Here is a 121,896-nt window from a genome sequence, read left to right on the forward strand (position 1 = left end):
ACTGGACTTACAAACATACTTAAAAAACACAAGACGTTTCAGTGTTCATCCAAACACCTTCATCAGTTGTTTGGTGCACAGGAAGTAACTCTGGCAATTTATAGACACAAAGAAGTCACATGATCTAAACCACATGACAGATGTTAGTCCAATTGTGTGCCAGAGAAGATGGTGCTCCAGCAGCTTAAACTGGTGCCCCCCCCCCCCTACCTATTAGGGGGAGCCAGTTGGTGAAGATGAAGATCTGTCCTCATCATACAATGCTGTTTTGAGAACATTACCCCGGCGCTTTACAGATAAACCAAAAATTGCCAGAGTTACTTCCTGTGCACCAAACAACTGATGAAGGTGTTTGGATGAACACTGAAATGTCTTGTGTTTTTTAAGTATGTTTGTAAGTCCAGTGGTTTTGTAAATTTTCCTGAGTCAAGTCACATTACGGCTGTTGTTCCTGAGTCAAGTCGAGTTACAGCTGGGTTGTCTATGTTACGCCAAACCACAGCTGATTTCCATGAACCAAGCCAAGTTACAGCAGATCTTCATGAGCCAAGTCAAGTTGCTGCTGTCTTCCCCGAGCCAAGTCAAGCCACAGCTGACCTTCATGAACCAAGTCAAGTCACAGCTGACCTTCACGAGCCAAGTCAAGTCACAGCTGGTTTTCACGAGCCAGGTCAAGACACAGCTGTTCTTCATGAGTCAAGTCAAGTCACGGCAGACCTCCCTGAGTCAAGTTAAGTTACGGCAGACCTTGCCAAGCCACGTCTCAAAGCCTCGCCAAGTCTCGTCTCAACTCCCAAGCCACGCAGGGCCCACGCTCCCAAGCCACGCAGAGCCCACGCTCCCAAGCCACATGTCCGCAGCGTCCACACCCTCAAGACCGGCAGGCATCCCCCTATCTACTGTGCTGCCTGTAATCGCTGTTGCCATTTTGAGTGTGTGGGCTACACGCTGTACTCCAGAGGCCTCGTCTGTCCACGAGTCTGCTCCAGAGGCCTCGTCTGTCCCCGAGTCTGCTCCAGAGGCCTCGTCTGTCCCAAAGTTTGCGCCAATGCCTCCAGAGGTGTCAGCTTCCGCTGTAGATCCTCCAAAGGAGGTGGCGTCTATTAATGAACTCACTGCCACGTCTGACCATGAGTTTGCGCCAGTGCCCCCGGAGGTGGCGGCTCCGGCTGCAGAACCACCTAAGGGGGCGGCGTCTTCCTATGAACTTTCTGCTCATCATGTCACGATCAAGAAGGCCTATCATGAACTCTCTGCCCATCATGTCACGGCCAAAGAGGCCTATCATGAACTCTCTGCCCGCCAAGTCACGGTCAAGAAGACCAATCATGAACCCTCTGCCTGCCATGTCACGGCCAAGAAGGCTAATCAAGAACTCTCCGCTCTGCTATGGATGTCATTTGTTCCTCTGTGGATATCTTTGCTCCTGTTTGCTCTATCTGCTCTGCCTGCCTCGCCATGGCTCCCTGTTATGCCTGCTCTGCCTGCCTCGCCATGGCTCCCTGTTCTGCCTGCTCTGCCTGCCCCGCCATGGCTTCCTGCTCTGCCTGCTCTACCTGCCCCGCCATGGCTGCCTGCTCTCCCTGCTCCACCATGGCTCCAGACTCCTCCGAATCAAACATGGTGGACTTCTGCTCCAGTGTACCACTGCCTGCCACAGTTCCATGGCCCAGGTCCTCCAAGGTTCCATTGTCTGCCACTGCTCCATGACCCAGGCCCTCCAGTGTTTCACGGTCTGCTACTGTTCCACGGCCCAGGCCCTCCAGTGTTTCACTGTCTGCTACTGCTCCATGGCCCAGGCCCTCCAGTGTTCCACTGTCTGCCATTGCTCCACGGTCCAGACCCTCCAAGGTTCCACTGTCTACCACAGCTCCACGGTCCAGGTCCTCCAGGGTTACACAGTCTGCTTTTGCTCCATGGCCCAGGTCCTCCAAGGTTCCATTGTCTGCCACTGCTCCATGACCCAGGCCCTCCAGTGTTTCACGGTCTGCTGCTGTTCCACGGCCCAGGTCCTCCAAGGTTCCACTGTCTACCACAGCTCCACGGTCCTCCAGGGTTCCACTGTCTGCCACAGCTCCACGGCCCTGGTCCCCCAGTACTTCACTGTCTGCCACTGTTCCATGGCCCAGGTCCTCCAGTGCTTTATTGTGTGTCCCTGCTCCACGATCTAGGCCCACCTCCTCTGCACGGATCTGGCCCCCGTCCCACCCCCTGTTTTGCCTCTGTTCCCCCACCCTCCTGGACTGTTGTTGCTTGAGCGCCAGGAGTCGCTCCTGGGGGGGGGGGGATTCTGTAACGCCATGCCAGCAGAGGGAGCCCTCACCCATTGACTACCTGTTGCTGCTCCCTCTGCTGCTTCTCTGGTAACTTCCTGTTTGGTGGCCATTTAAGGAGGCCTAAACCCAACAGGCCCTGCAAAGTATTGTTTTGCTGTGCGGACTCTACTAAGCGTTTTCTCTTGTTTCATTGCCTTGTTTTTTCAGGACTCATGGGATCTTATAAAAATAACCCAAATTGCAAACTAAATACAACCCTGAACATTTTATATCATTTCGAGCCAGCAATCTCATGCCCAAACATGTGTATCATTAACTAGCAGTAAGACTATGCCTTAACTGTTTTTTAAAAGGGTCATTTATATTATCATAACATATTTTTCGTAGTGTCTTCATTTACTCCACAACCAGGGTTGATTTCCCAGCAGCTGCATCACATTGTTGATGCAGATCTCTAATTTCTGATGTTGGATGCTACTCAACAAAAGCGCAACACACAAAACAAAACATCAACAGCTACTATGCAGAGAAAATCGAGAGAGAGAGAGAGAGAGAGAGAGAAAGAGAGGAGAGCCGCCAGCAGCTGAACTTTGGGACTGAGGGGGTACAGTAGCTCTGTCGAGTTTGTCTCGGAAAAAATTGGACCAACAAAATCTAAAAGCATGCTGAATTTGCTGCTGTGGCAGGCAATTTGGAATTGCAGCTTCTAACATGGTAGCCAAGAGACTAAAGTTTTAGTTCACATATACACTATGGCTCCACCTTTGATTTTGCACAGCTATTGCCTGTATCACTGCCATAGTTTGACCAAACTTCCCACTACAATCATAGTTTGGAGAATTTGGAGGAAAACAATATAACACAACAATATTTACAAAATGTGGAAAAAGTGAAGCGATGTAAATGCTTTCCGGATGCACTGTAAATGGAAGGAAGACTAGACTTAACAACAGCAGAAACAAGCTCACACTCAAAGCCAGGTTAACTCAATAGAGCAGAGATTCAATCTGGCACAGGACAGAAAACAAGAGGGGAATATAACGGGTGACTAATTAATCTAAAACAGGTGTAAACCCTAACAAGATAATCAGGTAACAAGAGAGGCAGGGTAACAATAGACAACAGAGTACATGCCAAACACAAATACCAGCTGACAGCCACATGCTGTAGACCACATCCCTATACCATGAAGCCAGATTAGCTGCCTAGCCAGGTAAGTTTCAGTTTAGTTCGCATCAATCCTGGGTTTTAGGTACCATGAATGTGGCTTGGATTTTAGCTGTGTTCATTGCCATAGTAGATTACACTCCATGACTAACCTGCTCCATGGCAGGTTATGTTCTGGTTTAGAGATCTCAAACTGAAATTGGACCAGTCAGATGTGAGCAAAGTGACACGTGATGCAAAAAAGTCACTCCCCCAGCCAGGGGCGTCGCTAGGGCTAATCATTCAGGGCTCCAGCCCCGAAAGTTTTTACTCCAGCCCCGAATATTTTTTGCATAGCCCTATCAAAAGTTAATCAAAAGTTGGTCATTAAACTTAAGTCGCGATATAGACTAGTATCTGTAAATAGTATGCCGCAAAAGACTATTTAAATATGAATCCTGCATGTTCTGCGTGTCTTTTTTCGAATGAACGGCGCGGATGCGAGGTTTCGTTTACTACACGTGTAGTACTGACGCATGTGTGACGCTTGTAGTGATTTCGGCGTCTGCCGATTCATTAAATGAGGAAATAAATACATTAACAACATCTCCAGAACTGTTCTGAGAGTCACTTCATGAGCATTTCACTGTTTCGTTTTAGTAAAACAAGCGTCAAATATACACACAGAAAGTTAAAGTTATTCACGGCAACCCGTCAAAGTAAAAAGTTCGGTACAACTTTATTAATCATTCAGTATAATGTACATGCCTACTACTACTACTACTATCAATTAATACAAATTTATACAATTTTTTTTTTCACACAATATTTCTTCCATGTTTTACATTTTAATAGTAAATCCCCTTCATTTGCCTAAAATATAATTTTCATCAAAAGATTAATTAAATTAATATTTTATACCTTCATTTGATAACCAGAAAAATACACAACACAGAATTCCATAAGGCTATTGTAACAATAAATAAAAGTTTTATTTTTTTTTATGCATTCAAATAAACAGACATGCTAAAACTATTTGGTAACAATAAAACGTAAAGTGAGAAAAAATAAAACATTTCATAGGGTCCTAAACATGTCATTTTTCTTAACTATTGATAAATTGATGGTAAATTGTATAAGATTTATGGTTTTAATTAATTACACATGATTAATTACATTTTGATTAATAAAATTAAATTTAACCATTAAAAAGAAGTCCAGAAAAATTAGAAACAGAAAACAGAATTTGAATATTAAAAACAATAAAACAGAATTTTTGCATGCAACTATCTATTTGTTACAGTTATAAATACATTTTCAAATTTATTATTTTTATTTGTCTAACATATAGTGTGCCAACATATAGCACAACTGCGCTCACGATGACCTGAGTTCGATTCCCGCCCTGAGGCCCTTTGCTGATCCCGCTCCCCTCTCTCCTCCCAGCTCTTTCCTGTCATCTCTCTACTGTCCTATCACAATAAAAGGCATAAAAAGCCCCAAAAAAATAAGTAAAAAAAAAAATCTGAATTTGTGGTATCTGTGCTTTAAATTAAATGATTACACGGCTCTGTGGAATGCTTGATTCTGATTGGTCAGTCATGACATTCCAAGGTGTGTTATTCCCTGATAACATCTGGTAAAAACTAATAACTCAGACTCATTCGGGGCCACTTAAGTCAGTGCTATATGCTTGATAGTTTTTCTTGGTGGAAGCTTTGCGTTTGTTTAGCTAATAAAATATTAAAGCTTAACTCAACATTATGTAGACAATTTCTTAATTCTGTCATCCTGGTATTGTGGACTCGCTCTATTGTTTAAAACAAACGCAGCTGCTGCCATTTTTTTTTTTTTTTGTACACTGTAATGGATTATGAGATAACTAACAAACTAGTACTACTACTAAATTATATATGTGATGAAATGTTGTGTAAGAAAAGTGGTATGACTGCACTGTATCCCTAAAATGTCTAGTTTGAACTTGCCATTTGCTAGCAACTGATTTCTTCATGGAAGCTTTGCATTCAAATATTTCAACTCAGATCAGTGTTTCATGTCTAATTATTTTGAAAGGAAACATCTAAATAATCTATCAAGCAGCTGCGTAATAAGTGAGATAACGTACATTCAGCCAGTTGTTATCGCAAAATAAAGATGTATGTTATCCCTTACTTATTATAATCTTAATGCAAGTGATAAAGGATTTTGAAAGTCTGACAGTAATCAGTGTTGAGTGCTACTGTAAGGTTAACTCTGCCTGGTTTAAATGTTTCAAAATGATTAACAGTTAATATTAGAAATTTAGAAAAGTAATCAAAAAGTAATTAAAAGTAATAAGTTACATTACTTTAATAAAGTAATTGAAAAGTTACACTACTTATATCATTTTAAATCAAGTAACTTGTAATCCGTAACCTATTACATTTCCAAAGTAACCTTCCCAACACTGAATGTGGGGAATGTGGACCAGATGGATTGGAATTAGGAACATAAAGTATAGGCTACCAAAGCCCTCCACAAACCGGAGCCAAACACACTCTCATTTTTCACATTCCATGTTCCGCTATTGCTCAGATAGCCTTTTCTTCATTTTCCTTGTTCCGTTCCTGAGTAAGTGTAAGTATCCTGAGTATAGGTATGCTGAAAATTAGACTCAGCCAGAAGCCGAAAATCTTGACAGAGCTCGCCAACTCACCAACAGAAGAGAAACACAAGACAAGAAGGAAACATAAGCGTTCTTGTACCATACAAATGAAATTTTAAAGTGAAAAGCACTTTTTTTTCTTAAGGTGTGTCTTTAGGCCCGTTTTACCCTATACTTTCAGTAAGCTGTTTTTAACAGAAACATGAAACCAATAACATTAATTTCAGCTTTGCAGTGTTGAGTGTAATTGTGAAGAACTTATCTTCTTTTGTTTGCAGACTATGTTTCTTACACCAGTGTTTTTAGGGATCCTTTTTAGGGTCGCACTGAATTTATGGTTCTGTGAGGCTGCAAGTGTGATAGTGTGTAAGTGCCTGTGTATATACAGCCCTAGTGTTTCTTTATTTCCTTGTGAGTTGTTGAATGTAATAGTTGTCTATTTGCCCACCATTGTGTGCTTTGTTCCCTTTCATTTTTGGCTTATTGTTTGTTCTAGGTTTTCCCTTTAATACCTGCACATAGATCCTTGCCTCTGCCTGTTTTCCCCAGCTTCTCCACAGTGTTATAGTTCACTGTCATGTCTTTTTGACCACTAGTGCATCTCTGAGCCTATATTTAGCATAAGTAAAATACTTAACAAAAGACTTTTACACAAGTTTTGGAATTGGTGACTTGTAAAGTGTAGTGCAGTAATTTTCACTGTAAGTTATCTGTTCTTTTACTCAAGTATGGTTTTCAGGTACTGTTTACACCTCTGGGGCGGGGTAACAATAGACAACAGAGCACATGGCAAACACAAGTAACAACTGACAGCCATGTGCTCCAGACGAACAAAAAACACAGCATGAACAAACCCAAATCAGACAGGTGCCTTGCCAGGTAGTATTGTTTTTTCTGCTTTTTTGTTGTTGTTGTTGTTGTTGTTGTTGTTGTTTTTAGTAGCCTATACTTTATGTTCCTCATTCCACTGTTTTGGTTGGCTCAAGGCCTTTAATTGGAGTAAATAAATTCACAATATACTCTATACTCTAACCCTAACATCATGCCATAAATACTGGCAAAACAAGCTTTAAAGTAGTTTACCTTGCATTTATCAACATTGAAATATGGTGATCTGACATGAATGTGTTTATTATAAATGTTATAGGTTGTTTTTTGTACTGTAATTTACATATGTTTAGGATAGCCTGTTTTTATTCTGTATTTAAATTTATAGTTTTAATTTAATGTAAGTAAAATGTTAATTCAATAAAAGCCTGATGAAATACCAATTAATGTCTTAGGTAAATTAGGTGTTAACTTTTTACAAATGTTATTTTTGTTGAAGGGGTAATTTTAACCCTGTGTTACTGTCTTTCATTTGTTGAACATAAAAAAATTGAGAAGTATCTGTATTTTTTTATCTTCTATGCAGTAGAAGTCAATGGTAACCAAAATTGTTTTGTTACAAACATTCTTCAAAACATCAATTTGTAGCATCCTAGAATAATATTAGTGCTTTATTGTCAAATGTGTGTTTCTGTGTGACAAACTGCAATATTACCATTGTTAACAGCATTTGCAGTATATTCAGTAATATCTATTGTTATTAGTTTCAGACCGATATTATTTATGAATGTTGTTACTCCAATTTAAAGCTTTGACCCAACCAAAACATTCAATATCGGGAATGTGGACCAGATGGCCTGGATTTGCCGGGGCCAAATGAGACTAAGCAGAATGAGGAAATTAAAGAAAAGGTTACCAAAGCAAAAAACCCCAAAATACTACCCCATTCCACAATCTGGAGCCTAACGTACTTTCATGTTTCACATTCCATGTTCCGCTATTGCTCAGATAGCCTATTCTTCATTTTCCTTGTTCCGCTCCCGAGTAAGTATAAGTATCCTGAGTATGCTGAACTGCCGGACTCAACCAGAAGCCAAAAATCTTGACAGTGCTCGCCAACAGGAGAGAAACACAAGACAAGAAGGAAACGTAAGAATTCTAGTACCATACAAATGAAATTTAAACATGTAAGTAGTATTAGTAGTATATAGAGTATGCTTTTAGTAAGCAGTCTTTCACAGAAACATGGAACCAATAACATTAATTTCATCTTTGCAGCGTAATTGCAAATAATTTTCTTCTTTTGTTTGCAGACTATGTTTCTTAAACCAGTGTTTTTAGGGATCCTTTTCAGCCTCTCACTAAATTGATGGCTCTGTGAGGCTGCAAGTGTGATCATCTGTAAGTAATAAATGTAATAATTTATTTTCAATGACACTGAAAATGACATTTTTTTTTCACAGTATGTTTATTTATGTCTCACACTGTAGTGGATCAACAAGACGTACCATGTATCAAAACCGGTGATACCAAGGCCAATTTTGAAGATGCAGCACTTCAGGGCAGAATTAAATATGCTGCTAGAAGCTGTAAGGAACTGCATGAAAAGTATCAGGTTTATGACGGTACGCTTATTTTATGTTAATATTTTATCTTAAGCAACAACTGCATTGAAGTGACTCAGAAATGCTTCTGTTCATGCAGATGGCCTGTACTATCTGAACTCATCAAGAGGAGTCCTTTACCAGACGTTCTGTGATATGACCACTGCGGGCGGCGGCTGGACGCTGGTTGCCAGTGTTCATGAAAACAACATAAATGGAAAGTGTACTGTTGGTGATCGCTGGTCTAGTCAACAGGGCAGCGACCCAAACCGGCCTGATGGTGATGGGACATGGTCAAACACAGTCACATTCGGAACAGCTGAGGCCTCTACAAGTGATGATTATAAGGTATTTTTTACATTCATAGTTTTACAACCCTAGTTTAATAGGAGCAACATAAAGGACACTGAGACACTAGAGAGACAATCAAAAGATGTTTCTGTAGAATCTAAAATAAAAGTCTGCTTCCTTTCTGTCACAGAATCCTGGATACTATGATATTGCAGCACGAGATGTGTCTGTGTGGCATGTTCCCAATAATAATGAGTTGGAACAGTGGTCTGCTACATCCCTCCTGCGATACCACACTGAAAATCACTTCCTAACCCTCTATGGAGGAAACCTTTTCAATTTATTCAAGGTCAGATTAACTTTGATACTTGTTGTGAGTTAGAAACATTTACAAAGACTAAATATTTGTGAAATTACAAAAACACCAAATTTTTATCTTAATTTTCCCAGAAATTCCCAGTGAGGTTTGGAGCCGGGGCATGCCTCACTGATAATGGACCTGCTATTCCAATAGTGTATGACACTGGAAATGTGGATTTCAACACTAAACTGTATGGTCCCAATTCAAGAGGTATGGCCAGTTACTTTCAAATATTTTTAAAGAAAGTAGCTACATCAATTGACAGTGATGGTGTACAGTTTACAAGGCATCATGATTGTTCAGATCCAATCAAATTTAATGAATGAAAGCCATGTCATGTGTGCATGGACGTACCATGACAGATCATCAACAATAAAATATTCTCTGCCATTTTCCCAGCAATATTAACGCCTGGATTCATCACATTCAGAGTTTTTAATAATGAAAGAGCGGCCTCGGCTCTTTGTTCAGGTGTCAAACCAACCGGCTGTCACACTGAACATGTGAGTTAAAATAATATTTTGGATTATATGAATCAATGTCAGTGGACAGCATTTGTGACATGCTGTTAATCACTACATAATGCAATGTGTATAAATTAAGTGCAAATGTATGTTTTGTCAATAGTAATGTACTCATATTGTTGCAGTTCTGTATTGGTGGAGGTGGACACTTTCCTGAGGCTGCCCCTAGACAGTGTGGGGACTTTGCGGGCTTCGACTGGGAAGGATATGGTACTAATATAGGATGGAGTGTTTCAAAAGAGATGATCGACGCAGCTGTGCTTCTCTTTTATCGCTGAAACTCTGAACAACCTAAAATAGCCAGCTTCCTTACCTTATATATATATATATTCTATATATATACACAGTAGTCAACATTTGAAGTAGATCAAAACTTTTCATCAAAGTTGTCCTAAAATTAAAACAATACCCATGACTATATCCTTTATATTGGTCTGTAATCTACGAATGCATATGTGTATGGTGATTGTAATTAAAAGAACAATCTATCAGATCAGCCATTTAAAAAGCTTCTACTATATCTAACACGTCTCAATGTTCATGGGTTTCTTTTTACAGTTGTTCAAATGTGGATTCAAACGTATTATGTTCAAATAAAAACAGTGGGCTGTTAATGCTGTTCAGAGTCAAACCTTACTTTAATATATTAATTTTATTTAGATTTTTTTTTTTTAATTTTGAATATGTATATTTCTATTAATATCACTGTCTGTCTGAATACTCAATTCTTCACTTGGCTGGAAGGTGTGCATTTAAACTGTTGAATGCCAAGGTAGTAACCTATAGACCGTTTGGACATAAAAACTGTGACATGTCAGAATAAACTAGCAGAATCTTATTATTGGGAGAGACCAAGGTCACATGCATGGCAAAAATGTTGAAGATTATCCGATTTGCCCCACGATCACAGCCGAACTTGTCGGTGAGCGGGCTAACTTGGAAGTCAAGCTTTAAATCAGGGTTAAAATCCTGTAGTGTGAACTTGGCATAAAGCTCAACACACTTACTCACTCATACTAAGAAGCAGAACAAGGAAAATGAAGAATAGGCATCTGACCATAAGCGGAACGTGGAATGTGGAAAATGCAGTATATTTGAGCCAAAGTCAAAAGTTTTGAAAAGTGTGCACCAATGAGCACCAGGGAAAAGGGAATGGCGATGGCAGCAGAGAGAGATAGAGATTACAGGAGGGTGAAGGCAGAGGCCTGGTTGAGTTGACTGGAAACTTCTGGGACTGGTGGACAAGACTGATATTAGCAGTGCGGCTTAGATGGATGGAACAGTAAGGGCAGGGCAGCAGGTAGTGCTGGGCAGTGAGAGATGGGAGGATGGTGGCAGGGAGTAGGGCAGCGGTTCTCAATTCCAGTCCTCGTGCCCCACAGCTCTGCATATTTTGCACGCCCCTCTTAGTTAACGCACCTGATTCTGATAACCAGCTGGTTAGAAGTGAGCTCCGTGCATGAACTGTGTTCCAATTGACATGGTCCCTACACAGTATTCATTGTTCCCTACTCCCTGAGCAGGGGAAATCCATTAAAGTTTACTTCACTTTGGAACATTCATTCATGGATTTGCGCTGTGCCACTGCCTGCAACGTCTTCACACACAGATGAATCTTACTAGAAAAGTGTGAAGTGTGACATAAATGCATCTGTAAATAAATACAATTTAAATTCATGTCTCGCGCACTTTAATGACCTTTAATTGAAACATATACACTTGTTTCAAACTGGAATCATGGCGGAATATCCTGTGATGTCCACTTTGCAGGGCACTTACATTTGAAAAGAATAAACTAAACTAAAAGGCAGAAGCTCAAAAACAAGTGATGTGACCACAGCAGAAACAAGATCACAATCAACAGAGACAAAAGCCAAGTTAACTCAGCAGAGCAGAGATTCAATCTGGCACAGGATAGAAAACAAGAGGGAAATGTAGTGTGACTAATAATCTAAAACAGGTGTAAACCCTAACAAAATAATCAGGTAACAAGAGGGGTGGTGTTACCATAGACAACAGATCACATGGCAAACACAAATACCAACTGACAGCCACATGCTATAAACATGGGAGGTTTTGTTTTGGTATATGTTCCTCATTCTGCTTTTTTTAAAGTCGTAAATAAAATAGGGCAAAACCTAGAACAATAAATCACTATACTCTAACCCTAACATTGAAGCTTTATAGTAATTTAGCTTGCAGGTATCAACATGGTGATTTGACATAAATGTGTTTATTACAAATGTTATTATTATTACACTTCTATTAAATATTGGAGAATATATTTCTGTTTTATAGAGGTTGTTTTCATACTGTAGTTTACATATGTTTAGGATATACTGTTTTTCATTCAGTAGTTGTAATTCATTGTTTTAATTTAAGTAAAATGATAATACAATAAGAGCCTGATGAAAGATCTCTATGAATGTCTTAGGTAAATCCGGTGTTAACTTTTTACAAATGTTATTTTGGTTGAAGAGGTAGTACATTCATGGTTTTACAATCGTAGTTAAATAAGAGCAACATAAAGGCAACTGAGACACTAGACAGACGATTAAAAGATGTTTATGTAGAATCTGAAATGAGAGTCTGTTTACTTTCTGTCACAGAATCCTGGATATTGCAGCACAAGATGTGTCATGTTCCTTTTTTTTTTTTTTTTATTGACAAAAACATGAAAAACATTGTGTACAGGACAGAGACATACATGAAAAAGCATACATGACAACCAATATAATTTATGTGCTTGTGTAGGTTTGAATAAATATAACAGAGAATGACATAAACACAGGAACATAAAGGAAAGTACCACATGTACATCAGTAATATAAAACAAAAATAGTAATATTGTCATTAGTAATAATAATAGTTCTTGTTGGTGTGTGTGTGTGTGTGTGAGTGTGAGTATGTGTGTGTGTGTGAGTGTCTGTGTGCGCGCAATATTGGATCATGTAGGTAAGAATGACAGACACAGGAGAAGGCTCAATGCGTAACATAGTAGTGATTGCAATAGCAGTACATTATGATAGTGTTGAAGGAGGTAGGACCCGAAGTTGGCAGATGGGTAGTGAAAATCGTTACTCAGAGATTGGGAGGGGGTGGGGGCGCCAGGAGGAGGAGAAAATGGCAATAGTAATAATGATTAATACTAATGATAATAAAAAACTGTCCCACCCGTAACAATATAGATAATAATAATTATAATATAGTAGTGTATAATAGTGCCGTTAATAATAAAGCTATAGGTTATACAATATATTAAGGCTGCCTCTGAACCTTCAGTATAGACCGCGTCACCCGGGACCCGCCCGCACCGCCTAGTGACGGGTTGACAGTGGGGGCGCTGGGGGCCCGGAGCCCAAAGTGCAGACCCAGCCGCCTTGCCTGCCACTCTGTGTAAACAATTATATGTACATATACGTATATATGTACATATATGTACACACACATACACTCATACGCACATACGCACACACATACGCATTCATGAATCTGTCTGTGTCAGCTTGTATGCAATGCATTAAAAGAAGTGTGACGTGTAGTGTGGGACCAGGCCCGTTCAGAGCCATGACCCCCACACTCCCGCCACACTTACCCTCTGAACGAGTTAAATACGTGTTTCCATTATCCATGTCCATATATATATCTATTAACATGAGGTGCATTAAAAACATAGAGTGAGGCACGCAATGCTGGTCCGGTCAAAGATAAGAACTTTGTACCAGAGTTGGTAAAGGCTGGGGCTCTAGTTCCCTGGCTTCACCCCACACCCACCGCCAGACCACCAGTCAACTGAGGCTCAGAAGCAGCAAAAAGAGCAAAGAAAGATATAAAGAGAGAGGATATGATAGAGAGAAAGAGAGGAAGAGAAGAAAAAAGAAAAAAAAAAGTAAGTAAAAGTGATAATAATAATAATAATAATAATAAATATTAATAATAATAATAATAATAGAATACATTTTATAGAATTGCTTTAGTTTTAGCCCGTGTTTGCGGCCTCCTCCTGAACTTTTACAATGGCTTCAGACAAAAAGGATCAACAGATTTGTAATTGGTGTGGATTTATGAGAGATAACCAAGATTGGTATGATTCTATTGTATTACAGTGAGCTGGTGTTGATTATATTGGACAGGTTTTCCATGGAGATGTATTCTAAAAGTAAGTTTTTCCAGGTTGCAATATGTAGTGTGTTCTTTGATTTCCAGTTCATGAGGATAGTTTTCTTGGCGATAGCTAGTGCCACCAGAAGAAGTTGATTATTTGTGTTATTGGAGTTAATGATGGATATGTCACCTAGTATACAGAGGGAAGGGGACAAAGGAATGTGACATCCCATAAGGGTAGTTAGTGAGTCTGTGATATTTTCCCAGAATTTCTTAACAGGGGTGCATTGCCAAATAGCATGAAAATAGGTGTCTGGGGCATTTTGTGTGCAATGTGAGCATGTTTGTGAGCTAAAACCCATTTTAAATAATTTTTGTCCAGTTAGGTGAAATCTGTGTAGTACTTTGTATTGTATAAGTTGTAAGTTGGTATTTTTCGTCATGAAATAGATGTTTTTGCAAATTTGTGGCCAGAAAGTAGCATCGGGAGCAATAGCTAAATCTAATTCCCATTTTGTACTTGGAAGACTTAATGTATTGTCTGAGTTAGATAACATTTTGTATAGTTTGGAGAGTATTTTTCTTGATGAAGATATATTGATTAATGCTGAGATTGGAGGAGAAAGGTCTAGGTTAATATCTTTAGTGTTAATCTTTGATTGGATTGATGATTTGATCTGTGAATATTCCAAGAAGCAATTACTCCCGATGCCATATTTCTGGACTAGGTGGGAGAATGGTGCTAAATTATTATTATGAAAAATGTGCTGAAATTGTGTGATGCCCTTATCTGCCCATGTGCATAGGTTGAGTGTTTTTTTATTTACTGTAAATTCTGGGTTATTCCAAATTGGGGTGTGTTTAGATAATTCAAGAGGTGAGTTTGTGATTTGATGGAATTTCCACCAGGCTGCCAGAGCTGCTGCTATTGATGGCATTTTAAAGCAATGGTGTTTTTTGATGATCTGTTTGTGAAACGGTAATTCTGAAATGTTAATGTCCTTACAGATAGTTTGTTCAACATCAAGCCATATATTTTCTGATAAGTCGGGGTGGATCCATTTGTGTATATATTGTAGGTGATTGGCCAGGAAGTAGTGGTAGAAATGTGGTGCTTCCAGTCCTCCTTGTATTTTGGGTTTTTGCAGAGTAGTTAGTTTAATTCTTGGTGTCTTGTTTCTCCAGTAGAATTTAGTAATGATTGAGTCTAATGATTTGAACCAGGAGAGATTTGGTTGTGTTGGTGTCATTGCAAATAAATAGTTTATTTTAGGAAGTATAGTCATTTTAATTACTGATATTCTGCCCATAATAGATAGTGGTAGGTTCATCCAACGTTGAAGATCTGCATCTATTTTTTTGAGTAATGTAATATAGTTAAGTTCAAACAGCTCTGACAGCCTGGGGGAAACCTTGATACCCAGGTATGTTACATAGTTTGTGCATAGAGGGATTGGTGTTGCCTGGGATGTCACATCCAAGCTGGTGGGAGGCAATGAAATGATAGCAGATTTACTCCAGTTGATTGAATATTCAGAAATATTTGAGAATGTTTCAATGAGTTTAATCGTTTCTTGTAATGATGATGTGGGTTCTTGCAAATATAATAATATATCATCTGCATAAAGACTTATTTTATGATGTATGTTTAATGTTTGAATTCCTTTTATGTTACTGTTTTGATGGATTGCTGATTGAAGATTGTAAAAAGTGAAGGAGAAAGTGGGCATCCTTGTCTAGTTCCCCTGTGTAGTGTAAAGCTTTGTGATGTGAGACCATTGGTGATGACTGTAGCTGAAGGTGATGCATACAAAATTTTAACCCAGTTAATAAATGACTCCCCAAAACCGAACCTCTCTAATGTGGAAAACAGGAATTTCCAGTTAACCTTATCGAAAGCTTTTTCTGCATCCAGAGTGACAGTGATGGTTTCAGATTGTTTGACAGATGAGTAGTACATTAAATTGAAGAGTCTGCGTGTATTGTTAGATGCTTGTCTACCCTTAATGAAACCAGTCTGGTCTGGATGGATTATGGATGGCATAACTTTTTCTATTCTGTGAGCTAAAGCTTTTGCAATGATTTTGATGTCTACATTAATTAGAGAGATTGGGCGATAGCTTGATGGTGATGTTGGGTCTTTATTGGGTTTAAGAAGAAGTGAAATTGTGGTTGTATTCCTGTTGTCTGGGAGTGTAAATTTTTGTTTTGATTCATTTATCATGCGGAAGAAGAGTGGCGATTAAACGGACCAGAAGTGCTTATAGAACTCAGCAGGGAATCCATCAGGACCGGGTGCTTTATTGTTTGGCATGAGTTTAAGGGCATTTAAGATTTCTTGTTCTGTTAATGGAGAGTCCAGTGTGCTTACTTGATGTTTACTTAGTTGAGGTAGGGTAATATTGTTAAGAAATGAATTAATATCTGTCTGAGTTGGATCTTTTTCAGAGGAATATAATTTACTGTAGAAATTTTGAAAGATTTGATTTATTTCTTCTGGTGAAATTGTGAATTTCCCTGCTGCATCCATAAGCACTGGGATTGTTGATTTTTCCTTATTTTGCTTGATTTGTGTTGCCGAATATTTGCCAGATTTATTGCCATGGTGGAAGTTTTCTTGGCTTAACCTATGAATTAGAAATTGTGTATGCTTATTGATTAGTTCATTTAGTTTAAATTTGCAGTTTCTTAGTGCATCCTGTGTTTCTTCAGATGGGTTATTTATATTGATGTCCTCTAATTCTTTAAGTTTTTGCTCCAATTTTGCTTGTTGTTCAATTTCTTTCTTTTTTTTGTAAACAGAGAATGAGATGATTTTTCCTCTTAATACTGCTTTTCCTGTTTCCCACAGAAGAGATGGGGAAGATTCTGGGGAGTCATTTATTTCTAGAAAGCATGCCCACTCTCTTTTAAAGTAGTTGTCGAAGTCTGGGTCTTTCAGAAGGGATGTATTGAATCGCCATCTAGTAATGGGTTTTTTTAGACTAGTTATATTCCATTTTAATGTTATTGGGGCATGATCACTGATAACTATTGGATGGATTTTTGCTTCAGAAATGTTTGGTGTGATAGAATTGCTGGTAAGAAAAAAATCAATGCGTGAATATGAACGGTGGACTGGTGAAAAAAAAGAGTATTCTTTAATGTTAGGATGATGAAGTCGCCAACTATCTCATGTGTCATGTTCCTAATAATAACTGTCATGAATCTGGTCGGTGACCTGCGGTCCGCTCACCACCAGATGTCGCTCTCGCCCTGTCGTTACACACTGACTGTTGCATTACACCCCGGACTACATCTCCCGTCATGCAGCGCGCTGATTGGGTCAGCACCTGTGACCAATCAGGCGCGCTATAAAAGCCCCGGACTTTCCCCATGCTGATCACGGAGTGTTGTGTTTATCGTTGTGGTTTATTGCATTGTTGGTTCCCTAGTTCCCTGTGTTTAGCTTTGTCGCCTGGCCATCTCGTCTCGTCTGTCTCGTCGCCTGCCTTCGGACTATCGCTCGTTTGTACGGATTATCCCCTCGCTTTGCCCCCTGGATTACGTTCGCCTCGGATCGACCCACGCCTGCCTCTCGGACTATTCTTGTGTCTCGCTCCATATATGCCTGTTCGCTGTTGTTCTGACCCTGCCTGTTCGACCATGTGTCTGTCTCGTCCTGTTTAAAAAAAGCGTGCATTTGGATCCGCTCGCCTCTCGCCTCACTCCCCACGTTACAATAATGAGTTGGAACAGTGGTCTGTTACCTCCCTCCTGCAATACCACACTGAAAACACTTCCTAACCCTCTATGGAGGAAATCTTTTCAATTTATTCAAGGTCAGATATCTTTGATATTAGTTGTGAGTTAGAAACATAAAAAAAAATAGTCAAAGACTAAAATTTTGTGAAATTACAAAATCACAGAATTTCGATTTTCAGAAATTCCCAGTGAGGTTTGGAGCTGGGGCATGCCTCACTGATAATGGACCTGCTATTCCAATAGTGTATGACACTGGAAATGTGGATTTCAACAAAAATCTTTATGGTCCCGATTTAAGACAATACAATTCAAATATTTTTAGAGAAAGCCACTACATCAATTGACAGGCGGGAAATTTGTGTTTTATTCAGTGATGGTATACAATTTATAAGGCATTATCATTGTTCAGATTCAGTGACTTTAGTAAGTGAAAGCCATGTCTCTACTTTTTTTTTTTTTTTTTTTTTTTTTTTTTCCAGCAACTTGTACACCTGGATTTATTGCATTCAGAATCTTCAATAATAAAAAAAAAGTGGCCATGGCTCTTTGTTAAGGTGTCAAACCAATCGGCTATGACACTGAACATGTGAGTTAAAATAATGTTGGGGATTGTTTAAATCAGTGTCAACAAACAGCATTTGTGACGTGCTGCTAATCACCACATAATGCATTGATTGTAATCGATTAAGAATAGAAATCAAGTGTGTATGTAGTCTGTTGATAGTAATGTATTCATGTTGTTGCAGTTCTGGGAAGTAAGCACCAGTCCAAGTGCCCGAAAAAGGAGAGAGGGCCCGAATGCGATTATTTTTTTTTATTTTTTATTTATTTATTTTTTTTTTTAACAGAGGTGACCATCTCCCATTCCTTGTTTGAATTTGTAGTTTTAAATGTTAATACAATGTTAATTCAATAAGAGTCTAATGAAAGATCAATATTAATGTCATGACTTTCAGTGTTTATTAACCCTCATGTTGTTTATTAACCCTCATGTTGTCACCCTCATGACTTTCTATAATTTATTAACCCTCATGTTGTTCCAAACCTTTCTATCTTCTGTGGAACAACAACAAAAAGTAAATAATTTAAAAAGAAAGAGAAACAGAATGATAATTGCCTTTTGATAATTTTTTGTCTATACAGTCGAAGTTAAAGGTGAACAAAATTGTTTGCTTACAAACATTCTTCAAAACAATGACAAAAATATCCCAATTAACCAAAATTCATCTATAATTCACTCTAAGACTTTTTTGTAGTATGGAAATCATTTGTAAATAATCTGGACCCTGCAACTGTAAACATGATGTTGTTTGAATTTCATCAGTGAAAAGTTTTGTAACTATGTAACACCATCATGCAAAAACTTTTTTTTTTTTGGATGTTTTATTAACTTGTGAACTTCAGTTCATGGAAAATCAATATGTATACTGTTGAAAAAAAAACACTAGTTTGTAGTTTTACCCTTTACTGCTGGTCTCACATCGAAGAGCACCATGCTAATAAAAAGTGAGTATCAATGGAGTTGATATAAAAGACAGCAATTACAGTTATAGTTTTTTTGTTTTTTGTTTTGATTTTTACTTTTGATTAATTGTCTTTCAGCTTTTGCAGTAAACATTATTGGAGTAACCATTTTGAGAGTATTATATGGAAAGTGACATGGACCTATAATAAAAATACTGTCAAAAAGAAGGTTAGTGAAATATATTTTAAAATGATACACTATCAAAAAAAAAGGTTATAGACTACATTGTTTTATGAACTATCCTCCACAAGGGGAACACACTGAGATAACTGAATAACAGCTTGGAGGACTAGCAGGTCTTGAGATTATCAAGAAAACTGGAGATCAAATTTAAAGAGGTAACTGGATTTAGCAATCGTCGAGAACAGGATCATCAATTACAGACAGTGACTGCGAGTGTCTGCTCTATTTATGGAGCTGGTGATGAGGTCTGATGAGTGTCAGGTGCGTGTGATGGGAAATAAAGTCTAGAAATTAAAATAAGGTACATTTTGACTCTGATGACTGAACAGTATTGACAACCCACTGGTTTTATTTGAACATAATACATTTGTATCCACTTCTGAACAAAGAAAAAGAAAACCCATGGACATTGAGAGGTGTTAGATATAGACTAGAAGCTCAATAAATGGCTAATCTGATTGGTTGTTCTTTTAGTTACAATCACCATACACACTAATTACACACCAATATAAAAGATATATATTTTGTAAAGAAATATATTTCAGCAAATAAATGTGCATGTAACATTCAAGTGTTAATCAGTATAGAATATCTTGGAAAGAATGACAGGAAGCTGATCAGAGTTTCAGCGATAAAAGAGAAGCACAGCTGCTTCGGTCATCTCTTTGGAAGCACTCCAATCTGTATTAGTACCATAGCCATCCCAGTCGAAGCCCGTAAAATCCCCACACTGTCTAGGGGCAGCCTCAGGAAAGTGTCCACCTCCACCAATACAGAACTGCAACAACATGAGTACATTACTATCAACAAAACATACATATGTACTTGGTTTATTTCCGTTGTTAATGTATTATCAGTGCATTATGTGGTGATTAACAGAATGTGTCTATTGACATTGGTTCATATAATCCATCAAATTATTTTAACTCACATGTTCAGTGTCACAGCCGGTTGGTCTGACACCTGAGCAAAGAGCCATGGGTGCTTTTTCATTATTAAAGACTCTGAATGTGATGAATCCAGGCTCAAAAAAAGCTGAAAAAAAAACATGCACAGAAAATATCACAGATGATGTTCATGGTAGGTCTAAGCAAACATGACAAATGTGTGTGAAAATCAGTGAAAAACTGACAAATACACAATTTCCTGACTGTCAATAGACCTTAGTCAGCGTAGATGCCATATTAAATCAATACTGTTTTTTTCTAGTGAAAGTTTTTTTCTAGAAACACGTTTTAACAGCTGAACAGGGGAATGTTGTTAAACAACAGTGCAATGCATTAGAACGCATTATCGGCCTTTTCATTAAAAATTAAATATGGCACTACCCTGACTAAGGTCTATTAATGTAGCTACTTCCTTTAAAAATATTTGAAAAAATACTGGTTCAAGAGTTATTGCCATACCTCTTGCATGGGGACCATACAGTTTAGTGTTGAAATCCACATTTCCAGTGTCATACACTATTGGAATAGCAGGTCCATTATCAGCGAGGCATGCCCCGGCTCCAAACCTCACTGGGTATTTCTGGGAAAATGAAGATAAAAATTCAATGTTTGTGTAATTTCACAAAATGATCATCTTCAACAATATTTGTTTGAATGTTTCAAATTCAAATCTGGTGTCAGTTTTTCTGACCTTAAATAAATTGAAAAGATTTCCTCCATAGAGGGTTAGGAAGTGATTTTCAGTGTGGTATCGCAGGAGGGATGTAGCAGACCACTGTTCCAACTCATTATTATTAGGAACATGCCACACAGACACATCTTGTGCTGCAATATCATAGTATCCAGGATTCTGTGACAGAAAGGAAACAGTGTCTCAGTGTCCTTTATGTTGCTCCTATTTAACTTGGGTTGTAAAACCATAAATGTAATAAAAATACCTTATAATCATCACTTGTAGAGGCCTCTGCTGTTCCGAATGTGACTGTGTTTGCCCATGTCCCGTCACCATCAGGCCGGTTTGGGTCATTGCCCTGCTGACTAGACCAGCGATCACCAACAGTACACTTTCCATACATGTTGTTTTCATGAACACTGGCAACCAGTGTCCAGCCGCCGCCCGCAGTGGTCATATCACAGAACGTCTGGTAAAGGACTCCTCTTGATGAGTTCAGATAGTACAGGCCATCTGCATGAACAGAAGCATTCCTGAGTCACTTCAACGCAGTTGTTGCTTAAGATAAAATATTAACATAAAATAAGCGTACCGTCATAAACCTGATACTTTTCGTGCAGTTCCTTGCAGCTTCGAGCAGCATATTTAATTCTGCCCTGAAGTACTGCATCCTCAAGATTGGCTTTGGTATCACCGGTTTTGATATATGGTACGTCTTGTTGATCCACTACAATGTGAGACATAAAGACTTAGTAGAATATATTGTGATAAAAATGTAATTTTCAAGTCAAAACAAATTATTTTCAAATCCAAACAAATTGTGAATGAATGAATGAATGAATGAATGAATGGGATATGTATATAGCGCTTTATTGTATACTGCTGTACACCCTCAACCACCACCAGTGTACAGCATCCACTTGGATGATACGACAGCAGCCACAGTACAACGGCACCAGTGCGCTCACCACACACCAGCTAATAAATGACTACATTTATTACTTACAAATGATCACACTTGCAGCCTCACAGAGCCATAAATTCAGTGAGAGACTGAAAAGGATCCCTACAGACACTGGCATAAGAAACATAGCCTGCACACAAAAGAAGAAAAGTTCTTCACAATTACACTCAACACTGCAAAGATGAAATTAATGTTATTGGTTCCATGTTTCTGTGAAAGACTGCTTACTAAAAGTATGCTATATATGCTACTAAAAATTTCATTGTATGGAACAAGAACTCTTACGTTTGCTTCTGGTCTTGTGTTTCTCTCCTGTTGGCAAGTTGGTGAGCACTTTCAAAGCTTTTGGCTTCTGTCTAAGACTCAGCATACCTACTCACGATACTTATACTTACTCAGGATCGGAACAAGGAAAGTTACGGATATGCTATTTTGGCATAAGCGGAACGCAGAATGTGGAAAATTAAATATACTTGAGCGAAACCCAAAAGTGTGTTCAGTTTCGGGTTACGGAAAAGCGTAGTATTTCGGTGTTTATACTCAGGTAACGCATACTTTATTGTCCACGTTCCACTTAGTCTCATTCGACCATGGACAAATCCAGTCCATCCTGCCCACATTCCCTGTATAAGTTTTTTTTTTTTTTTTTTTTTTTTTTTTGAGGTTAGAGCCTTAAATTGAAGTAAATACCTTCATATATAAAACAGAACAAAAAAAATACTAATATGCAGTTAACAATGGTAATATTGCATATCACACAGAAATGCTAATTTTTACAGTTAAAGCACAGATTTTAAGAAAGGATACAGCAAAGAAAATTAATTAAGCTGTTAATAGGATAGTCCACATAAAAAATAAAATTGTCATCATTTACTCATGTTGTTGTTCCACACACACCACTAAGCATGTCGCTAGGAACTCAGGGACCTGTGCACTGAATTTGTTATGGGGCAGTCGTAAAACTACGTTCAGTGGTGGGTTATTTTGACCCAGCTGGTTAGGTAAAATGTTGTTTTAACTCAACTATTGTTTAAAAATTACTATATTTAGAAATTTAAAAAATCACACACAGAATTCCTAGAGGCAACAGTAACAGGCCCAGTTCCAGAATCAAATCACTGAGGGTGCTCTAGCCAATGAAGTTTGAATCTCTCTTATTTACAACATGTCTACTTTGTTATAATGAGATGATTTGTGCTGAACACAATAACGTAACCTCAACAAAAACTCTTTTTTTTTTTTACTATTTAAAACTGTTTAAAAATGCAAACCATAATGCGCACTGGATAGTTTGCTAAATCTGCAATGAATTTCCATTATTACAGTTTTAACTGAGGGTGCTATTGATTTTGTTTGAGGGAGCTTAGCACCCTCTAGCACTCCAGTAGAACTGGGCCTGAATAGTAATAATCAAAAGGTGAAAATTTATAAGCAAGAACACCTATGGACTAAAATATAAGAACTATTGAGTTTATTTGTATGAGTACAACATAGTTTACAATATTACATGCATTAAAATTTGTAATTTTCTAACTTTCAAATTGTTACTGGTTTCCTACCAATCATATTGTCAGGATTCTAGACTTGTTTTACCCCCAGTTCCTGTTTGCTTATTTGGTCATTTTCCTGTTCTTGTTTAGTTAATTGATTACTCCTCCACCTGTTATTAATTATCAAATGTATTTAAGTTCCTGTTTCCTATGAGTTCATTCTCCTGTCTACTTGGTTACTATGTTCGCTTTTGTTATAGTGAGGCTGTGTTGAATAGAGAGCTCTACAATGCAATTCTTACTAGTAAGAATCACTATTGTAGAGCTCTACAATTACATTTGTACAAGTAAGAATGCAATTACATAATACAACTGCATTCTTACTAGTAAGAATTACAGTTAGAGAGCTCTCTAATACAATTCTTACTAGTAACAATTCAGTTAGAGAGTTCTCTAACTGAATTAAAGAGCTTTGCAATTGCTTAATAGTAACAATTTTTTAGAAAGCTCTCTAATTAAATTTTAAAAGTTCAAGAGCTCTTTAATGCAATTTGTACTACTACAGCAACTGAATTATAGAGCTCTCTAACCAAATTACAGAGCTCTGGAATTACATTCTTACTACTAACAACTGAAATAGAGCTCTACAATTTAGTACTTACTAGTAAGAATTCCAGTTGGAAAGGTCTTAAATTCAGTTTTTTACTGTAAACATTGTATTATAGATTTCTGTAATTGTATTTTTACTAGTAATGTTTTTTTAGAGAGCTCTCTAATTGGAATTCTTACTAGTAAAATTTATATAGAGAATTAAGAATTAAATTGTAGAGCTCTCTAATTGGAATTCATACTAGTAAAACTTCAGTTTTAGATCTCTACTAGTAAAAATGCAATTGTGACGAGTAAAGCGGGGAATATTTTAAGCTAAAATGGCTTGCTATACAGGTATACTTACTCAGGATCGGAACAAGTAAAATGAAAGATATGCGACCTTGGCATAAGCGGAACGCATAATGTGGAAAATTAAATATACTGGCGCCAAAGCCAAATATGTGTTTGGCTTCGGCTTATGCAAACGGGTAGCATTTAGGTGTTTTTACTCAGGTAAAGTATACTTTATTGTGTACGTTCCACTTAGTCTCATTCAGCCGTGGATAAATCCATCCAGCCCAAATTCCCAGTGAACTGAGTTAAAAACGAATAACTACTGAGTTAAAAACAAGCGTTATTTGACAACCCAGCACTGGTTAAATATTGAACAGAACACATACTGGGTTGTTTTGACCCAGCTGGGTATAATGTTTGTCCCATGCTGGATTGTTTTATTTAACTCAACTATTGTTTAAAAATGACTATATTTAAAAAATTAAAAATCAAACACAGACTTCCTTGAGGCAACAGTAATAATCAAAAGGTGAATATTTATTAGTAACCAAGAGCATCTATGGACAAAAATATAAGACAAATTGAATTTATTTAGATGAGTACAGCATACTTTACAAGATTACATACATTAAAACTTGCTTAACAAGCTGTCAAGCCCATGGATTGTCTATGTGTGTTTTTTCTCCACATGTGCTCCGTGACCTAGTTTTCCATATCATTTAATTGTGTCATTTGATTCACCTGTGTCCCATTAATTACCCCTTGTTTAGTCCTGTATTTAAAGTGTTATCTGCCCCACATTTCCTTGTCTGGTGTTATACGTCTACATGGCAGTGCTATGTGTGTGTCCTGCCTGCCTTGTATTACCCCCGTTCTATAGATTATTAAAGACTTCACATCATGACACAAGCATTTTAGAAATAAGAAGTGGAACATTTAGAAGTAATTGTGATTCAAATGTAGGCCTATTCAACCATTCTCGATTATCCCTCTTTACTGAAATAGTGCTGATTCGCGTGCTGTGTGTCACTGAAATTGGTGATAGGCAAGTATAGTGTTCACTGCAGAACCAAATGACATCTAACTCCCCTTGGATCTAATGGGTGGAGTTATGTTTAGTGATAGGGTAACTGGTATGGTTAGGGTGTGGTTGGGTGTCCAGCTCCGCTTTGCTGGACATCAGGCTCCATTCATTGGCTCTGCAGAGGGTGCTCAGTTTGCTCACAGACAAACAGTACTGAGATTAGAGAACTTGATTGCAAACATTCTTTAAAGCATTGCTTTTCGTTTCTGGCAGAGGAAAGGAACGCATGCAGGTTGATAAAAACACAGAAATATATTATGTTTAAAATACATTGTGTTCAAATAAAAGCAGTGCATTGTCAGTACTGTGCGGAGTCAAAACCTTACTTTAATATTAATTTATTAACTTATTAATATTAACTTTAATATTAACTTTTTCCAGCCCACATGAGTGTCAGGATCCTGCCACCAAAGTAAGAATAAGACCAATGAGGGTGACCGGACTGTGGCATCTGGTCTCATTTACTGTGTAGACCTACACTTTTTTTTCTGTGAAGGGCTGGCAAAATTTTTAATGGAGCTTATAATACTTGAAATATCTTACATGTAGGATGGGTAAGTAAACTGGGACACTTTTGCCATTGAAATGACTGGGAAAAAAGTGTCCCATATAACCTGAATTCACCTGTAATTCACTCTAAGATTTTTTTTTTTTTTTTTCTTTTTTTTTTTGTATAATAAATAATATGTAAATTGTCATTATGTTCGACTTTCATCAATGAGAACACCATACATAATGTTAGTATGCAGATGCAGAAATGCATGGGGCTAATAATAAGGAAGTCTCAGTGGCGTTAAAAGATGGCAATAATGCAAAAATAGTATTTTAGACTTTTGATTTATTGTTCTTTATTGTTTCGTAGTAAACACTACTGGAGTAACCTTTTTGAGAATATTACCTGGAAAGTGACATAATTAAAAAAAAAAAAAAAAATACAACAAAGTGAAATATACTTTAAAATGATACACTTCATTTATGTTAAATTCTTTTGGAGTGATGCTGATGAAATTCACTATATTTTAAGTGCTAAGTAAATTTCAGAAAATAGAAGTTATTTTTCTATTTTGATAAGAATGATGTAGGTAAGAGTCAAATATTTTAAATCTTATAAATCTTATAAAAGTCTAGAAGAGTGAAACAGAATGAAATAAGGGTTTATTTTGAAACTCACACACATAGATAGATAGATAGATAGATAGATAGATAGATAGATAGATAGATAGATAGATAGATTGACTGATTGATTTGAGGTAGTGCTGCTGCTCAGATATACAGCTAATATACAGAAAATACAGCAAATATATCATGAAAAAATTTTCTTCATAGGCAGCAGTTAGAAAAGATTACGGCTGTGACTAAATAGCATAAAGGATTATTTTTAATATAAAAACTTTTATTTGTGGTAGAAGTTCAGGATCTTCCTTATTAGAAAGCACCGTTTGGAAAAACAAAGAACTGGTAAGAAATACAAAGATCTGGGGACAGATGTTAAAATGAAGGCATCATGCTAATATATCATCAATATATATAATAAGATGCTAGGTAACTAGTCCATCGAAATACGTTGTGGTGGACAATTTTTTTGATGTCAATTTTACACTAATCAACGAGGTGACTTGTTTTGTTACTTTATTACGTAGCCCTACAGTAAGTGGGATCATGAACAGTCAGCTGGTCGTTATAGAAAAACAAATCCCAACTGTCTGCTGTACATCTAAACCTGTAAACATCTGCTGTAAACTCTTCGCTGGCTGAACATAGGCAGGCACCCGCCACAAGGGGGCAGTAGATTAACTTGAACTAGTTGATTGCCCCTTCCAGCCATGTGAGTGCGACACGGATCTTCCAACCTTCTTTACAAATTAACAGGCGGTTTAATTTCATAACAAAGCTATAACAAACCTTAACATTCAGAAATGTAATGGCTATGATAGCTAGGATAACAATTTAAACGGCAAAAGAAACGGTCTTGTTCTGGCTTGTTTACGTTTTTTTAAAAAAGCATTTTTTTCAATATTTAAATTCACATATATATTATGTAATATTATTATAATAATGATATAATAAAAGCCCTGCTGATCAAAGTTTACAATCAATATTCAATCTCAAATTGAGGTTAAATTACATCTAGAGGAACTAAGAATGCTGATAGGAATGGAAGAAAAGAATGTGATGTTTATTTTTGTCATTTGAACATTACATATTTGTGACCCTGGATCACAAAACCAGTCATAAGGATCATTTTTTCTTCAAAAATTAATAAATAAGCTTTCCATTGATTTATTAGGATAAGACAATATTTGGTCGAGATACAACTATTTGAAAATCTGTAATCTGAGGGTGCAAAAAAATCTAAATATTGAGAAAATCGCCTTTAAAGTTGTTCAAATGAAGTTCTTAACAATGTATATTACTAATCAAAAATTAAGTTTTCATATATTTACGGTAGGAATTTTACAAAATATCTTTATGGAACATGAATAATATCCTAATGATTTTTGCCATAAAAGAAAAATCAATCATTTTGACCCATACAGTGTATTTTTGGCTACTGCTACAAATATACCCCAGCGACTTAAGACTGGTTTTGTGGTCCAGGGTCACATTTGATGTCTTGATAATGCATTGTTGAACTTGTGTCGATGTACAGACCACTGCCGCACACCGTGTTGACATCCTGACCCTCGGTTATTGTAATGGAGACCTCCAGGTCAACTATATTGCTATGATCACAGTCTGAAAGAGCTTGAATAATAGAGAGTGTGCACTGCTGTGTGTTTTCTGAAGGCGGGTGGTAGTAAATCATCAGACGTGACAGTTTTTAATCTTCCAGATTAATGTCATTCCTCAGAAGCAAGGAGGAAAGAGTGATCAGTGTGGGTGATGTTGTCATTGCCCCTCTCTTCTGGTTTCTTCCTCTATTCTCATTGTCCTCTCTATTTCTGTGAGCTCCAAAAAAAATGTACACTTTAGTATAAAATTACATTGAAATGTGTATCTATTCTGTGATGGCTTTACATTAACTATTGTAGGAATATTGGTTTAAACTTAGTTACACCTCCTAACTCATTCATCGGATATTTGTACATGTTCACAGGCAAGATTTTTAATGAAACTTGTTTACAACAGCTACAGGCTATCGCTATGGGCCGGCATCTAGTAAAGCCCGCCAGCACACCCTCACAGAACTAAACACATATTTGTATTGCAAAGCAAACTCAATTGTGGCATAGAGCAACCCTGAGCAATCAGTCATGTGCTCCGAGATAAAGTCAATGGTACAGACGCAACACACTCTCACTTACACAGCGGTTCTAATGGACTGGAAGGGTAGAGGAGGCCAAACTCTGCAGGGCCACATATAACGTAAACGTTAGACGTCTCATTGAATTAGTATCACAGTGTGAAAGACAAAGCACTAGCAAATGTAAATGAGGCCAGACATGCAATACTGCTGATTGGACTGATATAATTAGAATAATATTGCCAGGAGTCTTATTAAGAAGCAGGGGACATAAATAACTGGGGAGATGAGTTAATAGCAGCCGGCTAAAGTAGCTCTTAAATATGCTAAGGCCAGCTATTTCTGTTTATCCATGGCCCACTGATAATCTGATTATTGATGTTCGGGTGCTATCAGAGGTGAACGATCCCATCCTTGCGGTGCTAGATGCAGTGGCTATTTTAATTTCAATTATTTAGCTGAGTAATTAGGGTGAAGACAGCCAGTGAATGCCATCTCTCTCTGCCTTAGGAAAGCAGTCACTGTAACCACACAACTGCAAAAGGTACATTGTTAAGAATTCAGTTAGATCTACACCACCGCTCAAAAGTTTGAGGTTAGTAAACTTAAATTTCTTTTTGTATACTTTTATTTACCAAAGATGCATGAACTTAATCAAAAGTTACAGTAATGACTTTAGATTTTATAAATTTAACTTCAAATAAATACTCTTCTTTTGAACTTAGAATTCATCAAATAATCCTGAGCAAATGTAGCACAGTTTCCACCAAAACAATAAGGAACATTTATAATAATAAAAAATGTTTCTTAAGTACCAAATCAGCATAGTAAATGGTTTCTGAAGGATCATGTGACACTGATGACTGGAGAACTGGCTGATAAAAATTCAGCTTTGCCATCACAGAAATAATTAAAATGTTTACATTATATACATATATTAAAATAAAAGACTTTTAAAATATTTAAATTAATATTTTATTAATATTTCACAATATTACTGATTTTTATTATTCCGATCAAATAGATTCTTTCAAAAACACTTAAAAATCTTCGATCCAGAACTTTTAAATGTGCACGCGTTGTGTATGCTTTGCAAGCTTAATGTTTTTTTTGTTATGTATTCCACTGTACTTTGTTGTTGCAAATTCTGCTGATTTGTTATGATGAGCACGAAATTTCAGAAATGTTACACTATCAGTTAAAAGTTTTTGAACAGTAAGATTTTTAATGTTTTTTAAACAAGTCTCTTCTGCTCACCAAGCCTCCATTTATTTGATCCAAAGTACAGCAAAAACAGTACATTTTGAAATATTTTATTATTTAAAATAACTGTTTTCTATTTGAATATATTTTCAAATGTAATTTATTCCTGTGATCAAAGCTACATTTTCAGGATCATTACTCCGGTCTTCGGTGTCACATGATCTTTCAGAAATCATTCTGATTTGCTGTTAAAGAGACATTTTTATTACTATTCTTTTTATTATCAATATTTAAAACAGTTGAGTACATTTTTCAGGATTCTTTGATGAATAGAAAGATGCAAATATCAGCACTTATCTGAAATGAAAATCTTTTGTAACATTCAAAAGCTTGGAGTCGGTATAAGGAGGAAATTATAGAAATTAATTTTATTTTATTAATTTGCTTTTATTTAGCAAGGATGTTAAAGATGATGATAAAGATATTTATAATGTTACAAAATATTATTATTTTTAGATAAACTCTGAATTTTCTTTTCATCAAAAAAAGGGAAAAAAATCTACTCAGCTGTTTTCAACATAATAATAATAAATGTTTTTTAAAGCAAATCAGAATGATTTCTGAAGGATCGTGTGACTGCAGTAACTCAAAAATTCACCTTTGAAATCACAGGAATATATACACACACACACACACACACACACACACATATATATATATATATATATATATATATTAAATATTTCTTTAAAAATACATTATACATTACAAAAATCTTACTGTTCAAAAACTTTTGACTGGAAGTGTGTGTGTGTATATATATGTATATATATATATATATTCAGTGTTCAGTGTAATACATACAGCTTTAGTGTAATCTAATAAGAAAACTGCAGTTAATTAAAAGAAAAATGCATTTATATTTATAAGGAGACTAATAAATATTGCTTAAACAAAAGCAGACTGACTGGGGGGAAGATGCATCTCATTATGTGCACTTTAAAGCAATGCAGCCGGCACATTGTGTTGTGTTGTTTTACATATAGATGCTGTGATTCTGTCATGGACCCTATTCTGGTGACACCCGGCCCTTTGCTAGATTGCATGTATAATTTATAGACAGGGGTGCCTTGAGTTCACTTGGTGTTGTTTATATCAGCTTTGTACTTTACTTAATGCTAGTTGTTGATTCCTCTTGAGCGTGTCAAACCCTCAGTGCTAATAATTGATTTGGAGACTGAAATTTCTGCACAGGTTGTTCTGGCCAAGAACGTTCACTCACAGAGCTCTTAGAGATGAATATATGATTTCCCCCTCTGCTGCCCCACAGCTTTATGAAAGCTAGTGCATGAAGGAACAAAAAGAATAGAGGAACAACTTATTGTCTTATCTTGATTTTTTATTTTGAGTGATGTGTACACGATGACAGAATGAAAATAAGTGAATGTCAAATGGCGGAAACTCCTCAGGCCTCTGTCACTCACACAACTGCCATTAACAAACGGTGGCTATGTATCAAACCTGATAAACCTGATAAAATTTGTAATAGTTTGCTACTTAAGTCTGAGATCATGTAACTGTTTTTTAGCACTGTATGCAATATAAATACAGTATGTCTAGAAAAAACCTTCTGGTTTCATCTATGTTTACTCTCTCATTTCAGATGGGTTGTTTGATGCCTCTCTGTCACAAGGAGACGGTGTGTTGAGTGCTCGTTGGGGACTTGCGCTTGCCCCGTGGCCACGAAGAGAGTGCAGCGCTCTCTCTCAGCCTGCAAACAGAGACGCTTTCATTTCCGCGCCAAGCGCTTCCGCCCTGGGTGAGTTTCCCTTCTTTTTCTCTCTCTCATTCGCTCTCTCTATCCAAACACACTCGCTGCACTGTGCTGTTACACACACACTATCAGTAAACAACAGATTTAGGCCTAAAACAATACGAATCCCTGTGGACTTCAATTATTTATAAAATCAAACAAGTACGGCTGTTTGTTATGTGGGCGGCCTTTGATGAATATAAGATAAATGCCCCGCCACAGTGAACAATCCTGCTTCCTTCCAACACCAAAACAAAGTAAACTTATACGGAGGCCATGCGCAGTGTCCCTCTCGTGTGTCAGCCGATTCCTGTGTTTATTTAATCAAAAATAGTAGAAACAGAAATATTGTGGAATATTATTCCAATTTAAAACAGCTTTCTATGCCAAATGTCATTTTGTCATGTGATGGCAAAGCTGAATTTTCAGCAGCCATTCCTTCAGTCTTCAGTGTCACACGATCCTTCAGAAATCTTTCTAATATGCTTATTTGATGTTCAAGAAACGCCTTTTTTTTATTATTTTCAATGCTGAGAAGAATTGTGCTACTTAAATTTGAGTGGAAACTGTAATAGTTTTTTTTAGGATTCTTTGATGAACATAAAAAGAGATACATCTATTCTCCCCTTAGAAATTTTGGATTCAGACATGTCTTGATGCTTTTATCATTTTTTAAGTTTCAAGCTTTCCATGTGCATGTTTTAAACTAGTATGATGGTTCAAGGTATGGCTGTTAATGTTTATTGAATTTTATTGAATGCTATTGTGTATTAAAACACAGAGTGCTGAATCTGCGAATGAGATGAACTGTCATATCCACATAAAAGCATGCGCTGATTCGTAGTGGATAAAGAGTGTGTGTGTGTGTGTGAGTGTGAGCTCTTGAAGTAATTGATGGAGTTGGATGGGCATTTAATGTTGCGTGTTATGATGCTTGAGATTTTATTACTGAACTTAATTACTTTTTCGTCCTTTGTTTTCTTTACGAAATAGTCTTGCTACAACAAACAGAATAACATCTCAGGAAATGCTTAGGTGAACATTGTACCGTCCATGAAAGGAATTAAATAATTAATTTCAGATGCTCAGAGTCAAAGCAAAAAAAAGTATTTTCTGCAAGTCAGCGTTATTCTTTGAACAGAATGAGGTTGAAGCCCAGTATCATGTAAAACTATTATAGTTGCTATTAATTAATGTGGGTTAATGAGTGACCAAAATTAAGCCAAAACTGAGGAAACGGAAAGTGTGGAAGAGGTTTTTTATAATGATTCCGTTGTATGGAATGGTATTTATATTTAAATCATATGGTATAATTATTAGTTATGTAATCTTTATGTTTATAATAAGGGGGTTTTTGAAGGTTAAACTGTAATAGCACCATAATTTAATATCATATAAGCTTATCTGATTATCTGATTGTTTTTCAAAATATCTTTGTGTGTGTGTTTGTGTGTTCTGCAAAAACAAGTCATACAGGTTTGGAAAGAGATGAGGGTGATTAAATATTATCACAAATGTTCAAAGCTCACCAGGATAACTGTTTCTTTCAGACAGTCATACACAAAATGTCTTAAGTAGCACAGGTATATTTGTAGCCGTAGCCAACAATGCATTGTATGGGTCAAAATTATTAGGATATTGAGTAAAGATCATGTTCCATGAAGATATTTTGTAAATTTCCTACCATAAATATATCACAATTTAATTTTTGATTGGTAATATGCATTGCTAAGAACTTAATTTGAACAGTTTTAAAGGCGATTTTCTCAATATTTAGATTTTTTTGCAAATAGTTGTATCTCAGCCAAATATTGTCCTATCCTAACAAATCATACATCCGTGGAATGCTTATTTATTCATGTATAAATCTCAATTTAAAAAAATGTATCCTTATGTTTTTGTGGTCCAGGGTCACAAATGTCATGCCTCCTGAGTTTTCCTATATGATTTAATATGGGTTCTGATTCAAATCTTACGTTTTTTTTTACTACAACATGAGGAAGAATTCCAGAAAGACTCTGCGACCCCCAAAAGTGTTAAAGTCTGATGTGTGTTTTCTGTCGTGCACCGCTCGTGGTGTTTCTGATGAAGAACAATGAGGATATATCAATGAGCTCTGTGGCCTCTGTCACTTCTCCCATCCTCTCATCTTCTGCATGCTAATCAGCGAGCTGGGTGCGCCGCCCTGCTAGATTATTATAAATGCTGTTTATGGTCCTGCTACGACAACTGTGAAGGGCACGGCAAAGAATTTATCATGGGACGGTTTCCCTAGCGTCAAAATGCGTTATGGTATTGTAAATGACCCTTGATAATGAAAGAAGATCCTCTTGTTTCCTGCAATAAGAGTGAATAAAACATCAGGCACTCACAGTCAGGTTTATCGTTCGAGCATGGCTCATTGCGATTTGACTTCTCATTACGAAAGACTTTTTTCTTATTTCACTTTTGTGGAAGTCACATCGACAAATAAAACATCCATCACCTCCAGTATTAGCTCAGTAAAAAGCAATCTCGGTTTTGTATCTTAAAATCTAAACATAATCCACCAAGCAGTTAAATTAGGCCAACGTGAGCTTAATATTTTGTCCTGCCAAACGGGTAATGATACATGCTAACAGAGCCAAACAGGGTGCAAAGCTCATATGTTTGTGTAAGTATGCAAACATATGGCAGTGATGGAGAGGGAGGCATGGCCTCAGGGAGCCCTCGGCAGGCATGGCACCCTCTGCATCATGGCTCCTCTACAAAGGCAGTCGGAGAAGCTTCACAGACCTATGGGCTCCGTCCGTCTGTCAGTTATTTGTTAACCAAGCAAGTGCTAAAATAGAAATGCTGGATACATATCCAAGTGCTAATGATATATAAAACAGGGTCTTACAAAAAAGGCATTTTCTAACTTAAAAAATTAAATTGTGATTAATTCATTAGTGAAATTAAACATGAAATGTGAGGTGTTGGTACACTGTGTGTTCCTTAATAATGCAATTTAGCATAATCTACAGTGTAAAAATGTAACCAGCAATTGTTAACTTTTAGTAACCTATTGTAGTCAAGTTGATTTAGTCATATTAAATAATATTTATACTTAAATTCATTTGGCTTATTACAATCAGTGTATTTTTAGGTTACCTGACAAATCGTTTTTACACAGTAAATGGTCAGAAAAATGAATTACAGACTCACAGTATCACATCGGTATATATTTTTTATTCATTGAGAATATGGTCTAACTCTGTTCAGCAAATGCAGTCCCGAAGCAGTTCAGCGTCAGCTTTACGGCCGACAGTAAAACATTTCAGTGCTGAAGAAATTTGGCTCTTGTTGAAATACTGGCCCCGTGTTGTCACGGATGACATACGGTTATTTTTCGTGAGGCTGAGACATATTTTATCATAATCAGTATATGACGAGAGAGTGGGGCCTTGCACACATCATTGGCTTTTCTTGCTTAGTTAGATGGTGAAGGTCAGAGTTCTTAGCCTTTATGGTTGTTTAACTTTAAAGAATTATGGCATGTAAAGAACACACCCCATTTATTTTCTCCTCAATCGGAGGCTGATTTCTCGGAAGTACAAAGGGGTTTACTTTACAACAAAAATAGAGGAATTCAATACTTTCAGATTTTAAAACTGTGCTCATTTAAGAAAATACATTTAATTATTTTCAGTGCACTTATATCTTAATGACTTTTTAACTTGCATATTAACTTGATCAAAAACATCAAATTTGATAATAGTGATACCATTGGCAGAATGTGTTTAATTATTTGGTAACACTTTACTTATGTATAATGCATTATAAAGGGTTATCAAAGGGTATAATGCATTATAATTATTCATAATGTGCGTTGTAATACATTGTATCTTGTTGTAAAGAATAATCACTGAATTTAAAATGCATAGTGCAATAATGAATTGATAAGTGTTATAATGTATTAACAGTGGTTACAATTATTCATGAGACATTACAGTGCATTATAAGATGCATTACAAAACATAATTAATGCACTACATTTTAAATGCATTATACATAAAGGCTTTAAGTATATTTATGACCCTGGACCATTAAAACATTCACAAGGGTCAATTCTAAAAAAATCTAAAGGGTGCAAAAAAATACAAATATTGAGAAAATCACCTTTAAAGTTGTCCAAATTAAATTCTTAGCTATGTGTATTATTAATAAAAAATTAGGTTTTGATATATTTATGATAGGAAATTTACAAAATATCTTCTTGCAACATGATCTTAATATCCTAATGATTTTTGGCATAAAAATTGTTAATTTTGACCCATATAATGTATTGTTGGCTATTGCTACAAATATACCCATGCTACTTAAGACCGGTTTTGTGGTCCAGGGTCACATTTTATATTTATATTAGTATATCAGTGGATTATAAAAGAAGATTCAGCAGTTCTCTGGCTCTGCTGTTACCTTACACTCTTAAAAATAAAGGTGCTTCACGATGCTATAGAAGATCCTTTTTTGTCTAAATGGTTTTAACATCTTTTAACATCTGAAGAACCTTTTTGTTTCACAAAAGGTTCTTTGTGGTGAAAGAAGGTTCTTCAGATTATAAAAAGGTAAGAAAGAGATGGTTCTTCAAAGAACCTTTGACTGAATGGTTCTTTGTGGAACCAAAAAGGGTTCTTCTGTGGCATCGCTGTGAAGAACCTTTTAAAGCACCTTTATTTTTAAGAGTGTACTTGTTACCTTACTTTGGTTCAACATGAGATCTGTAACCCATTGCTTGGTTAACCATGTCAATTTTGCATACATTACCATGGCTGAGAGAGCAGTGGTTTTGACCACTAGAGGGAGAGAAAAACCATAGTTTATTTGTCAGTGAACACAAGCTCAAATAGTCTAATCTGATCCCAGAGAAGATCATTTGTGTAAGGTCACGCATAAAGCAGTGATACACAAAATGTATCGTAATATAAATTTATATAAATTACATTTTTATCATGAATTTCTGTAAAAACTGGGAAAAATTCAATCCTTTGCATTTGATCCGCTCTTAAACTCCAACATACAGATGGTAAAAGATTTTCTGGTGGCAAGTCCAAGGAAAACAGGGAGGTTTCTGTTCTCTATTTCTTCTCTTTAGTGCTCAGACTTTTAGTGAGGGATTGGCTGTGTCAGGACCTCTTGTATACTTCAAAGCTACCTGTGAATAAAAGCTACCCGTTGTTCCTTTCAAACGCAAACTTGGGAAATTAAAAGTGCTTCACAAGCGCATTAGACCACCAAGCTCTGAATTACCACTCCAATACACAATGTGATGTTGACACCGCCCCCTCTTCAGTCCTGTGGAGCTCTAGGGTGGGAGTCTTTCTCTTTTTCAGTAAGAGGCTTTAATGCAGCCTTATCTTACCCTTGTAACTGTCTCTTGTTGTCCTGAGTTGGGGTCTTTCTGGGTGTTTTAATGAGTCAGGAGTGGGCACTATGACCCTGAATAATAAAATCAAACATTTCAGGATGACTACAGTACAGTGTAAATGGAAAAAATACATTGATTTTCCATTATTTAATTTTTAATTGACAAAAAGGCCTTTTTGAGGAGGCAGTATTTTAAATGTAGTCACAGAGCATATTCAGATGCTTAAACTAGTCTTTAAAACATTTGAATGTTATGCATTAGTTTAGAGTTTTTTTATTTTAATGAAATAAATCGCAAAAGTGCACTTTTAAAGTTTTTAAGTGCACCTGTGTTATTTTGTTACTGCTCTGTCAACTTGATGTGAACTGACTTTCAACATCCACTAAAATTACCTTTGGGATCAGTTGGTTAAATACAAATGAAAAACAAAACGTTCTGAGAAAAAGAAAAAAAAAAACAGCAGAACAGCAGAAAATTGTTCCACATTCAGTGAAATGCAAGACACTCTATAATAGGGCAATTGTTAAAATGTGAATGCAATTTATTTTACAACTGAGAATTGATCAATGGCCAGGCTTCCCAGTGATGATCAAAAATGTAAACTTTAATAATGAGCATATAATTAAACCGTCAGAACTTTATTCAAACACTGCACCATGAATCAGACGGTTTATGAGTTCCTGAGAGCTTTGTTTGTTGTAATGGAACTTTACCAGGAGGCAATCTGTTGTCACAGCAATCAGCTGCCACGGCTTGAATAAATCATTCTATTCAGCTACAGCTCGTTCTGTTTGATTTGCTTTGACCTAAATAGTACAGCTCACATCGAGGTACAGTTGCCCTTTGTGTGTGTCCATCTGTACTTCTCAGAGTTTCTAGGAAAAATTAAGCCTGGTGTTTGTATGAGTTAAATAATCAGTCCTAGACTCAAATTGTATACCCTGCTGTGAATTGCTGACAATAGTTTTTTTTTTGTTTTTTTTTTTAAAAAAGTTAATTTGAAAGGTAAAAAAAAAAGTCTGCAGAATTTAATATGTAAATGTAAAATCTGTTTATTTAAATGTGTACTTAATAAATAATAAAGACTCTACCAGACTTAACGTAATGAATATTTCACAAAATTTTTTGCATACTCTGTTTATGTAATTTTGCATGTCTGCTGAATGAAAAAACACATTCTGCTTTTTAACTGGGCAATTAATATTGTGATATTGAATCTCTCAGTTACAGTGTATCCTTTTCTGCTCTGGAGGACAGAAGTGAACATGTTAGAATGAAAACCAAGTCAGTTTCCTCCTTCCATTGTGTGATAATTGGCTGAAGGGTAAAAGGGAGCAATCAAATTGACCCTTATTTAGAAAGAGTGCTTTTATGGAGGCTTGAGTAATTTACCCTCACAGGCTAACTGTTTCCACCATAGTCAGCCCACCCTCTTTCTTGAGGCCACGCACCTGTGGAAAACAGAGACAGCGGTCCCTGTCCATCCAGGTGTCAGTCTTACTATCATTACATTTTATAAGGTTCTGTGTGTTCTTATACCATCTCATGTATGATGTAAAGTCAGATCACCTTTTGTATAAACAGCATCAACATCATTTTAGCCAACAATAAGCACAGGTTAGTTAAAAATGCAAGCAAGAATCAGAAAGGATTTGAATCTCAAGTAATTTCATGGCAGTTTAAAGTACACTACTCATTACTAATTATCTTCTCATTGACTTTGTAAATACACTGACAATAGAACAAAGTTAGCATGAACAAAGCACAGAGGAGTTAATCCCAATTACAAAAGGTCAGTTATTAGTTCCTGACATTGGGAAGGACTTAACACAGATCAAAGAAATTCAGGCCATTGTTATGAGCCAGAAGAAAATGTACTCTTCCTTCCTGTTAATGCAACATTGGAAGAAGATTTTGTAGGAACCTTTTCAAAGCTGAATATTATTTGCTGCCTTGTTTGCTTTACCTAGTTTTGTATTTTGTTACTGTATTATAATTATTTGAGTGTAGGGCTGTTACTAACAGTTATTTTAGTAATCAGTTGTTTATTGAGTAATTGGATACTCATAATTTTTTTTAATGATAATAAAAATAGACCAAAGTGAACAAATTACTTAAATACATATAATAGCAATGAGGCAATAATAATTGGTTCAAATAAAGTATCAAACGCAATCTAATCATATGGTTTTACCGAACAAAACTGTTAAAATACATAATATATTATAAACAATAGAACTAATGTATATTTCGCATTATAACAAATGACTGCAGAGGGTGCCAACGATCTGACGATTGTTTTTACACTTTACTGCATCTAATTCTTTTTTAATATTGGCTAAACAATATTTAATTCAGATACCCACTTAATTTTTAATATTGGGGCATTTCTTTATGACAGAAATGCTGCAGCCACTGCAGTTTCTTGAATATGTGGACAGCTTTTATTTTGAAATCGCAATGAACAGTTATAGCATGTTTATAATGATACTGATGTACTCCTGTGTTTGCTTAGGTTTATAAGTGATTTACCTTACACATCTGATGAAATGGTGCACGCTGCATTCCCAGATGAACGTTAAAATAAACCCAAACTCACAGCAGCATGCGGTGATGGAGTTTGAATTTGATGGAGAAATTTCTGTAAAGTAGCAGCATTTGCTGTGAATGGGGCCGCTCTGAGACAAACGTAACTTACACATATGTAAATATTTAAGTGCGTATTAAACATGCATATTTATTTCATTTAATCGTAGCATTTTTGAATTCACAATAGCATTATGCTTAAATATGATTTTTAAATGAGTTTGATATATCATGCAGCCTTGGGAAAAGGTCTAAAATGTATTTCATGGATTCCCATCTGTGAAATGCTCCAATTCTGGTATTTTGCTGGTTACTGGACAAGGGGAAAATTGTAGTCAAGGATTTTTTTAAACTGGAGTATTCTAATTGAGTCAAAGATTCATGACAGCCCTATTTGAGTGTTTGATTTAGATTTAGAAGCTGATAGGTTTAGAGATTCCAATGGCCACCTGGTATTGAAAAAGGGTTTTAATACTCATAATTTGTGATATGTTGTGAAATGGTTGTGTTCCTTCTGGGATACCTTAAAAATGTGACTCAGCTCTAGAAGCAGCACCTGACCCCTAGCAATACATAACCCCAACCCTTTATCTGTCCATCTCGCTCTGTGCATTGAAACACGTTGCCCTTTGTCACCTCAGGTGTGACTGATCCTTTGAAGTGTCGTAGAGGTGTTAGTTTATGAGAAACAAGGAAGATTCCTGCTCGGCCTAAATCAACCTGTCAGTCAGCGGCTGCAGGGGAAACAGCAGAGCTCAGTCTGTCATTACACTCACATGTTTAAAACATCACAACACCTGAGAGCTGAAGATGCCCTAGAGCTTCAGTTAAGGTGGGGTGTTAATCATTGCATTGTTTTTGTGAAAATGGCTGTTTGTGTGAACTGCTTGTTAGGAAAAAGTGGCGTCCTGAAGTGTAGTTATCATGTCAAATCTTTTGCCATCTGTTTAACTACTTGCCATTATACAGGCGATTATACCTTCCTTTACTCTCCAAATGTGTAAAAGTGTAAGCACATTGATACTAGTTTGTAATGTTTCATACCTAGAATTTTACTTTCAAGTTGGGACTTGTGACAGTTTTGTTTGTTGAACTTAATTCAACTAAAAAATGTCTTCAGTGGTTAATACTGACACCTCTGGAGCCCTGTAAGTGATATTGTACCATGTTTTTTCAGCATACATGTTCTCAGCATTGCACAAGAGCAGCAGCTGGAGGCCCCATCATCTTCAGGGAGCTGTCAGTCATCTGCTGTTATGAAGGTAGTGGGTCATTGGCGCCATCTTATCAGAATCTGACTTTGTATTAGTGAGTGTTCTGACACCAAACTTCTTGAGAGCTTCTTCTTATTACAAGCCTTTAAAAAAAAAAAAATTGTGCTAGCAAATGATTAATTGTGATTAATTGCATCCAAAATTAACATTCTTGTTTACATAATATGTGTGTAATGTGTATATTTATTATGTATAAAGACACACACGCATACAGTATATATTTCAAAAATATTTACATGTATATACATTGCCTATATATTTATTTTTTAATATAATTTGTATTATATGTATAAATACATTTAATATGTAAACATAACATATTTTTCTTAAATATATACATGCATGTGTGTGTATTTATATATACATAATAAATATACCCAGTACACACACATACAGTAGCATTCGAAAGTTTGGAAACCCCTTGCAGAATCTGTGAAAATGTAAATAATTTTAACAAAATAAGAGAAATCATACAAAATGCATGCTATTTTTTATTTAGTGCTGTCCTGAGTAAGATATTTTACATAAAAGATGTTTACATACAGTCCACAAGACAAAAAAATAGCTGAAATTGTTCTTTTTTTTTTGTTTATTTGTTTTATGATGGCTGTTAATGAATAAATTGTTGTTAATGAGTCAATGATTTAAAATATAGGGTATGTTAGGTTTTTTAACGTTTTTGTACAAGGAAATATTATTACAATTTAAACAGCTTTTTTTTAAGCCTATATATTTTCAGTATTTTATTTTGTAATGACAAAGCTGAATCTTCAGCAGCAATTACTCCAGTCTTCAGTGTTCAGAAATCATTCTAATTTGCTAATTTGATCCTCAAGAAACATTTCCTAATACCAGTGTTGAAAACTGTTGTGCTAATGTTTTTGTAAAAAGCATAATACATTTTGTTTTTCAGGATTCTTTGATGAATAGAAAGTTTAAATGAACAGCATTTATTTGAAAAATAATCTTTTGTAACAATGTAGGATTCATTAATAAAGATCTTTCTCTTTTGATCTTTTGAATTTAATCCAAATGGTAACACTTCATTTTAAGGACCAATTCTAACTATTAACTAGCTGGTTATTAGCATGCATATTTACTGGCTATTTATTAGCACTTATAAAGCAAATATTAGTGCCTTATTCTGCATGACCATATTTTAGATCCCTTAATCATACCCTATACCTAAACTTAACAACTACCTAACTAACTATTAATAAGCAGCAAATATGAGTTTATTGAGAGAAAACTCTTAATTATTAGTGAGTATGTGTTCCCTATTCTAAAGTGTTACCATTCAAGTATAATCCTCGCTAAATAAAAGTAATAATTTCTGTTAAAGAACAATTTTACTGACCCCAAAACTTTCAACTGCAGACTGCAATTTTTAAAAAAGCGTTGATGTTAAAAGTGAAGATTAAGAAGATTGAGTTTTAAGTTATTGTTCAGTTGCCCAGTGCTATTAATGATTGTTCCTCTGAAGGGGACAGAAACTCTCACCTATTGTACTTTTTAGTGTTTTTGGCATTGGGCACACATCAGCCACTTTTACATTGTGTGCTGTAAACTAAAAAACTCAGCCACACAAAAGGGTGCTGTTCCTCTCACTGGAGGTCTCTTACTGAGACAAAGCAAATGCATTTGCCCACTCACAACACCAAACACACAGACATGCAGGGGATTGATCACTCAGACCAGCATCGCTGTGTCAACGGATCCGGTCGCCTGGCAACATGTTGAAAGGCCTGAAGTGTATTGACGGGACACAATAGTCCTGGCCAGTGTTTGCTGGCTGATGTTTTATGGCTGACCAAACCACCCTTGCCGCTCTTGCTCTACTCCAAAAACTTGAGACTTGAGACTGTTTACTCACAGTACTTTCTTTGAAATCATTTTGTGAGTCTGTTTAGATGATATAAGGAGGTCAGCACTGATAATGATAAATTCAGTGTTTTACAACCTTTATAAGATTATTTAATGGTTTGCTTTTAGTATTTTACTTTTTGGTAAAAGTCCAGTGGTCAGTGGATGAGCGTTTATCTGCTGTGAGCTGTTGTTGCTTGAGCTAATATTGGCAGTCCCACCCAGTGGTGTAATTTGTCTCACAGTCTCTGCTTAGGAGCATGAATTAAATGTTGACACAGTGATTTCATGCACACACAGGCGTTTGGCTGGGTCGAGCAGAGAGTCTCCCCTGCACCTGCTGCTGCTTTCAGCTACAGCCATGCTGATTATTACGGCTTAGCTCAGATATTCTTGCACTGCGAATCCTGTACTAGAATCATTGTCAGGAGAGAAATCAGGAACAGAACAGTGCAGCGTTTTTAATGCTCATTAATTTTTATTCATATAAAGATTCAGATTTTAAAAGATTCTATAGATATTGGATAAATAAGGTACTTAGAAGAGTGGTAACCGTCGTTTTGGTTAAACAGGTCTTTAAAGACTTATGAACATGCATGGTCTGTTTGTGTGTGTGTTTGATTTTCACTCTCCAGGCTGCACAGCTTGTTGATTTATGGCCTTATAAATATCCCTGCCATCCTCTGCCTGAGCATGTTCAGGTATTTTGCTCATAAATATGCACGCCCCAAATTAATAATGTCACAGAGAGAAATAAATAAGGCTATTTAGCTTACTGCGGGCAAAATTTCCCTCCAAATAAGTTCTGTGAGTTGATTTCAAGCTTGATGACATTAGTTTTTCTACAGTGATAATAAATAACAGGTTCCTGTCCATTCCATCTCTTGTGTCCTGGGTTAAGACTGCCTCATTATTCAGGCCACTGCCCACATGCATTAAAAAATGGATAAATTACACATGCTAATTACCTTGGATGTTTCTCCGTTTTAATGTATTCTTTTAATTAAAGTTGTGTATGATATAGTGAACAAACAACCTAGACTAAACTTTAGCATGTGATACTACAATATATACCTGCTGTCTAAAGTTTTTGATCACCTAGCAAAAAAAAGAGACTTTAAAATTATAAATGATATCAAAGCTAGAATACTTTTTCTTTGTATGTTAGTTTGTTTTACTTCAGTTGCATTTAAATGTAAAGAAATTTTTAATATGCTTATCTCTTCATCAGATCATAAAATTTATAGCATAAATTTGCTGTTCACATTCTGATACATAAATATAATTGTAAGTCTTTACAGAAGTCATAAATATCTTGTATTAAAAACCTGATGGAAATACGACCGAAGAATTGCCTGTGGAGTTTTTCTGTTATTTTTACATGTGTATTTGGAGAATAGAAGTTAATGGTTTATTTAACTGCCACAGAAAGACTGTAATTTGAAGAATTATATTATTTACTTCCCCATATTAGTAAGACAAAGTTAAATGAGTAATTTAAATGATAAAATAAATGTATAGAAAAATAGCTGTTTATTTTGATTAATAAAAATGTATTTAAGTTAAAGCAAAAGTTAAAAAGGCATGGTAAGTGAACGAACATCTCTTGACATTTTGTAGTTCATAGCCTACAAATAAATTTAATTTAAGTGGGCTCAAAATATTTGGAGACCTAAGCCACACTTTGAAATGTAAAAACTAATCGTAAAAATATATATAATTGCAAAAGTATGGACACGCTCCAGTTAAGTTTAGCAAACCAGAAAGTGCACAAATACTTAGTCTTAATTTTGAAGTGTGTATCTATTTTGAGAAATGTTTTTTCTTTTTCCATTAAAAAGTTTTCTTGTGATATTTTTCTTAAGGCACTTCTTAAATCTGATCATTCTGATACTTCTTAAGTCTGACTATTTGCAGTGATATTCATATATATATATTTTTTTTAATTAAATTATCATTTATATTACAATATTATTATTATTATTTGTTTTTATTTGTACAAACACTGTTGAAATACTTTTAGGGGCCACTAGCTCTTCACAATATTTTAGATTTATCCTATAAAGACACTTCTCAGGGAAAGAAGACACGTTTCATTTCTGAAAATAATTCATAAGGGCCATGCGACTAGTCACCGATTGAGGAAATAAGCAAAATATGCAAAAACAGTTTTTGCACGTCACTTACTAAAAATATGAATCTGATTCGTTGACTTTAGTTAAATTACACAGGCATGCTTTCTTTAATTTTTATTAATTCCCCGCCGATTGTACTAAATTTGTGCAATACAAAGCATTAAATATTTCATCTTTAACCAACAACCGTAACTGGGCCCAACAAGTGTCTTTTGAGTTCAGAATGACGTTTGTCTGTTCCTTTCGATTTGCAAAAGCAATTTACAACATGTAATTATTAATACGTGTTGTTCAATATTATTATTATGTGGTTGATATTTTTTCGTACGTTGAAACAGATTCCTTAACCTGTAATATTAATAATGCAATATTGAGCAACTCCATTACACAAATTAAAATGACAAAAATCTCAAGATATTTTAATGAGGTTTGATGACAAAGTTTATAATTTATTTCAGGTATACGTGAAAAGCAGCATGCTAGTACATCAGAGCATGTCAACATTATACAGAAAACTTATATACAACAGCTTTGACTATATTTTCAACGAAGCGGATAAATTAGGCTGAGCATTGTTCACAGAACAACATCTCTTGCGATATTTGTAAAGTCACACCAAAAGTGCATCGTAGGAGTATTTCCATTTTTATATTTCTACACTGCCACACGGAAAGGCTGTAGCGTCTGTGCTTATACATGCGATTCTCAATCTTTTCAGTTTTCTTACTTGTTGTCGATGAGACTTGATGATTTAAAAACACCCCAAATTTTTAAGTTACAAGTAAAATTATCTACATGGAGAATGGTCGTACTGAAATTATGCTTAATGAACTTTACCGTCCAAAACTCGCTTGTTCTCACATTTTCATTTTTATAGTCCATTGTGCATTTTTTTAATAGGATTCTTGACCTTTAATTACATGAGGTAGCCTAAATTCATGACATAAATGTCACGAAGAAGTTGAGCTATATGCAAACTTAAGAGATTGTATTTTGAAATAGTCTTTTTCTATGATTTCACAGGTTTCATATTAGATGTTTTGTATACTGTCAATTTTTGTCTTGCCTTTCGTCGGTGCAGTGAATCAGGGTGGATGTGTACAGAAAGTTTCAAGTTCCTCTTAAAGTTTTAAGTGACCTCTTGACAGTGCACGGCGACCGAATGGAGAAGGGAGGTCGGGCTCGGTGTGGCGGGGCTGCTCTGGCTTGGAGACGTCGGGCTCAGGGACTGTGGAGAGCCGGAGAGGAACGCTGGAAGGTGGGCGTGCAGCGCCGGGATGGACGGAACCGAAGCTGGAGCGGGTTTGATTGGCACAGGGATCGCCGGTAAACTTGGCGCGCCATGACTCAGGGATTTGAGCGGTACTCCATAGGCAGTATACTCAGCGTCTATCACATTACTGCTATACATGTGGGGCCATGCCGTGGTCAGCTGATTGTGTATTTGGTAACCTGTAGACATGGACTGCATGGTGGAGAAAGCAAGACTTCCTGGCATTTTGTAATCTCTGGCAATGATGTTTTCAATGGCAAAGGGGTGTTTGAAAGTGGAGGGTTGCGACACACTTAAGTTGTAGCTGGTCATCTGAGGTAGATGTGTCCCTAATGCGGTCATTCTGAGTTTTGCCTGTTGCTGGAGGTAATGCGCCGCGTCTGAGGGTTTTTGCAGGTGCTCGGAGGTGATCATCACCTTGAATCTCTTGCGGCGCCTCAAGAAGCTCCCGTTCTCGAACATGTCGCCGCAGTTGGGATGGAGAGCCCAGAAGCTGCCTTTCCCCGGCTGGTCCGGTCTCCGCGGGATCTTTATGAAGCAGTCGTTGAAGGAAAGGTTGTGGCGAAGGGAGTTCTGCCAGCGCTGTGTGTTTTCCCGATAATAAGGAAATCTGTCCATGATGAACTTGTAAATTTCGCTAAGCGGGAGCATCTTCTCCGGGCAACTCTGAATGGCCATAGCGGTCAGCGAAATATACGAATACGGCGGCTTCTGATCGCTGTACGTGTTTCTTCCAGGACGAGGCATTTTCCCGAGTGGATTACTTTCGAGTTCAGTCAGTGATGAATACCTTCAAAACACTCCGAGTTTGTTGAAAATCGCACACTGATCCCAAGTGAAAAGTCAGACATCTTAATAAATACAGGTGCTTCAGTTGACACTCACTTGATATCCATTCTTGTAAAAAGTTTGAGCAAGTTAGGCCTATGCAGTGCGTTTCATTCGTTTGTTTTCGGAGTTTGTGAATTGCTGTCCATCATAGCCTATTAAACTTCAGCACTGAATCGAAATCTCAAAGTCTTGTCTCATGGTCTCACCCGGAGTTCTCTGTGTGTGCTCAAGTCTGTGAGCGCCTGTCCCCCTTTTTCTGTCTCCTCAGGAGCTCTCCGTGTTGTCACATGACAATCTTCCTCAAAAGGAGGGGCGCTCACTGTCTTCTAAACTGTTTTCATTTACACCTCTTTCACTCGACCCGCTGAACCAATAATATTCATCTCTGCCGGAGAATGGAGAGCTTCAAGAAGCGACTGGATGTGAGATTATGGCATCTGGCTATTGTGCATGTGAACTTTGTAAACACAGCAAATGGACTGCCAGTCATTTAAGGAGAAAATAAACAATAGCGTGAGTCTAATGTCTTAGGTTTCAAACCTCAGCCTGCTTCTCCGTTTAAGTTAAGGCGGGTTGGTGACTTGGAGGTAGAGACTTTTTCTGTCGCATCAACAACCATAATTCAAATCTTATCGATATTCTCCCGATTTTTTTATTTTTTTTTTTTTCTGAAGCATAACTTTTCCATTTTTGCTTTTATTTCTACTTTAAAAATATTTTCCTAATTGGACTCCTAATTAACTTTTAAAACATATTTATTCATTTATTTAAAACGTAGACAGCATTTACTTTTTACTACGATAACAAAACGTTTCCATTTGCTGCTATATTTTTGTTGCAACATCTTTATTTTCATGCATTTAATTTCTGTCATTTCTACTCAATCAGCTCGATTTTCTTTTATCAGTAATTAAATGTATAGAGTTCTAAAACGTGCGAATTTGTAATTCTGGCACCGTTTTGTTTTAAACTTAAGATTGCACTTTTAATGAGGTTTTTTTTAGACTGTAATGTTCAGATATAATCATATTAATTGCGTGCCTTTAGGAGGTCTGATCGCCTACTTCACTGTGTTCGTTTAAGTCCAGTAAAGACAATCACTCAGACCACACGCAGACAGCTTCCCATTCACGCTGCTGAAGAACGGAATTTATGTGCGTGTAAGTTTACAATACACGCAGTATAGCTTCTATGTATATATAAGAACTGAACGCGTTTATGTTCAAAATGAGTTTAAATCCGTAAATGCCTTGACATTTAGGTATTCTCAGAGTAAAGTTTTGTGATCTTCATAATTTAGAGCATCAGTATTTATTTATTTATTTTTTTTTCTTAATAAGTAAATTGTTAGCCTACTAAATTACTTTAAACAGATGACAATGTATTTCATTGTAGGCTAATGTATGAATTAACAACAGAGGTTAAAGAGACTAAGGTTATTCAGATCATCAATAAAATCAAAGAATAGCCTATGTTTTTGAGAGGGATGTTACATCATGTATATAGATAGATAGATAGTTTGATTGTCAGGCTTACAGATATGGTTGTTTGTAATTTTAATATTATTGTAAATTCTTCACCGTAAAAATATAGTAGTGGGATATACAGAATCTGCAGGCGTGGAGAAGTGCTGGCCTTACAATGGAATAAGTATGTGTAAGCAGATGAGTCCTTTAAGCAGATGAGAACTGTCATAATTGGTTTGAGGAGTGGTGACCTCAAGTGCCTTTGATTGGAGGGTGAACTTACAAATCATAAACCAAACTATGGAGTTCTTCTGTCTTCTTATATAACACTTAATTTAAGAAAGGATTTCTGAAGACTCTATAAAATATGAAAAGACAGTAATCCCCAGTTAAAGTAACAACACTAATTGTATACGCATTTTATGCATATGAGAAAAAAGTAAATGTAAAATACTTTCTAATCTCCAATTACTTTTGAACTTATTAACCTTAAAAAGGAAAGGTCATTAGCTCAAATTAAGTTAGCTTATTGCTTTAATAGACAAGTGAATATTTAATCTGTATTATTACTATTTATTGTTGTCATCAACACATTTGGAAAGGCATATAAAGCTGGAGGAAGGAAGCACTGAATTATCCAGAATACCAGCAATCTCTGTCCTAACTGCTCCTAATGGAGTGTGTGTGTATGTGTGTGTCAAAATGTGTATAGATGCTGCAGTTAACCCCTGACCACTACAGCACAGGGTAAGACTGGGAGCAGGCTGATGCTGTATGCTGTGATGAATGATATTTAGTCTAATGGAGAACATGTGACGCATCTGCGTCTGATAGATGAGACCGGCCTGTAAATACAGCTCTCTGATGACACCATGTTGCCTCATCCTCAGCCAGCACAGAACCAGGACTGTTCGCTATTATAGCTTTTTGTGCTTGATTTCGTGTTTGTATTCTATTCTCAACTGCATTTACTGGTCTTTATATATTTGTTTAATATGTTGATCTGAAATTTTTCTTAAACAGCAGGGATGTAACAATATCAAAATGTCACGATACAATAATATTTTCGATATGAAGTCCACAATATGATATTTATTGCAATTGTAAAAAAAAAAGAAAAAAAGAAAAGACATATTAAGACTTGGGGAAAAAATTAAAATGTTCTACTTTTTAAAGTTTCATGATTCTATCTAATGCACTTTGAGAGTTTAAAATTAAGAGCTCCAACCCATGTTCTTAAGTAAGAAATTAAGTCAGAAAATAGTCAGTAAATTGACTGCAAATGGCAGTAAAGCTTTTATTTTGACAGAAACATTCTATGAAAAAAAAACTGGTTTACAAAAACTCATCTCACTACAAATCTAGTAAAATGCTGTAATTACCTGACGTGAAAATAAAGCATAACTGCTTTAACATAAACTCACAGCACATGCAATAAACAAGTTCACTATTCACTCTGAAATGAGCCTCACGAACTGATTGCCTGAACGAAGTGTGCATCGCTTTGAAACAAGCAGCGAAGACTTGATAAAGGGATTAAAGGAGAAGTCCACTTCCAAAACGAAGATTCACATAAAATGTACTCACCCTCTTGTCATCCAAGATGTTCATGTCTTTCTTATTTTAGTCGTAAAGAAATTATGTTTTTTGAGGAAAACATTTCAGCATTTTTCTCCATATAATGGACTGATATGGTGCCCCGATTTTGAACTTCCAAAATGCAGTTTAAATGCGGCTTCAAACGATCCCAAATGCGGTTGTAAACGATCCCAGCTGAGGAAGAAGGGTCTTATCTAGCAAAACGATCAGTTATTTTCATAAAACAAAATACAATTTAAATACTTTTTAATCTCAAACGCTCGTCATGCCTTCCTCTCCCTGAACTCCATGTATTCTGACTCAAGACAGTTAGGATATGTTGAAAAACTCCAATTGTATTTTCTCCCTCAACTTCAAAAACCATTTCAAAATCATCTGCAGAAGCACCGACACAGTCTTTGCAAAGTGAACATGCAAAAAAACAAAAAAGGTAAAACAGTAATATAGGACAATTTTGAAGTTGAAGGAGAACATGAGATGGGAGTTTTTCGACATACCCTAACTGTTATGAACTGGAACAAAAACAGTCCAGGCAGAGTAGGACAAGACGAGTGCTTGGCATTAACAAGTATATAAATTGTATTATTTGTATTAAAATAACCGATCGTAACGCTACATAAGACCCTTCTTTCTAGGCTGGGATCATTTGAAGCCGCATTTAAGCTGCATGTTTTCCTCAAAAAACATAATTTCTTTACGACTGAAGAAAGAAAGACATGAACATCTTGGATGACAATGGGGTGAGTAAATTATTTGGAAATTTTTGTTCTGGAAGTGAACTTCTCCTTTAAGCCATATATGTTTCGGATTTAGTTAGTTCGACAGATCCTGTGTCAAAAGCATAATGGCCTAAAACACAACTTTAAAGACCTTTTATGTTAGAATAAGAGTTTTGAATATATTTTAAAAGCTACACTTTTTGCCCGGAAGACCTTGTTTCATATCGTCATGTGACCACGATGATATAGAGATAGTTTTGCTATCGCAATACCACAATATTGATCATACCGTTACGTATCAATTAAACAGAGTTAACCAGAGTAAATTGACTTATAATACTCACCCCTGGTTAAAGAAAAGCATATGCTGGTAGGCATGTTTTGATGCTGGGATGCTGGTTAGGTATGTTTTGATGCTGATTTAAGATGGTCTTTTACCTAACCAGCATCCCAGCATCAAAACATACCTGCCAGCATATGCTGTTTTTTTCACCAGGGATTACTATACCCAGTATTAATACTTCTGTATACGAACTTGATGGGGCAGCTGTATAAGAACTTGAGGGGACAGGTCACCGAGAGTTCATGAAGATAACCAGGGATCGTCTGCCTGCGGCTGTCAACATTACAGCAACCAGGCCTCACCTAAAGCATAGGGCAACAATTTGTAGTGTAAGAATGACAACAGTCCTGATAAAGGGTTGACAGTTGAGTGTTGTATCGGTGAAAGATTACTGTAATAAGTGGCTGAGGAAATGTAGAAGTAAACTACTGTTCAAAGATTGTCATCAGAGTAGTTACACCAAAAGTACTTTACAAAAGGCCCTGTGTAGGCCAAAAATCTGGGATTTTTGATTAAATTTAAGATTTGTGTGCACGCTGTCAGTGAGATCATAGACGCTTTGTCATTTAAAATGAAAGCATTGAGTTGTCGGTTTCTTTCTAGGACAGTTCAGAGTTATTGTAATTAGATTTTAAAGTGGATTATTGACCCCTCAGCCTCTTGTTTCAATCTCAAGAGTCACAAAACATACTCCCCACGGTGTTTGTTTCTGCCCTCTTGTTTATTAATGCTCAAGTGTGTCTGCTTAGAGGTGTGTGTTTATGTATGAATGCGTCTATGCGCATACATTACGCTCTCTGATAGGAGTCTGTGCGAGCGGCTCTGAAGTGCAATGGTTGATGATGAGCATGTTTGATGCAAGGATGCAGCTCTTCCACCTCTTAAGATGCCTGTGCATTTCTGGTCCTGCTGCTGAAACGTCTTCTCTCAAATGGTAATGAGACCGGAGGAAGTATTGTGCCACTGTTTGCACCCTCTCAAATGCAGTGGTAATGCGTGACCATGCAAAGGTTTTTCATTACGAAGAGCCTCGTCCTGAGTTTTGCCATTGTGACATTTCATTCTGTCATGTGGTCAAAATTGTTGCAGATGCTATTGTTGTTTTTGTTCAACTAAACCTATTAACAATTGATTTCATTACCTGAAATGCTGAATGCTGAGCTGAAATAATATAAAATATAAATATTAGATGAAAAACTTGTGATAGAAAACTGAAAAAAAAAATTTTTGCACACATGTATTGGAAAATACAGATATACTGTGCTGACTAAAGCAGTTGTGAATGCAGTATAAAGCAGCAATACAGTAGGTCTTTAATTGTTACCCTCCCTTTCCCTCAGAGGGCATCATGAATATTTAATAAATAATTAGCAACATAATTTTTCCTTAGGAGTCATCACAACTCTAATTGCACTGTGAATTAAATGATGAGCAGCGTTATGGGTGGTTCCCATATTCTGTGATGTCAGGAGAGTTAAAGCAGTATCAATCTGATCAAAGGACACAAGTCTGTGTGAGGCTATAGCTCGCTTAGTAATATGCTAATGAGATGTCTCTTTCAAAAAACATAGTGGGAGGAGCTATTCTAATTAAGGATATTCAGAGTAGCAGCCTTTTTACTTACGCTTGCATATTCATTACAGTAAATGCACTATGCAAATCGAATGTGGTAGTGTGGTAATGCCCTGTTAATTTATTCAAATTTATCAGAGCAGATTTCAGATTTATTAGAACACTTGTAAAATGGACCACTCTAATTATGGCAATGTCTCAGCTAGACCACTTATCTTGATGTGCATTTGTGTCATTGGCCGAGACGGAAGCTTATGCTGTTTTTGGTGTTTGATCAATAGTAAACATCATGACATGTATGATAATATAAATCTCAATGTAATCATGGACATTGCTGAATAATAATTTTGTTCTCTTTTCTTTAAATAATAAAAAAAATCTCACAATTATGCATGTTTTTGTCTCTGACCCAATAAAGCCTGTGTATAATCTGCAAAATGCCTCAAAAATGATCAAATATTTCCTGACAAAACTGTTTTGTCTGGTTGATAGTTTATACATTTTTAGCCAGTATAATGTAAATAACTATTTTATTGTTAGAAATATTGCAAGATGAACACTTAATGGACTGAAGCAACTGTGGTTTATTTGATTTGATTATCCATACGTAATTTTTTTTTTAATTAGAAAAAAAAAATCTTGTTAAAATGTATTAAATATGATATGTCCAGCTTTTTCTGATTTTTTTTAATATCTCAATCATCATTGCATTATATGTTTTTCCTCCCACAATAAAAACTACAGAGCTTTGATTATAAAACTAAGCATTCATATATAATTTTACTAAGACATATTATTGCAATTTATGAAGTGACAACTGTATGCATTTTATGTAAGTTTCCTGTTATACTGCTATGTATATCTCGCTGATTTACACTACAAGCTGGCAGAATTTCATCTTAATTTTTGGCCATAAAAATAGCAGCAGCTGCACCAAATGATGTTTGCTTCTGAATAAAACATACATGTTTTTTTCCTCCTCAAGTATGAGCTCCATATTATCTTATATCATACTATAGGAGCCATAAATGTATTAAATATGGTTAAAAATTACTTTTTATTTAAGATTATGTAAAGGTGCAATATTCTGATCCATTTCAAAATCCTATTTTATCTATACTGTTATTTCATATGTCAGGTTTTGCACTGTTAATGATTTAATATATATATATATTTTATATATATATATATATATATATATATATATATATATATATATATATATAATTTTATATATATAAATGATTGATTTATCTTTATATTTATCTTTATGATGATGATGATTTTTTTTTTAATTGCTCTAATTGAATTTTAATTTGCTTTTAATTGTGTTAATTGAAACTGTGGAAGTGACCTGCCAGAAAATATAGCTATATTATAAATATACATTAAAAATTTTTTTAATTTTTTTTGGACCTAAATTAAATGATTTTTTTTAAATTGCTTCGTATCCCCCTCAAGATGCTACCTAGTTTTATTTTTTTGTGACAGGACAGATCAGAACTGACAGGAAGTGAAGTGGGAGAGAGATAGGGTGCAGGGTCAGGAAAGGTCCTTGAGTCAGGATTCAAACACGGGACGCCTGTAGCACAATGGCACGTATGCCGGCGTGCTACCCACAAGGCTATCGGCACTGACCAGAAAATATAGTTATATTAAATATACATTTTTAAAAAATTATGATTTTTTTTTTTTTTTTTTTTTATTTATTTATTTATATATTTTGGATCTAAATTATTATTATTTTTAATTGCTCTTTATCCCCTTAAGAAGCTAACTTTGTTATCAGGTCACTGTTATAAAACGAAAACTGTGGAAGTGAATGGCCAGAAAATATATTTATATTTTTTTTTTTTATTTTTTTTTTTTTTATATCTAAATTAAATGATCCAATACCATCAAATGTTATCAAGCATGAGTGGTTAATACAAGATGTTGTGTATTCTTATCCTGCTGCCACTGATGACCCAAGCTTTCTTAAGTATACACATAAATACACTGTGCTATCTCTCCATCATAGCCACACACATGCCCCTCCTCCGACCACCCTCTCTCCACCTGCCATATTAGCAGGGTGGATTTATGACATCGTTAGCTTAAAGTATTAGCTATGCTGGGACAGACCATGACTTTTATTAATTAGATTAATCTTGAGTCCCTTACTCAGAGTGTGATTAACTCTGCATGCCTCAGAGAAACATATCTGTCCCCTTGCTAAGGCTCTGACACGAGTGTCACAGCATGACCTCTGTATCCTTCCTATTAATTATCCAAACCTGGACCTCTAAGGGTTAATCCTCAGGGTCTGATCAAAAATACCATTACAAACCTGATGTTTGCAGAGAAAAAAATTATTTAAACTTCACATTCATCAGAAATAACAGTAACCGCGTCACTCCTGCTACAAAAGCACGCATAAGCACATAACAGACGTCGTCCATTCTTTATCATAATCATGCTGTCTGCATGAAATTGCTTGAGCGACAGAACCAGTCCAAAGTCGAGCCACAGAGAGAGAGGCACAGAGCCGAGGTGATGGATACACCGCCGTGAACAGGAATAAGTGCGTTTGTGTGCTTGATAAAGACGTGAGAGTGGCGAGAGGTGGAAGCTGAAGCTGATTAAAGGAGGGAGAAGCTCCACTCCATCTTGTCTTGTGTCTTGCGTGTCTTATGATATCTTATCATTAGTTCCCCTGACAGTGATTTAGCAGCTGCTATTCTCTCTCATTGCCAGAGAACAGTGTTTAAAAGTAACCTTCTTTTAATAATCCAGGCCATTTATCACCTCTGTTACTGTCAGAGTGGAGTGGAGGTAGTCAGACGGTAGTTCTGTGGTGCGTGTGTGTGATTGTCAGGCCTAGAGGTCTCAGAGGGCTCAGTCCAGATAGAGAAGTCATCAGGCCTTCAGTACAATATCTGAACCCAGGCATCATCAGCTGAATCACAAGAGCTTATCGGCCACTTTCCTACCAGATCCACCTAAAAACATCCAGGCATTTGTATCTTATAGCGCAGGGGTGTTCAGTCTGACATGTGGGGATCACAGTTGGGTATTTTAACATTTTAACAGTAAGAAATGAAAATTTTTTACAAGTGTACATTACAATGACAATGAAGTGACAGTAAAGACATTTTTTAGTGTTACAAATGATGTGTTTCAAATAAATCCTGTTCTTTTTCATGTTCTGTTTGTCAAAGAATCCTGAAAAAAATGTATCGCAGTTAGGAGCGTGCGATATATATTGTCTACGATGATATTGTAATTGTTGTTAAAACTATATAATGTAAACAACTGCATGGATTGCATGGTTAATGTACTACTGAATACATTGTTCTGCTAATATGCTGTCTACACTCTTAAAAATAAAGGTGCTTCACGATGCCATAGAAGAATCTTTTTTGTCTAAGTGGTTCCATAAAAAACTTTTAACATCTGAAGAAGCTTTCTGTCTCACTAAAGGTTCTTTGTGGTGAAAGAAAGTTCTTCAGATTATAAAAAGGTAAGAAAGAGATGGTTCTTCAAAGAACCTTTGACTGAATGGTTCTTTGTGGAACCAAAAACGGTTCTTCTATAGCATCGCTGTGAAGAACCTTTTAAAGCACCTTTATTTTAAAGAGTGTAAACCACATAAAAAACATGTGGAAGCTGCTAAAATATATAGAAAAGGACTTAGTAAGCAGGAAAGGGCGCAATATTTTGACTAAATAAAGTTAATAGGTGGTAAAGATACATACGAGCAGTATTAATTAAGATATTAGCCTAATATTTCACGGAAATGATAAGAACAAACACTAATGTTGTTAAGATTCTTGTTTTGGAAATCCTGGTTCAGTTTGGCCAACCACAAACACATTTTGTTACAGTTTTTTTTACACTCTTCTCCTTGATTTCTTATAACGTTTGGCAGTCTATAGTACTCCAGATGTTTTTGCTGGTCAGACCAATTAGTACAGCCCAAAACATAATAATTGACTATTTTCAGCAGAAATAATCAGCTTAATATTGAAGTTTCATTTGGTTCAGTGGCATTGTTTATATTCAGTGCGGCTAATATGGCAGATTGATGACGCGTTGTGAAAACACTCTATATTATCATGATTGCAAATGTGATATTGATTTTATAAAACAGTCCAATAAACGATAAGTTAATATTAATTTACTTACCATTTTAGACACAAGTTACTGTTTTTGCTCTACAGTTTCAAACAAAGCCACAGCAGCCCACCTAACAGAAAACGTTCTCCTATGGCTAACATTCTCTAAAGGTTCTTCAAAGTTATCGAAAAACGTTGATAAACGTTTTCTTTGCATTGTTGGTGGAACATTTTAAAAATGTTATTAAAATATGTCTTAACAAATGAAACAGAGGGAAAAAAATTATTAAAATTAAAATCTTACAATGTGCTTAAAAGTCTGAAGACACTTCATTTATTTTCAAACTGTTTTTCGGACATTTGCAATAACAGTGAATGAGAAAATACACTAGAAGGCAAAGTGTATCCCAGCTGACAATTTTTGGTTCCCAGAACGTTATGTTTTATGGTTTATTTTTGGTTAGCCAGGAAAGTTTTCTCAACGTTTCCAGAATGTTAGTTTTTGGTTTGTAGAACATTATTCTAACATTATTCAAACATTCCCAGAACGTTAGTATTTGGCTCCCAAAAAAATAACCAAACGGGAACTAAAAACTAACGTTAGGGCAACGTTCTTAGAACATTAATATAATGGGGAATGAAATGAACGTTCTAATAACGTTTTAAGTCACAATCTTAGAACATTAATATAACCAGAGACTAAACATTCTAAAAAAATTCTGAATAACGTTCTTAGAACCAAACAAGAACGTTAATACAAAGTCTAAAAACCTGGACATTTTGAACGTTCTGAGAACATTCAAAAATACAGTTTCCATAACTTAATGGGAACGTTATGGGAACGTTATGGGAACGTTTCTAACATAAAATTGTTAGCTGGGGAACTGTTTACGTCTCTGAGCAAAACACTACTGTGTTTCGTTACTGAATCACTCATGCAGTGATTTGCCGCCACCTACTGGCAATTTAGGTTTATATTTAAAGTATATTTTCCCCTTTTCCCCCTAAAATTATTTCAAATATTACTGCTAAATAAAATGCCAGCATAATAACATGCTCAGCCACATTTTGTCTATTTATCGTTATCAACAAAATTCCAAAAAAATACAGATATCGTTTTTTTGTCATTTTCGCACTTGCACACCCCTAATCACAGTTTCCAAAAAATATCAAACAATGCAACTTTTTTAACAATAATAAAAATAATTTTGAGCACCAGAATCAGCATAATGATTTTTGAAGGATCATGTGACAGTGAAGACTGAAGTATGTTGAAAATGTAGCTTAGCCATATCAGAAATGAATTAGATTTTAAATACGTAAGATATTTAAAATATATTTAAATAAAAAAGTAATTTTTTTTTTCACAATATTGCGGTTTTGTTTTTTTTAAATAAATGTAATAATAATTTAATAAATCAAATAAATGTAGCCTTGGTGAGAAACTTGGTGATGGAAAAAAAACACTTAAATCTTACCAAATATGTATAGATATTTTAAAATATGTTAAATATGTCATATATTTTTGAAAATTTGCTTTTTATTTCTTACTATTAAATGATTTGAAAATATTAGAACACTGGTATTGTGTCTTTCTGAATACAATATAAATATATAACAATTAATACAAAAATAGCAAATAGATTTTAACTGAAAATGTTTCTCTTATAATAATCCAAATAAATAAAATCTACAACAAATGTGAAAACCCATTGCGCGTGTCTGTGTGTGTTTGCTGTCATCTATATATGTGAGGTTTTAGTGTTGGTTGTGTATGGTAGAGTAGGTAGGTTATGCCTTGTATCTCCACAGTATGAAATCAATAGCTCCTCTATAGTGTACAGATAAGGTTAATCATGAGCCACTCTGACAGCACTCATTTTTCCTCAGCCATGTTTTCCTCTTGCTGTATTCTCATACTCTGCATGCGCATGTAAGCATGTGTGTGAGTGTGTGTGTTCTTGCCTGCACGTTTGGGGAGAGATGAATGAGACTGTGCTGGATTCGGTAGTGTTGGTGTGAATGTGTTGACATTTTGTCAATACAGTATTGGCATTCCAGTTAAACTGAGGATTAGGCAGATAAATGTGTAGTAAATGGATTGTTTGCTGTTGTCCCCACCATAAATCAGATAACACCACTTAAACACACACACATACAAGGTTTAGGGGACTCTTTTTTAAGTTATCACTACTTCACAATGGGAGAAAGGCCAGTTCCGTAGTAGCAAAGGCCATTGAGATGTCAAATATGTCAAATTTGTTAATTTATTTAATGTGCTAAAGTAGAAAAAAGTGCAAGGTTTAACGCAAGTGTGAAATGTTAATTTGAAATCTCTCATGAGTAAAATAACACCACTTCTCATGATTTAACTGAACCTCCAACTTCACACGATGTGTAGTTCTGTAAAAATATTGGACTTCATTTGTCTATGCTCTGCTTAATCTCATCATCAGTGTGAATTAGCACATTAATGTAGTTTCTGCTGGCTTTATGAATGATAATCTTTATGACACTAATGGAATGCGTTCTCTGTTCAGCAGAGGCTGAACAAGTCATGAATCAAGAGATAATCAGAATGCTTTATGAAAATAAGATCTGCTCACTGCACACTGTAAATTAAATGGATATCAGTAACTTTTCTCACTTGCATTTTTGGACAGCAAATATGGAAATTAAAAAATGAATGCAGTGGTTAAAGGGATGAAATGAAGGTTTTTTTCACTCTCATGACTTCATCAGAACTTTAACATTAAAATATATATATATATATATATATATATATATATATATTTTTTTTTTTTTATGATAAAAATTGCTAAAGAAGATACTGTATGCAAATGTTTAATGATTGTTTATCAGCAACCAATGCATTTTCATGACCTTCAATGTGTGTACTTGTACTTGATCTCACTTTTGTTTGTTAGTTTGTTTGCCTGTCATATTTATTTTTATATGCAGGTCAGTATTTCATTGTACAATATGTGTAGATGGCGCATAGATGGATTATCTGCATTGATTATCTGCGTGTATCATTAATTATCTAGGAAGTGCTCTCAAGGTCACAGGGCTGGAAATTTAATTATGCTGCCACTTTATTAAGTGGTCCATTTAAAAATGCTGAATCGCAGTAATTAATTTGGGGGGCAGTATTCCCATAGGAAATTATTATTTTTGCTCCTCCCTCCAGATTAAGGGTGTGTGTAAGCGTAAATGAACGTGGGTAGACAGTATTTCATTCCTTGTATGAGTTGACAGCTGCTTTATTGGTGGGTCGTGGTCTTCTTTGCTGATGATAGAGTCCTCACATCTTTAGTGCCATGCATACAAACACTAACAGGTTGATCAGTTCTCAATGTTCATTGTAACCAGGATTTCATGTTGTAGTGCATTTCATAAAGTTTTCTTTTCATAAAGTTCATCTTCAGAACAAAAATTAAGATATTTTTGATGAAAGGTATAAAGGACATTGTGAAAATAGTGTTGTGTACTCATGTGGCGTGGCGAAGACCATTTGTTAAATTTTTTTATTAGTTCTTTATTTTTGTTTTCTTTGCACACCAAAAGTATCCTCGTAGCTTTATAAAATTATTTTAAAAAGTATTTTATAAAATATAAAATACTTTATATTATATTGACTATTTTAACAATATCCTTACTACCTTTCTGGGCCCTGAACGTGGTAGTTGCTTTGCTGTCTATGCAGGACTAGAAAACTCTCTGATTTCATCAAAAATAATACAAAAATCTTAATTTGTGTTCCAAAGATGAACAGAGGCCTTACGGGCCTCAGACCTTTGAGTCTTGTTCAGCAAAATGAACAAATCTCTTTTCAAATCATTTCGTTCATTGTAGCAAAATATAATTAAAATGTCACGTGTTACTTCTCTAACACATCTACTGCTTACACAAATGTTGATTACACTACAAACAAGACAAAACTATAATGCTATAAGAAACCAAAAAGATTAATTCATTGTTTACCTTGGTCTTTAGTCTATGATTAGCTCACCTCACCTCTTATCTGACAAGTTTTCGGGCTTGAGTCATTCGTTCATCACATGACAGTCCCATAAGCTTAACCAATGCAGTGTGAGCCGGAAAAAGAATTGATTAGTTCATCTCTCGAGTCTTCGGGTTCGAGTTGTGAACGAGCCTGTGCTACACAAGCTTTTGTGCTTAAACATTATACAAATTTTAATTTTCCGAAAAAATGACCAATCGTTTCGCTAGATAAGACCCTTCTTCCTCGGCTGGGATTGTTTAGAGCCCTTTGAAGCTGCATTTAAACTACATTTTGGAAGTTCAAAATCGGGGCACCAATCAAGTCCATTATATGAAGAAAAATCCTGAAATGCTTTCCTCAAAAACCATAATTTCTTTATGACTGAAGACAGAAAGACATCAACATCTTGGATGTAAATCTTGAATGTAAATTATTTGTAAATTGTTGTAAATTGTTGTTCTGGAAGTGGAGTTCTCCTTTAATGATTTTCATTTTTGCATGAACTATCCCTTTAATACATTACTTTAATACTTCAAAGAAATTACTTTTATTCGGGCAGAGCGCATTCATTTTAACAAAAGTAGAAGTAAAGACATTTTTAGGGTTACAAAAGATTTTTGTCTCAAAGAAATGCTGTTCTTTAAAATTTTCTTTGCATCAAAGAATGCTGTGATTACAGTTTCCACAAAAATATTAACCAGCACAACTATTTTCATTGTTGATGATAATAAGAATTGATTCTTTAGAACCAAATCAGAATATTAGAATGATTTCTGAAGGATCGTGTGACACTGAAGACTGGAGTAATGGCTGAGAAACTGACACAGAATCACAGAAATAAATTGCATTTTAAAACATATTATAACAGAAAACAGTTATTTTAAATTGTAATAATATTTCACAATATTGCTGTTTTTGCTGTTTTTATCAAATAAATGCAGCCTTGCTGAGCAAAAAAGCTTATTTTAAAAATATAAAAAAGAGAGCACAAACATTTTTAAAATCAATAAACAGCTGGTTGTATATATAACATAAACTGTTGTTTATTTGTTTGATAGTTTATTTACTTATTCACTCATTATTTGTGCTAACCAATCAATTTGAGAGTTTCATTCAATTAATTTTTATTATATATTTTCATTACTAAATTAATTCTACTAAATAAAATTAACCATTGTCACTAAACAGACTATTTTTTTAACGTCATGCCATCACAATGGCAGAATGAGTTACAATGAACCCACAGCACTGAATAAAAGCAGAGGAGCAGAATAAGGGGAGGCTAATCTGTGCTGCTCCAGCAGTGGGGGAGGATGCTGCACTGATCTTCACCACTTAACCAGGGAAACCCAGCATCACAGCGTCTGTGGCTGTTGACGATGAGCTTTGGTCTGGTGGGCTAAAAGGCAGTCATCTGAAACAGGGAAATATGTCACTGAAAACGCTGTCCATCAAAGACAATGAGCTGTCACTGGAGTCATATTAATTATTTTTTCTATTTGAACTGAAAAGGATATGTTTAAATAAAATAAAGGTTTTCCTGTGTGGTCTTCCCCAAAATGCCATATTAAAATAATATCAGCCGTCAAAAGGATGCTTTTGATCTTTTTAATTAGAGTACGTATTTGACAGTCTATTTTGATATTTAGATTAAATGTAATTGTATGAGTTAATTTTGCTCTCATCTGACATCTTTTTGTTAATTAGAATTAATGGCCTCAGAATCGTTCTGCATTCATAATGCTGGAGCTGCTTGAGAAAATTTCCAGTTTGTGGTTAATCATGCTGTTATACGGCAATGGGAAAATTAATTAAGCTTATCCCAGTCTCTGGGGCATTGTTGTGTTAATTGTTCTCATTGACTTGTGTAATTATTTGTTTGCTGATCACATTTGCATACTCTTGAAAATCCTGCTGATGAATGGTGTAATGATTGGTGATAAGCTGTGCTGTCTGTAACAGCCTGTGTGCTGTAAAATGAGAGAGACTCTTCATGAAAATCAGCTTAACTCATGACTAGAGATGTAGTATCGCAGTACAGCGCCTTGTGTCCCGTATAAATGAGTTGCACTGACCCCACCTCTGCTCCGAAAGAGGTCAGAGGTCAAAAGAGGGTGAAAGTTCCCAGTAAATAACATGGGTTACTGAGGTCATGTAGGAACAATTTTGACCTCCCAAGACTAGACTCGATCGTTCTACGTATTTTAACGTAGATTCATTCCTAAACGTTCTTTGTGTTGGCATCTAAATCCTAATTAAAATATCACAAAGAATCTGTTTCTTGATATTATTTAATAAATGTATCCTCCACTGACCACTGAGACAATTACAGAAACAACATTTCGAGAGGGATAAATCTGTCTTAATTTTGCTTATTTAACACTGCTGTTGCAGTCCCATTAAAGAGAGTCTTTACGCAGCAAAATAAGAGTTGTTGAAACAATCATCATCCAGCAAAAGTGAGATACTAAATAAATGTTGGAATACTCCACATGCCAACAAATAACTAAACAAATGCATCAAAGTGAGGGAAAAAGCAAAAAGTCCAGCATGAAATGAAGTATGAATAAATCTGCGGTGTAGTGGTCATGTTTTCTGATTTCTAAGGTAATTCAGTTTGACACAGTAATTAAATGAAGGAAGCAGCTCCCATTTCTGCCAGCCTCTCTGTATCCATCATCGTTTAAAGCCCACCATCCTCCACTGCACACAAACACACGCTCAAGAGGAGATGAATAAGCTAAACGAATGCCATTATTCCAACACAGAGAGAACAGAACCATTGATCAATGTTGATGGTTTGGTTTGTGGCGAGCCCACATTCTCTCATTGTATCCAAATAATTGCATACCATTTTTTCATCTATTTACTAGGTGCCTTATTTGCATTCTCTTAAAAATGAAATCATTACAAGGATGTGTCGTTTCAAATATCTCTATAAACACTTCCATTCATTATCAACATCAGTTTATTAAGCTAAAGCGCAGTTGAGTATTTGACCAAATTTCTTCCAAACTATGATTTATCAGTGCTTTTCTCTGTGTAGATGCTTATTCCAGCATCTGCTGGCATCTTCATTTGTCTGTATAAAGTGTTACTAATGAAGAGCTGTATTTAGGCTCAGCTTCTGCTTTGGGTTGTACCTCATCCTAAACCCATAACACTTCAATGAGTTAAAATTATTTGTTAAAACTTGCATTTAAATAAAATTAAAACTTGAATTACAAAGTTGAAATGTGCTGATATTAGATATTGCAGTTATGAAGTTGCATCAAGTGTCAACAACATGCATCATACTGAGTTTAATTTTATTGAGAACTCATGATAATTCATTAAGAATTGTAGATTGCCAACGGATTTGAATGCTGATGCAGTAAATCTCAATCTCAAATGTGTTTTGACACTTTAAAATGACACTTTAAACATGTTTAATGAAATAGGGGACGCTTTTGTGTTGCTTAGACAAACTCATATAATGCTAACATTTTATGTATGCTAAATACACACAAATATATGTGACCCTGGACCACAAAACCAGTCTTTAGTAGCACGGGTTTATTTGTAGCAGTAGCCAACAATGCATTGTATGGGTCCATGAAGATATTTTGTAAATGTCCTACCGTAAATATACAAAAACGTAATTTTTGATTAGTAATATGCATTGCTAACAACTTTATTTGGACAACTTCAAAGGCGATTTTATCAACATTCTGATTTTTTTTTTTTTTTTTTTTTTTTTTTTTTTTGCACCCTCAGATTCCAGATTTTCAAATAGTTGTATCTCGGCCAAATATTGCCATATCCTAAAAAAAAAAAAAACATAAATCATATATTGTAAAAACGTTAATTTGGTGTAAAGTTGCTTTGCAACGAAATGTATTGTGAAAAGTGCTATACAAATAAAGAAAGAAAATAAAATAAATAAAAATAAATCAATGGAAAGCTTATTTATTCAGCTTGATGTATACATCTCAACTTTTTAAAAATGGACCCTTATGACTGGTTTTGTGGTCCTGGGTCACATATTATCATAAATCAATACATTGTCAAAATCTTTGTTTACATAACTGACAAAATCACATCTTGATTGTAATTGATAAATTACTTATTAAATTGCCTATAAGCTGTTTAATATTTTAATTCAATCATTCTTTTCATTGGCATTGTTATCTACCTAACACGGTAAACAGGTAGAGAGTTTTGCTAAAGTAGATTATGAAGATTAAGACATGATTAAAAAAAAAAAAAAAAAAAAAATCAAAGACAATTTTATTTGTGACCTCTTTATAAATAAAAAAAAAAATCTGAAATCTTTTAGTTTGAATGAAATCAGTCTCAGGGAAACAAAAGTGTCCAAAGTTTAAAAAAAAAAAAACCTGATCTATGAACATTAATTCAGAAATGTACAGTATACAGCGTCTTACAAAGGAACAAATGGGGACGTTTATAAATAATAATGGCTGGACTTGTCATCTGCCGCCATCTACTGGTAATGTAATGTCATAAGTCTGCCAATTTAATGTCATAAGTCAAATCATTATTTTCTCTTTCAGTTAATATGGATGGAAAATAAAGAGTGGTAAGAAATAAGGCTATGTAAATGTGAATAATAAACATGCAAACATAACTCTTGTAGCTATTTAATGTAAAATTTACAGAGGGCTGTCTAATGGAAATCAATTATAGCAAAACCATTTTGTTTTGTTTCAAAATTAACCAATTAGAATATTAATTTTCGTTTTTCATGTTAAAAGAATTGTATGAACCCTCGTATTTAGATCATTTGTATCCTCCTCCCTCTATGACCGGAGATTTATGTCCCTCGCGTGTTTCCGTAGCGCGATCGGTCTAAGTTTGGATTTTGAGGAAGTGCTCGGCCAGCGGGCAAATCACAAAGCATCAGCGAAGATTCCACGGTTATTTTAACCAGAACAGCGTACGCACTGAAAATACACTATGGCATATCAACTCTACCGAAACACGACACTCGGGAACAGCCTACAGGAGAGTCTTGATGAACTTATTCAGGTGAGAGTGTTGAATCAGTGTGAAGTTATCTAGCTTGACGGCTAGCCAGCGCAGACTGATATGATGGATAAATAGAGATAACGGAATAAAAACGATTGCTGCCCATCCACTCATCTACTTTTATATCATATCTTAGTGTTAAATCCTGTAATTTGTTCTGTTCGTGGTTAATGATGTATCGATTCGTTAAAGTAAATGAGTGTTAGCTAACGCCAGCTGTGTTTGTAATTGAGCTGTTTTTCATCACAGTAACGTTCAGAGCTGCCCGCTTCAGTGAGGGATAAATGAACTATTTTAGTGTTTCTTAGATGTTTACGTGAAATATTGTTTATTTTACTTTCACATTACCTCAGACTGAGGCATAACACTCAGTCATGCCTTTCTGTGTTAAATAATAACACTCATACAGGCAGACTTTGCTCTTTAGTGTGAACGTGTTTACGTCCAATATTAACCGTAATTTAAGATGGAATAACGTTACCTGAATGAGTCCACTCAAGAAACTAGAAAGCTAATTATTGTTTAATCAAACTATAACAACAGGGAAGCTTAATAGTGTGTTAGATATGAATGAATTCTCTAAGTAACAGAACAAATTCAACTGTATCTTCCGTCCTTCCACAGACTCAACAGATCACACCACAATTAGCCCTCCAAGTCCTTTTACAGTTTGATAAAGCCATCAACACAGCACTGGCCAACCGGGTCCGCAACAGGGTCAATTTTAGGGTAAGTCAAGTTAATGTGATAACCTTAAAGGTATAGTTTACCCAAAAATGAAAATTCTGTTATTGATTACTCACCCTCAGGTCGTTCCAAACCCATTAGACCTTTGTTTGTCTTCGGAACACACATTAAGGTATTTTTGATGCAAACAGCAAGGGTCCTACCATGTTCAAGTCACAGAATAGTACCATGAACACTGACAGAATAGTCCATGTGACATCAGTGGTTCAGTCAGAATTTTATGAAGATATGAGAATGCTATTTGTGCACCAAAAAGCTAAAATATCTTAATTCAACAATTCCTCTCCTCTGTGTCACCCTTGTGCCATTTTGGAGAGTATCACAAGGCATATGTGTGCTTTCCTCTAAACGTAAACAAAGCGCAGCGCACACGTTCTACTTCGGCATGGTCACGCACATGCGTTGTTTACATGCAGATCAAAGAGTGACGTGGAGGAAGGTAATTGTTGAATGAAGTTAATTTAGTTTTTTGTGCACAAATAGTATTCTCATAGCTTTGTAAAATTGCGGTTGAACCACTGATGTCACATGAACTATTTTGTTGATGTTCTTGGTACCTTTCTGAAGGCTCGAATTTCATAAGAACATCTTAATTTGTGTTCCAAAGACGGAGGTCTTACAGATTTGGAATGACATGAGGGTGAGTAATTAATGATAGAATTTTCATTTTTGGGTGAACTGTCCCTTTAAGGAAGAAGTTTATGTTTTGTCTGCTTATGCAAGTTATTTGGATAACTAGCTCTGTCTTGAACTGGACGTAGTTGTGAAACTAAAATCACTGCGCTTTGTTTTGTCCACAGGGATCTCTGAACACGTACAGATTCTGTGATAACGTCTGGACGTTTGTTTTAAATGACGTTGAGTTCCGGGAGGTGACGGATCTGGTCAAGGTGGACAAAGTAAAAATTGTAGCATGTGATGGCAAAAGTAAGACATTTGATTCACTTTGCTGATGCTAGATTTTCAAACTTACAGTGTTGTGATGCAGTCCTGATTGATTCTTTTCTCTGTTATAGACACTGGGTCTAATGCAGCTGAGTGAAACCAAGGTGGAGGAAGAAAGAGAGAAAGAGAAGTGAACTGAAGTTGCTGGCTGATGGGAAGGATGAAAAGAAAGGAAGTCGAGGCACACAGCGGTGGGGACTGTGTATATATTATTTATTACAAGAAACAGTTCTCCAGCCTTCATACATCAACCTGTTCAGTGGAGGACTGACAAACGTGTGGAGCACATAAGGCCTTGGATGTCACATGAAATTTTTCTTTTTATAAATAAATATATATAATTTTCATAGAAATGCCGATGCTTTTCAGTTTGTTACTATTTAGCTTATTCTCTAATAAACTTGTTTTAAATGGTTTTTGGCTTCTCTTGTTGTAAAGAAAGTTTCTTTATCCACCTTTTTCTTTGCAAAAGAGCGCATGCAGCCATTTGTAAATTTTAATGGTCTGGCTTCCGGCCTCATCCGTGTCCAGCTATGTCTAGCAGTACAAAGCTCAGTTTGCTGCTTGATATTGCAAATTGGTAATTCTTACCATACTATTTTAATGTGTAATCTTAATTATGAGCATATTGGTTTATAGTGCAAACAGTTGTAACATTTACTGCACATAGTTTTTATTCTCATCATTGCCCTATAGCTGATAATGAACTGGAAGTCTTACCCCTAGGCTGGATACTTATGAGCTTTTTTCTTCAAATAAACAAGATAATAGAGCTGTATCTCGGAATGAACCATTTTATAATTTGAGTCATCTGATTCCATCACCTGAACATTGGTACACGTGATTATGCTGCACCATCCTGTTTACAGCTAAGCCCTGCATTTCGGTTTCCTAATACTTCCTAGGTCATGACCTAACCATGCATTTTTTATATAGCATTAGAGCCATTTTTGTTTGACTTTTACCCAGATTTACCTTCAATCACCATTTATTAAATCTCCTGCATTAAAGAGCATCACTCATAGGGCAACTCCATTAAGCCTGATTACACACGCACACACATACAGTAGTTGCGGAAGGGGGTCTTTGTGTCAGCGTCATACTATTTCCATCTTCCTGTGTCTGTGTTAACCAGTCTGGCTGTGGAATGCAGGAGCTGGACATCACTCTTTTCAGTTGTTGGTTATTTTGTCTGCTGGTCACTGAGACTGTAATGTTGAATGGTGATGGCTGGACTTTAGGAGCTCATAAAGATGGACAACAGGGGATTTGGACAGAAAAAGGGCAAAGAGGGGTCTTTTAAGCGTGCATCTATTAAACGCACATCTTCTGGCTCACAAAAGGTAAGAGACCTTTACAAGCTTTGAATTCCCTCCGTTTTCCACCTGCTGCAGTTGTCTGGGTGATCTTAAGTTGATGAAGAAAATACCTGTACTTAATTATGTTTGGGAGCAGAGCCAGCTAGGAAGTCTGTTGCCTTTTAAAAAAACCAAAATCTAATAACGGTTGTGAGTACCTGGAATTGTTCCCACCTTTCACCAGCTATGCCTTTGCTTGCAGATGCCTGATTAACTTAAGTGATGTTATCCTCATGTTTAATTTGTTAAGGATTGGGCATGTTTGAAGATTTGACTGACTTTTGCCCTATACAAAAGCAGTTTAGAAGTTGATGTTGCAGGTTTGTGTAATGTCACTAAAAACCAGGGTCTCCGTTGGTTAACATTTTATATCTGCGGTGATTTTGTACATGTGTGTAAACTAATTTGGTGAATGCATTGAATCCAGTAGAGGTCTTGATCTCTTGAGTGTTGACTCATAAACGTGCACAACCTGTTTTCAGCATTGTCCTCTAATCTCTGATAATGGCCCAGTAAAGAGCACTGGCCTGGGTAGCTTAAACCCTTGTTCTTTCTAAAGTCTCAATCTTATGTGATTAATGCAGAGTCCTGTGGAACGAGTCCAAACACAAGTGGACAAAACACACTTAGTGGTCTTACAATGGCCCTGAAATTATTTCAAATCAGCTTGCGTTTTCAAGGGAATGGAAAACAGTGTTCTGGAGTTTGTGAAAATTCAAGGTTGCATTAAAGATTCGAGCAAGGTCACGATTCACTTGACCTTCTGACTAAAATGTTCCATCCTTGTCTAGGTACAAACTGACGAACACCATTTTCTCTTATCGAACTCATACATGCTTATTATCAGCGTTTGCAACTGAACATGTTCTGTAAGAACGTTTGCTAATTCAGTGTTCCCAAAAAAGCACTTTTAATCAGCATTATCAACAACAGTTCATAATAATAACTCCCAGAATCATATGGTTTAAAGGAGCCCTTGTGAAAAAGAAAGGCTTATCAATTTTGAATAAAGACCCCAAAACCCTTTTACAAAATTCATTGGAACTGAACCCTGTGATATTTTATTGTATTTTATTTTTGTAACAGTGTGGAAATGTTAGTCTTCATTTCCTATTGGCCGACAGAGTTGATTTGCTCTTTGCTTGATTTGCTTAGATGAGGATTATCTGAGTTGAGCTTCTCACAGAGCTCCTTTATGTAGCTGCTCACGGGGTAGACATGTGTTAATGTGAGAGCTTTGAGGGACTAAATTGTAATTATGGATCAGTGGGAGCAGATTTTTCTAGTTTTCTCTTTCCAGTCAGTCCTTATCAGGTGGCTCATCTGGGGACAATGTCAGCTATGTGTTTGTGTAGATTAAACAAAAAAAACATTATCTTTACAAATAATCATTAAAGATCATTTTTCTGCAAAAAAAAAAAAAAAAGGATTTTATTTTATATTTTATTTTACTTAGTATACCATATTTGTGGCTTAATATTATATAAAAATATAAATATAAACAAAAATTCCTATAATATTGTTTATGCCGTTTCAGAGAGTGGTTTGTGTGACCGTGCAGCTTCACCTTCCACATGGGAAATTCCACATGTGTGTTTCTATGACTAAACCCTTTAGGATTTGGGAGAAGTGAAGCGCAAAAATGCCTAAATCCAAAGATGTCAAAAGCTGTCGACAGATGTCTAAACACAAATCTCATATGTGCTTGGGACAGAGCCAGATTATGTTTTAGCGATACTGCTCTTTGTGAATGAGAGCGCTTGCGCTTAAATGATTTCTGTATGAGTTTATTTTTAATGTGGTGCTGCTACAGCGCTTTCTAAAACAGGTGAAAACTTGGTTACTGTATCTGATATAAATACTACATTTTTGCAGTAAGGACTTGAGGCACTGGCATCTTTCATATGATTCCTATCCAGTCCAGTTTACCTCAACAAACAGCATTAAGAAGAGGTGTGGAGGGGCTAATGGGAGAGATTAGCATGTTGACCAATGAGGCAGATTAAAGAGCCCCTCGTCTCAGAGTAGGCTTTAGTTTGTGGTGTTCCAGTGGATTGGTCATGAGGTTCCAGCAGGATTATCTTCAGCAGTGGTCATGGGACTCTGAGACTGAGGTCCAGCACACGTGGTCCAGACCTCTGCTTCATAAATGAAGGCCACAGGCAGTTGAAGGCAGGCTGGAGGAAGACTTCATGACAAACCTGCCATTATGCAAGCCTTTTGTATTTTTCTTTATCTTCAAGGGTAAGTGCCTGTCTAGCAAGATTAGAAACATTCAGATATTTATTGGTGGAATATTGTCAGATAGATCCTCCACAGCAGGATTCCTTTTTAATGATATGTTTGGCTTGATGTTGTAGCATTGAAGGTCGGGCGTATTTCTGTAAATACGCTTGTGTTACACAAGTAATAGCTGGTTTGTTTATTATATTTGTGGGTATGTATCACAAGCATGTTTTAATCTTTCATATTATCTTAAATATAAGTGCAATTAAAATTCTTAACAAATATATGAATAGAGAGTAAACAACTGTGAGTGGGAATAGTACTACTGTGTATGTGACTGTGCATTGACCTAGAAGGGTTCAGTTGTTTTCATAATTTTAATGTCTAAAGTGATTTCATTTACCCAGAGTGCTTTACAGCCTTTGTGAAAACCCTGAACACACTTTCGTATTTGTGTGCTGTATATATAGGTAACAAATATAATCTCAATCTTCTTACAATTTGTGCTGTTTGTGTAGTTTTCCACATTGTTAGTCAGAAATCATTTAATAAACAGATAAGCCACTGAACAGCTTGTTCTTTTTTGTAGCTACTGACAAATTAAAGTAATGGATTACAAAAGAGATTTAGGAAATGTTTTGACATTCCACTTTAAATGACTGAGTGAACTGAATTCTGCTGTTTTGTCTTGCAGGCTCAGAGGGCATGGATTGAAAGGACATTTCTAAAAAGGGAGTGCATTCACATATTCCCCAGCAAAGAGCCCAACAAGTGAGTAACAGTGTTGTTATTGTAACACTAAAATTAAAAATGAACCTACTAAAAATAATTAACTGAAATAAAAATCAAATATTAAATGAAAAACTTTAAAGAAAATAGAAAAATGTTGGAAATTAGATGAAAATTCAGTCTTTAATTACTCACCCTCATGTCGTTCCAAACCCGTAAGACCTTTGTTCATCTTCAGAACACAAATTAAGATATTTTTGATGAAATCCGAGAGCTTTCTGACCCTGCATAGACAGCAATGCAACTGACATGTTCAAGACCCAGAAAGGTAGTAAAGGCATCTTTTCATTAAATCAAAAATTGGTTTTTGGCTTTTAGTATGAATGTTAGCCTTAATGTTATCTATAAGTTGGTGTGCTCCAAAACAATGACAAAATTCGCCTTTAGAAGATATAAGCATTAAAAACGCACAGTCTCTAACTTCTGCAAATATGGATTAACGATTTGGATTACATCACCCTGCACTTCAGCTTTTCATCAAACTTTCTGTTCAATCAAATCCTCTCTAGGATCCGAAGCGTCCCGCCCCCTACATTATAAATAGCTGAAGCTGCGGTTGAAATCGGTCAGTTGTTAACAGAATTTGTATTTTCTGTGTTCTGAATGGCAAGTAGTGCACTATAGGGGATAGAAAACGATTCACAGTGTGGTTTCACACTGTGTCACACGAACCGCGGCAGCACGCTCACAGCCTGCTCCGGTCCAGAGACAGGATAGCACGGAGTGGATCATATGCACGTCTCGGCGCAACCACAAAACGTATGGGACACATTTAAATTATACACAGAATGCTATTTTATATATAGATAATGCGATATTGATGAGTCTGTCACTGTCATAAACTGTCAAATGCGGATTACGCAGCTGTGATAAAAAAAAACGAAACACTATTGGCTATTAAAAAAAGGGGGCGGGACTGCTGGATATGTCCCACCCTCTCTTCAGTTGAAATTATGTCAACACATACAATAACGCTGAGTGTTTCAAAGCAAGTAAGTGGACCATTAAGGTATAAATTGTTTAATAAAGTCATTATTTTTGTTTTCTTTGCTTGGTAAATGTATTCTCGTGGACTATTTTAACAATGCTCTTGCTCTTACTACCTTTCTGGGCCTTGAATGTGGTAGTTGCATTGCTGTTTATGCAGGGATTTCATCAGTAATATCAAATTTTTGTTCCCGAAGATGAACGAAGGTCTTACAGGTTTGGAACGACATGAGGGTGAGTAATTAAAGATAAAAATTTATCCCTTTAATGAGCTGTGAGTGAGCTGTTTTTGCGATTAATAGTGGCTTTTTCCTTGTTGCTAATTGTTGTAGGTGTTGTTGCGGCCAGCTGGTAAACCAACATGTGGCTATTCTTCCTGGTTCCACCATTAAGGGTGCAGAGGAAGGCCAGGGGGTGCAGACCGAGCCTCCACAAGAGAAATGGTCGGTTGCTAAGCACACACAAGCCACGCCCACTGACGCATACGGCATCATTGAATTCCAGGGAGGAGGTCATGTCAACAAGGCCATGGTATTTTGCAGATAACCATGTGATTCATTTGTTTTTCACTGCACAAAAAAGTGTGCATACACTTTAAATATTTGATCCCCTAAAGTCATATCATTTTCTCTCCTCTCTTCCATGTTTATCATCAGTATATCCGTGTGTCCTATGATACTAAGCCTGATAACCTTCTGCATCTGATGGTGAAAGACTGGCAGCTGGAGCTGCCCACCCTGCTGATCTCTGTGCATGGAGGCCTGCAGAACTTCGACTTGCAGCCCAAACTCAAGCAAGTGTTTGGAAAGGGCTTGATAAAAGCAGCAGTTACCACTGGAGCCTGGATCTTCACTGGAGGAGTTAGTACAGGTGGGTGTTTCACAAAACAAAGATGTGCAGCACAAAAATAAGAAGGTCAGGTCATAGTGTGACCTAAATGACTTAATTAAATGGTCCTCTGTTCCTGTTTCAGATACTGAATCATCTGCTTTCCTGTTGAGCAAGAAACTGCGAAAGACTTCACCACATGACACACTAATAATTGAACGCTTATTCCCTCTTGTCACATTACACAGGAGTGATTCGGCATGTAGGAGATGCGCTGAAAGACCACTCCTCCAAGTCCCGTGGGAAAGTGTGCGCCATCGGAATTGCACCATGGGGTATTGTGGAAAATAAAGAGGATCTGATCGGACGAGACGTAAGTCATTTGTGTCAGTGCACAGGAATGCATGTACATGTTTTTAATCAACATAAGTGGATGTTTGAGGCTTGGCTTGGTGAGGTTTTTGAGCAATGCATCATCACTTTGTCTGCGTTTTTGCTTTGACCAGGTGACTCGACCCTACCAAACCATGTCTAACCCTCTCAGCAAACTTTCTGTGCTTAACAACAGCCATTCCCACTTCATTCTGGCTGACAACGGCACTCATGGAAAATATGGCGCGGAGGTCCGTCTGCGCAGGCAGCTAGAGAAACACATCTCTCTGCAGAAGATCAACACACGTAAGTAACTTTTAGAGAATGTTTAGTAGCTTTTTTAAGTAAGTTAAACAGTTTTATTGAATCCATCGAGTCAAAATGGAAAGAAACATTGTTGGAGTCCATGAATGTTGATCTAGTGATGGAAAGCCCAGTCTGTGACCTCCTGGGTTTCCCTTTGTCATCCTATGCCTGGAGTTCCTGATGAGGCTGGGACAGCAAAGGGAGGTCCAGATGTCATCCCATACTACAGTTTTGATCATGCCTAATGTCTAATTTCATGTCTAATCACTGTGTATATTTGTACATAAGTATGTTTTACTTGTGTGTTTGTACAGGTCTGGGTCAGGGGGTCCCTTTGGTGTGTCTGATCCTTGAAGGAGGGCCGAATGTAATCTCCATAGTGTTGGAGAGTCTGCGTGAGGACCCTCCTGTACCTGTGGTTGTGTGCGACGGCAGCGGCCGAGCTTCAGATATCATTTCATTTGCTCACAAGTACTCAGAGGAGGATGGGTAAGGAAAATATTTATGATGATTCAGTGATTATTAATGAATTTTAAAGGTGCAATTATTCAAATGTTTTATTTTCTAAGGCAAATTCACTACATGAAAGGAGAAAATTAAGTTTTTACCAATAGGTTATTGTGCTGTTGAAAAAAAATCATATTTATGACCCTGGATCACAAAACCAGCTATAAGCTATATAATAAATAAGCTTTCCATTGATGTGGTTTGTTAGAATAAGTCAATATTTGGCCGATATACAGCTATTTGAAAACCTGGAATCTGAGGGTGCAAAAAAATCTAAATATTGAGAAAATTGCCTTTCAAATTGTGTTCTTAGCAATGTATATTACTATTAAAAATTAGGCTTTTATGTATTTATGGTAGGAAATTTACAAGATATCTATCATAGGAACATGATCTTTACTTAATATCCTACTGATTTTTGGCATAAAAGTAAAATTGATCATTTTGACCCATACAATGTATTTTTGGCTATTGCTACAAATGTACCCATGCTACTTAAGACTTAATAACTCCTTCTCTTGGTTTCCATTACCTTGTTGTGGGACAGGTTGGTTAATGACAGTGTTAGAGACCAGCTTCTAGTAACCATACAGAAGACATTCAACTACAACCGGAATCAGGCACAGCAGATTTATCTCATGGTGATGGAGTGCATGAAGAAAAGAGAGCTGGTGAGTAAAACATAGGATAGAATGGCAAGACAACAGATTAAAGACAACTATGTTCAAGATTTTTGCGATGATATAACATATACTGTGTGTTTATGACAAACGTTCTGTTTTATATTGTGTTATATTTCACCGATATGATAATAAACATGACTGTTATTCATTTGGCCTCATTTGCCTTTTTCATATCATACATTTTTCTTATTATTTTCTTATTTTAATTTTTTTGATCTTTTTTCTTATGTTGTTATTCCAAAACATCCAGCTCACAATTTGCCATCACATTTCCCTGTCATCCCATTGAGTGCTTTTGTCCTTCATGAAAATATAGACATGAGGTTTAAAATGATTTCCAAAACCTGGGGGCGTTGAGGCAAGTTCCTCAAAGCCATGTGAAGAACACGTGATTTATGGGAAAATTAGAAAACACATATTAGTAAATACATTTGTTCATCTTGGCTGTTCTGGGTAGCAATTTGTAGTGTATCAGATCTTACTTTTTTGAAGTTTAAGGTATTGAATATGTTATCTTTAGGAGCCCTGTAAAAATTTTACGTAATGTAATATATAAATGCATGTTTTAAACACAATGCGTCAGTATTCAGTGTCCCCTGATCAAATCATTATGATCTCTCTGTTGCTCACATTTTATCTGTCTGATCATTTATTTACTTTAAACATACATATACATACCAAAACATAATTTAATACATTTCTGTCCAACCATAATAATTAAAAACAGTTGTGGAAAAATGAATAAACAAATACTATAATTGTTTATTTCATGTTTTTATTTATCATTAAGTATTGTGATCCTGATTTATGCTTGTCCTTCACAGAGTTACTCTACTGCTCAATAGGTTGGGGTCAGTAAGATTATTTTTTAAAAATGCAAGAATACATTAAAAATAATCAGAAGTGACAGTATAAGGACTTTCTTAGAATTATCAAATAATTCTGAAAAAAAGTACCACAGTGTCCACAAAAATATATCAAGTATTTTCAACACTGATAATAATAAGAAATTAGAATATTATGATTTTTGAAGGATCATGTGATTGGAGTAATGGCCTGCTGGAAATTCAGCTTTGCCATCACAGGAATAAATGACCTTTTACAAAATATTAAATTGTGATAATGTTTCACATTATTACTGCTTCTGTGGGATTTTTGATCAAATAAATCCAGCCTTGGTCAACATAAGAGACTTTCAAAAGAAAGAACTTACCATTTCCCAATCTTTGAACAGTAGTGTATATATATATATAATTCTATTCATATCCACATTTTTCTTTGATGTGGAAGCAAGCCTACACTGTAAAAAAAAAATATGTAAAATTTACGGTAAAAAAAACAGCAGCTGTGGTTGCCGGAATTTTACTGAAAAAAAAATATGGTATCAGCGTTTTATGTTTTACAGTTTTCATAATTAACATAAAATGTTAATGTACCAGCCTACTGAAGTACTGAAATCTGTTTTGAACTATTATAATACACTGGTTACCACCAAAAGCATGTGGTGATGAGAAAGTCACATTAAGAACCAAAGCTCATCACAAACAGCTTTTAAATATTAACATATATAGAAGGTGCAGAGTGTCATTCACTCAACACTAAACACCGTCATGGTAACACACATGAAACTGAATTAATGCAATAAACAATTTAACAACAATAGATGTAACATACAACCCTAATGTACAAAAATGCTAAGAAAAGTTATTTCAACAACAACAAAAAAAAAAAAAACATTTAAAAATAAATGTAACACAGGGAATTCTGGGAATGTCAATTTACTTTTACTGTTAACCATTTAACAGGATTTTACTGTAGCATTTTTACAGTTTTTTACCGTTAAATTCACGATCAGCTGCTACAGGGAAATAATGAGAAGAATAACAATGTGCACTACACGGTAAAACTGTTTGCATTACAAACCAGTGCACTCATAATTAAGATAATACATTAAAATAACATGGTAAGACTAACTAATTTGCAATATCAAGCAGAAAAACAAGCTAAAAACAGCTGGATGCAGATTTTTTTCCCTATGGGAAGAAAAGGTGGATTGTATGTTCAGTATACTATATTATTACATGCATTTCATATGGTTTTTACCTTTTGTGCTGTAACAGATCACAGTTTTCCGCACGGCCTCAGAAGGTCAGCAGGATATTGAGATGGCCATCTTGACTGCTCTGCTGAAAGGTGAATTCTTGTTCAGACCACATATCACACAGTTTACAATAGGACAATAGGACACATCCCTAAAAAAAGTACATTGTTTGTATCAGAATATTAATATTTGTTTAAAAGCATTTTCATTCAGTTTATTCGCTCTTATTCCATTAACAATCTTTGGGTTTGTCAGGCACAAATGCCTCAGCTCCGGACCAGCTGAGTTTAGCTTTGGCCTGGAACCGTGTGGATATTGCTCGCAGCCAAATCTTCGTCCATGGACAACACTGGCCTGTAGGTGATGCCATGCACAGGATTAACTGGAACATAGCGTATAGATTGTCTACAGAGAATCAGTAGTCACATTATATATATTAATACATATAGTGTTTGTATTCACTATTATAAAATCATTAAATACATATTTACACATCTCTATTATCAGCCTGCTGGGTCCCTTCCCACCTCATCCACGAGCCAGCAAGATAAACCAAAGAGCCCCATCGCCACCCGTGCCAGCAAGGGTAAACCTGTCAGGGCCAAGAAGGGCAAAGGTGCCAAATCTAAACCTGAGCCTCCGGAGGAGACTGATCCTAGAAAACTAGAGCTGCTTAACTGGGTAAGATTTATTCTTCACTAATATTTTGTTAGTGAGTATTTGCTCTGCTTACCACTGAATACACTGCTGGATGTGTGTATATTTTAGTTAAAGTGATTCTGTTTATATGTGTGTGTATGTTCTCGCTGGTCAATTAAATTTTCTGTGTTTGTCTGTGTGTTGATATATAAAATAGGTTAATTCTCTGGAGCAGGCCATGATGGACGCACTCGTGCTTGACAGAGTGGATTTTGTGAAGCTCCTTATTGAAAATGGCGTCAACATCCACCATTTCCTGACGATCCCGCGACTGGAAGAGCTCTATAACACAGTTGGCACATAATCATATATTTATGGAATATTAGAGGGTCACGTAGCTGCTGTGTTTTACTGTGCTGTCTGTTTTAATGATTTATTTATGTTTCAATGATACAACCAATGACAAACATGACCCACATGTCCAGTCATTAGAGCTTTCACTGCTGTCCCCTCATCTCTTTCCATGCAGTATGCTTTAAAAATGTCATTTGTGTGTTCAGTATTATCCATTATCATATCATATTACGTAATCTGTTGTTGAGGAGAAAGCACTTAGCCCACCAACATCTGTGTGTTTTACAGAAGATGGAGCCTAATGGGCTTTTCCCTGAATTGTGTATATGGTTTTATAATTTTTTTATTCAGAAATTAGGGCCGACCAACACACTGCATTTTGTGGTCAGAGATGTAAAAAAGGTAACGTTAATTATTAATCATTTCTGCTATGAGCTTTCTTGTTTTTGAGACTATCACAATGAGTTAAAACATATTTTTCAGTAATTTTATGGCCTATTGTTCTAAAGAATAAGACTTTAATGTGTTTGGATTTATGCATGTGTGTGTTTGATTGTAAGAGCATTGCATAAATAGTTTTATTTCAGCAGTAAAAGAACAAGTTACTTTATGGTGTTATGACATTCATTTCTCCAGGGAAACCTACCACCAGATTACCAGATCACTCTGATTGACATTGGCCTGGTTCTGGAGTACCTCATGGGAGGAGCATATCGGTGTCACTATACTAGGAAAAGTTTCCGCACACTCTATAATAACCTCTATGGACTGAAAAGAGTGAGTTACCAACAACCCGTTATACCCTTATATATTCATGCATATCTGAAAATACAAAGTCATTTTTTCCTGCAAACACATTATAAAAAAAAAAGTAAAACAAAAATGACTGACTTGTCAGTTAATGGGCTGACTATCAAAAATATAGATAATTAGTAATAACTTGTTTCTCAGGTTCCACACTTTTGAGAAATTCAAATAATAATAATAATAAATATATTAAAAAATAAAATATCACATTTTCTGTCTCTTTTAGCCCAAAGCTTTGAAACTACTGGGTATGGAGGTAAGCCACAAAAACATTTAAAATAAAAATGGCAGGTATTTTATGTATTCATTATCAGAAGTATGTATATACTCTCACACAGAAGAAATCTGACTGGTAGCTAAAACGTGTAGTATTTACAGAGACACAATCACTTCGTTTTGTTTTTGAAAGGATGATGACCCAAGACCTAAAGGCAAAAAGAAGATGAAGAAAAAGAAAGAGGAAGAAATCGACATTGACGTTGATGACCCAGAGGTCAGTCGATTCCAGTACCCGTTCCATGAGCTGATGGTGTGGGCTGTTCTCATGAAGCGCCAAAAGATGGCGCTCTTTCTCTGGCAGAGGGGAGAAGAGGCCATGGCCAAAGCTCTGGTGGCGTGTAAACTCTATAAAGCGATGGCGCACGAATCTTCACGGAGTGAACTAGTGGACGACATCTCGCAGGATCTGGACAATAATTCAAAGTAGGCAATTATTATATTATATTATATTATATTATCAATTTATTTTACAATTTATATAGCATATAGTACCAGTCAAAGGGGTCGGTAAGATTTTTTAATAGAAGTCTTCTATGCTCACCATTGCTGCATTTATTTGATCGAAATCTAGAAAAATGGCAATATTATTTAACATTATTAGCCTTTTGTCTAAAAAATGTCTTCCATTGCAATTTATTTTAAAATGTAATTTATATCTGTGATGGTAAAACAGTTTTCAGCAGCCATTACACCGGTCTCACATGATCCTTCAGAAATCTTGCTAATGTGCTGATTTGGCGTTTAAGAAAAAGTTATATTGAAAACCATTGTGATACACCGTGATACATTTTTTTAAATTTAACTGAAAAATTAACTTAACTTAAAATTAACTTAAAATAACTTTTTTTTTTTTTTTTTTGAAAATAAAATTCAGAAGAACAGCATTTATTCGAAAGATTTTTTTAATAACATCATGGCTGTCTACTGTCACACTTAATCAATTAATGCATCCTTGCTGAAAACAAAGTTGATTTCTTTCAAAAAAATATAAAATAAAAATATAAAAATGGTACTGACCCCACACTTCTGAATGGTAGTTTTATGTATTTACATTGCTGTTTTGGGGCAAAGTTTTGCAAAGTTTGGGATTAGTTTTAATGTTTTTAAAGACATTTCTTCTGTTCATCAAGGCTGCATTTGTTTGATTAAAAAAATACAGAAAAAAATAGTATTATAAAATATTTATTATGATTTAAAATAATTTTCTATTTAAATATACTGTAAAATATAATTTATTTATGTGATGCAAAGCTTAATTTTCATCATCCATTACTCCAGTCTTCAGTGTCACATGATCTTTCAGAAATCATTCTGATTTATTAACAATATGCTGAATTATAATCAATGTTGTTTTTGCTGCTTTTTGGAACTTGTGATACTTTTTCAGGATTCTTTGATGAATAAAAAGTTTTAAAATATATTATTATATATTATATTTAAATATTATATATTTTCCAACAATAAAAGTCTTTACCATCACTTTTTATTCATTTAAAAAATCCTTGCTGAAAAAAAAGATCTTTAACATTTTTTTTTACAAAATTATTACAAAATATATGCTGTTCTTTTTTACTTTTTGTTAATACTGATAATAAACCACCATACTAAAAAGATTTCTAAAGGATCATGTGACACTAAAGACTTGAGTAATGATGCCGAAACTTCAGCTTTGCATCACAGGAATAAATTCTGTTTTAAAGTATATTAAAGTAGTATAGTAAACAATCATTTTAAATTTCAATAATATTCCATAATATTACATTTTTTTCTGTATATTCAATCAAATAAATGCAACTTTGATGAGCATAAAAGACTTCTTTAAAAAAAAAAAAAAAAACGGTAGTGTATGTATTCATTTATTTAGGAAGGGCAAAACAATATTAGGTTGCATGTGGCAGAATAGAATAGAACAGAATAGAATGGAGCTGTTTTTAGCTTTTACTTCTAAACTAAACTGTTAACAAAGTGTCATATTTCATAAAACCTCTCTCTTCTCCCTCTCACACTCAGGGAATTTGGTCAGTTAGCATACGAGCTGCTAGATCAGTCGTACAAGCATGATGAACAGGTGGCCATGAAGCTGTTGACGTATGAACTGAAGAACTGGAGTAACTCCACCTGTCTGAAACTGGCTGTAGCTGCCAAACACAGAGACTTTATAGCCCATACCTGCAGCCAAATGCTGCTCACCGACATGTGGATGGGCTGTCTACGGGTGGGGAAGAGTAATGGACTCAAGGTCTGCAATCCAAAATAAACACACTACATTTATGAGTCACTGACTCTAAATATTACATGTCAACATTTTTATCATTTCATATGATTCCCAGGTAATCGTTGGAATCATCTTTCCTCCAGCCATTCTTCTCCTAGACTTCCGAACCGGAGATGATCTGTCTTACCAAAACTCCAAAGACAAAGAAGAGCTTAAAGACAAAGAGGATGATAACAAATCTGGCAAGGTAAAAATATGTACATTTTTAACTATATTACAATGTAATTTTTTTTGTTTGTTTGTTTACAAATGTACTGTTTTTCTCTATTTTTAATCAAATAAAAGCACATTTGGTGAGCATAAAAGTAAAAAATAATTGTGCCGACCCTAAACTTTAGTTTACAGTGGCTTCTTAAAGGTCCAGTATGTAAGATTGACAGATAGCGGTTGAAATGGGTACTGCAATCCCGTCCCGGAATCTGCCCGAAACCCACATTTCAGAGTAGAATTACTTGCATTATTTTTCAGAGAAACAGCTATGTAAACAACATGTTTCCCAAATATCTACAAACATATTATGTTATTTTTAGGCTTAAGAAGAGTAAAAAACATACATACAGCACCGTTAACTTTTACATGGATCTTTGAGGTGAAAGTTAGTAAAACTCTCAGGGTGGATATTTATTTTCAGGATGGCACCGTGAGCATGGATGGAACATCTAAGAAAGGTGATGAGGAAGATAGCAAAAAGAAACAGAAACGAGTGCCTGTTGGGAAGAAGATTTACTATTTCTATAACGCTCCATTTACAAAGTTCTGGTTCAATACGGTGCGTGAAAACACATCAAAATTGTTATAGCATACATTTTCAAATCATTAACTGCAAAAACATAACGATTATGTATCTACTCAGACTGCTTACCTGGTATACCTGATGCTGTATAATTACATCATCCTGGTGAAAATGGAGAGATGGCCATCACTGCAGGAATGGATTGTCATCTCCTACATTATCACACTTGGATTGGAGAAAGTTAGACAGGTGAAGTACACAAACAAAAATGTGTTACTGCATTGTAATATTTCTGTTTTTACGTCATTGGACACAACATGTGCTTGTGTGTAGATCCTGATGTCAGAGCCAGGAAAGCTGAAACAGAAGATAAACGTTTGGCTTGAAGAGTACTGGAATATCACCGACCTGGCTGCCATCACCACGTTCCTCATGGGACTGTTACTGCGATTGCAGAATGAGCCTTACATGGGATACGGACGTGTCATCTACTGTGTAGACATCATCTTCTGGTACATTCGTGTCCTCGATATCTTTGGAGTTAACAAGTATTTGGGACCATATGTCATGATGATTGGTAAAATGGTGAGAACTAACAGAAAAACACATTAATGGCTTAAAAGCATTTGATTCTGTTTTCTGAACAATAATGATATGTTGATGTGTGTGTGTGTGTGTGTGTGTGTGTGTGCTTACAGATGATTGACATGCTGTACTTTGTGGTGATCATGCTGGTGGTTCTCATGAGTTTCGGCGTGGCACGTCAGGCCATCCTGCACCCGGACGAGGAGCCGACGTGGCGCCTGGCGAGGAATATCTTCTACATGCCCTACTGGATGATCTATGGCGAAGTGTTTGCTGACTCGATAGACCGTAAGACTAGAATTCATAGTAAGATTCTGTTTCCTGATTCATGTGTGGATGATCCGTCTCGTCTCATTCCACCCTCTCTGTATCTGTGAACTATACAGAAAGATTTGTGTCTCATCTCCTCATCATTTGAACACTCTGCCATGACATTCACCCTCTACTGAATCGTGTGATGGACTGAGTGTGACAGTGCTGGTCTTTACCTACCCCGCTTGTGAGTTTCAGGTGTTTATGTCTTGTAGCTGTTGATTGTTGGCATTTTTTCTTTATGTTATGGCATTTTTGATATTGTAGCATTACTATTGTTGCTTTGCTTAGTTAAATTGCTGCCTGTATTATTCTCATTTGTGAGCAGCTAAATGAATACATGTAAGTGTCAATGTATGCAAATATATAAAAATAGATTTCCAGGGGCATTTTTTTACATTTGTGAGGGCAATTTTTATAATCACCTTGTTATTATAAAAACCATATGCTGTCTTTATTGTCAAATACTTAAATTTTCCCAGTTACTTTAATCAATATTATAAGCTGTTGTCAATAACAATAGACTGCTTAAATTGTATCTAAATTATACATGTAAAAAACAGGAACTCATAGGGTTGCAATATTATGACAAAAATCATAATTGTAGATTATTGCTCTTTATAGTGTAATAATCATTATTAATATCGATATAGAAAACAATATAAAATGTTTCTGTTTCGTTCTGGGCACATCACATTCTGGGTTCATAGACGAACATCCATGACCTTAACCAAGTCTAGCCCAAGTTATGCAAAACTCACACCATAATCACTGAAACTACGAAATTACCAGTGCATTCCTAAATTCAACAGAAACGCGTTTGATTGGCTATAAGGCTCAACGCTGCACAAAACAGAATGTAAAAGAAGTTTAATGCAGTGTTAGCGAATCTAAATATAATACCACGAATTGACACTTTCATTCATTTCTTTTTTATCGCGACCGCCGTAATATATTGTTTAATTAGCTGCTATTTTAATTTTAAAATTAAAGATAAAAATGCTGTTTTTAATGGTACAGAACATATAAAAATACATGATGGTAGTTGTACAGAAATATGTTAAAGTTACTATATTAGAGTAAGCACAACTTATTGTGCAAACCTACACTACCGTTCGAAAGTCTAGGGTCTGTTTTTCATGCTTTTGATATAAGTCTCATACTCACCAAGGCATTTATTTGATAAAATACAGTAAAAATAGTACTATTAGGACATATTACAGGTTTAAATGGTTTGTTGTAAAATCGTTTTGTCTATGCTGTCACTTTTGATCAATTTCATGCATCCTTACTGAATAAAAGTATCATACTGACCCCAGAATTTTGAATGGCACTATATCTTTCTTCACTTAATTAAAATGTGAAGTGTACAAACATATTTGACAGTGACTATTTTAAAATATTTAACTTGAATTTAGATGTCTGGCTGATTGTGAAATGATAAATGATTTTGTTTTCCATAATCTTTATCTGTGCTTTTTCTCTTTCTTTTTACATACTCTTAGTCTATGCGATGGAGATTAATCGTGAGTGTAAAATTCTTCCATTAAACCCACAATTAAATGTAATAATCAAACTCTGTAGAGCCACATCATGGTTGCATCATAACCTCTGTTATGTATGGCAGCACCCTGTGGTGAAAACATGTATGATGAAGATGGGAAGAAGCTCCCTCCATGTATACCAGGGGCCTGGCTCACACCTGCCATCATGGCTTGTTACTTATTGGTAGCCAACATCCTACTAGTCAACCTGCTCATTGCTGTATTCAAGTGAGTCAAAGACTAAACACAAAATGTAAGCACTGTAATGTAAAGCAATGATGAGCCATAGTACTGTAGCACACTATTATGTTCTCATAATATCATTATAACACTGAAAGAACTCATTTCTTTCACAGTAACACGTTCTTTGAAGTGAAATCTATCTCCAACCAAGTGTGGAAGTTCCAGCGCTACCAGCTCATCATGACTTTTCACGACAGGCCCGTGCTTCCTCCTCCCCTCATCATCTTCAGCCACATATACATTGTGTTGAAGCGACTGTGCTGCCGCTGCAGGAAGAAACAGGAAGGGGAGCTGGATGAGAGAGACCGCGGGCTGAGTTATTACTCCTGTTAACTCATTTTTACGGCTTCAGTGTATCAATGTTTTAGTGGCCTATTTTTAAACACTTGTTTTCTTTTTTTCTTTTTTCAGAGTTGACTCTGAGTCCAGAGGAACTGAAAAGTCTGTATGAGTTTGAGGAACAGTGTGTGGAGGAGTACTTCAGAGAGAAGGAGGACGAGGCGCAGTCTTCCAACGATGAGCGAATCCGAATCACTTCCCAGAGGTACTGGATGAAAAACAACAACTGCACCTGCAAATGTAACGTCAGGGCTTAACAATAAGGATTTTCTGTGGTTCTGAATGATCATTTTTTTATTGTTAGCAATGCATTTTTCTTAAATGTCCTGTCTCAATGGAATGTCAATGGAATGAAAAATGTAGTGTGACCACCTTTTATAAAACATTTTTAAAAAATAAACCTTAAAGGGATAGTTCACCCAAAAATGAAAATTAATCAATGATTTACTCACCCTCAAGCCATCCTAGGTGTATATGACTTTCTTCTTTCAGACAAATACAATCTAAGTTATATTTTAAAATGTCCTGGCTCTTCCAAACAATGTCATTGAATGGTGATCGATATTTTTAAGCAAAATAAAGTGCATCCATCCATCACAAAAAGACACACACAAAAAAAAATTGTGTTACATTTTTTCTCATTTTTATTCGTTGACGAAAATGTAAATAGATTTTCCTCAGAGTTTTGTCATTCATTGTTTCATTATCGTCTCATTTTTATCTGTGAAAAATTAACTCTGATCAACACAGCTCCGGGGGGTTAATAAAGGCCTTCTGAGGTGAATCGATGCATTTGTCTAAGAAAAATATCCATATATTTAAAACTTTATAAACTGTAATTTCTATCTTCCACTAACTGTCAAACACGCGCTCAACAAGAGAGTGCCATTGTTGTAGTAGATGATGTAGGACCAAGGTTGCCAGGTTTTCACAACAAAACCTGCCCAATTGCTACACAAAACTAGTCCAACTGCGTTTTGAAGGAGGTCCCCCATTAAAAATTGCTTTCCGGGACATAAAATACACATTTTTTTTGTTAGGTTCCCCTGGTAAATTCGTATTCCAGGGGCTAAATATGATGTTATTGGGGTCACTTCGACCCACGGACGCACGTCCTGATTTTGCTGAGTTAGATGTGTTCCTGGCTCAACATATTTTGTTGACCCTGGAACAGCATTTTAATCCAAAATGTTAATCTTGACCACATCCCTACACCTAAACCTAAACTTACCCATGATTTATCTCTAAAATCAGAGGAAATGAAAGATGAATGACACTGATGTACAACCACCAAACACTGATTGTAAGCCTAAACTTCATAAAAACTATAAACTGTTTTTTCAAATCTGATATTGTTCCAGGGTCAACAAAGATGTTGATCCAGGAACATGTCGTACTTGGTAAAATCAGGTTCTGCACCCACGGACATCAAATCTCGACAACAGCGTTAAAGTAGCCCAATTCTGCAGAAAAAATGCGGACTTGGCAACACTACATAGGACGTAGGTGTAGCATAAGCTCAGGTGACAAGTGATGAAGGTGTAAGCACAGAGGAGAGAGCAAAACAAAACACAGGTCAGGAATTAGAAGTACAAAACGAGGATTTGTATAGAAAAATGTTGCAGGATTTCTATATAACCCAAGGCAAGACTGGTTTTCCTTTCCTGTAAACAAAATTTGGTTTTCATGAGACTAGTATATTCTCACCAGAGTTTACGCTAAGCCTACATCCTACATCATCCACTGGAAAACCACCCTCTCTTGAACGCACATGCGACAGTTAGCAGAAGCTAGATATTATGTTTTTTAGTTTTAAATATGGATATTTTTCTTACAAAAATGCATTGCTTCACTTCAGAAGGCCCTTATTAATCCCCAAGAGCAGTGTGGAGTACTTTTTATGGTGGATGGATGGACTTTATTTTTCTCCAAAACCTTTACCATTTGACACTGTCTTTGGGTCAGTCCTTATTGTTGAGCCCTACATTTAGACCTATTGAGGTTACAACAAACAACCATCATTTAAAATACTTTTTGTCCCAGGGTCGAGAACATGTCCATGCGCCTAGAGGAGGTGAATGAACGAGAGCACTCCATGAAAGCCTCTCTGCAGACAGTAGACCTGCGCTTGGCTCAGCTAGAGGAGTTCTCCGGCCGCATGATGCATGCGATGGAGCGGCTGGCTGGCATTGACCGCTGCGAGCTGGTTCACGCTCGATCCGGGAGCTCTATGGCCGTGGACCAATCCGGCCTGCTTCGCCGCAGTAGCATCAACAGCGCAGACGGCTACAGTTTGTACCGCTGGCACCTGGATGCCGAGGACCGCGGTGAGGAGATGTCAGGAGACAGGAAGGGCCATGCAGAGAGACGCGGCAGCATTGGCAGCAGCGACTTCCTACTAAACCCTCAACAAGCTTCATGCTACGGACCCACGCTGGACGTAGTGCCCCTCCGGCAAAGGACACGCTCCAGCTCCAGTGTGGACATCCTCATCTCTCCTTGCGAGTCACAAGACAGAGACCAGACCTCTCAATCCCCAAAACTCACCTCTGGTCAGCACACTAAAGACACTCAAGCTCAGCTAGAAGCTGGAATAGATGTAGCAGTTTCACATCCTCTGGAAAGGGCGAAATCCTTGAGTCTGTACCCAACTGAAGCTCAGAGTAACTCCCTTTCGTATGAGAACAGATCCCAAAGTGGTACTTTGTACGTTTCGATGCCACAGTCGAGGTTGCGTGATCCAGGGAATACTTGGGCTTCGGAGCCCCATGGCCTGCAGGATCAAGCAAGCAGATCACCAACACTAGGTCGCTGGCCACCACGCTTCGATGACAAAGTTCATCCCTCCCCATTCAGCCTTTCACCCAAAACAGGCCCAAGAGAGGCCCAAGATGAAGAAGGTTCTTCTAAGGAGAGCAAGAGGACAATAATGCAACAAGGGGAAAGTGAGGAGAAGAAAGATGGGGATCAGTCAGAGGTCAATAGCGAAAGCACCAAAACGGGAGGAGAAGAGAAGCGAGAGGAGCTGATGGACTCGGATCACTTGTATGTAGCGGAGGACAGGATGTACCCCTCGCTTAGATCTAAGAGTCTGAACACTAACCCACGAAAGGTGAAGGCCAGAGGGAACATCCTGGATAAACCTCGAGCTGCCAGTAGTGTGAAAGACCTGGCAGGGGCTTTTGAAGTCAACACCAATGACTATAAACCCTCCAGAGAGAGGACGAGCACGCAGACATGAGCAGTCACGCTGGGATTTTATCTGCTGTTGCAAGATCATCGCAGTAGTGCTAGCTAAAAAAAGCTGATTTTCATCGTTTTCCAGTGTGGAACACACTTCTAACTAACACTAGTTATGCTTGTGCATTGACATCTTAGCTAGCAGGCCTATTTTCACACATGTATAATTATGAGGTACACTGCCATTGAAAATTTTTGGATTAGTAAGACTTGTAATGTTTTTAAAGAAGTTTCTTATGCTCATCAAGGCTGCATTTATTTGATCAAAAATACAGAAAAAAACAGTGTTGCGAAATGTTATTACAATATAAAATAATGGTTTCTATTTTAATATACACTACCATTCAAAAGTTTGGGGTCAGTACATTTTTATTGTTTCTTTTTTTTTTATTTATTTTTTTTATTTTTTAAGAAATTAATACTTTTATTCACCAAGGATGTAGTAAGTTAATAATTAAAAGTTTATTAAAAGTTAATAATAAATAATTGACATTGTTATAAAATATTTATATTTTGAATAAACACTGTACTTTTTAAACTTGTTATTCATGAAAGAATCCTGAAAAAAAAAAAATCACAGGTTCCAAAAAATATTTAGCAGCACAACTGTTGATATTATCCAACATTGATCATTCTAATAATAAATCCGCATATTAGAATGATTTCTGAAGGATCATGTGACACTTAAGACTGGAGTAACAGCTGATAAAAATTCAGCTTTTCATCACAGGAATAAATTCTATTTTAAAGTATGTTAAAATAAAAAACATTATTTTATATTGTAAAAACATTTTGCAATATTACTGTTTTTTTTTCTATATTTTTAATCAAATAAATGCAGCCTTGATGACCATAAGAGACTTCTTTAAAGACTATTACAAGTCTTACTGACCCCAAACTTTTGAACGGTAGTGTACTTCAAAGTACAATTTATTCTTGTGATGCAATGCTGAATTTTCATTATTTTCAATTTTTCAGTCTTAAGCATCACATGATCCTTCAGGAAACATTCTAATTGACTTATTATTAGAATTATCTATGTTGGCAACAATTGTGCTGCCAAGTAATTTTTGAACCTGTGATACTTTTTTTCAGGATTCGTTGATGAATAAAAAGAACAGCATTTATTCAAAATATAAATCTTTATCTATAAGTCTATCACTTTTTATTAATTTAACACATCCTTGCTGAATAAAAGTATTAATTTCTTTCAAAAATAAAAAAAATGTACTGACCCCAAACTTTTGAAAGGTAGTGCATATTGTTAGAAAAAAACTTCTATTTTAAATAAATGCTGTTCTTTTTAACTTTTGATTCATCAAATAACCCTGAAAAAAAGAATCAGGTTCCAAAAAAATATTAGGCAGCACTGATAATTAATCAGCATATTAGAATGATTTCTGAAGGATCATGTGAAACTGGATACTGGAGTAATGATACTGCAAATTCAACTTTGATCACAGGAATAAATGAGATTATGTATATTAAAATAGAAAAATTATATTTCTATTATATTCAATATTATATTTTTTTCTGGATTTTTGATCAAATAAACAGCCTTGATTAGCATTCAGACTTTTCTTAAAAAATAAATCTTACTGATCCCAAACTTTTGAACGGCATTGTACGTAATTTTAATAATAAAACCTGGTATGCAAAAAGGGAAATCGGGGTCTACCTCTGTGTTGTAGATATCAACTATCCCGTTTTTTCAAAATAAAGGGAAATTTAACTTCAGTTATGCTGTTCATTATTCAGCAACTTCACATCTTTCCAAATACCTAATAATATAATATTATATAAATTCTATTTTATTACTTGATATGGTAAACCGTCAAAAATAAATCAGGCACATGTAAATAACTTAGAAAAGATACTTTAATCTTTTTTTTTTTACATAATCAGTAACTCTGACACAGTACAATACACACAAGAAAAATCAAGGAAGACGTTATAAAATAAAAGCTTGCACTGAATGGTCAGTAAGACTTTATGCTCTAACGGGAGGCTGAGTGCTGTCACTGTTTCATTGAAAAATATGCAAATGTGCCTGCATGCATATTCAAAACATGACTACTGGGCCATTAAAGCGATAGTTCGCCCAAAAAATGATCATTCTGTCATCATTTCCTCACCCTTGTGTCATTTCAAACATGTATGACTTTTTGTACGACACAGATTTTGAAGAATGTTGGTAAGCAAAACCATTCACTTTTACTGTATGGACAAAAAGCAGACATTTGTCATTTCAAAAATATTTCTTTTATGTTCCACAGAACAAAACAAGCCCAAGTTTGGATTGACATGAGGGTTAATGAATTTTAATTTCTGGGTGAACTATCGCTTTGAGTACAAACGGCACGCCTCAAAAGCACAAGCAGGGGATCTTTCAAACAGATGCACAATGCCAACAGAACTCGAGCAATCGTACACCCCTAAACATAAACAGTAGAATCATTCTGAGTAACTTAGGTGAATTCTGAAATATCTAGGTTGGAATTCAGTTTGAATTTTGTGTTCTGAATTTGTAACATGCCCACATGGAATCTCTACATGGAAAGATCTGCAGATTTACACAGAATTGGAACACTTTTTGTGCACTAAAGTAATAGGAGCCAGTACTCTGAGCTCTAGCTAACCAATGTAACCATGTTGAAATGCAGAATTCCATGTATTTTCTTCCCCACAAAATCTGCAAAAGTCTGCAGATTCCACATGGGCCTGGTAATAGCCCAGTAAGCTCAAAGGACACTTGAACACATTCAAACTATCACAATCTTGCACTCTTTTTTTTAAGTGGCTGACTTCACAAGCGGGGGTTTAAGTGGTTTATGAAGTGAGGAGGTTCTAAAAGAGACCCACACACACAGATAACAGTGCACGACTTAAACCAAAAAAAAAGATACTGTTGCAGTGGTGTTGTAAACACTACACGATTTCACACTCATAAGAGTCTTATAAAAGAGGGAATTACAAAAGACAACATTCAGAATACTGTGACATTTAAATGAGTTAAAAAAATAGTATTAACACAAATCAATCTCACATAAGCACAGGTTAACATGCTTTAGGTGCTTCATATGCAGTGGTAAGTAAAAGATGCTTAAGTCAATAGAGTATAAAAATATAATACCATTAGTAAATGTAATACTGTATATACTAATATACAGGGCCTGGCTGGCTGCTGCTTCAACAAGCATTAGGAAACGGTTCCTAGCCCTCTATTTATTCTTTTGTCTTTCTTTTTCATGCTTAATATATAAGAGATTGCAACAGAAAAAGAAAGAGACATTTTGACTGTTAGTATCAATCACAGTTTCGATTCCTTTTCCTTTGTTTACTTTGGTCTTTGTTACTACTAAGATTAATAAGGTAAAGTCAGGGAAAGGGGGAAGACTAAGACCTGTGGAATATTGCTTACTATTCCACGGTTTATTGCGGCTTTGGAATGGTAACTAAAACAAAATTAAGTGCATATACAATGGGTGACTTTAAATATAACAAAACAGGTCATTCAACAACATCAAAAATGATATATATATTGCATGTCCTTCGGTTTGACCAACATTTAACTGTCAAACCATCAGGTTCTTCAGTCGCTACTTTAGGTCCACAATCTTTATTGCCAAAAACTGCATAATAGCAAAAGCTTGATATAATGTAATCTCTTCATATATTTCCTTCATTAAATGGTGCTTTAATAAACCCTTTAAAATTAACATAACTATAAAATGACTATGTAATTATTATAAAGATTAAAAAAAGTTCTCAAAATTCAAATCAGGCTACACTAAATTGGGGTTGATGGATATTTTGGTTTAAAAGGAATGTTTTGGGAACAGCTCAAGAGTCCTTTATCTAGCACACTCTCTTCAGGCCTTCAATATGTATAGATGAGGCAGGCTAAAGTCCAGAGCTCTCAGCAGCAGCTAACAGCTGAAAGTCCAGTGGTACTGTAAACCCTCACACAAAACACACACACACACACACACTGAGCTCAAACACACATAGAGAAATTAAATCATTCACACACTGAGGCTGCAGAATTTGCCGGGTTAGAGCAGAGTGCAGCGGAAGAAGCTTGGCTTCTTGGATCGACTCTCTGTGATTTTCACTGCTCCTCCTCCTCCCGAAGGGTTATTCTCATTCTGAACACAAAGATGCAGCAAACAAGAATCCATTCAGCATTAGTGTTACACATAAAGCCACATTTAAAGTTTCTGGACACAATAAAGACATTTCAATAATATTAATATCTTACATTTCTGTCTTCAAGTCTGTGAGAAGTACTAAGCTTAAAGTTGACATATCATGAAAATCTGACTTTTTCCATGTTTAAAGGAGAAGTCCACTTCCAGAACAACAGTTTACAAATAACTTACTCACCCCCTTGTCATCCAAGATGTTTATGTTTTTCTTTCTTCAGTTGTATAGAAATTGTGTTTTTTGAGGAAAACATTTCAGCATTTTTCTCCATATAATGGACTGATATGGTGCTCAGATTCTGAACTTCCAAAATGCAGTTTAAATGCAGGTTCAAACAATCCCAAATGCGGTTGTAAACAATCACAGCCGAGGAAGAAGGGTCTTATCTAGCGAAACGATCGGTTATTTTCATTTTTAAAAAATACAATTTATGTACTTTTTAATGCCATATTTTCTCCCTCAACTTCAAAAATCATTTCAAAGTCATCCTACATTGCTACAGAAGTTCCGACCCAGTCTTTGGAACGTGAACATGCAAAGAAGATCAAACACCCTTAACAAAAAAGGTAAAACGGCGATATAGGACAATTTCAAAGTTGAGGGAGAACATGAGATGGGAGTTTTTCCCCAGTCACAAACTGGAACAAAAACAGTCCAAGTAGAGTAAGACAAGATGACCGTTTGGCATTAAAAAGTATATAAACTGTATTTTTTTTAAATGAAAATAACCGATCGTTTCGCTAGATAAGACCCTTCTTCCTCGGCTGAGATCGTTTGAAGCCGCATTTAAACTGCATTTTGGAAGTTCAAAATCGGAGTACTGTATCAGTCCATTATATGGAGAAAAATGCTGAAATGTTTTTCTCAAAAAACATAATTTCTTTACGACTGAAGAAAGAAAGACATGAACATCTTGGATGACAAGGGGGTGAGTACATTATATGTGAATCTTTGTTTTGGAAGTGGACTTCCAAAGTGCTGTAACTGGGTCCCCGGTGCATCTACCAACCCAGAAAATGTGAAAAAAAAAACAACGCAGTGAATTTTTTTTTGGTAAGCCTTTCATAAATTTGTGAAAAAACGAGCCACTCAGATTTTGCTCCCCCGTGACGTAGAAAGGGGATCTTATTATAATATTACCACCCCTTAATCTGCACGTTTCCACCCACGGCACCACCTTGTGTTTTCACAAGCGACAGCGATGTACCAGTTCTAACGCCGTGGCAAAATAGCAAAAACATGCATGAAAACAGCGCGTTTCTGCTTTCACTCAAAATAGGCATTTTCAAAATGATACACCCCTGGTTTCACAAACAAGGCTTAAGCCTAGTCCTAGACTAAAATGCAAGTCTGAGCTGTTTCAAATGAAAGAAACTTGCACTGACTAAACTTGAAATATATCAGTGCCTTTGTTTTGTCTTTAGATGCACACCAGTAGTGTTTTTTCTAAGGCACATTTATAAAAACTACTTAAGTGCCCTAATTGAACTATGGCCTAATCCTGGCTTAGTTTAAAGCCTTCTACACACTGCATGATTTTAGCAATCCTATAAGATCACTGCTGATTACACTGTGTAACATGGATCTAATAAACTTGGGTACGACATGCACCTTCGATGTACGATGATGATTATCAGGCTGAATTTCTGACACTGTCAGAAAATGATCGTAGTTTATCTTTGGTTGCAAAACCGTTTCAGGCTTAAGCCCTGTCTATGAAACTGGGCCATAATAAATAATCTTTGGGGTATTTTGAGCTGAAACTTCACAGACACGTTTATATTACATCTTGTAAAAAGGGGCATAATAGGTCTTATATTGGCTAAGACTGTAAACATCTTCTACATGATCATAACAATCACGCTTACCATTTTTCTGTTTAATCTGGTCATGATGTCTCTAGCGAGAGTGACAAAGGCCTAGCATTGAAGAAAACATGACACTAGATTAGATCAGTAAAAAAAAAGCACATCTTTAATTAGCTCAACGTTAGATCATTAAGACTTTCCAAAAAAAGATTGATTTTAACAAGAAAATTCCCCCCACCTCTTCAACATTTGTGCTAGATTTTGCACTGGTTTCCAAGAACTTGATTCCATAATCAATAGCTAGCTGTTGCAGAAAAAAAAAAAAAAGAGGAAATGTTTAAATAAACACATCAGCACTTTTACATCCTGGCTCGTTTCTAAACCAAGATTTGTTTTATAAAATAGATTCTCACTCATTTAAAATAATTTTTTAATGATACATACCTTTTCCCCTCTTTCTTTTGAAACTTGTCTCTTATCATTCATGTCACATTTGTTACCCAGTATCATCCGTTCCACATCTGATGATGCATGCTGATACAACAGACAGAGGGAAAATTAATCTCACTTTACGTGAAATGAAAACTTAATGCTTATTTTCTCCAGCATCAGGTCTGTTTCTCACCTCCTCGATGTTCCTGATCCAGTTCTTGATATTGTCAAATGATTTCTCATTTGTGATATCATACACCAGCATAATTCCCTGTGGAAAAAAATGACAGAAAAGAAACACACAGATTAGGCAAAGTAACCACATGCAGATGTAGATCTAGCATTAGTTGCTCAAAAGGATAAGACAATTACCATTGCTCCTCTATAATATGCAGTGGTGATGGTTCTAAACCTCTCCTGTCCGGCTGTATCCCTTTACGGCAAATTAAAACATGGATTTTACATTGTTTGTACACAGTTATAATTTATACCAGGCATGCCCAAGCTTTTTACTAAGAAAGACTGAAAAAAGGGCTGTGGGTCTAATGCAAGCTTTTCATAATATCCAACAATATTATATTAATTCAAATTTTAAATCAAATTCAATGAAAAACAAAAATATTTTTCTCCGCTACTGTGATATGTAACCCTGGATCGCAAAACCAGTCTTAAGAAGCACAGGTATATTTGTAGGATTAGCCAACAAAACACTGTATGGGTCAAAATTATTTCTTTTATGCCAAAAATCATTAGGATACTAAGTAAAGATCATGTTCCATAAAGATATTTTTGTAAATATAATTTAAATATATAAAAACTGAATTTTTGATTAGCAATATGCATTGCTAAGAACTTCATTTAGACAACTTTAAAAGCATTTCTCTCAATATTTAATTTTCTTTGCACCCTCAGATTCCAGATTTTCAAATAGTTTGTATCTTGGCTGAACATACATCAATGGAAAGCTTCTTTATTCAGCTTTCAGATGACGTATAAATCTCAATTTAAAAAAAAAAAAAATAAATTACCCTTATGACTGGTTTTGTAGTCCAGGGTCACATATGGCACAGTGGCCAAATCTTTCCACGTGTTTGGGCATCTCTGCTTTATACTGTATAATGCAGACTTGTACTCTCACCAGATCTGAAGCTTGATCTTCTTCCCATCCAGCTCAATTGTTCTGATTTTAAAGTCAATTCCTGCAATAATAATATTTATAAATAAGTGATGTGAAACACTTCCACTCAAAACCTACTGTTTGCACAACAGAAATCAGTCCTATCATGACACAATGTGAAACCGACTCATCTCTGAACACATCACAAATCTTCCCACTGAAAAAGGGACTGGTGCTTTAACACGTTTTCATGGTGTAACCATGGAGATGGAATGTGTATAAAGGTCAGAATGGTGTAACATACGGCTGACTGACTAAATGCAGTGCAGGCTTTGCGCACATAAACCTGTTGCATTCCGTAGCAACAGAACGTGATCTCTGCTTATGGCAAATATGACTTGGTAATGTGATGTGTATTGAAGCATTCAATCCTGCCACCAGTGAAAGCTTGGACAGGACATGGGACGGGAAGTGACACAGCAGTATTGTCCGTGGCAATAGGGGAAGTCTGTGGCATAACAATGACAAAAGGTCAAGGAACTCTCGCACAGGTTTCGCACAGGAAATGACGTGTTGGACCACACTAAAGACAGGTTTACCTAAAGTGGTGTCAAAAATATCACAAGTAACGCGGTCAAAAGCTATAAGCCTGGTGACCGAGTGCATGTATATTTTTTTACAATTTCTTGTGACTATATGTATGTTAACATTCTGATTTTTAGGGTTTTATATGCTGGAACAACAGACTTAAGAAACAGTTGCTGCTTCAGAAAAAACAGTGGTAAAAGTCACAATGAAAAGGAAGTAGCGATCTAGCGAAGTAGTCCTATTGTGACGTACATCTGCCTGAAATAGATGTAGGGTGGGGACATTATTAAATTCATCAGTTGTTGATTGGATTTTGAGACCTGGGTGTGGCACTCAGGGCTTAAGTGGACTAAATGACTGGAAAAGTCCTGTATGTCACAAGAGAAAAATCTTTCATTTTCACCAGGTTTAGTGGTGGCACTTTGATTGAACACAATGAGATCAAAACGTAAAAATGCACGTATGCACAGATTAATTGTTTGAAATTTGGTCTATAAAATGAGTTTACAGATTATAAAGTTAGCATGAAATATATAGTCCATGCCAACTTTAAAATTAAAGTGTACGTAGTAACTGATGTAACATCACCATGCATCAAGTAAGCAATCAGATGTAGATAATATAAGCAACCTGACAGCACACAAGCCTAATTTTTAATAAACTGCTCACTCTGGCCCTGTTGAACTCTTGTTTAGTGGTGAAATGTGACTCTAAACGTCTCTTTAACCACACAAACGAAAGTGAAGTCCAGCCCACATCGCTAGCGCACAGCTAATCAGAATGCAATCATGCTAGCTCTACAAACACAGCATGCTTGTAACGTCTTGTTCAAATTACAGACAAAAGTAGTATATTTCAAGTGATCCTGACATTTCATTATGTAAAATCGTCCTTTTGTCATCTTAAATGCTAATAAAACACAATAGCTCAGTGAACGGGCTGTCACATCCACGGCCTCTTCCTGTCACTCAAACAGATAACGTTAGTCACATGTATGCAAACCCCCATGTATTTCTATAACAGCTTATTTCTCCTCCCGCGGGACTACACAACAAACATTCCTGTAATGTACACATACAAATCATAGAGCTGAACTGACCTATCGTGGAGATGAAAGTGGTGTTGAACGCGTCCTCACTGAATCGAAACAGCAGACATGTCTTGCCCACTCCGCTGTCTCCGATAAGCAGCAGTTTAAACAAATAATCGTACGTTTTTGCCATGTTTTCTGTTTCTTCTGTCTGGCCACCTTGCTTTGGCTCGGTAGCAGAGTAACGGTATTCGGCTAACGGTACATAAAAGATGCGCTTCAACTTGTGTTTCCGACTTTACTGCTTATAGCAGTGAGGAAGAGGCTGGGCGTGTCGGTCGTGACGTCATCGCGAAGACAAACGTCAAGAGCGAACGGAGGTAAGGAAACTATAGTAATTCATGATTTTGACTTGAAAAGTCCCCGCGACCAGATTTTTCCTGCTGTTGTTTACTTGGTATTTTGTATGTTCTTTCAAGCATTAAAAAGAAAATATGAAATACGAAGTCATATTTATTAGTTATGATATACTACGTCATAATTATAAGACAAAAAGTCGAAATTATGAGGAACTGCGACAAAAAGTTGACAGTCAAAAGTTTTTATATATAATTATTACTTTTCACCTCGTAACTTTGACTATTTATCTTAACATTTTGACTTACAATGTTATAATATTTGCTTTTATAATAATGAATATTTATTTATTTATTATTTTCATAATATATATCATAATATTTCCATAATACAAATCATTTCTTTCTTATATTCTCATGTGGCATGAATTTTTAAATTACTTCTTGGTTTTGTTTATGACAGTCTTATACTATTTTTTCCTTTTTCTATGTTCAAATTTATTTATTTATTTTTTTCTCTTTTCCTGTATGTTGTATATGTTCCACAAAGCCTACTGTATTTGTAATTGATTATGTTTATTCATTATAATGTGATTGTTAATTACAAAAACTACCGAAGGCACTAATGTTTGGGATTTTGCTTCTTTTTTTTTTTTTTTTTTTTTTTTCTGTTTACGGTCCTTCTCATTCATTTCTATGACATCTTTTTTTTTTTTTTTATTGCAGTTTTTAGAACAAAAAAAACATACAAGGGCAATTACATAATACATAACTTAAAAAAAATACAACATTAAACAAATTAAAAAAAAAAGGGGGAAACAATATAAAATTAAAATAAGGAAAGCAGTAACATCACATATCCATAATCAAGTACAAATAGTTATAAATTATTGAAGAAAAAAATATATTTAAGGCTTTAAAGTAATTTACCGTTTTTTTTTTTTTTTTTGCTTTGCTATTTTTTGTTTCTTTTAATGTACACAGGTAGTGACCAATTTCTATTTTAAAATGAGTAAAATTAGTTTTTTTCACTGCCCATTTACGTTTATGAATAAAAAACTTCCCATATATAATGAGTAAATTCACAATATACCAAATTTTGAAGTCAGCAGTATACTCATAAAAAATAAAATATCCTTTTCTTTGAGTTGCAATTCAATATTGATACTTTGTTTAACAAAAAAAAAAAAAAAAAAAAAAAAATCACACCAAAACAATTTGGGATTTTGCTCCATTGCGATGGCTTCTGCAGTACATTCTCGCATTTCCTAACTCCTCTGGAAGTTTCCTCCGTTGTCGCAGATGCATTTCCGGGTCAAGAGCTGTAGGACGGCGGAGAAATGAAACGAAGCAGCGTGAATTTATTAGAGTATTGAGACACACCCTGCAACTTTCACATTCTTCTGGGGAAATACCGGACTTTTTGGCCCAAATGATTCACAATGTGGTTTTATTTCAGTTTGTCATAATATAATACCCACATCTAATTTAGGTTTCTGAATTATACATTATAATTAGCCTGTTATTTTAGAGACAAACTATTTGTTCATCCCAAATTTCCCTCATTTGAATTTACCGTATGCTATCAGAAATGTCATTATTACTATTATGAAATCGTAATAACTTAATATATCATCATTTTTTATATATATATATGCCATTTTATTTACTTTTTGATGACAACGATAGCGATTATCGTAGTAGGTAACAATAACCGTTGTAACCGGCAAACTAGGATAAACTAGTAACGGTATACTGAAAAATAACTGAATCGTTTGTAAACAACGAATCGTGTTTTGTTTCTAAAGCAATCGGGAAACATTCATGTGGTGGAAATAACCAATTTCGTTTCTAAATGTCACCGCCTGCTGGAGGAGGATGAAATTTCATCACCACCATAGAGTTCCTGAGAATATCTGCTCTGGAGCCACAAGGGACTGATAAGTAAATCTCCTTTTGCGTCAGTGTTTTGAACAGGTTTGCATTTAATCTACATTGAAATGTAAAATAGTGCTAACAGCAGATTAGAACATCCGGCCTGTCTGAAGACAAAGACAGGTTAAGAAACTGAGGTTGGTATGTGTGTGTGTGTGTGTGTGTGTGTGTGTGTGTGTGTGTGTGTGTGTGTGTGTGTGTGTGTGTGTGTGCGCTTTTGGTTTATATATCCTGGTGGGGACTTAAACCTGAATACACACATACTAATGGAGACTCGTGTCACGATGGGGACCTAAATTGAGGTCCCCATGGGTACAAAAGCTTATAAATCATACAGAATGAGATTTTTTGAGAAAGTAAAAATGCAGAAAGTTTTCTGTAAGGGTTAGGTTTAGGGGTAGGGTTAGGGTAAGGGGATAGAAAATACAGTGTGGACAGTATACAAACCATTGCGCCTATGGAGAGTCCCCACAAAGATAATAAACCAGACATGTGTGTGTGTGTGTGTGTGTGTGTGTGTGCACCTGGTATTTATCACATTATGGGGACCAAATGTCCCCACAAGGATAGTAATACCAGTAAATTTTGACCTTGTTGGGACATTTGTGAGGTCCCCATGAGGAAACAGGCTTATAAATCATGCAGAATGAGTTTTTTTGAGAAAGTAAAAGTGTGCACAGTCTCCTGTGAGGGCTAGGTTTAGGTGTAGGGTCGGTGTAGGGTGATAGAAAATAGGGTTTGTACAGTATAAAAACCATTACGCCTATGGAATGTCCCCATAAAACATGTAAACACAACGTGTGTGTGTGTGTGTGTGTGTGTGGTGGGTGGGTATAGTTAATATATACTGGTGGCGACTTAAACCTGAATACACTCATGGAGAAATAAAGGTTATAAATCTTATAAAGCTTATAAATCATACAGAATTAGTTTTTTTAAGAAAGTAAAAATGCAGAAAGTTTCCTGTGACGGGTAGGTTTAGGTGTAGGGTTGGTGTAGGGCAATAGGAAATATGGTTTGTACAGTATAAAAACCATTACACCTATGGTGTCCCTACAAGGATAGCTGTGTGTGTGTGAACGACTTTTTGCCCAAGGGTAAAAAAGTAAGCTGACTTGGATGGAGATGGAAAGCTCTCACTTTACTTTGAGAACATGATCTTCAAGGCACTTCATTTCCTCATGTGAGTACTGTACATTTTAAAGTACAAGCACATATCCACCTTTTTCTTCTTGTAAGAGTGGGCATGACCATTTGTAAATTTTATGGTTCTGGTTTCCAGTCTTATCCGCATCCAGCTTTTTTTTAGCTGTTCAAAACAGCTTGTTTTGCTGCTTGATATCAGAAATTGGTGTGACTTACTATGTTATTTTAATGTATTATCCTAATTATGAACACACTGGTTTGTAGTGCAGACAGTTTTACCATTGCACCTCATTATTCTTCTTGTTATTTCCCTATTTATAGCAGCTAATGAACCAGAAGTCTCATCCATACGCTTATTTCCACGTTGAAGAAAAGGGAGGATAATGACCATAAAATTAATCATAAGCTTTTCATAAATCTAATACAGTGAAGCACCTGAAAGATTGCTTTTAGCTTGATGACCAAAAAAAGCAAGCACAGTTTTACAGTATCGCCTAAGGCTTTTCAGAAAACTTCAAAAGTTGACCAATCCATCATGAGGTTGAAAGTGGATCAATATTTAGAGTCCAAACCATGCAGAAATGTCTCAGAGGCTCAGATATATGAGTATATTACCATCCATTAAGTCAGCTATTATCCGAATTGCAATGGATCACATAATAGTGGGGGGCAAAATATAGGCATGACAGAAGGGCTTTCTTTTGTAGGTCTATATTCTAAGCTGTTTTCCACATCTTATTCAATATGAATATGAAATAGGGGTGCAAATTACTTTAAAGGAGACTGGAAGCGCAATGCAATCAATCTACTCAATACTAACCTCATACAAAGCACTTATTGTATATTATCCTCATGCTTTATTGAGTTATGCTGTGCAATGTTATAGGTTCAGATGTGTAGAGAACAACTACTGTATCATACAAACATTGTGGATTGCTGGATTAGGGTTACAGAAACTCTAGGTTTAAACATGACAGGCTGTGAGCACTATGCTACATTACACAGGTCTACATTACATTGAAAGATAAAGTCCTAGGAAAACAGTGTGAACAATAGATATACTCACAGCAGGTGTTCAGATACATTTATACATCTCATTGTAACAACGTATTTGCATAAACAGTTTTCAGAATTTTGTAACTGTAGAACCATACTGTACTGAAGTTACATCTTGAACATGAAAATTATGACTTTGTATCTATGAAGTTAAATGTGTAGCAAAACAATAAAACGTTAAATGAAACATTTTTCTCAGCTTTTGCGTTCACCTGATGACTTTTACTTCTTATTCTCCAGTCGAAGTTTCCACCACTTATGATTCTGTAATAATAACAGTTGTTTAATTTTTGTACAAAATAATCAGTACTGAGTTTATGTATATTTGTTTGTTATTATATCAGGTCTCACCTTCTTTCCCAAGTTGCTCGGGGTTTGTGACTGCATCTCATCCAGACTTGCGTACGTGTTGCTGTCTGTCATTCGGATATCCTCGTAGGTGTTGCTCTCTGCTATGTGTTCATACGTATTAATATCACGTTGTTCAGGTATGTCTTGATAGGTGTTTTCTGCTAAATGGATGCTGTCGATAGGCTGTATACGGTTGTCATACTCTTGCACCAGCTGGTCCTTCTGCCCAGCACACACCACAGATGAGGTTGTGTAGAGTGGATTGGGCTGTAGGGCTTCTTGGTCAGCATATGGTACTCGGCCAGCCTCGCTATGTCGTTTTTTAAGATCAAGGACAGCATAAGAGCAGGAGGCTGTATTGGGTGGAGCTAAAAGAGGTTGTTGCGGCATAGAGGGCATAATGTTACAAGAAGACTGATTGTTTTCATTGTGGAGAGGCAACTTTAATTGGGAATTGTAGCCCTCTGTGTCCAAGGTATCACTTCCCTCATCACCACCTGTCCTTCCAGATGTTCTTGATTCTGAAAAGCTGTGTTGTTCTTGCGATGGATTTGTACCGGGGAAACCAGCGCTTAAGGAATTCCGAAGTGGTACATTCTTCTTTGGCACTGGTGGAACTTTCATACCCTAATGATTTATACAGCACATACATGAATTTCAACGTTAGATATGTAAAGAAGTTTTACACCATAGAATTAGCTATGGATACTAGAGAGATAGCAGCCAAGGAAGCAGCTGACTTGGTTACCTGGGAGAGGATGTTCCTGTCAATAGAGGTGGAGATCGCGAGTTTCCGGCCACTTTTAGAATATAGAACAGGAGGCGTGCCGTGCGGGATGTTGCTAGTTTGTTCCCATAAAGTTCTCAGAGCTTTAACGCTAACACCCGCATTAACCCTGGGCTTATTTTGAACCACATCATAAAGCTCATTTTTGTCATCCTAGAAGAATGACAGCGCAAAAGGATATGCATTGTAAAACATTTCCTACCATGCTGGTATTCTCTTTGTTTTAAAGGTGAACTTAGTATTTGTTTTTTTGCTTTAGTATGTTGTGCTGGCCAATACGCCCAACATTCAATGCAAAAAGCAAACAATTTCCATTCCGATGCCATTGCATAAATGCTTAATTCACACTTAACCATGTTATTTTTTCCTAAGAGCAAATTTGTCAAATAACAAGGGATTAAGACACAAGATAAAGTGTGTGAAATTTGGCTGATCATGTGATCAACTTCAAATAAAACTACTTTTATTATACTACTGATATAAAAATTTTCATCTAATGTATGCTACCAGTCAAACATTTTTGAACAGTAAGATTTTTTTTGTGCTCACCAAGCCTGCATTTATTTGATCCAACGTGCAGCAAAAACAGTATATTTTTGAAATATATTTACTATTTAAAAGGTTTTGTGTTTGAATATATTTTAAAATGTAATTTATTCCTGTGATTTCAAAGCTGCATTTTTGCATTATTACTCTAGTCACATGATCCTTCAGAAATAATTCTAATATTGTGATTTGCTGCTCAAAAAACATTTATTATTATTATGTTGAAAACAGGTGAGTAGAATTTTTTTCAGGTTTCTTTGATGAATAGAACATTCAGAAGAACAGACTTTATCTGAAATAGAAATCTTTTGTAACATTATAAATGTCTTTATCATCGCTTTTGATCAATGCTAAAAAATAAAAAAGAAGTATTCATTTCTTTCCCAAGATTATACTGACTCCAACCTTTTGAATGGTATAGTGCATAATGTTACAAAATCTTTTTATTTTAGATAAATGCTGATCTTTGGATCTTTCTAGAATCCTTTCAAAGAATCCTCATATTAGAATGATTTCTGAAGGATCTTGTGACACTGTAGACTGGAGTAATGATGCTGAAATTTTAGCTTTGATCACAGGAATAAATTACATTTTAAAATATGTTCAAATAGAAAGCAGTAGAAATAGTAAAAATATTTCACAATATTACTCCTTTTGCTGTATTTTGGATCAGAAAATGCAGGCTTGGTGAGCAGCAGAAACTTCTTAAAAAACATTACAAATCTTACTGTTAAAAACTTTTGACTGGTAATGTAAATGTACTGTTGATTTATTTATATGTAAGACGTTTTAAATAAGGAATAATTACTGAGTGCACCTTTAAAAAGAATGCAAAGTAGAATGGATACCTCTTCCACCGAGTCCATGTCTGTGTCGTATGAAGTCAGGTACTCTCCAAAAGGCTGGATCGGTGTGGTTTTAAAGTGATTGATCAGCTCTGTGAGACTATTATGCGTGGTGGAATCACCAGAAACGATGAGCAGGCCAGAATTGGTTTGATTTATGACAAAATGCCGACAACGATCCTGTCCTCTGTCAACATAAAGAATTAGAGAAATGAAGCAATTCAATACACAGCAGCTTCAAACAGTTTTTTAAAGGTTAAAACCATTAGATAGTTTACTTCCCTCTACATTGTAGGAGTTTATCATAAGCAGTGTTGGGCATGTTACTTTAAAAAAAAGTCATTAGTAATAGTTACTAGTTACTTCTCACAAATAGTAACTGAGTTTCATCATTATAAAAGTAACTAATTACCAAGGAAAGTAACTACTGTGTTACTTTTTAAAATAATGTTCAAATATGTGACCCTGGACCACAAAACCAGTCATAAGTGTAACTGAATAAATAAGCTTTCCATCGATGTATGGTTTGTTATGACAGAACAATATTTGGCCGAGATACAACTATTTCAGTACATGGAATCTGAGGGTGCAAAAAAATCAAAATATTGAGAAAATCACCTTTAAAGTTTTCCAAATTAAGTTCTTTGCAATGCATATTACTAATCAAAAATTAAGTTTTGATATATTTACAGCAGGAAATTTGCAAAATATCTTCATGGAACATTAGCTTTACTTAATTTCCTAATGATTTTTGGCATAAAAGAAAAATCAATAATTTTGACCCTTACAGTGTATTTTTGGCTATTTCTACAAATATACCCCAGCGACTTAAGACTGGTTTTGTGGTCCAGGGTCACTTATGTCAAATAACTTGGATGCCCCCAATATTAAAAATATTAAATGAAATGAATATAATGTTTAGTTTACTCACCAGACTAATTTTAAATATCTGATATATAATATTATATGATAATACTATATAGTAGTCAACATTTGAAGTAGATCAAAAAAGTTAACTGTCCTAAAACAAGAATGGGTATTGATTTGGTTTCAGGACAAGGTTTTAGGAAAGGTCTTGATCCACTTTAAATGTTGACTACTGTAAAGCTTAATGACACAGTTTTTTCAATATCAGAAAGTACATTTAGCTTCAGTCAGTCAAGCATTATAATATGACATTATGATAATTAGGCTTCACAATTTAGCCGTTAGTAACACTGTTTATTTGTAACGTTGTTATTCCCATCACTGATCATGGGATTTACTTAAAATGACTAAATGAGTAAATTAACGCATTACTTTTTAATTTTTCAAATACATGAATTGAATTTACGTTTCCTTCAGCCTGAGGCTTATTCATGTCACTTTTGGTGTGAAAGGGCTTTTACATTAGCCAAAAATATAACTTTTTATATGAAAAACAAACAAGCAAGCCCTGAACAGAATGTAAAAGTAAAGCAATGCTTAACTTTCCATAAAAAGTAGTTAAGTAACATAATTAGTTACTTTTTAGGGAGTAATGCAATATTGTTGCATTACTTTAAAAGTAACTTTCCCCAACAAAGTTAGTTAACTACATTAGTTAACATGAACTAACAAAGAACAGTACTTCTATAGAATTTATCTATTTTAGTTACTGTTAATTTCAGCATCTACTAATACATTTCAAAAGGTTTTAAAATGTAAAAATGTTTTAAAATACTGTATTAACATTCTTTACTGAGCTGACATGAACAATTGTATTTTTTTCTCTTATGTTAAAGATGATTAATAAATTTGGTAACACTTTAGATTCGGGAACACATGTTTACTATTAACTAACAGTTTTCCCACAATAAACTCCTAATGTGCTACCTATTAATATTTAGTAAAGTAGTTCTTAGGTATAGGTTATGGGATGGGTTAAGGGATCTAGAATACGGTCAAGCAGAATAAGACATGAATATGTGCCTAATATGTGACCCTGGACCACAAAACCAGTCATAAGTGTACATTTCTCTAAATTGAGATTTTTATGTCATCTGAAAGCTGAATAAATAGGATAATATTTGGCCGAGATGCAACTATTTGAAAATCTGGAATCCGATGGTGCAAAAAAATCAAAATATTGAGAAAATCGCTTTTAAAGTTGTCCAAATGAAGTTCATAGCAATGAATATTACTAATCAAAACTTAAGTTCTGATATATTTACAGTGGGAAATTTACAAAATATCTTCATCGAACATGATCTTTACTTAATATCCTAATGATTTTTGTCATAAAAGAAAAATCTATTTTGATTTTGAAATTTGACCCATCCAATGTATTTTGGCTATTGCTACAAAAATAAACCCATGCAACATACGACTGGTTTTGTAATCCAGGGTCACATATGTACTAATAAACAGCCAATATGCTAGTAATATGCATGATAGTAAGTGACTAGTTCGTAGTAAGAATTAGTCCTCAAAATAAAGTGTTACCATAAATTCTGTGTAATAAACAAAATTATATTGCTTGTTGTTTGACAAATTACAGAAAAACTGTTCTTCTTACTTGTATGAAAGAATATATCCAGTGGATTTTTCACTGAGTCTGATAACGAAGCAACCAACATTCTTGTCTTTGAGCTGATCTTCTGCTTCACTGCAAACAGCAACAGTTACCACAGTACACCAGTGCAACTACCTAATAAACATTTGCATTTCATTCGCCATAACTCGAAAACGGACTGTGTTTAATACGTTCAGATGATTTTACAGTTCATGATAAAACAGATACCAAACCTCTTATCTCTCATTAGTTCTTACTGTCTAGAGATGAAGCCCTGGAACCAGGGTGGAAACCTTCCATCACACAGGATGAGCACAGCCTGAGTCTCCACAAACCACTTGAGGATGTGCTCCCTCTGTAGTCCTCTGTCCATGTTGAGATCTCCCCCCTCTCCTTCCATCTGTTTCTCATTTAATTTCTCAGATATCTTCATCTTCTGGTACAAGGCTGCCTCTATTTGCTCCATTGTGAGCATCTCCCTCTCGGCACAAATGCACTGCAGTGCACTGCATGCGTCCAATAAAGCTAACTTTCCACTTTCATAACATGCTCACTCACTGCAACAGGAAGACTGGCGTGCTTCATTTGCTTAGTTTCCTCATACGTAAATGTGTGATCTTGCTAATGTGAAAGGTTCTATTGTTTGAGTTTATCTGCCCGTAGTCAACAATGACCTGACGTTGTTCAGTGTGATTTTTGTTGTACTACCTTTGGAAGGTACTTCCACCTGAATTGCAGTCTTGTATAAATATCAAAACTGGTTTTGGAAAACTTTGGATCAAAAACTATAACCACTGAATATTTTTATACAGTATTAATATGTAACAAATGAATATGCTTGACTGGGGAAAAAAGTTTTATAAGTTCATTAATATTAATAGAATTTTTGTGCTTCAGATACCAATACCATTGTCAAATAGTTCACGTTATTGCAATTTTTTTAATGTTTTGATACAATTTGATTATCAGTTTCAAAGCATAAAGAACAATGTGATGCGAGCATGGATTTTAAATTTTAATATTAGGCCTCACAATTTGCATATCAGCTAGATATGTACCTCTACATTGTCATGTAACATTTAGTTATAAAAGAGTGTTTTAGATTAAATGAAGAAAAAAGAATCAGTCAGGTATAGTCTTGAATTTAGGCTAATGTAGCTATTTCTGCTGTTCCATGAGGCATATGTTTTAAATTTATGCATTAAATCAAATAAATGTAGATGATAGTGTCAGTCAAAGAAATTCTCATTAAAAAATAACTTCACTAAGTAGTTGTTTGGCATGTTCTTTCTCATTTTTTACTTACACTACCGTTCAAAAGTTTGGGGTCAGTACATTTTTATTCTTTCTTTTTTTTTTTTTTTTTTTTTTTTTAGAAATTAATACTTTTATTCACCAAGGATGTATTAAGTTAATAATTAAAAGTTTATTAAAAGTTAATAATAAATAATTGACATTGTTATAAAATATTTATATTTTGAATAAACACTGTACTTTTTAAACTTGTTTTTCATGAAAGAATCCTGAAAAAAAAAAAAAATCACAGGTTCCAAAAAATATTTGGCAGCACAACTGTTGATATTATCCAACATTGATCATTCTAATAATAAATCCGCATATTAGAATGATTTCTGAAGGATCATGTGACACTTAAGACTGGAGTAACTGCTGATAAAAATTCAGCTTTTCATCACAGGAATAAATTCTATTTTAAAGTATGTTAAAATAAAAAAACATTATTTTATATTGTAAAAACATTTTGCAATATTACTGTTTTTTTTTTCTATATTTTTAATCAAATAAATGCAGCCTTGATGAGCATAAGAGACTACTTTAAAGACTATTACAAGTCTTACTGACCCAAACTTTTGAACGGTAGTGTAAGTATTTGCAAGTGTTTTATTACCTTATTAAAAACCTACAAACAACTGTTTGTCACATGTTAAAAATGATAAGCTTTAGCACATGTCAGCAGTAAACAGAATTGCAAGAGTGAGAGGACGGATAACATTGATCATTCTGCCTGAAACTGTGACCCACAGTCAGCGACTTTGTGAACGATTTGGTCCGACCTGAATATAGGCAAATTCGGAAGAATCCTTTATGTTGTGTTATATTTTTTTAGTCATGGGAGAAGCCTGCCAATGTGTTGTCGTTTTTACGCTCAGGCACGAGTTCAACAGGTGGCGTGTCCACTTTTAGAAACACGCTGCTCTGACTCGTCTGCTTTTCTAAAGGTCTATGAAGCAAGTCGCGTGAGCACGTGAAAGGATTCAGTATCGTAACATATTTGTTTGTGATGACAGGTAGGTACATTTCTTGTTCTTTTATTCACTTTTAATAAACATACTAGTCATGCAAATTGTCACAAACTCTTTGGATTAGTCCTTAAATGTTACCTCTGTGGAGGAGTGACTGGAGTATTTGATGATTTTTATTAGTCTGCTCGTGCGCGTGTAACTATTTCGAAAATTAAAAACAAACTAAGTGAGTGCATGACACCGTCTTTTTGGAGAAATGGAATTTATCTGGTATTGTGACGATCAGACCTACCTCTAGGATGAATAGTAGTTAAAACTGTCGTGTTTTTCAGGTAAAAGGTGGTTCTTTTTCGAGAGAAGCATCTAATGCATATTATAAGAGTTGCAACACTGGAAGCATATTTTGTCAGTTAGAAAATACCTGTCAAAATAGACTTTTTGAGTTGTGCATTTTGTCAGTCGTCCATTTTACCCCCTATATTCTAGACACCGGGTTTCTTTGGATTAATTTAGGCTAAATATAGGTGAGGCCTCGTCCTTATCTTGCACACTTCAGTAAGATCTAAATTTGTCCCACCATCATGAATGAAACATTTAGGTCACAACAAACTATATAGTACTGTATGATCAGTTTATAACGTATATGCATTAAATAGCCGTTTAAACTGACATGCACAGATGATTTAACGATTGTATAAAACAGTTGTACCTTTTGGTGTGTACTGTTTGTTGTGAGTCCAGTAAATCTAATCTAATCTTTCTTGTTTTTTAAACAAGATCACAATGGCTGTGTTTAGGCAGCAGCAGGTCGAGAATTTCTATGAGATTGGAGAGGAACTTGGGAGGTAAATATTTAGCTGGTTTATCATATACTTGCTGATTGCTGCAATACATACTGATACATTTTACACAGCTGTATTCATATAGGGGCTGCATGTGCCATTGTATAAGTCAGAGTTGAAAACATTTTGAAAAAACATGTCTTTTTCCACACATTTTGTATGTATGAAAATTGTATAATATCCAAGGTACACATTTCTAGTAATTGTGCAGTTAATTCTCATACTGTATATTCAGAATTTTTGTCATATTTTTCCTCTCCCCAAATTTGTCACTACCGAAACACAGTAATATATATAAGAAGGGTTATATTGACCTATGCAGATTTTGTTTACATCTACCTTGTACATATATTTTTTGCTATTTTATTAAAAAGTTTTCAGAGGTAAATCAATAACAGTTACAATGTTAACAATATTTCAATTGTAATTTATGAGATTTGTTGTATTTTGAATCCAGTCTTTCTTTGTAAAAGGCAAAAAGTTGATCATACTGATTTCAGTGTTAAGGATTTATTAGTTTGAATACACACTGAACCAAACACTATCATAACATCTTAGTTAATAATTTAGTATGCGTAATTTTTGATAAAATATCCCATATTTCAGTAGTGACAGTAATGTTTTGGTAACATTACAGAATTTTACCTCACATACTAAAACGCTACTAAAATATTAAAAAATTGCATAACTGTACTTAATTTTTGTTAATTTCCCCCAAATAAAGAATTATGTGTTCCCTTTGTCACTACCAAAACAGAAGGTGACAATTTTAGTTACATTTGTGCCCAGTTCAAAGATGCTAATCAGCAGATGGTTAGCTAGCACAGTTGCACACATATAAAAATGTTATGGAATAAAAAAGTGTGGTTAATTTTCAGAAAAAAGGTTCGGTAATGATGTTCCTAAAAGTTACACACAGATTTTTAGACTTTTGAACACATTTATCTCAAAATTATGGGACCTATCTACTCACCATGTAGCTATGAGAGAGAGAAGATGAATATTTCCTGATCATAAATGTAGGGGTGTAATTAAAATCAGTCACATACATTGTTTCAGTAGTGACTTGAAAAATGCGGGACATTTCTATATTTTTAAAAAGAACAATGGGATTTCAATATCACTTTCATAAGTTGAAATTTAGGGGTTAGTTTTCAGGTCAGCCACCTCCCAAATGAAAGTACCCAATATATGATATTCTATATATGTAACCCTGGACCACAAAACCAGTCTTAAGTCGCTGGGGTATATTTGTAGCAATAGCCAAAAATACATTGTATGGGTCAAAATTATTGATTTTTCTTTTATGCCAAAAAACATGAGGAAATTAAGTAAAGATCATGTTCCATGGAGATATTTAGTAAAATTCCTACTGTAAATATATCAAAACTTAATTTTTTATTAGTAATATGCATTGCTAAGAACTTTATTTGGAAACTATAAAGGTGATTTTCTCAATATTTAGATTTTTTTGCACCATCAAATTCCATTTATTCAAATAGTTGTATCTCAGCCAAATATTGTTCTATCCTAACAAACCACACATCAGTTGAAAGCTTATTTTTTCAGCTTTCAGATGATGTATACATCTCAAAATTGACCCTTATGACTGGTTTTGTGGTCCAGGGTCACACACATATATACATATATATATATATATATATATATATTAAGCTTACTGATATTGTAAACATTATTGTGGGTTTTAATAGATAATAGAAGGTTTTAGTAAACATCTAAGATTTGAATACACTTTTGCAGTTTGCACCAATTCTGTAGAATGGCCCATAAAGGGGGGCTTTGGGTCATTCGCCTCACTCCAAAACATTTATCCCAGCACAATTCTGAAAACACTAACATTTTAATTGAGTCCTTGATACGAACTGAATTTAATAACAATCTGCAGTGTACAGCTGAGAATATATGTATATTATATACATTATGTCCTATAAGTGTCTATATTATATATAGTATAAACACTTATAGGAGGATGCATTATGGTGTATTGCTTGTGTCAGTGTGTGTTTTATAACTGTTCATGTGTTTTTCAGTGGGCAGTTTGCAATTGTAAAGCAGTGTCGTGAAAAGAGTTCAGGCCACGATTTTGCAGCCAAGTTCATAAAGAAGCGGCAGAGTATTGCTAGTCGGCGAGGTGTGGTCCGAGAAGAGATTGAGCGAGAGGTCAACATCTTACAGCAGATACACCATCCCAATATTGTCATGTTACATGATGTGTTTGAGAACAAGACAGATGTGGTGTTGATTTTGGAGCTGTGAGTAGAGCTTGTGTTGATGCTTATACAAATAATTTCACCATTACATAACCTTGAGCTTGAATCATATTGTATATGCGTATTTTATTAAATTGTGCACCTACCTATTGTTACTGAGAGGATATTGCATATTTTCATAGGGTGTCTGGAGGAGAGCTTTTCGACTTTTTGGCAGAGAAAGAGTCTTTAAGTGAGGAGGAAGCCACACAGTTTATTAAACAGATTCTAGAGGGCGTACACTATTTGCACACAAGGAATATTGCTCATTTTGACCTGAAGGTACAGTACACCCCCTGGTCTCATAACACTGCCCCAGTACAACACAATTGCGCTGACAGATGTGGAGTGCTGCAGAATGCTCTGTCAGAAGAACAGTGTGGCTTTGTGTGCATAGGCGTGTGGGTGTGTTCCTGTGTGTGTAATTTATTTTCTGGTTTGCAGCCTGAAAACATCATGCTTCTGGATAAGAACGCCCCTCTCCCCCGAATCAAACTCATTGATTTTGGCTTGGCCCACAAGATTGCTGAAGGGGTTGAATTTAAAAACATCTTTGGAACACCAGAGTTTGTTGGTATGGCAGTTGTTTTCTTTAATCCTCTTCAACATGCACACTCAAGGGCCATTCACACAGAACATGTTTTGAATGCAAGGGTCTTATAGGGATAGTTCACCCAAAAATGAAAATTCTGTCATTAGTTACTCACCCTCATGTCGTTCCAAACCCGTAAGAAAATTTTCACTTTTGGGTGAACTATCCCTTTCAAATGCACTTGAGTGCAGTATTTTTAAAATGCTGTTTTATGTTTTTGTCTAATCTAAAAAAGTGTTCTGTGTAAATGACTCCTAGCATTTACTCATGCTCAGGCCATCCAAGATGAAGGTGAGTTTGTTTCTTGATCAGAACAGATATGGAGAAATGTAGCATTATCACTTGCTCACCAATGGATCCTCTGCATTGAATGGGTGCTGTCAGAATGAGTTCAGACAAAAACAGCACGATAATCCACAAGTAATCAACAGGACTCCAGTCAATCAATTAATGTCTTGTGAAGTAAAAAGCTGCATGTTGTAAGAAACAAATCCATCAAGACTTTTTTTATTTTGAAGGTAACATATGACTTTTTTTGTGTTTAATTGGTGTAATATCGTGAAAAAGAACAATCTAGTAACTTTGTTTTGGTAAGCCTTTTTCTGCAAGCATGTGAAAAAACAAAATGCTCAGATTTCGGTGTGATGTAGAAGAGGGTATCTTATAACTTTATCGACCCCAAATTAGCACATTTCCATCCACAGCGCTCTCATTTTGTTTTTGCAATCAAAAACGGTGTACTAGTTTCAACACCGTGGTGAAAGTTCAAGCGAAGCATACTAACTGTTCTGTCGTTGGGTGCACAGACGAGCACAGAACACTATTTAGAGTCCCAGCCTCAGAGGGGACAAGAGTTCATTTATTTACTGTATATTACACTGCTGCCACACAGATCTAATATAAACAAGTGATTTCTTTCCCAGCTGTTTACCTTTGCAGACATAACTTTCTGTTTTTGTAACTCCTTTGTGTTTTTAACATAAACTTTTGTGCATTTGACAGTTTAAGTGAAATAGGACATGAAAGAGAACTTAGTCTAGTACTCGCATGTTGTACAGCCGCTTTCTGTGCGTGTGCTTCGGATGTGTGCATTCAGCAAAACGTATATCAGAACTTTAAACTAATTAAAATGCATGATTTCAGCACGATTGACATGATAATCGAAACCAAACAGATGTTATTTTGGCAATGTCTGACTAATGAGCTGTAAAAGAACAGCCCTATCCTGAAAAAGGGAGTGGGGAGCAGCAGCTCACTTGCATTTAAAGAGACATACACAAAAACATCATGTTCCCGCTTCCACTCAGAATAGGCATTTTCAAAAGGCTATAATAAATGATATGTGGGGTATTTTGAGCTAAAACATCACAGACACATTCTGTGGACACCTGAGACTTGTATTACATATAGTACTATAGGTCTTCTTTAAACCATCTGGCCAAAATACGTGTTCATAATCCATAATATATAATAATGCTTACTCCAGTGAAAAAGTCCATCACATATTGTCCCCTCACAACAAAATCCACTAACGTAAATGGTGCTTGATCTGTGCATATTTCTCTCCTCATTCCTCTCCTCAGATAGAGTACACAATATTATGGATAGAGGCCTTGTTTGAAGTTGAAAACACATTAATGATGGATTTGTTTTTATTGGTTACTCGTGGATTATTGTTATTGTGACCAGCTGTTTGAACTCTCATTCTGACGGAACCCATTGAGCAAGTGATGTAATGCTAAAATAAAGAAACAAACTCATCTACATCTTGGGTGGTCTAAGTAAATATTCTACAAACTTTTGTTTTGTGTGAACTATTCCTTTAATACTTTACTCCTCTTCTAAGAATGATTTTTTTATACTTCATATAGTTTTTACTGTTTTCAGCTCCAGAGATTGTGAATTATGAACCACTGGGACTGGAAGCAGATATGTGGTAAGATTAGTTTTTAATGTAAGTACCTCAATAATTTGAAAGATTTAAATAACTAAACTAAATACTTTACTTTTATAGGAGTGTTGGAGTTATAACATATATTCTGTAAGTACACAAAACAAGCCTTATTTTTTCAAGCCTATAAATGCAGTATCTGATTAAAGGGAAGTTCTAATATGTTGCTAATATGCTTTCTGAATGTAGGTTGAGCGGGGCATCTCCTTTCCTAGGAGAAACGAAGCAAGATACTCTGGGAAACATCTCAGCTATGAACTATGAGTTTGATGATGAATTCTTTGGCCACACCAGTGAGCTTGCCAAGAATTTTATACGACAACTGCTGGAAAAGGACACCAAGTAAGTGCAGAGGGCTGAGATCATCTGAGGATGTGTATTTGAGTGTGAGCTTTGTCTTTGTGTGTGACAAAGCAAAATATGGTGCTTGTTGCAAGTAATATGGCATGAATGTGTTTCAGAAAGAGACTCACAATTCAAGATGCCTTGAACCATCCCTGGATTAAGGTATGTTGTCAGTTTGTGATTGCATGCCTGAAAGACTCAGTCCTTAAATATTGCTCTGAGTCTTAACCCCGTTGTCTTTTGGCAGTCTAACGAGCATAAAGAGGAACGCAGTAAAGCACCAGAGAGAAAGAGAGAGCGTAGGCAGCTGAAGACGAAGCGTCTCAAAGAGTACACCATCAAGTCCCACTCCAGCATGCCTCCTAACAACACCTACATCAACTTTGAACGCTTCGCACAGGTGGAGGAGGACGTGTCGGCCATGGAGGGCAGTTTCTGCCAGCTGGCTTCGGCTCACGACTCCCTGCAGGAAGACATTGACTCACTAGTGTCCGTCTACAATGAGAAGGAGATGTGGTACAAAGAAGAAAGCGAAAGCATCAGACATGAGTTGTCCCAGCTCCGTTATGAGTTTCGTAAAGTCGAAGCCCAGAGGCGGGGCGTTCACGAAGATATGAGGAATGTGGATGCCAACGTTAGCCGAGTGAGCGAGCGATATAAGGAGAGGCAGACTCGCTATGAGGCCTTGCAAAAAGAGCTGTGTGCTGAGCTCCAGTGGGTACAGGAAGTGGTGGGTTCGTTCCAGGTCACCTTCCCAAACTGTAGCTTTAGCAGCGTGTTTAATACCGATGTCAATGAAGCGCTGAAAGAGTTGCTGAATAGATCCTGTGGAGGAGACCTGCTGATGGGCAGCAATCTGGACCAGCAAAGATGACACATTAATAACCCCCCACCAACTGTTCACACATCGTTACATAAACACAGGCGAGATAAATGTGCTGAAGATACTGCACTGGGGAATATAGACCTGAATAAAAGCAGGTATGGTCAGTCAGAGAGAACTATATACATGAAAAATATAAGTGAATTATTATTTATGGTTAACAGGTTAAAGGGTTAGTTCACCCAAAAATGAAAATTCTTTCATTAATTGCTCACCCTCATGTCATTCAAAGTCCGTTAAACCTTTGTTCATCTTCGGAACACTTAATATTTTTGATGAAATTGATAGATTGATAGACAGCAAGGGTCCTTCTACGTTCAACATCAACAAAATAGTCCATGTGACATCAGTGGTTCAACTGTAATTTTATGAAGTTCCAAGAATAATTCTTTTGCACAAAAAGAAAAATTAAAAAAATAATGACTTTATTCAAAAATTCTTCTCCAAAGCATGGCGCACATGTGTTCCACATCAACAACACCACGCACATGCAGAGAAAAGCACGCGCATACATCATGGTACTCTCTAATATGGCACTAGGGTGACACAGAGTAGAAGAATTGTTGGATAAAGTCATTATTTTTTTTTTTTATGCAAAAAGTATTCTTGTAACTTCATAAAATTATGGTTGAACCACCAATGTCACATGGACTATTTTGTCAATGTTCTTTTTTACCTTTCTAGACCTTGAATGAGAAAGGACCCTTGCTGTCTATAGAGGGCCAGAAAGATCAAACATACCTTAATTCGTGTTCCGAAGATGAATGAAGGTCTTACGGAATTTGGAACTACAAGAGGGTGAGTGATTAATGACAGAATTTTTATTTTTGGGTGATCTATCCCTTTAAATGAAATTAATTCATGTTTTTAGGTCAATAGGGTCATTCCATCTAATTTTACTTCATTTTTTTACCTCTATGTTTTGGTATTTCAAAACCACCTGTTATTTGTTTATTCTTTAAAATGTGCACTAGATACCAGGTTTTTCAAGACCATCCTGAGCCAAGATATTGAGGTGTCCATAAATGTTTGTTTAATTTGTTGTGAGCCTTGACACAAAGACCAGCAACTGTGGATAAACCAAGTCTCAAACAAAATTTTTTTTTCCCATTTTTCCACAAGCTGATACGATTCTTTAGGGCCTTAATGAAAAGTCTATCACATATTTAGGTTAAATTTTATCAATGGTAGTGAAAAACAACACTTTTTACCTTGTGCAAACCCGTTTTGTTTCATGTTCCTTTAAAAGGTAATAAGCTCTGCTCACCCTGCCCCTGTCATCTGTGGGGCAACGAGCCGTCCTGTTTACATTAGCATTTAGCCACAACACTTGCTAACTAGCACAATATTAGGAAAGACGATTTGCAAAGATGCATTAAAAAACCTTATACTCACTTCTTCTGAAGCTGGATCACAAATGATTCGCATGAACATAGACGTGTTTATGTAGATCGGGGGCACATTCTCTTCAAAAACGAAAGTAACGTTAATCCTCTGCATCTTCAGCGGCTCATGTCAGGAGTAAATGTCGACTGCCATGTTCATTATTACATCCAACATCAATACACCTCAGTCGCTTAGGAGACATTCTTGTCTACTCCTGCTCTGGCATTGAAACAATGGCGTACTGTTTACAGCTCCCTCAGGGCAGGTCTAAGGTAAGATGGCCGTGTCAATCAACTATCCTGGGAGCGGCCTTGGTCTGTGTGACGTCACATAGCCAAGAACCTGAGAATGGCTTGATTTGAAAAAGGGAATAATAATTATAGGGATTAAAAAAATACCACTGGCTGGATTTTTATCATTATAGGGTGGTTGTGTATGCACACTGCCAACACATATTCATGTTCAAACAACATGTAAAAGTGGATTTTGCATCTGATGACCCCTTCAAAATTAGTCGAGCAACCTCCATTGGACAACTTGGGATGGATTGACCCTATAAAGGGATCCCTTAAAGGCATAGTTCACCCAAAAATGAAAAATACCCCAAAATTTAGTCACCCTCAAGCCATCCTATGATTTTATTCTTTCAGACGAATATACCAGACGGAGTTGTACCACAGTTGTCCAGGCTCTTCCAAGCTTTATTATGGCAGTGAATGGGGGTCAAGATTTTGAAGCAAAATAAAGTGCATCCATCCATCATATAAAGTACTCCACTCAGTTCCGGGGCAGTTAATAAACGCCATTCGAAGTGAGGCAACGTATTTGTATAAGAAAAATATCCATATTTAAAATGAGATTATCATATTCTCACCAGATTTCATACACTGGAATGCCTCTTGCTCTTACGTATGACAGTTTATGGTTCATAAAGACTTAAATGTAGATAATTTTCTTACACAAACGCATCAATTTGCTTCAGAAGGCCTTTACTAATCCCCCAGAGCAGTGTGAAGTACTTTTTATAATGGATATATGCACTTTATTTTGCTTCAAAATCTCAACAGCCGTACACTGTCAATATAAAACCAGGACATTTTTTACTCTAACTCCGACTGTATTGGTCTGAAAGATGAAACTTATATACACCTAGGATGGCTTGAGGGTGAGTAAATCAAATCATGGGGTAATTTTTAATTTTTGGCTAAACCAGGGGTGCCCAACCCTGTTCCTGGAGATCGACTTTCCTGCAGAGTTTAGTTCTAACCCTAATCAAACACACCTGTCTGTAATTATCAAGTGCCCCTTGAGATCCTAATTAGCTGGTTCAGGTGTCTTTGGTCAGGGTTGGAGCTGAACTCTGTAGGAAAGTCGATCTCCAGGACCAGGGTGGAGCACCCCTGGGCTAAACTGTCTCTTTAGGATTATCCTTTAAATGAAATGGTGCTACATAGCTGTTTTTTCTTCTATTTTGTCTTTTGTCTAGTATCGATATAGAGCAGATTGATAATTTTGAGTTGTAAAATTACAAAAGATGTTTAATATTATATAAAAGGTGTATTTAAAATCATGGTGCTTTTTTCATTTATATTACATGATCAGCTGTAATTTGTTCAGCCAGTATTTACACAGAACATGATGTCCACCTTTGGTTATTTGTGTACCAGATCAGATTAAATAAGGTTGAAATGGCAAATGAGCCAAGCTTATTTGATTAAACCTTGCAAATTTTTTGAATGTGCCACAGTTTCAGATTCAATTTTTGTTCTTTCTTTTACTTGCTGTCTAATGCAATGTGCTGCAGAGCAATGTGTGTTTATTTGGAATGTGCATTTGAGTTTATGTTGTATTTAATAAGTACAGAAGGGCTGTTTGTTATGTCTGCATGACATAAGTTGCTATGCTTAGTGGGATGATGCCCCTTCCAGCATGCACTCATGGACCTATCAGAGTGTAGACTCTTTTAAACAATTGATTACAGTATTGGAACTACTGGAAAGGGATGTTGATTCTCAGTGAACTATTGGGGAAGCTGTAAAGTCTTAATGGAAGTTATTCCTATGTCCCTTTGCATATTACTGGTGAGTAATACATTTAAGCTCTAGCATTATGTTTCCATTTTCTTGTGATAATTGTTCTGTCTCCTAAAGCATTTTAGATATATTGTGATTTTCAGTGCTGCATTGCATTCATTCTTCATTGCTTTAAAGACCTTCCTTTCTTCAAAGCATCCTTTTAAGATCTAACTCCTGTATTATAAATTCAAATGCATGCATGTTAAGATGCACGTAGCATTTCCACATTATCTATTATTATTTTGCAACATTTTTGTGTTGGTATTGGCCCAGTGTATCTGTCATTGTCACATGCTGTCGTAGAGAAAGGACACATATGTAAGTTATGTAAGTTCAACTGTGAAGCCGAACCACTTACCAGGATCCTCAAGTGACACTGTCATGCCAATTTGACTTGTTTTTCCCTCTCATGAGCAAGACAGAGCTTATTCATGTGCTGCAGCTGTTAACCCTGCTTATTGATGATTTGTGGGTGGTTTCAGCAGAAAAGGCAGAACCCTAGGAGGCAAGTTTGTCGTTTTTCAGCTCCAAGGGAATGTGTTTACAAATTAAAAAAAAAAAAAAGTACAGTGTCCCCAGATGTCAACACAAGGCATTCTATTACAACAAGTCTTGTTTTCCACTTGCAACTTCAAAACAGCATACCAGAAAGCAGTCCGAAATAAAAACTTGTTTTTGCATTATTACTTTAGGCCTGCAGGGGGCAGCGTACTCTTATACCCACAGGCATGTAGGCCATGAAAAGTACTAGTTTTAGATTGAAGTACTCATAATGTGTTTGTTGTTGAGTAACTCTGAGGGCAGTGACTCACTGGTTTTTGGATACTGTCCCTTATAAAGTTTGGGCAGGTCAGAGATGATCCAATGTTGCACTATAATTAAAGAACAAACAATTTTCAGGTCTTGCGCGTGTGCAACTCATGGACTCTTTTGTCAGTTTAAGCCTCACTGTAATTTATTCTTATTACATAAGCTTAATTATCTTATTTTAATAGCTTTCTTTGATCACACAACCACATTATCCCATTTTTATTGGACTCTGTGTGCGTGAACACACGCTGCTGTGTGTGCTCAGATAGTTGTGGAGAATCTTTATCTGTATGTGTGCAGTACAGATTAAGTCGGCCTTCTTTGTAACCATTACTTTTTTTATTCACTCTGTAAAAAAAAATTGTACCACAAAAAAATGAAAATTTAATTGCCTATTTAATTACATTTTTAAGATAAAATCAAGTTGATGACATTACATGTTAAATAGATGAAATGGAAATTATTGTTATAATTTTTTTTTTTTTAATTATTATTTAACCATTCAAAATAACACTATGTTAGACTGGTTTCTGATTGATGTTGCCAATATTATTTGGTAATTCTGAACTGCTGAAACACGTACAGTCAAAACAAAAAATATTCAGACACCAGATATAATTTTTGATATTTTTTTACTAGTGGTTGCAGGACACTATAGTTCATTTATGTAAGTGAGGACAGCAAAATAAAGTAAACTGTGACATATTATCCCAAAAAATTTTCATACAGTGGACTACTAGTAAAATTGATCGAAAGAAAATTATTCAGACGCTTTGACCTAACCATGTTTTGCTTAAGTAATTTTTTTTTTTAACTGCTAATGCGACCTTTT

At 35.8% G+C, this 121,896-nt stretch overlaps 7 protein-coding genes and 1 pseudogene across 9 annotated transcripts; 4 read left to right on the forward strand and 4 right to left on the reverse strand.

Moving 5' to 3' along the window:
- Nucleotides 1–7,956: 7,956 nt before the first annotated feature.
- LOC127168698 (intelectin-like) lies at nt 7,957–9,952 on the forward strand (annotated as a pseudogene).
- A 9,496-nt stretch (nt 9,953–19,448) lies between these two features.
- On the reverse strand, nt 19,449–22,181 carry LOC127168501 (intelectin). Its single transcript, XM_051115423.1, has 8 exons — nt 22,100–22,181; nt 21,857–21,944; nt 21,443–21,577; nt 21,116–21,363; nt 20,869–21,027; nt 20,637–20,757; nt 20,162–20,265; nt 19,449–20,008 (listed from the first exon to the last, which is right to left on the reverse strand). Exons 2-8 carry the CDS (start codon nt 21,939–21,941, stop codon nt 19,856–19,858), a joined length of 1,005 nt encoding a protein of 334 aa, XP_050971380.1. The 5' UTR covers nt 21,942–21,944; nt 22,100–22,181; the 3' UTR covers nt 19,449–19,855.
- A 23,069-nt stretch (nt 22,182–45,250) lies between these two features.
- foxb1b (forkhead box B1b) lies at nt 45,251–47,077 on the reverse strand. Its single transcript, XM_051115585.1, has one exon. It carries the CDS (start codon nt 46,798–46,800, stop codon nt 45,910–45,912), a length of 891 nt encoding a protein of 296 aa, XP_050971542.1. The 5' UTR covers nt 46,801–47,077; the 3' UTR covers nt 45,251–45,909.
- Nucleotides 47,078–65,525: 18,448 nt separating this feature from the next.
- gtf2a2 (general transcription factor IIA, 2) lies at nt 65,526–67,822 on the forward strand. Its single transcript, XM_051113918.1, has 4 exons — nt 65,526–65,714; nt 66,339–66,443; nt 67,262–67,388; nt 67,478–67,822. The coding sequence occupies exons 1-4, from the start codon at nt 65,643–65,645 to the stop codon at nt 67,501–67,503; spliced, it is 330 nt and encodes a 109-aa protein (XP_050969875.1). The 5' UTR covers nt 65,526–65,642; the 3' UTR covers nt 67,504–67,822.
- A 688-nt stretch (nt 67,823–68,510) lies between these two features.
- trpm1a (transient receptor potential cation channel, subfamily M, member 1a) lies at nt 68,511–90,650 on the forward strand. Its single transcript, XM_051114669.1, has 27 exons — nt 68,511–68,749; nt 71,685–71,761; nt 73,099–73,297; nt 73,423–73,636; nt 73,843–73,967; nt 74,101–74,272; nt 74,587–74,761; nt 75,327–75,450; nt 77,583–77,655; nt 77,819–77,919; nt 78,071–78,244; nt 78,420–78,554; nt 78,908–78,958; nt 79,193–79,333; nt 79,590–79,619; nt 79,773–80,065; nt 81,653–81,881; nt 81,973–82,104; nt 82,549–82,686; nt 82,771–82,899; nt 82,984–83,235; nt 83,349–83,523; nt 85,053–85,073; nt 85,175–85,319; nt 85,448–85,650; nt 85,746–85,878; nt 87,717–90,650. Exons 1-27 carry the CDS (start codon nt 68,660–68,662, stop codon nt 88,912–88,914), a joined length of 4,929 nt encoding a protein of 1,642 aa, XP_050970626.1. The 5' UTR covers nt 68,511–68,659; the 3' UTR covers nt 88,915–90,650.
- A 123-nt stretch (nt 90,651–90,773) lies between these two features.
- On the reverse strand, nt 90,774–98,434 carry rab8b (RAB8B, member RAS oncogene family). The gene is made up of 8 exons (XM_051114670.1): nt 98,164–98,434; nt 96,498–96,558; nt 95,732–95,792; nt 95,553–95,630; nt 95,372–95,461; nt 95,166–95,231; nt 94,988–95,038; nt 90,774–93,061 (listed from the first exon to the last, which is right to left on the reverse strand). Exons 1-8 carry the CDS (start codon nt 98,285–98,287, stop codon nt 92,969–92,971), a joined length of 624 nt encoding a protein of 207 aa, XP_050970627.1. The 5' UTR covers nt 98,288–98,434; the 3' UTR covers nt 90,774–92,968.
- A 3,948-nt stretch (nt 98,435–102,382) lies between these two features.
- sh2d7 (SH2 domain containing 7) lies at nt 102,383–108,485 on the reverse strand. The gene is made up of 6 exons (XM_051114038.1): nt 107,907–108,485; nt 107,653–107,742; nt 105,120–105,303; nt 103,687–103,878; nt 102,939–103,565; nt 102,383–102,851 (listed from the first exon to the last, which is right to left on the reverse strand). Exons 1-6 carry the CDS (start codon nt 108,122–108,124, stop codon nt 102,810–102,812), a joined length of 1,353 nt encoding a protein of 450 aa, XP_050969995.1. The 5' UTR covers nt 108,125–108,485; the 3' UTR covers nt 102,383–102,809.
- A 571-nt stretch (nt 108,486–109,056) lies between these two features.
- On the forward strand, nt 109,057–120,257 carry dapk2a (death-associated protein kinase 2a). 3 transcript variants are annotated; one of them, XR_007827999.1, is made up of 11 exons: nt 109,057–109,955; nt 110,688–110,755; nt 112,804–113,025; nt 113,166–113,304; nt 113,467–113,596; nt 115,502–115,550; nt 115,629–115,655; nt 115,755–115,907; nt 116,027–116,072; nt 116,158–116,891; nt 117,478–120,257. XR_007827999.1 is itself a non-coding variant. In XM_051113759.1 (10 exons), exons 2-10 carry the CDS (start codon nt 110,694–110,696, stop codon nt 116,782–116,784), a joined length of 1,455 nt encoding a protein of 484 aa, XP_050969716.1. In that variant the 5' UTR covers nt 109,058–109,955; nt 110,688–110,693; the 3' UTR covers nt 116,785–116,958. The 3 variants fall into 3 exon arrangements, 2 of the variants coding, with proteins under 2 accessions (XP_050969717.1, XP_050969716.1); XM_051113759.1 differs by lacking the exon at nt 117,478–120,257 and having other exon boundaries at nt 109,058–109,955; nt 116,158–116,958; XM_051113760.1 differs by lacking the exon at nt 117,478–120,257 and having other exon boundaries at nt 109,057–110,755; nt 116,158–116,958.
- The last annotated feature ends 1,639 nt before the right edge of the window (nt 120,258–121,896 follow it).

This window comes from Labeo rohita, chromosome 7, assembly GCF_022985175.1.
Source record: "Labeo rohita strain BAU-BD-2019 chromosome 7, IGBB_LRoh.1.0, whole genome shotgun sequence".
Lineage (NCBI taxonomy): Eukaryota > Metazoa > Chordata > Actinopteri > Cypriniformes > Cyprinidae > Labeo > Labeo rohita.

Bases quoted from the DNA above. Each gene is read 5' to 3' on its own strand.
- LOC127168501 (XM_051115423.1), bottom strand. From the start codon at position 21,941: ATGTTTCTTATGCCAGTGTCTGTAGGGATCCTTTTCAGTCTCTCACTG. The intron at 21,364-21,442 runs GTACGCTTATTT...CTGTTCATGCAG, and splicing joins AAAGTATCAGGTTTATGACG to ATGGCCTGTACTATCTGAAC. The intron at 20,009-20,161 runs GTGAGTTAAAAT...ATGTTGTTGCAG, and splicing joins CCGGCTGTGACACTGAACAT to TTCTGTATTGGTGGAGGTGG.
- gtf2a2 (XM_051113918.1), top strand. From the start codon at position 65,643: ATGGCATATCAACTCTACCGAAACACGACACTCGGGAACAGCCTACAG. The intron at 66,444-67,261 runs GTAAGTCAAGTT...TTTTGTCCACAG, and splicing joins GCAACAGGGTCAATTTTAGG to GGATCTCTGAACACGTACAG. The intron at 67,389-67,477 runs GTAAGACATTTG...TCTCTGTTATAG, and splicing joins TGTAGCATGTGATGGCAAAA to ACACTGGGTCTAATGCAGCT.
- dapk2a (XM_051113760.1), top strand. From the start codon at position 110,694: ATGGCTGTGTTTAGGCAGCAGCAGGTCGAGAATTTCTATGAGATTGGA. The intron at 113,026-113,165 runs GTGAGTAGAGCT...ATATTTTCATAG, and splicing joins GTGGTGTTGATTTTGGAGCT to GGTGTCTGGAGGAGAGCTTT. The intron at 115,551-115,628 runs GTAAGATTAGTT...TTACTTTTATAG, and splicing joins GGACTGGAAGCAGATATGTG to GAGTGTTGGAGTTATAACAT.
- sh2d7 (XM_051114038.1), bottom strand. From the start codon at position 108,124: ATGCTCACAATGGAGCAAATAGAGGCAGCCTTGTACCAGAAGATGAAG. The intron at 107,743-107,906 runs GTAAGAACTAAT...TGCTGTTTGCAG, and splicing joins CAGGGCTTCATCTCTAGACA to TGAAGCAGAAGATCAGCTCA. The intron at 102,852-102,938 runs GTGAGACCTGAT...TTATTATTACAG, and splicing joins CGAGCAACTTGGGAAAGAAG to AATCATAAGTGGTGGAAACT.
- foxb1b (XM_051115585.1), bottom strand. From the start codon at position 46,800: ATGCCTCGTCCTGGAAGAAACACGTACAGCGATCAGAAGCCGCCGTAT.
- rab8b (XM_051114670.1), bottom strand. From the start codon at position 98,287: ATGGCAAAAACGTACGATTATTTGTTTAAACTGCTGCTTATCGGAGAC. The intron at 95,631-95,731 runs GTAATTGTCTTA...TTTTTTCCACAG, and splicing joins CATATTATAGAGGAGCAATG to GGAATTATGCTGGTGTATGA. The intron at 95,462-95,552 runs GTGAGAAACAGA...CTGTTGTATCAG, and splicing joins GGATCAGGAACATCGAGGAG to CATGCATCATCAGATGTGGA.
- trpm1a (XM_051114669.1), top strand. From the start codon at position 68,660: ATGGACAACAGGGGATTTGGACAGAAAAAGGGCAAAGAGGGGTCTTTT. The intron at 71,762-73,098 runs GTGAGTAACAGT...TAATTGTTGTAG, and splicing joins CCCAGCAAAGAGCCCAACAA to GTGTTGTTGCGGCCAGCTGG. The intron at 74,762-75,326 runs GTAAGGAAAATA...GTTGTGGGACAG, and splicing joins AAGTACTCAGAGGAGGATGG to GTTGGTTAATGACAGTGTTA.